The following is a 137,480-nucleotide window of genomic DNA, read 5'->3' on the forward strand; positions in this document are numbered from 1 at the left end:
ACTGCTCTAGGCCATGCCCTCCCCTGCATGTGCTCTCTGGGGGTGGGCGGGAGCAGCTCAGCTCCCCCCGGTAGCAGGAGGCATGAGGGCAACATGTGCAGGACAGCACAGGGTAGCGGCTCTGCATGTGCATCCCTAATGAATCTCCGTTACATAAATGGATTCATTAGGCACAAAGGTGAAGAAGAATCTGGGATTAATCCCAAACAAATGGCCCCAAAGGCAGATTGCTGCAGCTCCCCCACTGGGGGTCTGTCCCCAGGAACAGCCCTCTGACAACCCTCCCACAGGCTCTGCCGCTCCCCCGGTGGGGGTCTGTCCCCACGAACAGCCCTCTGACAACCCTCCCACAGGCTCTGCAGCTCCCAGACAAATAGCTGTTGAGTTTCCACTGGACAATCAGAAGGTGGGGGAAGAGACGTGCTGGAGTTTCTCTTGAGCACAGCGGTGGGTTGCCTGTGGTCCACTGAGGTTGTGCGTGTGGCCTGCAAGAAATCGTTACCATTGTCCATGCACAAGACTGCCAGGTTCTGCTGGATTCTGTCCATGTTGTTTCCTGGTATTGCTAAAGTGAGACACCCGGAAAGCAAGGTAGCACGTTTTCAGTGGATCTCTTCCCCTTGCGGGTTCGATCAAGCAGCTGTCTGGGCAGTTCTTCCCCTAGAGCTGACAAGTCTCAGCGGGTTGCGGCAGGGACTGAGCAGGGGACGTCACTCCTGTTCCTGGGCAGAAGAGAGACGCTGGCTCTTTCCGCCGGTGCCACTTCTCGGCTCTTTCTGCCAATGGAAATGCAGCTCACTCTGTGCCAGACACACCCTCCCTCCCTTGCACACGAAAGCTCTGGCATCCCACTGGGCAGCGCTGCCCCAGCTGCAGCCAGAGAATGCTGAGAGGTTGAAGCAGGGAGGCACCTGCTGGGATTTTCCAAAAGGGCCTAAGCACCTGTCCTGCCTAAGTCCCTTGAGAGCTGTGAGGCAGGTGCCTGATGGACTTAGGCACATGCCTGATGGACTTAGGCACATCTGAAATCCCCTCAGCTGCCAGTTTGTAACTAAGTGGGTAACTAACTTCACAAAGCTGGGCCTGCAGCTCTCTGCCCTGGACAAGTGACTGCCCCGTTCCATGCCTTGGTTTCCCCACGGTACCGGGAGGAATGTGACTGCCAGGATGTGACTGCCTGGTGCCTTCCCAGGAGAGGGGCTAGTCAGGGCTCTGGCTGCCCTTGCATACCCCAGAGGCTAATGGGGACCCTCCTTGACTTCCCATAGCCACCCAGGCCACAGCACAGGACGAAGCCGAGCACCGGAGCAGTAAGTGGAGCCTGGAAATGAATGTCCCTGCCACTGGGGCCAGGGCTGGCTCTCGCCGCCACTCAGCGAGGCTCTGGCTGGTCTGTGCAATGAGTTCATAGCCCAGGGCAAGGGCACCTGTAGGGCGCCGATTTCCACAGCCTCCGGTTTGAGCTAGATCCTTTCCCCACAGGAAGAGGGGGCAGGTTCTTGCGTTTCTGGGGAAATGCTCAGCAGTGCTGATCTGCCTTGCCACAAAAGCAGGGTCCAGGAAGAGGCGACCACAGGGGATGTGACGAAAGGGCGATTTGGAGAAACCGAGAGAGCAGACATCCGCTGGCTGAGTCACTGCCGGACAGCGACACGCGGCCACGGGGTGGAAAGGGAGCTACGTGAGCGCAGACACAGCGCAGTCTGTAGCCAGCCACAGCTCTCCAGGGAGTTGCTCCCAGAGGCCCTTCCCAGTCACAGGAGCAGAGTGACAGGCGTGGCCTGAGACCCCTGCCCCAGAGCCTCACCTGGCCCTGTCATCACATCTCTGGGCCTTCACTTGGTCCACATCTGCCCAGAACTGGCCACCTTGCACAAGTACCTTTTTCTGGCTGTCCCGTGCCCAAGGCCAACTGCTACAGTGTGAGGGGGAGATTAGCCAGCAAGACAGGAAGGGGCAAACTGCTTCGGAGTCGATGTTTTCTGCCAGCAAGCAAGCTCTGTGAGGGCTGCCCAGGAAGGCTGGGCCTGAATGTTCTTTCTTGAGGTGCAGCATCGATGTTTTCCCCTGGACAGCCTAATAGGGGCTCTCACGTTTTCAGGCTCTCTCCTGTGCTCAAGTTGCAGCTGCATTTCTCTGCTCTTGCAGGAAACCGGAGACTTACAGTTCCAAAGAATTTGAGATTGAATCTCCGTATTTAGACACTGGAGAACTAAATCTTGGAAGGGGGGGGTCTCAGAGCGCACCATTTTTATCCATCACCACTAGCCATGGAGACCTTAGAACCTATGGCCCCCACCTTACCTTTGGATCCTGGGCTAGGTCTTCCCAGGGCTAGTGCTGAGGTTGTGGTTAAAACAGAAAATGGCGATACTGTCAAACTCTTTTAGCTTTTTCCACTATACACACTGGAGCCACTCTTAGGCTGCTGCCCTGCTAACCCAGCCTCACACAGATGGGTACTCTTCGTTCCTTTGCCCGGTCAGCGAAGTGAGAACCGCTCTGCTCTCATGAGCTATCGAAGTACAGCCACTGGGAGCCTAGTCGAGATATTCAGAAATCACAGTCTGCCTTTCCCTGCCTCTCCCTCTGCTGCTCTCCCAACACGGCCTCTCAGCTGGGAAGGGACTGGGAGTTCTGCCCCGTTCCATGGTGTCCCCACACAGACATGCCCCAGCTAGAGACTGGAGAGCAGCATGCTTGGAAAAGTGTGTCAAGCCAAATGGAGCAGTGCCTGGCTCTGGCACTCTGACCTCAGACAACTCCAGGCATTGCTCTGGGTCTGGCTTCTCCCTCTGTAGCATGAGGACCCTTCCCCACCTTCCCAGGCCTTGTGGGGGAAAAGCCAGTCCTGCTTGCAGGGTGCTTAGCTATGAGCAGGGTCATCCTAGCATCCAGCAGTTAGTGCAAGAGTCCTGATCAGCCACGGGCAACCTTGGCTAGTGAGTGGCCAGCATGAGTGGCCTCCCTTCCTCTCAGTGGGCTGCGCTTGTGTCCCTAGAATTGACAGGAGGTGCCAATTGAACTGTCGCTGTGTTTCGATTGGATGCAGGGGCACACGGCCCTCACAGTCCATGTTGTGTGCAATCAGCACGCACCTTGCTGCACGTGCCCTTGCTTTGCCTGCATGTCACTTTAGCAATCCTGAGAGGAAAGAAACGACACAGACAGAAACCAAAGGAATATGGCAGCCCCACGTGTGGGCAACGGTAACAAAATGCCACGCGGGCCACACCTAGCACCCCGATGGGCCACAGGCCGCCCGCAGGATGCCCACCACTGGCCCTGTTCTAGACCCTGCACTTGGGTGCCAGCCGGTCACCCTACCTGGCGTCACTGACAACTCTGGGGGCTATAGCTGGCCACAGAGCCGGTGTCGGGGCTGTTGGAAATCCAGCTCCCAGGCTTATCAAGTGGGTTCCAGTGGTGCAGGGCCCTTGGCTAGCAGAGGAGGGAGGATTAGCCATGAGCAGCTGGGCCCAGACAAGCTAATTCTAATCAGGCAGTGAACTGCTCCTGATCCCTGCCCTTGTGCGTGCCCTGCCCAGCCGGCGGGGGGGAGGGGGGGGCTAAGCAATGGCCCTTTCCCCGAAGGGCAATGACACGCTGCCTCCTCTTTCCTCACCCCACGCTGCTCCGGGCTGTGCCTGCGCCCGCGCCCACCACGTATCCCGGGGGGTGCGGGGTCTGGACAGGGGGACCACGGAGCCGGCTCGGGGGTCAGGACCGCTGGGGCTGTGCTGGCACCTCAAAGTCATGCCCTCTGGGACCCGCCCAGCCTGCACCCCGAGACCCGCACCCCCTGGACCCGCACCCCCGGGACCCGCACCCCCGAGACCCGCACCCCAAGACCCGCACCCCCGGAACCAGCCCAGCCCGCACCCCGAGACCCGCACCCCTGGACCCGCCCAGCCCGCACCCCGAGACCCGCACCCCCTGGACCCGCACAGCCCGCACCCCAAGACCCGCACCCCGAGACCCGCACCCCTGGGACCCGCCCAGCCCGCACCCCCGGGACCCGCCCAGCCCGCACCCCGAGACCCGCACCCCCTGGACCCGGCCAGCCCGCACCCCCGGGACCCGCCCAGCCCGCACCCCAAGACCCGCACCCCCTGGACCCCCGGGACCCGCCCAGCCCGCACCCCCGGGACCCGCCCAGTCCGCACCCCGAGATCTGCACAGTCCACGTCCCCCCCGCACCGCCCACGCTTCCCGCAAGCCCGGACCCGCCCAGCCCGCACCCCCGCGCGCCCCGGGACCTGCTGACGCTGCAGCAGCTGGGCTCGGCTCCGTGGGCGGGGCGACAGCGGCAGTCCCGCATGCCCATTGGGCGCTCTGCCCTGAGGGGGCGTGTCCCGCGTGGCTGGCTGGGGGTGTCCCGGCCGCTCGCGCTCTCAGCTGGAGCAGTGGGGCGAGGAGCGGAGCCATGAGCTGCAGCGAGTGAGCGCCGGGCCGGGGCCGATGGCTGGAGGGGAAGGGTGACGGGGGCAGTGGGGGTCAGGTGGGTGGGGTGAAGGGAAGCAGGTCAGTGGGTGAAGGGGGGCTGCTCAGTGGGACAGAGGGGGCAGGTGGAGGGGGGCTGAAGGGGAGGTCGGGGGCATGGTCGGAGAGGACCTGGGGGACTGTTGAGGGCACTAGCAGGGACTGTTGGTGGGCTGGGAGTAGGATATTTGGCTTCTCAGGCAAAGTGGCTGCCAGTCTGTGTGGGGCGGGTGGGTAGTTAGTCTGCAGGAGGCTGGGGGGCTGCTGACTGGCGGGTGGGCAGCAGCAGCCACTGGGCCATGGCTGTAGGTCTCTGGCAGTGGGACTGCTGGTTATTTGAGGGGTGGGAGGTTGCTAGGGGTTAATTGGACTCTGCTTTTAATGTCCCCTGGACCTGCCAGATATCTCCTGCTGCTCTTGGCTCCCCTGCATCCAGGCTATGCTCCCTTAACCTCCATCTGTCGTCTTTCCAGGCTATTCCAGGTGTTCAGCCCGCCCCCAGCCATGCCTGTGGATTTTGCCATGCGGCTCTGCCTGACCCGCTCTCCTCCCATCCGCAAGCTGCTGAACTCCTATGAGGAGCTGCGGAGTGGCCGGGGGCGCAAACCCCTCCGCTCCTGCCTGAACCAGAAGGCCAGTGTGGAGCTGGAGCGGTGGGACAGCGCCAAGGGCAGCAGGAACAAGAAGAAGAGGGTAGTGTTTGCTGACATGAAAGGGCTTTCGCTGACAGCCGTCCGTTTCTTTTCCAAAATCGAGGAGGACCTGTGTGACCTGCAGCAAGCCCTATCTGACCTGACCTGCCTGAGGCCCAAGCTGCGAGATCCCCGCCCAGAGACTAAGAGGTACACCCTGGACTTCCCCCAGCCGTCTGCTGACTACATGGCCTTCCGCAGCCGCCTGCACAGCAACCTGGTGTGCCTGGAGAACTGTCTGATCCAGGAGCAGTCGCTGTCAGGGACCATCAAGGTCAGGAACATCGGCTACGAGAAGAAGGTGCACGTCCGCATCACCTTTGACTCCTGGAGGAGTTTCCGGGATGTCGTTTGCCAATACATGCACAACACCTACAGCGCCGCTGATGCAGACACGTTCTCCTTCGACGTCACCCTGCCCAGAGCACCCGGCTTCTGCGGAGCCATCGAGTTCTGCATTTCCTTCCAGTGTGGGCAGAAAATCTACTGGGACAACAACCGGGGGATCAACTACAAGATACGCCACTCAGGTTCCTCACCCCTGCCCAGCAGCCTCTCCCAGCTGGTGCGGGGTTCCAGTGTGGCTGGGGAGGAGCTGGGCTCCTCCAAAGCAGCCATGCTGGTCCTCTCTCACTTGCAGACCTGGAGGCGTTCGGAGAACCGTGGCCCCTACTGGTAGTACCAGGAGTTCTGGGTGCGATTGCCACTCTGTACAAAGGCTCCTCTCTGCCTCCAGCAGAGGCAAGGCCTTGCAAGGGCCCTGCTGCGGAACACACTGCTCGCTACTCCACTAGCTTGTCCGTGTCCACCCTGGTTGCCAGGCCCTGCTGTGGAAGCTGGTGACCGTAGCTCAGCGTGAATCCTGGCCTGGGTTCTCCGTGCAGAAGGCGTCACTACGAGACACTGGGTAGGGGCACTTCCTGTGGTTTTCTTATTCGCGAGAGGCAAGTTCAGGCTACGGGTGGCTCAAGCAACTGAGCTCCCAAGCTGCAGTGAAAACTGCCCAGCCGGTCTAGCAGCCAAGGGCCTTTGGACTAAGTGGGGGTGCGAGGCAGAATGGCCACCCCCTTTAGGCACAGAAACCGGAGAGGGAGAGGCTGCCCATGTGCCTTGTAATTGTCCGGACCCCTGTGTGGGGAAGGGCTTGGAACAAACAGGCATCTGGCCCGCGCTGCAGATAACAGCACAAATGTCTTTGTACCGTGAGCTGTGCCTGCCTCCCCCCCACGGGGAGCCAAGGGCTGTGTCGCTTTCAGTCCCCTTGCAAAAGGCAGGGGGACAAGGCTCTGGGGACGTCTGGAGGGGGAGGCTGGCAGGTTCTTCACACTGAGGGTACCTGGCTGTGGGTGGCCTGGCCTGCTGCTGAGGGGTGCACTGGGGTGCTCACCAGAGGAAGCGGCTGGCCTTGGCTCCGCCAGCTTTTGCTGCAGCCACCCTCCTTGGGAGGGGACCACGCTCGCTGTCTGGGGCCCTGGCTCCCCTCAGGGGGTGCAGTGACTGCGATGTGCTGGGCTCCCTCTGAGTCTGTCTCTGCAGCCTGGGCAGGGCGCAGCCCGAGCCAAACGGGCTGTCAGTGCGTCCCAGGCTTGCTGCCGCCGCCTGTAGGGCCACTGGGAAACCTTCCCATTGTAGCTGTTGTGAATAGATTCCGAACCTGAATAAAGTCTGTTTTATGAACCTGGCTCCTGTCTCTGCGGCCGATGGACAGCGCCTGCCTCTTGCACAGCATGTCTCCACCTCAGGCCCATCCTCCACTGGCTGTGCTGGCCCCTGGGGGGAGAGGGGAGCAGTGCCTGGTCGTAGGGCACTTGCCCTGCATTCTCCCCCCCCTCAAGCTTCCCTGCCAGCCGCCTGGGCAAAGTGGCAGAGCTTGTGACCATCAACAAGTGTTGCAGAAGTTTAGCTTCATTCTGTTACAAGAGCAGCCCTGCTGCTGTGCTTGCGGCTGCAGACCCATAGACAGGCCTGTCTCCGTAGGACTGCAGCCCAAGCGCTGGTGGTTTCCAGCACGGGGATTATGGGCTGCCTTCTAAGGCTCTGAGCTCCCTGCTTTAGGGCCCAGTCTGGACCTCTGCTCAGGGCAGGAAAGAATCTGTCTTGCGAAATCCCAACACGGGTTTCCTTCCTACTCCTCCTGGCAATAGCGGAGTGCTGCCACAGCCCGTGCTCCCGGAATGACAGGTGAAGGACTAGGCAACAACTGCATGTGCTGGGAGAGCAGATCCAGATCAACGTGCAGGCACAAACTGGGGCTAGCTGGTGAGGTGGTTGTGGTGCTGGGAGTTAGAGGATCACAAATTGGCTCTGAGCCAGCAGTGCAATGCAGCTGCTAAACAGGCTAATATCAGTCTGGGGTATTAGCAGGAGCGTCAGATGCAAGACACTGGAGGTAATTGTCCTGCTGCGTTAGCACAGGTCAGGCTGCAACTGGCTATTATTGGTGCCCCACTTTGGGGGAGAGAGAAATTGCTGTGAGCCAGAGGACAGCAGCAAAAATGATAAAAGGATTAGAAGGTGATGGGAGGAAAGGTTAAAGAACTGGGCCTGTTTAGGCTGGAGACAGGATGACTGAGCAGGAACCAGACAAGTCTTCAGATCTGGTAAGGGTTGGGGATCAGCTGTTCCCCCAAGGCCGGACCGGGACCACTGGGCTTGGTCTGAGCAAAGAGGCTGAGGCTCCATACGATGAGAGAGCCCAGCTCCCCTGAGAGCAGGAACCTGGAAAAGGCTCTTAAGGAGGCTGCGGGTCGCCCAGCCTTGGTGGGGTTTAAGAACAGCCCGGGCTAGGCTGCCGAGGTCCTGGCTCAGGACAGCGCTCTGGACTGGATGGCTTTGAGGTCCCTGCCAGACCTACAGCTCGACAAGCAGGAGGGGAAGGCCAGCTGCCAACGGGTGGGGGGCCCGCTCTCACTACAGGGGCAATTAGCCCATCCTTGTGTCTGGCAGTGCAGGGAGAGCTTGGAGAGCTGGTGGCTTTCTAGTGCCGTGAGCAGGCCTGGAAGGGTCTCTCTCTCTGGCGAGCGAGTGGGTTTGTGAGCTCGGAAGGGCCGGGGGGGGGGGGGGGGCACTGGCTTATAATTGGAGTGTCAATTTAACTTCGTTCCCCCAACCTGAGGGGCAGAAACTGGCTTTGCCAAAGGTCCAGCCCCCGCTGTGCTGCTAATGGGCTGGAAAGACCCCACATCACACACGGGGGGGGTGTTGTAAGGCAGCCCCCCCAGTGACTCACAGGAGTCCTGACTGGGCCTGGGGGAGGTGGATGACAGGCCCCCAGGTTTCCTGTCCCCCTCCCCAGAACAGAGCTCATCATGGCAGCTGCTAATTCCCATCCTGCCCAGCACCCCCTGCTGGGGGCCTCTGGTCACTGCAGCGCCACTGGCCATTCCTCTCCCCCGTCTGCCCTGCCTCCCCCACTCTGTGCAGGGCTGGCCGCTGGAGGCCCGGGCAGCTGGGGGAGGAAATGCCCCCCCCAGCCAGGAACCAGTGAGTGACACAGGGGGGCTCTGCCTGGCTTTCCTGTGTTGCAGCCCTAGTCCCCCCCCCCCACCCGTTTCTGTGTAGGGTGCCTTGTGCCCGTCTCCCCACCTCACCTTAGGCAGCAAGGTGAGCCAGGATTTCAGGGGCTTGCGTCATGGAACTGAAAGCCCGTTAGCTCCTGTGTCCAGTGCCAGTGATTAGCAGGCAGCGGGGTTTGGAAGGTGACACTGTGATATCTATAGCTCCTAATTCCTGAGTCCATTAAAGCAAAAGCTCCTTTGGTTGGACTGTGGCCCAGCGGGCACCATGCAGCAGCAGCACATAACTCCCCTGGGCTGCGGTGACTTACTGCTCCAGGCAGGCCCATGGGTCCCCGGAGACTCACCTTGCACGGAGCCAGCCGCTGCCCCTTTCAGCTCCTTGCATCCTGCTGCAACTGGCAGGGGCTTCGGAGAGGCTGGCCGCTGTGGTGAGGTGCATGCCAGGTGCATGCTGGCCTCTGCAGGGGTCCCCCAGCTTGGGCTGTTTGCAGCACATGCTGCTGAGCATAATGTTTGGCCTGTGTTGGTGAAGGCAAAGCAACCCTGCCTATTACAGAACAAGCCTTCCCGGAGCAGGTCACCCTCATTCCTCCAGCAACTGCCCGAGCTCCTGCACCTCTGGGAGGAGCCCAGCAAGCTTAGGTTGGAGGGGGGTGCTAGGAAGAGGCTGCAGTCATGGCAGACTCGTGGCGAACTGGTACCACCAGCCATGTTACTCCTGCCTCCAGTGCTCTCCCCCTGCCTGGCTGGAAAACCTGCCGCCTTCACGCCAGCTTGGTAAGTCAATTGCTGCCCCTCTGGAGGCTGACGCACGGCTCCGATTAGCACCAAGAGCCCGGTGACTTGTGAGCCGCAGGTTAGTGAAGCCCAAGTGTTCAGATGGTGCACGGCAAACAGCCAGCACAACCGTAATCCCAACCGCTGGCCAGAGCACCCATGTTCTCTCGTCCCAAACAGCTTCTCCCCTGCCAGGGCCGTGGCCTGGGCTGCAGCTCAGGATTAAGGGCAGTTTTTAGGCGCCCTCGGTTGCGCCATAGAACTAACAATTTCCCCCTTTCCCTCAATGCGTCCGTGCCCGGCCATCGGCCCTTTCGCAGGCTACAGGAAGAAACTGAGGCACGAAGAAGGAAGATGGTGGCGGAACCTGTAGCTCAGGGCTTGCACTGCGCCCACGGAAGGGAGCGAAGGCTGTAGACCTAGCTGGTCACACTGCCGTCCCTCTGAATGGAGTAGGTTAGCTGTGCAGGCAGTGGACTGGGGTGCACGGGCTACACATGGAAAGGACCTAACTACCCTGAGAAACACCCGCAGGTCATTTTGGCCAGTGCTGCTTGGTCATGTGGCCACATGCCAATGGGCCTGGCATGGTGCATTGGATTCTGGTTTCTTACAAAACGAGAGTGGCCAGCATCTGCCCCGTGCTCACCAAACTCCCTGCCTGAGTGAGGCTTAGCTCCTGTGGTGCACACAGGGTGGGCACACCACTGAGAATGGGGTGCCATAGAGCGCACAGGCCTGTGTCTAATACGTAAAGCCCTTTGTGGATGCACGAGTATCTGCACGCACAGCTGTGGATGCAGACACCTGCGGATCTAAATCAGATTGCCTCACATTTGCAGGGGTTCTAGATACAAAATTTGTATCTACATCTGCAAAAATGAGCTGTGGAGATCTGTGGAGGATTTACAGGCCTCTACTAACAGGTACACCTGCTGTACCCTGGGCCCCCGTGACAGACTGGGCCGGGTCTGGGCACAGCCGAGGGCGTCCGCTCAGGACGAATTGCTCAAATGTGGGGCTCCTTACAATCCCCAGACTGGAGACCTTCCCAAACAGGCCACAAACCAGTCCCCCAGAGCGCTTCAGCTGCCTGCCTGGCCAGCCAGAAGCCTCATGAGCAAAACCCTCCGACACCCCAGCAATATCTGTGCCCCAGATGGCCCTGGGCCTGCCTACAGGTGAGGGGTCTTAGAGCCCAATTGACGCAGAAGGTGATGCCAGTAACATCACTGGGAGAGGCCTACCTGGATGGGGGCGGGCACGTGGGCGCGTTGCACAGGTAGAGATGTCCCTGGATGGGGGGCGGGCACGTGGGCGCATTGCACGGGGAGGGGTGTCCCTGGATGGGGGGCGGGCACGTGGGCGCATTGCACGGGGAGGGGTGTCCCTGGACGGGCCGGGCACGTGGGCGCATTGCACGGGGAGGGGTGTCCCTGGATGGGGGCGGGCACGTGGGCGCGTTGCACGGGGAGGGGTGTCCCTGGACGGGCCGGGCACGTGGGCGCGTTGCACAGGGAGGGGTGTCCCTGGACGGGCCGGGCACGTGGGCGCGTTGCACAGGGAGGGGTGTCCCTGGACGGGCCGGGCATGTGGGCGTGTTGCACGGGGAGGGGTGTCCCTGGACGGGCCGGGCACGTGGGCGCGTTGCATGGGGAGGGGTGTCCCTGGATGGGGGCGGGCACGTGGGCGCGTTGCACGGGGAGGGGTGTCCCTGGATGGGGGGCAGGCACGTGGGCACGTTGCACGGGGAGGGGTGTCCCTGGATGGGGGGCAGGCACGTGGGCGCGTTGCACGGGGAGGGGGGCGGGCACGTGGGCGCGTTGCACGGGGAGGGGTGTCCCTGGATGGGGGCGGGCACGTGGGCGCGTTGCACGGGGAGGGGGGCGGGCACGTGGGCGCGTTGCACGGGGAGGGGGCCGGGCACGTGGGCGCGTTGCACGGGGAGGGGGGCGGGCACGTGGGCGCGTTGCACGGGGAGGGGTGTCCCGGCCCCGCCCCCAGCCTGGGCTCGTGGCGCCCTCTGCTGGGACGGAGGCGTCTCTCTGGCGCCTGCAGGGGGGCGGGGCCTGGCTCTCCGCCTCTCCGACCACGTGATCGTGCCCCTCGGCGCGGGCTCAGGGGGCGGGGTCGGATACGCCCTCGAGCTGCTCAGCCCGCCCCGCGGAGCTCCCGACGCAAGCGGCTCGCAGAGCGTTGGCACGTCAGCGTGCGCGGCCCCGCGGCGTCGCATGCTGACGTCACACGTGGCAGCGCGGACGCGGGCCCGGTACGTGGTGGAGGCGGGGCGGGAGCCCGGCAGCGGCGGCAGGTGAGTGACATTGGCCCGGGTCGGCCTGGCCCCCCCTCCCGGGAGTTCCTGGCGGGAGTCCCGCGCCGCCCGGAGCCGGGATGGGAAACCGTTACCCCAGCCCCCCGCAGGGCGTCCGCGCAGCCCCCGCCCGGCTTCATGCGACATGGGCCCGCCCCCCCCTTCTGTGACATGGGCCCGCCCGCCCCCCCTCCCTCCTGTGACATGGGCCCGCCCGCCCCCCCTTCTGTGACATGGGCCCGCCCGCCCCCCCTCCCTTCTGTGACATGGGCCCGTCCGCGCAGCGACCCCCTCCCTCCTGTGACATGGGCCCGTCCGCCCCCCCTCCCTCCTGTGACATGGGCCCGTCCGCGCAGCGACCCCCCATCCCTCCTGAGACATGGGCCCGTCCGCCCCCCCATCCCTCCTGTGACATGGGCCCGTCCGCCCCCCCATCCCTCCTGAGACATGGGCCCGTCCGCCCCCCCATCCCTCCTGTGACATGGGCCCGTCCGCGCAGCGCCCCCTCCCTCCTGTGACATGGGCCCGTCCTCCCCCCTATCCCTCCTGTGACATGGGCCCGGCCGCGCAGCGACCCCCTCCCTCCTGTGACATGGGCCCGTCCGCCCCCCCTCCCTCCTGTGACATGGGCCCGTCCGCGCAGCGACCCCCCATCCCTCCTGAGACATGGGCCCGTCCGCCCCCCCATCCCTCCTGTGACATGGGCCCGTCCGCCCCCCCATCCCTCCTGAGACATGGGCCCGTCCGCCCCCCCATCCCTCCTGTGACATGGGCCCGTCCGCCCCCCCATCCCTCCTGTGACATGGGCCCGTCCGCGCAGCGCCCCCTCCCTCCTGTGACATGGGCCCGTCCTCCCCCCTATCCCTCCTGTGACATGGGCCCGGCCGCGCAGCGCCCCCCCCTCCTGTGACATGGGCCCGCCCGCGCAGCGCCCCCCCCTCCTGTGACATGGGCCCGGCCGCGCATCGCCCCCCCCCGCCCTCCTGAGACATGGGCCCGTCCGCCCCCCCATCCCTCCTGTGACATGGGCCCGTCCGCCCCCCCATCCCTCCTGTCACATGGGCCCGTCCGCGCAGCGCCCCCTCCCTCCTGTGACATGGGCCCGTCCTCCCCCCTATCCCTCCTGTGACATGGGCCCGGCCGTGCATCGCCCCCCCCCGCCCTCCTGTGACATGGGCCCGTCCCCCCCCTCCCTCCGGTGACATGGGCGCGCCCGCCCCCCATCCATTCTGTGACATGGGCCCACCCGCGTAGCGCGCCTCCCCCCCTCCTGTGACATGGGCCCGCCCGCGTATCGCCCCCCCGGCCCTCTGGTGACATGGGCCCGTCCGCCCCCCTTCCTCCGGTGACATGGGCCCGCCCGCGCATCGCCCCCCCCGCCCTCCTGTGACATGGGCGCGCCCGCCCCCCATCCATTCTGTGACATGGGCCCGCCCGCGCAGCGCCCCTCCCTCCCATGACCCAGAGTTGGGCATGGGCCTTGCAGCCCCCCAGCACTGGCCCAGTGGGCTCCCCCAGCCTGCTGCCGCGGGCCCATGGTGCTGGTTGGTGGAGCAGGGAGCCCCCGGCTCCGTGCTGCTCGGTAAGGCCCTGTGGCCCTGCACCCCAAAGGCCCCTGAACCGGAGCTGCTGCTGGGCCGTGGGTGGGAGGTGTCCAGTGATTGCACGTGACTCTCCTTTCCCTTCGCAGGGGCAGACCGCGTTTCCCCAGAGCAACCCCCTGATGTCCTGTGACTGCTGGAGGAGCCATTCTTGAGGGACGGATCGCTGATCTCGGTAGGGTTCGACTTAGGACCACTTTGCTCACAGTAGTATGCTGCCCTTGCTTACTGCTGAGGGCAGAAGTCCTGGGTAGAAGGCCAGCTTTTCACTGACTTGCAGCATGCTCTGCGTCTGGTCCCTTTGCTTCGTGCAGCTATGCCAGTGAGTAAAATGGGGAGAATGCTGCTCCCCTGACTAGTGCCCAGGGTTTCTACAACATTATACTAGAAAAATCTGGTCATTGGGACAAGAGTTCCTCATCCAGCCCTGCAGGTGGTGGAGGAGGAGAGCCTGGGCTCTGTAGGTTTTGGTCTCATGGGGCATGGACCCTTGGCGCTCACTCAGGCTGTGCAGTCTGTGCATTCTGGTCCAGACCTCTGAGACAATCTTTCCGCAGGAGGCTCTCCAGGGGGAGCGTTGCACCACAGAGACCCCAGTGGCATTGCCACCGCCCTGTCTGTAGTAAGGATGTTAAGAGGTGAGTAATTGGCTAATCGTGTAGTTGATACATTTTGTATCAACTACACGATCAGTCGATAAGGGGAGGCGTTCAGTCTCAGTTCACGCCAGGTCCAGGAACTAACCCCGCTACAGCTCTGCAGTTTTAAATGTAGTAGGAGCCAGGTGCACAGGCAGCCCACCTTTTACTACATGTACACTGCAGAGCCACAGTGGGAGTAGCTCATGCCGGCTCTGGGACCGCTGCAGCTCTGACTCCCCTTCTCCCCTCCCCGCCCTTAGGCACCGCTGAGACAGTGCTGGAGAGAACCGGCTTTTAAGCTGGCTCCCCCCAGCACTGGCACCTGCTTCCCCTCCCACCTTGCTGCCACTCGCATCCCTAGTCTGGAGATTAATGTGGCTGAATAGGGCTGCCTTGTGCTGTGCCTCGTGCTTCTGGTTATTGCCAGGGCCTGACTTGAACTGGGCCATTAGGCCAGGGCAGGGGTAAGTCCTATTCATTCTTTCTCTTCTCCATCCCAGGCCCCTTCCCGTGGCCGTGGGTAGGCTGGCTGGGGGACTGGTTAGTTTGCCAGGTGGGGTTCCTGGGTTTGGTGCATGAGGGGTTTGACCTGGGGAGCCAGGTGTTGGGGAGCAGAGTATCTCTGGGAAGCAGGGTTTATTGGCACGTGGTTTCCATGAAGCACTCGGGATGCTCTTAGCTGTGCCCGGTACAGTGGTGCTGGGCCAGCAGCCAGAGCCCCCAGTGTGCTGTGGGAAGCAGCAGGGGAGCCAAGATGGGGCTAGAGGTTGCCTGAAAGGGGAAGGGAGGGCTCTCCTGCTGCCGGGAATGATTCCTCCAGCAGAGCTGACTGGGTGCCCCTCACTTCGCACCAGCAGAGCTGACTGGGTGCCCCTCAGTCGCTGAGTATCTCAGGGTCAGGCCAGGGTGGTAGGTGGAGTGGAACCTCCCTCACCACTCCCCAGTGATGAGTGGAGTGGGACCGGAGCTGGTGCCCCAGCATGGTGGTACAAAGGATGCTGTACACCTGGGACGTCTCTCAGCGAGATGTAATGCGAAGACGCAGACCTTGGTTTTGGTTGCAGTGTCCTGACCAGTTCCAGGTCAGATAATCATGTTTAGCCTCCTTTAATTCTCTCTGCGGGATTACTTCACTTGAGTAATCAACAGTTGAGTCAAACAGTTGGCAAGCCCCACCCCAAGAGGCAGGGTTCAGTGGAGAGGCAGTGGGCCCTAAGTGCAGCTAATAAAGTGCTGGGAGAGCCCTCAGGATGGAGGTGCTGAGGGATAAACTGTGTCAGCAGGGAGGCTGTCCCTCACTCCAATTGCTCCTGTTCTCTGGAGACACACCAGCCTTCTGCAGCGACCCAGGGCAAGCAAGGCTCCTGTGCTGATCTGAATTGCAGATCTGGCCTGGAAATGCAGGGCTCTTCCCAGCGCCTTGCACTGTACTGCCAGTGGGAGGCAGCAGTGAGATCCTGCAGGCTCCGGAACCCTGCCCTTGCTGCTCCCAGACCTCAGGAGACCCTCTGCCTTGACGCCTCACCCCTGATTGGCCTGACTCTGTTTGTTCTTGCCTCCCCTAGCTGTGGTGGCATGTGAGGAGCTCTCTTGCCAAGAAGGCAGCTCGCAGCTTGGGGGCCCTCACAGGGGCGGAGGCACCGTCCCTTTCCGCGAGGACTCCAGCGTGGGCGGCTGCCAGAGGACTCCAGAATGACACTTGTTACAGTCGGCGTGAGAGGCACCCGGTGGCAAAGGCAGTAGGCACCCTGGAGCTCCCCCAATGCAGGAGCAGGGATGGAGCCCACCTCACCCCTGTGACGAGACCTTTCCTGCTCTGAGCAAGCCAAAGGGGATTCCGCTGCCAGGCCCCTCAGGGGTCGGCCTGCAGCAAGACTTGTTTGGTGGGCCCCGAGGGGAGTCCCCAGTCCCACAGCTGCCTTGTTCCAGTGCCACTCGCAGACCGTGCTGACCCCCAAGCCGCCGTCTCACCTGACCGTCCCCTTGCTTGGTTCCCTCACATTCCTCTCCCGGGGGCTGCTAGAAAAGGATGTGAACTTTGGAATGGAGTCCGTGATCAGCTGGGGACTCGGAGCATGCATGGAACTGCCGCTGAGTAGCAGGACTGGCTGATCACTTTGGAGACCCCTTCTCTCCTGCCTCAGGGTCGCTGGGCTTTGGCCCTGCCTGGACCCTCCATCATGTTCCTCCTGCTCCCCTTTGACAGCCTGGTTGTTAACCTGCTGGGGATCTCCTTGACCGTGCTCTTCACGCTGCTGCTGGTTTTCATCATCGTGCCAGCCATTTTCGGGGTCTCCTTTGGCATCCGTAGGATTTACATGAAAACACTCTTAAAGATTTTCCGGGTGAGTCCTGCCTCTGGGCTGTCCTGCGGGGGAGTTTGGGTGCTCTGAGCCCTGTTCATGAGCCTGGGGGAAATCCCTGGCAGGGGCATGTGCCTTTGAGTAGGGGGTGTCCCTGTCCCTGGTGTGGGGTGCTGACTGAGGGCTGGGCTGTTGGTAGTGCAAGAAACCTCCTGGGGGGAAGGGGCCCTTGGAGTGGCTCCAGCATATCTGCCACACTCCGTTATCGAGCCAAATCCAGCTCCCTAGATCATTCCAAAGTGCCCCCATGCTGAGGACAGAGCCCTTGTAAACAAGTGCCCCAGTCTGTCCCCTTTGGGTGAGTCAATGATGTCAGCACCTCTCAAGAACATCTCAGTGGGGGGCGGGGAGGGGGAGACCAAGGGGAGCAGGGGAGGAGCAGGTGCCTCATTCCTGGGGGTGGGGAGGGCTGGGGCAGCAACAGCAGCATCTCTTCTTGAACACACAGATGAGTGAAGGAAGCTGGGTGTCAGCTGGGCGCTCCGCTGTGCAGGGGCCCTGGCCCACATGCTCTGTGGTCTGTGCTGCCATCTGCTCGCCTACCCAAGGAAACAGGCTGGCACTGGGGCCTGCTGCCAGTGTGGAGCTGGGGCTGATTCCAGAACTGCAGCCTCTGAGGGGCAGCCAGTAGCCCTCAGATGCCAAGTGGAATTTTCTAGATTGTTCCTGCCTGCCCTTGGCTGCATTAGGGCTGGGGCCTCCTGCGAGACAGGATCCGTGCAGGCGTGGGCTCTGCCGCGCTCCCAGGAGGAGGCCAAGGCTGCTTGGTAGCAACGTTCCATGCAGAGAAGCGGAGCTCTGTGGCCGTGCTGCCCTGGGGCGACGGGGCTCCAGGGTGAGCCCTGCAGGCTCTGGGAGCAGCCAGGTCATTCTCTGTCCAGGCCCATCCAGTCCCTTACTCGCATGGGGAAGGTGGGGCTCTGTCATGTAACTAGCCAGTTGTGTGGGAGGATTCAGCTCCTGGGACCAGAGGCTGCCCTTGGACGAGTCTGCCTGGCCATGAAGTTCTCCCCCAGCCCTTCAGGGCCTAGGGCTGGTTCAGGGCTGCCAGCTCAGTGGGTGCGATCAGAACTCTGCAAGGGCCCTGCCCCAAAGCTTGGCCAAAAGGATTGAACTCAGACCAGACCCTCTCCAAAGGCTGCCACAGCACCACTTCCTGCCATTATCCCAGTACTTCCTGTCCAGTCCTCCCTCCTCACAGCCTGCTGGGGGGCTGGCGTATTGGGAGCTCCCCCCACAGCCAGCCCTGCCTCCTCCCTGTGGGAGAGACGGGAGGGGGCTGGCATAGCTGGGAGCTCCCCTCGTAGCCAGCACCTGCCCCTGCTGGGAGAGAGGGGAGGGGAACGGACCCTGGAGTCGGTGTGCACAGTTTGCTTTCCGGGATGAGACAGGTTGGAGAGAATTCTGTTCATTTTTGAGCGTTTTTAAATTTGCCTCCATTTAAATGTTCACTCTTATGGAAAATTGCGGGGGCCAGTTACCGAATGACAGTGGACTAGAGATTTGAGATGGAGCTGTGGAAGGGTTCAAACACAGCTCGTCAGTATCACGTCAGAGTTTACACAGCAAATCTCGTAGGCTCTCAAGCAGCCTTTTCTCCTCTGCTTAGCAGTCATGTGGGATTATTTTTCCCATGGTTGCGTGCGTGCGGTGAAATAGCCATTCGGAGCAGAATCGAACCCTTCCCAGACTCGCTATCGAGACGGCTCCGTGGAGGGCAGGCTGACCGCCTGGAAATCCAGCCTGTGTGTTTGTCTGATGCCCTTGGGAAGCAGCCGAGGGGGAGATTTCTGTGAATAAGGGTGATGTGGGCACTGACTCTGGCAGTAGCTGTCAGACAGCTGCCTGGCGACTGTTCGGTCCGGTTGGCCATGAGCAGCCCTGCAGAGAAGTAGCCGCAGCTGTTAGCTTAGTGGGAGGAGGGAGGAGGGAGGGGTCCCAGCCCCTCGCGCTATTGGCTGGCTGGTTGCATCAGTAACCTTGAAATGCAGCCTCTGATCCCAGGAGGGAGGAGATGAGATGCAGGAGGACCGTGCCAGGTTGGTCACCTGCTCACCCTGTGCTGGAGACCCCCGCCCAGCGGCCAGAGCAAGTGATCAGAGTCCACATGGAGTCCAGCCAAGGGCCCCCTGCTAAGGGAGCAGCAGAGTGCCCGGGACTGCCGGAAGGCAGCAGGCCACTCTCTCGGGCTGGGCAAGGTGCTGCGGACCACCCGGCTCCGGGAGAGGGGTTGCTCTGCTCTCAAATGCTTCGGCTCTGAGGGTGTCCCTCCGGTAACCCAGCACCCAAAGCAAATGCTTCCCCGTGCTCTGCGCCTGGCCGTGCCACCGTGACCGGCGCCCTCTCATAGGCAATGCCGTCCCGCCTGGCCGCCTGGGGCTTGCCCAGCCTGTGTGGAGTACCCCTCTGTCCCCACAGCCGGGGCTTAGAATCGGCTCACCTTGTCTCTTTCAGTGGGCGACGCTGCGGATAGAGCGTGGCGCCAAGGAGAAGAAACACCCATTGTACAAGCCCTATGTGAATGGTGAGGGCCTGCCAGCCCCTCCCATCAGCAGCTCTGGGTCTTTGTGGCCACATGGGGGTGGGATGGATGTCTGGGGGGGTCTCATGTCTAGGGCAGAGCCCAGGGCTGATCCTGCCTGTGGGCAGTGGGTGGGAGAGTGGGTTGGTGACAGGTTGGCTGGCCCGCCTGTGGGAGGGTGGGGCAGATAGATGGGAGAGTGGGCAGGTCGGCTGGCCCCCCCGTGAGTGGGTGGGGCAGATGGATGGGAGAGTGGGCCGTGCGCAGGTCGGCTGGCCCCCCCGGTGAGTGGGTGGGGCAGATGGATGGGAGAGTGGGCCGTGCGCAGGTTGGCTGGCCCCCCCGGTGAGTGGGTGGGGCAGATGGATGGGAGAGTGGGCCGTGCGCAGGTCGGCTGGCCCCCCCGGTGAGTGGGTGGGGCAGATGGATGGGAGAGTGGGCCGTGCGCAGGTTGGCTGGCCCCCCCGGTGAGTGGGTGGGGCAGATGGATGGGAGAGTGGGCCGTGCGCAGGTCGGCTGGCCCCCCCGGCGAGTGGGTGGGGCAGATGGATGGGAGAGTGGGCCGTGCGCAGGTTGGCTGGCCCCCCAGTGGGTGGGAGAGTGGGTTGGGGACAGGTTGGCTGGCCCCCCTGTGGGAGGGTAGGGCAGATGGATGGGAGAGTGGGCCGTGGGCAGGTCGGCTGGCCCCCCGGTGGGTGGGTGGGGCAGATGGATGGGAGAGTGGGCCGTGGGCAGGTCGGCTGGCCCCCCGGTGGGTGGGTGGGCCATGCGCAGGTCGGCTGGCCCCCCTGCAGGTAGACAGGCCTGTCAAGCTGCCCTCACTGGAACCCCTGCCCACCCGTGGCGCAGGTATCATTGCAAAGGAGCCCACGTCCCTGGAGGAGGAGATCAAAGAGATCCGCCGGAGCGGCAGCAGCAAAGCCCTGGACGCGCCCGAGTTCGAGCTCTCCGACATCTTCTACTTCTGCCGCAAGGGCATCGAGACCATCATGGATGATGAGGTGACCAAGCGGTTCTCCGCTGAGGAGCTGGAGTCTTGGAACTTGCTCAGCCGGACCAACTACAACTTCCAGTACATCAGCCTGCGCCTCACGGTGCTGTGGGGGCTGGGCGTGCTCATCCGGTACTGCTTCCTGCTGCCACTCAGGTGAGGAGCGCCCAGAGGCCTCCCAGCACTGCACTGCCTGGCACATTGCTTGCTTCCGCTGATGGCCTCTGCCTTCTGCTCTGGGAGAAGAGTGGGGCCTAGAGGTTAGAGCAGTGGTGGGGCTGGGGGTCCCAGGAAGTCCCCTGCACTCCCTTCAGTCCATCCTCTCTGCAGCTGTCTCAGCTGGGCCCTCTTGGTAGCACGAGGACCTAGAGGGACCCCCAGTCTGCAGCGGCTCCATTGAGAGGCAAGGCTTCCATCCCTGGGTGCATGGAGCTCATTGGCCAGCCTGTAACATCCCTCTCCCTCCTGCAGGATCGCCCTGGCCTTCACAGGCATCAGCTTGTTGGTGGTTGGCACCACAGTGGTGGGATATTTGCCCAATGGAAGGTGAGTTGGCCCGGCTGTGGGCAGGCGGGGGAGATGTATGCCTCAGTGGCTGTGGGACACACAGCACAGCCCCTGTGCAGCAGCCTCACTGAAAGGAGCAGACCAGGGCCCAGCTTAGCTGAGCAGTTTCACTCTGTCTCTTGGCTTGGGGCTGGCTGGCGGATGGGGTGGGGTGGGGCCAGCGGAACTGGGTTGGAGCGCTTACAAATGCCTCTGCTCCTGGAGGCAGAGGGTGGGGGAGTCGCTGGCCCTTCTCGTGGAGGGCTCTCAGGTCGCTGTCCGCCCTGTGTCCCAGATCCCCCAGCACAGCACATGCACTGTCTCACCTGCACGGTCTGTGCGGCTGGGGAACAAGCTCTGTTCTGCCCCGGCAGGTGGAAGGAGTTCCTGAGCAAGCACGTTCACCTGATGTGCTACCGGATCTGCGTGCGCGCCCTCACTGCCATCATCACCTACCATGACCGGTAAGGGCCTCCCCAGCCACTGCTCTCCCCGGCTCAGGCTAGGCCGGGCTAGGCTGTTTCCATGTCGTCCGTCTTGGCTTTGTGTTCTGTTCAGGGAAAACAGGCCCCGGAACGGAGGCATCTGCGTGGCTAATCACACCTCCCCCATTGACGTGATCATCCTGGCCAGTGACGGCTACTACGCCATGGTGAGGGCTGGGCCCGGAGCAGGCCACGGTGCTGCCTGGGGGTGGGGGTTGGCAAAGCGCGTGGGCTTGTCGGGGCCTGGGTCTGGCTGCCCAGCATAGCCCCTCTCTGGCTGACTGCCTGGCACTGGCTGCCCAGCGCTGCCTGTGTACAGCCCCTCTCTGGCTAATTGTCCGGCGGGGACTGGCCACCCCGGGGCACCCAGCTGCTGAGGCCTGTACCGCTCTGGTGTGGGGGCTCACAGCTTGCCGAGGCCCCAGGCTACTGGCCATTGCGCTGGGGGCTGGGCTGGTTGCCATCTCAGCCTGGCTGCCCTGAAGGTGAGAGGGGGTTTGGGATCCTTCCAGACTCCCCCTCTGGCAACTTTGGCACATTCTCCCGCCCCAGGGTGGCTTTCCCCACAGCCCCCGGAGAGGAGCAGGGCACCCTGCTGGGCAGCGGGGGTCTGGCTGGGAGCTGCTTGGACTCCTGCATCCAAGGCTGTAACAGGAGTCGTCTTCCTCTGGCTTAGGTGGGTCAGATCCACGGGGGCCTCATGGGCATGATCCAGAGGGCTGTGGTGAAGGCGTGTCCCCACGTCTGGTTCGAACGCTCTGAGGTCAAAGATCGCCACCTCGTGGCCAAAAGGTAGGACAGCGGCTGAGCGCGTTCTCCCAGCGGGGGAGGGAGGGCCTGCCCCAGACAGCTATCCAGGGGTGGGCTTGGGTTCCCAGGTGGCTCTCGGGAGCCTGGGAGCTGTCCCATTCCAGGGGCGTTTCACGCACGCTGCCGCCTGGAGGCTAATGGCTGGTCAGGGCGGCCCCAGGGCGCCATGCCAGTCGGTGACTGTCTTCCCTGCAGGCTGACGGAGCACGTCCAGGACAAGAGCAAACTGCCCATCCTCATCTTCCCAGAAGGTGAGTTGCAGACCGGCCGCATCACACCCCATCCTCTGGGGCAAGGCAGTGGCCCACACCCTCAGCCTGGCCGCGTGAGCCCTCGCCAGGGCTGGGCGCTGGGCAGCAGGAAAGCCCGTGGAAGGGTCCTTGAGAAGCCCCAGCCAGGGCTCCGGGGTGTGCTCACAGGGGCTACGCTCCTCTCTCCACAGGCACCTGCATCAACAACACCTCCGTGATGATGTTCAAGAAGGGAAGCTTTGAAATTGGAGCCACAGTCTATCCGGTAGCCATCAAGGTGAGGGGGGCTCCTGGCTGGGCTGCGTGTAGCCTACCCCACTAGGTGCCTTGCTGGGTGCTGAGGATACCAGGCTCTTCCCAGGGGGCTGAGGGGGAGGCAGAGGGCACAGGCCCAGCTCCCTGCACCAGGGCCTGGTCTAGCTTGGAGTCATGGGCAGTAGGGAGGAGGTCCTGGATCTCTGGGCCTTGCCTGGTGAGTCTGGGTGTGGGGAAGCCAAGATCTGGCTGTGCCTGTAGTCTGGGCAGTGTGGGCCTGCCTGGGGCCAGGCATGAGGGGGACACCTCCACCAGCCTTGCTGTGGGTCTCACGGGCTCTCCCCCTCTGCAGTACGACCCGCAGTTTGGAGATGCCTTTTGGAACAGCAGCAAGTACGGGATGGTGACCTACCTGCTGCGGATGATGACCAGCTGGGCCATCGTGTGCAGCGTCTGGTACCTGCCCCCCATGAGCAGGCAGGTGGGTGAGGGCTGTGCCATGCCTGGAGTGGGGAGGGGGCTGGGCCGCTTGTACTGAACAGCTCTGCTCTCCCACAGCCCGAGGAGGACGCTGTCCAGTTTGCCAACCGGGTGAAGTCAGCAATCGCCCGGCAGGGAGGCCTTGTGGATCTGCTGTGGTGAGTCAGAAGCAGAGCACCCCTGCCTGGTTCAGGGGCTAAGCTCCTAAGTGCAGTGCATTGGGTGGGCGCTGAGGGCACACGGGTCTGCTGACCCCTGCAGGGGCGTGGTAGCGTTTTCGGGGGCTCCTGGGAAGGGCAGGTGGCCACAGCCCTGCCTGGAGCAGCATGTATAGGCAAATATAACTTAGATAGGGCCACGATAAGGTGGGTGCATAATTGGCTGGATAACCGTAGTCAGAGAGTTGTTGTTAACGGTGCTAAATCCTGCTGGAAAGGGATAACAAGTGGAGTTCCTCAAGGGTCTGTTTTGGGACCCGTACTGTTCAATATCTTCATCAATGATGTAGATATTGGGATAGAGAGTACGCTTATTAAGTTTGCAGATGATACCAAACTGGGTGGGGTTGCAACTTCTTTGGAGGATAGGGACATAATTCAAAATGACCGTAGCAAGTTAGAGAAATGGTCAGAGGTAAACAGGATGAGGTTTAATAAAGAGAAATGCAAAGTGCTCCACTGAGGAAGGAACAATCAGTTCCATACATACAAGATGGGAAGCGACTGTCTAGGAAGGAGCATGGCGGAAAGGGATCTAGGGGTCATAGTGGACCACAAGTTGAATATGAGCCAACAGTGTGATGCTGTTGCAAAAAAAGCAAATATGATTCTAGGTTGTATCAACAGGTGTGTTATAAGCAAAACTCGTGAAGTCATTCTGCCGCTCTACTCTGCACTAGTTAGGCCTCAGCTGGAGTACTGTGTCCAGTTCTGGGCGCCACATTTCAAGAAAGATGTGGAGAAATTGGAAAGGGTACAGAGAAGAGCAACAAGAATGATTAAAGGTCTAGAGAACATGACCTATGAAGCCAGGCTTCATGAACTGGGCTTGTTTAGTTTGGAAAAAAGAAGATTAAGGGGGGACATGATAGCGGTTTTCAAATATCTAAAAGGGTGTCACAAGGAGGAAGGCGAAAATTTGTTCCTCTTGGTTTCTGAGGACAGGACAAGGAGTAATGGGCTTAAAGTGCAGCAGGGGAGGTTTAGATTGGATATTAGGAAAAAATTCCTAACTGTCAGGGTGGTCAAATATTGGAATAAATTGCCAAGGGAGGTGGTGGAATCTCCCTCTCTGGAGATATTTAAGAACAGGTTAGATAGACATCTGTCAGGGATGGTGTAGACGGAGCTTGGTCCTGCCTTGAGGGCAGGGGGCTGGACTCGATGACCTCTCGAGGTCCCTTCCAGTCTTATGATTCTATGTGCTGAGCCTGCCCTGGCAGTACCCCGTCATGCTGTATGTGCTTTCTCTCGCATGCCAGTTTGCAGGGGCACCCTGCTGCTACACACACTCTCCCTTGGGTGCTGCCGGGGAGGGCGTCAGAGGCTGAGAACCAAAGTCTCTCAGCCAGTGGCTGAGCCGCCCGGCCCCTCGGCTGCTGTGGGGTCCGAGCACAGCAGAGCCTGGAGGCTGAGTGGCTGGAAAGTGAGGACAGCTGGTCTGAGACGTACTCCTGGTTGGGGCAACCCAGTGACTGAGTCTGATCACCCCACTCTCTCCCCAGGGACGGGGGTCTGAAGAGGGAGAAGGTGAAGGACACGTTCAAGGAGGAGCAGCAGAAACTTTACAGCAAGACGCTCGTGGGCAACCACGAGAACCGGAGCCGGTCCTGAGCTCTCTGCCTCCAGTGCTGCCCCGGGCCCTCGGGAGCCATGTACCCTCGGACATGGGCTGCTCCGCCCTCTACTCCACCCTCTGGCTCTGCCCCAGAGGCACCGCGCTGCCTGCGGCCCTGAGTGGCTGCCGGCAAAGACGCCTTCTCGTTACTGTTACAGCTCAGCCCGTTGCAGGGCCAGCATTAAACGGACACCGACAGTTGTGCCGTGGTGTGTGGGGCTGAGGGGGGTCGCTCTGGGCCAGGCTTCTGCCAGGAGAGGCTCCCTGCTCCCACAGGTGCCTTGACGGCAGGAAGGGACCTTGTATGCTGGTCCCTTAGACGCTCCTGAATGGCGTCTCTGAGCTGCCCAGCTTGGGCACGTTGCTCTGTGCCCAGGTGCTGCACAGTGGGGTCCCCCCAGGAATCCCCTGGGGAGCCCTGAAGGGTGTGTCCATGCCCTCCCTCCAACTCAAACCTCTGGGGGAAGCCAGGGTGGAGAGGGACCCTGCTCTAGCACTGGGGTGGTGCACGTATCTTCTTCCCTGGGCAGTGGGGCGCAGGAAGGGAAGCTGCTGGTGAGGCTGAGGCCCTGTGTCTGTACCAGGCCTTGCAGGGAGGGGAGGTGTGTGCACACTCACCCCCCGCCCAGAGCACGGGCTGCCAGTCTCCTGTACCTGCTGCCTTCCTGCCCTCCTCTCTTGCAGCCCCACACACGTGACCAGTTCTGGGGTCAAGTGTATCAGGCGTTTCACTGCCCATGGCATCATGTGGAAAGGGCGTGGAACTGGGAGCCAGCTGGCATGAGCACTTCCGGGGGCGGAGAGCAGCCTGCAGCTGGCTGGGGGCGAGGGCTGCTCCCTGGAGTACCGTGGGCACAGACGTCCAGCTTGTGGAGCCATCAGTCAGGCTGTACTACAGCCCTTTCCCCTCTGCTCTGAGCGGGCAGTCCAGGCTGCCCGGCCACAGGGCCTCTTGCACGGCTAGGAGCCCAGCTCCCTGGGGGAAAGAAGTGCTGCCCTGCTCACCAGGCACCAGCCCCCTAGCTGGCAGCCTGGCCATGTGCTCTGGATAAATTCCCCGCTGGGCTGAGGCTGCTGGCAAGTGCCAGGTGGAAGTTACGGGTCGAAGTGCTGGCTCCACTGCAGCGGCTGGTCCCGGGGGTGCGGGTCCTCTGAGCTATGGATGCACCTTAGAGCCATTCCCTCTGCCCCCCAGGAGAGCTTGGGGTGGGCTCTGGCTCTGTGCGCCCTGGGGGCTGTTCTCCCTTTGTGCTGTGCTGCACCAGCGGCCTTCCGGGGAGGCTGCCCACAGCCCCATTCGCCTCCCTCTGCCCCTGCAGTGATACCACCGGCAGTGGGGGCCTAGAGCTCCAAGGGCAGGCCTGGCAGTGCTGGGTGCTGGTTCCCGCTGGGCCAGGGCCAGGGCCAGCCCCTCCCCCTCACTCTGGCCTTTCCATGGAGCACAGAGAGGGCTCTGCTCCAGCACCCGGGCGGACGCTGCACGAGGGAAGGCACCAGGTTGCTGCAGGCAAGGGGCTGCAACCGCTGGGTAGGAACAGCCCCGGGAGCCACCAGGCGTTTGGGCTCGGCGGGGTTCCTCCAGCCCCTCTTGCCATGCTGCAAGGCAAAGAGGCTTAGGCACCAGCCCTGCATCCCAGGCTCTGAGTGAGCACCTGCCACCCCCTTGGAGCCAGTGTACGGGGTCCCCAGGGTGCCTGTGCATCAGGAGGGGTCAGCAGGAGCTCAGGTGAGGGGGCCACAAGTGAGAGCAGTCGGGACGCTGGTTTGGCAGGGCTGGGCGGGGGAATGGAAGACAAAGCCCCTCCTAGCAGATGTCTGGTCACTGCCCCATCCAGCTGCCTGTGTCGTGGGGGTTGGAGTAAGCCACAGCCCAGGTAGCTGGAGGGTTTAGGGGACTGGCTCTGCCCTGCACTACAGGGAGGGGCAGGGCCCTCGGGGGCTGCTTGGGCCCTCTGCTGACAGGTGCCCCACCAAGCCTGCCAGAGCAGAAGCCTCACTGGCTCTTTCCCTAAGACCCTCTCGCGGGCCTTGTTGCCTGAGGCACTCGCCCTTGGCTGCCTGTGCTGGGCAGGGCCTGCAGGGGGTGCCCTTTCCCCAAGGGCCAGAGCCCTGCCCCAGGGTGGGGAGGAGGGGGGGGGATGAACAAAGCCTGCGCTCCCCCCAGCTGCACCCCTCGGTCTGGCCTGTCCCCCTACAATTCCAGCCCTGGGGCCCACGCCTGGGTCTGGTAGGCCTGCAGGGTGTGGCCTGGGGCCAGTGCCTGCTCGCAGGCTCCTGCTCCTCTTGGGTAGAGCTGGGCCGGGCAGTGGGCGGCTGGAGGGGCGCTGGGGCCCGCTGAGCTGCAGTGTGCCCTCTTAGCCAGGCGGTTCCCGGGCACCGCAGCGCTGACAGCCACCCCTAGCTCACATGGGCTCTCACAGGGAGGGGCTCTCCCTTGGGTCAGCAGGGGACAGGATGGGGCGATGTTGGGGGGTCCTTCCCTCCGCTCCCCGCTGCTGCCAGTGTCTGCCCAGGCTGAGAGCCGCTTGGCCGGCCTGGCTGTGCCCTCCTGCTGCCTGGGCAGGCCCGGCAGGCGAGCTGTGTCCGGGCCAGGCTCCATCCATCTTGCCGCGCTCCCCCTGCCCGTGGCCCCAGTCAATACGTCTCTCTCCGATGGGAAAGTTAATAAATTTAGCTCTAGATTAAAAGTATCGATCATTTCATTTGTAAGCGATAAATAAACAGGGGTGCTCTGGGCGGCCCACCAGGCGCCGCTGCCGGCTCTGGCTGGTGCAGCAGCGGGGAGGCAGGCGCAGGGGCGTTCGGCCCCTCGTCTGCATTCTGCCCTGCTGCCAGCATTGATTTCCTATTAGTCTCCCTGCACCACCCCGCAGCACATCATTCCCGGGGCTGCTATTAATGGCCTTTTGATAAATAATCACTTGTAAGTCAATAAATTTTTATTAAACAGCGTGGCGCTTTGATTTATGAAAATCCGACGGGGTTTGTCTGGGAGAAAAGGGATGTGGAATTGAAGTGGAGACACCATCCATCTGCCTGCCAGGGCGGCCTGCCCGTGCTCAGCACCCGCAAACAGTCTCCTTGTACACCCACAGCCCGGCCGGCCGGGGCCTGTCTGGGTCAGGGCTCTGCTCTGAGTCCTGCCACCCCGCTCTGAGGGCTGCAGGCCAAGCACAGACGCTGCTGCGGCGTTGGATCCGGAGGGACGGGAGGAGCCAGCAAGTGCCAGGAGAGAGGCCTGCAGCTTGCTGTGAGCTTCCCCAGTGCAGTGCCTGGCTCAGATGCAAGTGCTGTGAGCTTCTGCATAGCAGTGCCCTGTCTGTGCCTAGGCAGGCATCCCCACAGCACTAGGGTGTCAGCGCCAGGCTGGACCGGGCAGTGTGCAGCGCAGGGCGGCAGCAGGCTGAGCTCCCTAGGGCGAGCAGTGCATGGTACAGGAAGCAGGGCCCCAGGGAACAGAAGGGGGGACTAGGTTTTTCAGGGGAGCGACTCTCCGTCCATTGGATCGCTTGCTGGCCCCATGAGTCCTGTGCCGAGGTGGGAGACTGGCCCTGGCGCCCCGGTGCAGGCCAGGCCAGGTGCAGCTGTGGCAGTGTCCAGTCGATGCCTGGGAGTCTGGGGGGAGGGGGTTTGCAGGTTTCTGCCTCCTCGTGCCACCTGGCTTGGAGACATGAGCAGGGCGGTGGGCGAGTGAACCCTCCCTGGCAGCGCAGGGGCTGTGGGGCAGAGCCGGCCCTGCTGGCAGGGCGGAGGCAGAGGCTGTGGGCTGGGACAGGCTGGCTACAGCTGCTATTTGTCACTCTCCCTGGCTGCAGGAGGCCCTTTGCCACCTGCTTTATTTGTCTCCCAGCGCTGACGTGGCGGCAGACAGGTGTTAAACTACTTAATCACTTTAAAATTGTTTTAATTTTCTGTTTTGTATTGATCGCTCCAGCACCAATTAATCAGCTCACTGGACCAGGCAGTTAGTACATTAAAAATTGTCAGCCCACCGGCCAGCTTAGAAAATGTCAAAAAAAAATATCCCGCCGGCGTCCTCTGCAGAGCAGAGCCCCAGCTCCTGGCCGGGCGGCCAGGAGCCCCAAGACCCTGCCGGCTGGAGGGGTTTGCAGGGGAGCCCCATATTCCTGGGCGGGGCTTCTCTACCTACCAGCGCGCCCGTGTTCCTGGCTAGGCACCAGAGCGGGATGCTGCTCTTGGCACCCTGGTAAGAGGCTTCCAGCCGGCCTGCCGCTCCCCGGGCACACTGGGACTTCTTTGGCGGGCCCCACCTGCGCCCCAGGGCTGCCCCGGCCCCTCTTCATTCTGTGGGGAAGCCTGGTCCCGAGCTGGCACACAAAGGAAAGGGGGTGCTGCCTCCAGCCAGCCAGGCACCCCAGTAAAGAGGCAGGAGCTGTGCTCAGCCTGGGGCCGGCCGAGGGCCTGTGCTATGGCTGCCACCGTGTCTGCTGGGCAGGGCCGGCCCCTCGCCGCCCGTCGCCTGGCTGTGGGGTCTGGCAGCCGGGGTGCCAGGGGGACGGGGGAGAGGGTGCAGGCCAACGGGCGGGGCATCTCGCGCCTCCTGTACGGGGCTGTGTCCCCGCCGAGGGCGCCGTGCACGGAGCCAGCCGCCCAGCACCAGAGCCCGCTGGGGCGGGATTCCTCCAGGCCAGGGAGCCGCGCTGGGGCCCCTGGGGAGCAGGGCTTGGCACAACCGGGGCCAGGCTCGTGGGGCCCTTAAGTCTCCCTGCCACCGGCCTCAGCCTGCGCCCTGATGGGGCCCTCCCGCAATGCAGACCCTGGGGCTGCCCCACCCCCAGTGCCGGGTAAAGAGCGTGCCTGGCCCATCGTTCAGCTGGGGGGGGCGGGGGGGTCCTGTGCTGCCAGGAGCCTGGCTGTGTGTGGGGGGGGGGGCTCATTGTAGGGCCTGTGGCTTCTGGGGGGGTCACTGCAGAGTCGGGGGTGTTCAGGGGCGGGCTGCAAGGTGGTATTGGGGTGGGGCTGGGCGGTGCCATGGGGGCCATGCCATGGTGTTGAGGGGATTGTGCAGCGGGGCCATGCCATTGGGGGGGGGGGTCATGAGGGCAGCCATGTGGGGGGGCCATGCCATGGCATTGGGGGGGTCATGAGGGCAGCCATGTGGGGGGGGCCATGCCATGGCATTGGGGGGGGTCATGAGGGCAGCCATGTGGGGGGCCATGCCATGGCATTGGGGGGGTCATGAGGGCAGCCATGTGGGGGGCCATGCCATGGCATTGGGGGGGGGTCATGAGGGCAGCCATGTGGGGGGCCATGCCATGGCATTGGGGGGGTCATGAGGGCAGCCATGTGGGGGGGGCCATGCCATGGCATTGGGGGGGTCATGAGGGCAGCCATGTGGGGGGGGCCATGCCATGGCATTGGGGGGGGTCATGAGGGCAGCCATGTGGGGGGCCATGCCATGGCATTGGGGGGGGGTCATGAGGGCAGCCATGTGGGGGGGGCCATGCCATGGCATTGGGGGGGGGTCATGAGGGCAGCCATGTGGGGGGGGCCATGCCATGGCATTGGGGGGGTCATGAGGGCAGCCATGTGGGGGGCCATGCCATGGCATTGGGGGGGTCATGAGGGCAGCCATGTGGGGGGGGCCATGCCATGGCATTGGGGGGGGGTCATGAGGGCAGCCATGTGGGGGGGGCCATGCCATGGCATTGGGGGGGTCATGAGGGCAGCCATGTGGGGGGCCATGCCATGGCATTGGGGGGGTCATGAGGGCAGCCATGTGGGGGGCCATGCCATGGCATTGGGGGGGTCATGAGGGCAGCCATGTGGGGGGCCATGCCATGGCATTGGGGGGGGGTCATGAGGGCAGCCATGTGGGGGGCCATGCCATGGCATTGGGGGGGTTTGCATGGGGCCAGGCCATGGCATTGGGATTGCAGAGGGGCATGCTGTGGCGTTGGGGGGGCCATGCTGTGGCGTTGGGGGGGGCATGCTGTGGCGTTGGGGGGCCATGCTGTGGCGTTGGGGGGGCATGCTGTGGTGCTGTCTTGGGGGTGCATTGCATGGAGATTCTGGGGCTCGCACTGCACTGGGCTGTGCTGCTGCCAGGCACGGGGGGGGGGGGGGGGGGGGGGGTGGAGGGCGCTGCTGGTGTTCTGTGGGGGTCTGTCCCCTTGAGGCTCTGGGTCATGGCAGCTGGTCTGTGCTGCCCCCCCCCCCCCGCCATGCTGACCACTATGAGATGCCACGAGCACCTTAGCACTAGTGAGTTCCTCCCCGGGACGCCGCGCCCGTTTGCTCACCGCTGGCCTCTCATTGGCTCGTGCCCGTGGCGGGGGGCAGCTTGTCGGGATGGGCTGTTTGCTGGCGCAAAGCGTCGGGCACACGTGTGGGTTCGCAATCGGGGAGCCCAGGATCAGCACCTGGCGGGACACCCCCCCCCCCCCCCCCCCCACACACACCTGGGCGTGGCCAGTGCAGTGACACCCAACCCCCTGCCACCCGCCATTTGTCCTTTTCGCTACCTCAGGGACCAAACAGCTTGTGGGGGTGGAACCTAAAGTCAGGCCTGCGGCCTTCTCCAGCTGTAGCAGCCCTTCCTGCCGGGCCGTCACCCTGCTGCAGTGCCTGGCCTGGCAATGACGGCGCGACAGCCATGGCCCAACCCTCCCAGGCACCACCTGCCATTCTGGGGCACCTGCGCCCCAGCCTGGGTTTGCTGGGTCAGCATCTGTGGTTGGGGCTGTAGAAGCAGCCTGTGTGTTTACACGGGGACGTGGCGCCTTTGTACACGTGGCCATGCATGGCCCACGTGGCACGTTTCCCCATGCAGCACGGCCCAGGGCAAGGCCGGCTGCGGCTTGGAGCACAGGCCAACGCAGCCCCTGGGCGCTGGCCCATGCGGAGGGGCTGGGCAGGCTGGCCTGGCGTGGCGAGGGGCACGCCTGCTTGGGACCTGTGCACAGGGCAGGTGCAGGGTGTGCGCAGGCCGGCGTGGCAGGAAACAAGCCTTTACTATTGACACAGCATCAATCGTGGGGCTGCGACAGGTGAATGGGCTTGTGCTCACCACCCCAAGATAAATGGTATTTATTTGCTGCTAATGTGCTCCGCCGAGAGGCCTACCGAGCGACTTTTGAACTGGTGCCTCCTGCGGTAGCTCAGGGAACGCTGCGTATCCAAGAGCCACGCGCACGGCCCTGCCCCCCAGGCACTGCCCCTGCTGGGCAAGGCCGGCACGGGGGGGCAGATGCTGCGTCCGGCGGCTGGACAACAGGGGTCTCGGGGCGCGTCCCCAGCCTCATGCCCAGGATTGGTCTGCAGCTTCCGGCCTGTCTGGGCAGCTCCCCCCGGCCTGGCAGCCAGTGCCCTGTACAGCTGGGCTTTGCCTCCAGGGCTCAGGGCGGCCATAGCCACAGCCACAGCAACAGCAACAGCAACAGCAACAGCGCCTGTGTGTGAACGGCACCATGGCCCCCTGCCACGGGCCGGCCCACGGGCGCTGGGCGGGAGGGTGCCAGACCTGCCTGCCCCACACCAAGCAGCGGGGTGGGTGGGGCTGGCTCAGGGAACAGCCAGGGAGTGGCGAGGGGGGATCTGGCCCAGGAAGGTGTGTGGGTCAGTGGATCTGGCCCAGGGCGCGTTGAGGGAGGGACCGGGTCCGGTTTGGCCCAGCAGGGAGCAATGCAGCTTGTTTGCGTCTGGCTCGGTGACCAGCCCTGACGCGGGGCGGGTGGCGGCTTGCTGGGTCCATGGGGCAGAGGGCAAGGCTGGGCTAATGAGGAAAATGGGGCAACGCCCCAGGTCAAACTTCAGCTTATCGTGTTCATACATCCTGTCTCGCAGGGCGTGAGCGCAGGAGGCTCCCCCCAGCCGGGCTGTCAGGACCCCAGCGCTGGGCCCCACGAGCTGCCCCCCAGCAGCATCACCCTCCCGGTAGCTGCTCCCAGCTCAGCGTCTGGCTCCAGACAGCTGCACCCTGCTGGGGCCTCCAGCAAATAACGGCCCAGATGCAGACGGGGCTGGGACCTTTATTTCATCCCTGCTCGGGGCACAGAGGATCTTTAACACCAGCAGCCTGGCACGGGCGGGAGCCCTGCCCCCTCCTGCCCAGCATGGGGCAGGGACGGGGGCGGAGCCCCCTGCTCCGGTTCCCAGCCGGGCTCTGTGGCCTCGGCTGCTCCTGTCCCCGCACGGCTCAGCTGCGCCAGGACCCCCAGCCTCACGGCCTGCCCCCTCCTGCCCAGGGCAGCCCCTGCAAGAGTCTCTGGCTCTGAGCGCCGGCGTGCAGGGGGCTTGGGCACGGGGCCAGCGCCGGGCGCTGCCGGGGGCTCAGCCGCTGTGGGTGCCCAGGCTGAGCACGGAGAAGGCTGCCCGGTGCTTCCTCAGCAACAGGCGGATCTTCTCGTCGTCCGAGTCGGGGTCCAGGGGCTTGTTGTACTCGTCGTCCTCGGGCTCCGAGGCAGCCCGCTCGCCCGCCACCCGCTGCGAGGAGGAGGAGGGCTCCAGCGCGCTCTTCTTCCGCCACTTGGTCCGCCGGTTCTGGAACCATACCTGGCCCAGGCGGGGGGGCGGGTTAGGGCTGCACGGGGCTGAGGGGTTCCCTCCCTGCGGGCTCCCGGTGCTGCTGGGAGGGACCAGCCCCGTCCCCATGCCAGGTCCTCAGTGCCCAGGGAACCAGCACCTCCCACGGCGCCAGCCCAAGCCGGGGGGTCCTGGCCCCGGCTCCCGTGGCCCCGCGGAGCGCGGCCAGCGCAGGGGCCACGCGCGACGCAGCTCTGCCCCGGCCAGCCACTCACCTTCACCTGCGACTCCGTCATGCCGAGGGAATAGGCCAGGCGCGCCCGCTCCGGCCCGGCCAGGTACTTGGTCTGCTCAAAGGTCTTCTCCAGCGCAAAGATCTGGTGGCCGGTGAAGGTCGGGCGCGTGTGCTTCTTCCGGTGGCTGCTGTCCGGCAGGTGAGCGGGCGCTGGCAGCGGGAGAGAGCAGAGTGTGGGGGGGGGGTCCGCCCGGAGCGGGACCAGGGCACGTCTGGCCAGGCGGTCGCCCTAAGGGAGCCATGCTGGGACCGTGCTGCCCGCGTCCCAGGGCCCCTCGCCCCCCCGCCTCCAGCAGGACGTGGCCCCCCCGAGGGGCAATAGACCTGGCAGCCCCCCCAGACCGACCCCCCCATGCAGGCCCTGTCCCCCCCCAGACCGACCCCCCCCATGCAGGCCCTGCCCCCCCCAGACCGACCCCCCCCATGCAGGCCCTGCCCCCCCGACTGACCCCCCCATGCAGGCCCTGCCCCCCTCAGACCGACCCCCCCATGCAGGCCCTGCCCCCCCCAGACCGACCCCCCATGCAGGACCTGCCCCCCCCAGACCGACCCCCCCATGCAGGACCTGCCCCCCCCAGACCGACCCCCCATGCAGGCCCTGCCCCCCTCCGACCAGGCTGCGTCTCCCCGGTGCGACAGTGACACTACGTTTTGTGGGATGCGCCCTATTGCCCCGCGCGAGAGGAACCCCCCAGGCTGCTCACCCCCCACCCAGTGGGGCTGCTCCTGGTGCCCCCAGCGCCGGGGGGCAGTAACGCTCCGTATCGGGCGCGCCGGCCTCCCCCGCACGGGGGCTGGTGTCTGCCAGGCCTGGTCCAGGTGCTTCCACCACAGCCGCCAGCCCCACGTCACGGGGAACGAGGACCGCCCTGAGAGGCCCCTCAGCCCTTGTGCCGTGTGGTCCCCGCCAAGGAATGGGGCGCACGGCCTCGCCGGGCTGGCCAGGGCCCGGCTCTGCACTGGCTGGCAACACCAGCCACCCGCAGCCCAGGCGCTCGTGGGGCAGTGCCCCAGGGCAGCCGCTCCTTCAGGGCTGGCCACTGTGGGGCTGCCGGGCCAGGCTTTCCGGGATGGGGCTGAGCCCAGAAGGAAGATCTTTGGGGGGCGGGGACTGTCCCATCAGCCCCTCAAGCCCCTTCCTGCAGGGCCCAGCTCTGCCCCAGCCCTGGGGTGGGGTCTTGGCGTGGCCCCGTCCCCGCCCCGAGGACGGAAGGCAGCCGGCGCGGGGTAAGGAGAGCAGCGCCCGCCCGCACCCCCAGGTCCTGCTGCCAGGTCGGGGTCCTAGGCTCAGCTGTGTCCCTGGGGGACCCGCTTCCGGCTTGTAACGGGGACTCAGGGCCCAGCCAAGCGCTTGTGCCATCTCCTGCCTAACCCTCTGGGCAAGGCATTCAGCACGGCACTTGCCGGCCAGCTGAGGGTCTCCCCGGCTCAGGGCCAGGCCCAGGGAGCTGAGGTCTCAGACCAGGCTGGCAGCACGATCTGGCTGGGGTGGCCCTGTCCAGGGGTGCAGCGGGGCTGGCGCAGCCTGCAGCACCCCACCGCGGTGTCTGCCTCACCTGCGGCTCCCGCCGAGCGAGGGTCCTTCCCCGCCCCCCGGCTGCGCGGGGTACTTACTGCTGCCGCACGGCCGGCCGCCTCGCCACTCCTGGCCGCTGTCTGCCCAGCAGTCCATGCCCCGGGGCGGGTACTCGCTCCCTGCCTTGGCGAAGCCCCCCACCGGGGCGCCGTAGTAGACGGGTGGGGAGCCCAGGCCACTGAAGCTGCCGGCGGGGGCGTAGGCGGAGAGCAGGCTGCTGTTGGGCCGGCTCAGGATGTCGGTGATGCCGTGCGGCGTGCCAGCGGCCAGCTGGGCGCCCAGGCCTGGCGGGCTGAGCTTGTAGAAGGAGTTCTGCACCGAGTACTGGCACACGGGGGCCTTGGCCTCGGGGAAGGGGGCCAGCGAGGGGCTGTTGAGCAGGAAGGTCCCCGGCAGGTTGGCGTCCATGATGCAGCACGCCAGCCCCTAGGGCCCCAGCGCCGTGCCGCGTGCTAGCAAAGCCATCCCCGGCAGCCCAGCCTGCGTGGGGGGCCACGCCAGCGCCCCACCGTCCTGCTGCTCCCGCCGGCGCCCCGGGCGTCACCTGCTGGCCCTGTCCAGGCAGTGGGCACCCCGGCAGCCACGGACCCACTGCTCCGGGAGCGCCGTGCCAGGCCCAGGCCCATGCAATGCTGGCGCTGGCCGGGCTGACCCCCAGGTGCCCAGAGAAGCTGCACCCAGGTCCCTGCCACTGAAGTTTAACTTCAGGACAAGCAACATTTCTCTGATAAAGATGTGGCCAATTAGCATACGGGGCCCCAATTGGCTGAGGTGCTGGGGCCTCCGCTCCCATTGGCTGGGTGACAGGACAGGCCCCGGATTGGCTCGCCCCAGACAAATTGCAATTTGAAAGATTGACTGTAAAAGAATAACACCAAGTCCCGGCTGCGGGGCTCAGAGCTGGGGCTGAGGCTGCCTGCTCTACACCCGGCCCCCGCCGGCCCCAGGGGCGCCCGCCAGCGTGCCAGGAGCCCAGGCTGGGCAGCGCCATGCAGGTGCGTTCAGGGGCCGTGGGGGGGCACTGGGCTGCCTGGACCAGTGGGTGTGAGGTGCTTGTGCACGTGCAAGCACAGCGGGGGGGTGCACATGGAGGTCAGTGTGTGCGTGTAGGTTAGTGTGAGATGCACGGCAGCGTGCGCCTCCAGCCGTCCATGCACATCTGTGTTGGGGCCCGGCTGGCGGGGCTGCGGAGGGGGGGGTTCGCGTGTGGGGGGGGGTGCCACTGCCCACAGCTGCTGGGCTTGCCTGGCCTAAGCCTGTTTGGGGCATGGGGTGCCAGAGCAGGGCCCAGGCGCGTCCGCGGCGGTCGCATGCAGCTGCCCCGGTGCTGGACAGCGGCCGTGGGCGGGGAGGGCCCAGCATCCCTGGGCTGCAGCGCAGGGCACCACAGCTGACAGCACAGGAAGGGGGCGTTGCGCTTGCCCAGGCCTGGTGGGCTCCACTGTCTAACGTTAATCATCCCTGCTTGTACAAGGGGGGTCCCCCAGCTTATGCCCCCCCTCGCACGCCTGTCCCTGCGTGTGCCCCCCCTCGCACGCCTGTCCCTGCGTGCGCGCCCCCCTCGCACGCCTGGCCCTGCGTGTGCCCCCCACGCACGCCTGGCCCTGCGTGTGCCCCCCCTCACACGCCTGGCCCTGCGTGTGCCCCCCCCGCACGCCTGTCCCTGTGTGTGCCCCCCCTCGCACGCCTGTCCCTGCGTGCGCGCCCCCCTCGCACGCCTGTCCCTGCGTGCGCGCCCCCCTCGCACGCCTGTCCCTGCGTGTGCCCCCCCCGCACGCCTGGCCCTGCGTGTGCCCCCCCCGCACGCCTGGCCCTGCGTGTGCCCCCCCCGCACGCCTGGCCCTGCGTGTGCCCCCCCGCACGCCTGTCCCTGTGTGTGCCCCCCCTCGCACGCCTGTCCCTGCATTTGCCCCCCTCGCACGCCTGTCCCTGCATGTGCCCCCCCTCGCACGCCTGTCCCTGCGTGCGCGCCCCCCTTCGCACGCCTGTCCCTGCATGTGCCCCCCCTCGCACGCCTGTCCCTGCATTTGCCCCCCTCGCACGCCTGTCCCTGCGTGCGCGCCCCCTCCACATGCCTGTCCCTGCATGTGCCCCCCCCCCGCACGCCTGGCCCTGCGTGTGCCCCCCCCGCACGCCTGGCCCTGCGTGTGCCCCCCCGCACGCCTGTCCCTGCGTGTGCCCCCCCTCGCACGCCTGGCCCTGCATGTGCCCCCCCGCACGCCTGTCCCTGCGTGCGTGCCCCCCCTCGCACGCCTGGCCCTGCACGTGCCCCCCCGCACGCCTGTCCCTGCACGTGCCCCCCCACATGCCTATCCCTGCACGTGCCCCCCCCGCATGCCTGTCCCTGCACGTGCCCCCCCCCGCACGCCTGGCCCTGCAGGTCTCCCCGCCTCATGCCTGGCCCTGCACATGCCCCCCCCTCGCACGCCTGTCCCTGCACGTGCCCCCCCTCGCACGCCTGTCCCTGCATGTGCCCCCCTTCGCATGCCTGTCCCTGCACGTGCCCCCCCTTCGCACGCCTGTCCCTGCACGTGCCCCCCCTTCGCACGCCTGTCCCTGCACGTGCCCCCCTCAAACGCCTGTCCCTGCATGTGCCCCCTTCTCACGCCTGTCCCTGCACGTGCCCCCCCTTCGCACGCCTGTCCCTGCATGTGCCCCCCCTTCGCACGCCTGTCCCTGCATGTGCCCCCCCTCAAACGCCTGTCCCTGCACGTGCCCCCCCTTCGCACGCCTGTCCCTGCATGTGCCCCCCTCAAACGCCTGTCCCTGCATGTGCCCTCCCTTCGCACGCCTGTCCCTGCACGTGCCCCCCCTTCGCACGCCTGTCCCTGCACGTGCCCCCCCTTCGCACGCCTGTCCCTGCACGTGCCCCCCCTTCGCACGCCTGTCCCTGCACGTGTCCCCCCCTTGCACGCCTGGCCCTGCAGGTCTCCCCACCACACCCCTGGCCCTGCACATGCCCCCCCCTTCGCATGCCTGTCCCTTCAGGTACCTCCCCTTGCACACCAGTCCTGGCACGTGCCCCCCCCCACGCCTGTCTCTGCCTGCATGACCCCCCCACCCCCAGCCACACTTGGCCCTGCATGGGCTTTGTGCCTGGCTGTGGGTGCTGGTGCCCTGCCCCACTCCCTGGGCCGGGGGGGGGTGTCACTGCAGGGAACGCAGCCAGGGCCCTGGGGCAGCACACGGGTGTGACAAGGCTGCTGTGCCGGCCCAAGCTAAGCGGGGGTGGGGCTGCCCCACTGGTGTGGCGACCGTGGGCTCCACCAGGATGTCGCACCTCCGGGCATTGGTACAGGGGCTCCCACCACTGGCTCCTGCCGGTCAGGGGCCAGCCCCGTGCAGGGCAGCAGACTTGAGTCTTTGGTGCCCTGGACGTGTTTGGGGGTGTAGCCCTCCCGCCCATCAGCCCTGGGGTGCGGGGGAGGTGGGGGGTGCACGCCCAGTACGCTGCAGCAGCTGATACCCTCCCACCATTCGTGGGCTCCAGGGCACTCGGGCGGGGGGCCGCTGCCTGCCTGGGTCACCCACCCCCGGCCGAGAAGCAGAGACAAGACCTGGCTCGTGTGGATTTCTTTATTAAGTCGTAGTCTGGTAGCTGGTGTCCAGGGAGACTGGTCTATACATGGGGGCTAAGACGGGGCGGGGGAGCCAAATGGCTCGTCATCATGACAGTAAAAAAAGGAACTAAAATGCCTGTAAAACCTCTAAGAAGCGTCTAGTGCGCAGCTGGCGCCATTCTCCAGGCGTCGGGTCGAGCGCCCGCCCCTCCAGCCTGCCTAGCGATCAGAGCGAAGCGACGGCCCCGCGGGCCGGCCGAGTGCAGCGGCACGTTCCCTGCGGAGCATGGAGCCCAAAGCGGGGCCCGCACTAGACTCTACGGAGATGCTGGCAAAGGCAGCTGCATCAGCCATTCCAGGGCCGTTATGTTACAGAGCGGAGGGGGATGGATGGACGGGCTGTGTCCTACTTGGCTTTGCTCTCCGAGCCTCAGCTTGCACCTCGCCCCCCTCCACAGCCAGCATGGGCAGGGCGCTGTCCTACTCCACTGCCCCCTGCCAGGGTTGCTAGCGCCACCCCCGTGGGGCCGGCTCGGCCTAAGCAAACATGCCAGCCCCTGTGCAAAGGAGCCGGGGGGAGTGCAGGCCAGTGGTTCCCACCTGGCGGGGATCCCTGCATGCAGGCTCCTTCCGGGAGGTGAGGGCCATGGCACCCAGCATCCCGTCCTACAGCCAGCCCTCCTGGGGTCACATCACACCTGCGCCCACCCCCGGCCCTGCCAGGAACCTGAGCCAAGGGGCCGGTGCCCTGGCCTGACTGCAGGGCAGGGTGTGTGGTGCCCAGGCAGGGCAGCTCTGACGCGCCTCCTCTGCCCTAGGCACTGGGGCTTGGTCCTGGATGGGGCAAGGGACTCGGGGGCTGTGCTGATTTTGGCTTAGCGGAGAGGCCGAGGGACCCCGCCTCCCCTGGGTGCAGAGGACAGGGAGGTGAGCCCTGCTGCATCTCTCCTGCGCGGCCGTTGTGCTGGGGCGAGCCGAGCATGGGCGGAGGCAGGTGTCCCCGCCCTGCTGGGCCAGTGCCCATCCAGGAGGGGCAGTGGGGCCTGGCTCTGGGTGGGGGTCAGGGAATGAATGAGGCCAAGGGGCGTAAAAGCACCAGGCTGTTTGGCTCTGTCACTCTGCTGCCGCCCTCGCTCCTCCCTGGCCAGCCTGGCCCTGCCGCGGAGCCGGGGCTGTGGGGCAGGTGCCGCGTGCCCGCGGGCGTTGCATAGTATCGATTGTTCATATACACAAGGCTGAGTACTGTACAGTTTGCGCTTTGCACACAAGCAAGGAGCCGAGTGCGGCTGGGAGCTGGGTGCTCCCCTGGCGAAACGGGCAGGGAAGCCATGAGCCGACCCGCTCCCCTGCCCTTGCTGGGTGCCCCTGGAGAGCAGCGCCTCTGCCCGCCCCTGTCCCCCACCCGGCCACGAGATGCCAGGAGGCTGATGCCCCCGGCCCAGGCAGCCCTTCCGAGCCGCAGGCTCCTGCCAGGGGGCCAGTGCGCGTGTGGTTCCTGGGGTCCCGTCCGGAGGAAGAACTGTGGCTCATGCGTCTGCAGTCAGTCGGTCATGCGAGGAGGACGGGAAGGAGTCTCTTACAGAAATCATGCCATTAGCCTAGAGCAAGGTGCCTCCTGGGGCCGGCCACACCTGGCTCAGCTCAGTGGGTCGGGGTGGAGGTGAAGCCCTGAGGGACAGAAAAGACAGTGCTTGGGTTACACGCAGCGCCCTGCGGAGGCCTGGCCCCTGGGCCAGAGAGCAGCTCAGGCATCGGGCACCCAGCTAAGGGACAGATGCTGCAGCCAGCCCCAGCCTGAGCGGGAGTCAGCCACCAGCTCCAGGCCGGCTGCATGCGACAAGCAGCCAGGCAGCCGGGGGGATGGTGCCCTGGGTGGCTTGGCGGGGGGGACGGGCCGCGTGCCCTCTAGCCCTTGGGCAGCCGTTTTCCCATCGAAGTGCAGAATAAATGTTCTATGCACACCAGGCATGGCGGGACGGCCCCGCGCTGGGCGCTCTGCTGATCAGCGAGGCCGCACTGGAGTCTCCCTGAGTGGGGGCCCATGCGCCCAGATTCCAGGGACGCTGGCGACGGGGAGTGAGGGGCGAGGAGGGGTCACTGTTACTTGCAGGCACGTGCTGGGGGCTCTCAGGCCATTCCCTGCCTGCTCCCGGCCGGCGGCTCTGCTAGGACAGGGCCTGCTGCCACGCTGGGACGATGCTGAGCGGGGAGCCCGGGCGGAGGCTCTGGTCTGTTCCTGGGCAGCCCGTGTGCTCCGGGGAGGAACATGCCCCCCCCCAGAGCCGCCTCGGCCTGGGGCAGGGCTCCTGCTCCTCTGGGGGCCGAATAGCCCTCAGCCCTGCCGCTGCGGGGACAGAACCCGGCGTCCTGCGCTGCCGGGCAGGGGCCCAGCTCTCAGAGCACGAGGCAGCCAGACAAACACAGGCTGGATCCCTCTGGCACCGGCACAGGCCATGCTACGCACGCGCACACACACGGACACAGCTCACACACACACACAGCTCTCACACACATGGACACATGGCTCACGCACGTACACACACTGACACAGACAGCACATGGACACACAGCTCACAGACACACATGGCTCACGTACACACAGACACACACAGCTTACACACACACATGGACACACACAAAGACAAACAGGACTCACGCACACACACATGGACATAGCTCATGCACACACATGGCTCACAGACACAAAGCTCACACAGACACACATGGCTCATGTACACATGGACACACACAGCTCATGCACACACACTGACAGCACACAGACACGTGCCACGCGCACACACAGCTCACATACACAATCAGCTCACGCACGCACACACACGGCTCATGGACACAGACACACATGGGTCAAGTACACACACAGCCACACACAGCTTACGCACACATACATGAACACACACACACACACACACAAATGACTCACGCACACGCACATGGACATAGCTCATGCACACACATGGTTCAGACACACAGCTCTCACACACACACAGACACACATGGCTCATGCACACATGGACACACACAGCTCACGCACACACACACACGGCTCATGGACACACAGACACACATGGGTCAAGTACACACACAGACACAGCTCACACACACACAGCTCACACACATGGACAAATGGCTCATGCACTGACACACAGCACACGGACACACACAGCTCACGCACACACATGGCTCACAGACAGACACGCATGGCTCACGCACATACACACACAGCACACGACTCACAGACACACATGGCTCATGTACACACAGCCACACACAGCTTACGCACACACATAGACACGCACACACATGAACACACACACACAAAAACGACTCATGCACATGGACATAGCTCACACACACACGGCTCAGACACACAGCTCTCACACACACACAGACACACATGGCTCATGTACACATGGACACACACAGCTCACGCGCACACACTGACTCACAGCACATGGACATGTGCCATGCACACACACAGCTCTCACACACACGGACACACATGGCTCTCTCACACACACACACACACACACACACGGCTCAAGTACACACATGGACACAGCTCACGGATACAGCTCACCGATACGGACACACAGGGCTCGCACACACACATGGGCACTACTCACGCACGCAAACACACGGCTCACGCACACACACATGGACACATGCGTGCATAGGCGGAGAGCAGTGGAAGCGTCCGTCCTGATGGGAAGGGGCCCGGCGTGCTGTGTCCACGCATGCAGCCAGCCATGCAGCCAGCTAGGACAGGCCACATCCGCACCGTGCTCATCCCATGCCCTGGCACCCGGCCCTCAGCAGCCCAGGCTGGCTCAATGCGCATGGCCGGGGGACAGACCCTGAGTAGCCAGGAACTCCTGGTGGGGCTGGAGCCTGGTGCTTCCACCAAAGCCAGAGGCCACGCCAGCAAACACCACCGTCTCCGCCACAGGCGCACACAGCCCGCTGCCCATGCACAGTGCGCTGGGCATGCAGACCTGCCCCCCTGCTCCTGCCCGCTTACTTGCCATGGGCACACGGACGCTCCACCCAAGGCATGTGCCCCCCAGCCCACGGGCCCCCTGCCCGCACCCTCCTCCACTGCTCACAGCCCCGTCCCCACCGCGGGCTGGCTGCCAGGGAGGCCCCGCATGGCCTGCTAGCAACGCGGACAGTCGCACTGCACGGTGGGTGCTGCTGGCACAGGCGGCGCACGTGGGGGCATGGGTGTGAGGTCCAGGTGCCCCGAGCGGGGCTGGCTTCCATGCGCAGCTCCCTGTGGCACCCTGCCCCCAGAGGGCTCTGGCCACCAGGAAGAGCTGCCCTGTGTCAGCTCCGCGCTCTGGGGCATGTGGCACCTCATTCCAGGAAACCCGACCCCCGGCCCAGGCCCCAGAACATGCTGACAGCGCAGGGCGGCCTGAGGGCGGGGATGTCAGCAACTCCTCTCGGCTATTTATAGCAGCAGCCCCTGCAGGGACAAGGTGAGCGCAGGGAAGGGCTGTGCCAAGGGCAGTCTCCAGAGCCCCGCATGCTGTAACTGCTGGTGACATCCTGTCACCCCGCGAACACTATCGCAGCCACCCTGGTACACCCAGGGTAACAATCGCGGAGATGGTATCACAGCCACAGTGAGCAGAGTAACAGTTCCCACTGCCGTAACCGTGGTGACACCAACATGGTCCCATGGTACCTGTAACCAGGGTAGCAATCCCCCTCACTGCCGTAACCGTGGTGACACCAACATGGTCCCCATGGTACCTGTAACCAGGGTAGCAATCCCCCTCACTGCCGTAACCGTGGTGACACCAACATGGTCCCCATGGCACCTGTAACCAGGGTAGCAATCCCCCTCGCTGCCGTAACCGTGGTGACACCAACATGGTCCCCATGGTACCTGTAACCAGGGTAGCAATCCCCCTCCCTGCTGTAACCGTGGTGACACCAACATGGTTCCATGGTACCTGTAACCAGGGTAGCAATCCCCCTCCCTGCTGTAACCGTGGTGACACGAACATGGTCCCCATGGTACCTGTAACCAGGGTAGCAATCCCCCTCGCTGCCGTAACCGTGGTGACACCAACATGGTCCCCATGGTACCTGTAACCAGGGTAGCAATCCCCCTCCCTGCTGTAACCGTGGTGACACCAACATGGTTCCATGGTACCTGTAACCAGGGTAGCAATCCCCCTCGCTGCCGTAACCGTGGTGACACCAACATAGTCCCCATGGTACCTGTAACCAGGGTAGCAATCCCCCTCGCTGCCGTAACCGTGGTGACACCAACATGGTCCCCATGGTACCTGTAACCAGGGTAGCAATCCCCCTCGCTGCCGTAACCGTGGTGACACCAACATGGTCCCCATGGTACCTGTAACCAGGGTAGCAATCCCCCTCCCTGCTGTAACCGTGGTGACACCAACATGGTCCCATGGTACCTGTAACCAGGGTAGCAATCCCCCTCGCTGCCGTAACCGTGGTGACACCAACATGGTCCCCATGGTACCTGTAACCACGGTAGCAATCCCCCTCGCTGCCGTAACCGTGGTGACACCAACATGGTCCCCATGGTACCTGTAACCACGGTAGCAATCCCCCTCGCTGCCGTAACCGTGGTGACACCCTGGCACACCCCTCCCCTGGAATGCCATGCAAGCCAGATAGGTGTTACAGCGCCAGCCTCCCAGGTGGAGAGAAGCCAGCCCTCTGCCAGGAGCAGGGCGGGCTGGGCAGCAGGGAGCAGAGGCTGCCAGCTCTGGCTGGTTCTGCAGCAGGCCCTAGTGGGGCAGCTGCGTCTCCTGCCCGCACGGTGGCACAGGTGCTCGACGGAGCAGGAGCTAGTCAGAACGAAGGGGCATTACCTCAGCAGGGCCCATGGGAAGGGTCACTGCTCTCCCCTTTTCAGGCTGGCTCGCTTCACTATGTAAGCCCCCATCCTGCCCCCGGTCAGCTCCGAGTCCGGGCTGTGCCCTCGCGCCTCCTCCTGGGGACAGCAGCAGAGACAGAAGCAGGAAGCGTCACCCAGGCGGATGGACACGGCGCGCCAGCCCCCGGACCCAGCAGAAGAGAGCGGGAGGCCAGGGAAGGGCCGGTGGGGAGGCGGAAGGGGCAGGAGCAGCCGGCTCTGTACCTTGGTGCCCAGGCTGTCCTGATGCAGGATGGCGTATTTCATGAAGTGATCCGCCTCGGCTTCCAGCTCCTGCGGCTCTTGCAGCGAGCCCTCGAGAATCACCTCCTTGGGCACCCGCCTGGCATCCTCGTCGCCCGCGCTGATCCGCCGCACCACCTTCCGCACGACCTGCAGAGCACGGGCGTCAGAGCAGCCTGCCCCTGCCTGCTTGGCCCTGCCCCGGCACCCCACACTGGGCACACCCAGGCAGAGGCGTCTCCAGCCCGGGGGGAGGCGCTGGGCTCAGACTCACCTTCTTGGTGACGATGTTGCCTTGCTCATCAGTGAATTGCTCCTCCGTCACTTGCTCCCCGGGGATATCCTGAACCTCGTTGCCCTGCAGCGCCAGAGGGGAGAACAAACGAGGCAGTGAGGGGGAAGGGCAGGGAGCCAGTGCCTCATGGGCAGCCCCTGTGACCTCTAACTGTGCCCCACGGGCCCCCCCGGGCCCTCTGCCGGGCCCCGCGAGCAACCCCCGGACCCTCTGCCGGGCACCGCGAGCAGCCCCCGGACCCTCTGCCGGGCCCCAAGAGCAGCCCACGGGCAGCCCCCGGGCCCTCTGCCGGGCCCCACGGGCAGCCCCCGGACCCTCTGCCGGGCCCCACGGGCAGCCCCCGGACCCTCTGCCGGGCCCCACGGGCAGCCCCCGGACCCTCTGCCGGGCCCCACGGGCAGCCCCCGGACCCGCTGCCGGGCCCCACGGGCAGCCCCCGGGCCCTCTGCCGGGCCCCACGGGCAAGAATGACGACAAATCCAACCTGCCCTACTGACTGCCAACCCCCCGCACACCCCGCCAGCCCTCGCTGGGAGCTGTAGGCCCAGCTGGAACAGGCTGGCCCTGCCTGGCCGCCCGCCCATGTCACCTTCACGATGACGCGCCGGCGGACCACCCGGGTGGCGACGGACTCCTCGTCGTCCGTCAGCCCCTCGCTCTCGCCCAGCTCCTTGTCCAGCTCCCGGTGCACGTGCTTGAGCAGGAAGCGCACGGCGCCCTGCACGATGTGCAGCACGTTCTGGCAGCTGACCAGGAAGAAGCCCAGCAGCACCAGGGTGACCAGCAGCTGGGTCAGGAAGGCCCACATGGTGCGTGCCGGTCGGCTGCCTAGCGCCTGGCCATGGTGCGGGCGGGTCCCCCGCTCTGCGCGCTGCCGGGGCCAGGCGGCTGTAGCTGCAGCTGTTGCACCACGTGCTGGCAGGAGGCGGGCTTGTCCTCCAGTCAGCCGGCCCAGACTGACACCCGCAGCCCCTCCCTGCAGGCCCCCGGAGCGCTATGGGCTGGGTGTGAGCCAGGGTCCCCGTGGGGAACAGGGGCCAGGGCTGTTCCTCACCCCCTGCCAGCTTGGAAGGAGCATGGAGCAGCCCCCGGCTGCAAGCGGCCAGCCCCCCGCAGCAGCATTCTCCACAGGGTCTCCCCCCTGCCACCCTGGGCCTCCTGGAAAGGCCAGGAGAGGATTGGTCCAGGCACCCCACAGCGCCCCCCACCCCTTCTAGTCCTGCCCTGCCACTGGCCAGCTCTGCCTGGCCACGGCAGGATTCCCACAGCCCCCGCCCTGCCCCAGGCCATCCAGGGCCGGCTCTATTTCTGGACTTTCCACGCCGGGTGCTGCCTGGCCAGGGGAGGGCAGGCACCCGGGAGCTGCCCAATTAGGAAGCATGCGGGAGGCTGTCTGGGTTATAAATGGAGAGTCGAGGCGCTAGTGAAATCAAACCCCTTGACCTAGCACAGGCTGGCCTATTCTGGGCCCCTTCCCCTGCAGGAGCCAGGGCAGGGAGGCTGGCAGCAGGCAACGCCCAGAGCAGGGGTTATCCTGCCGGGCGGACGGCACCTCCAGCCTGCCCTGCCTCTGCGGAAGCTCTGCAGGCCGGGCAGCCTAGGGCTCACGCCTGCAAGCGCTCTCCAACCATCGCGGTGCACAGCCCCGGGCCGGCTGTCACGCCGCCCCCCCGGTACCCTCACCGGCCCGAAGAAGCCGCTCGCCTCCAGCCACGCGCTGTAACCCTGGCCCCTCGTGTGCCGGAGCTGCCGGTCGCTCTCCTCGGGGGAGTCGCTCCGCAGGCGCTCGCTCGGGGGCCCCAGAGCCTCTTCGTATGAGGCTGCCCTGGGCAGCAGATGGGGGCTTCTGGGGACCCCCTCCTGCCAGGAGCCCGCAGGCAGGTCCTGCAGGCAGGAGACAAAGGAGCCTTCTGCATTCCAGTCCCTCAGCCTGGGCAGCAGAGAGGAACAAGGACAGAGAGAGAGGGTCAGTTTCAACCCCCCAGCCTGCTGCCCCACCTGTGGGCCCAGCCCCTTGCTCTGCCCACCCACCCTGACCAGCCCCGTTTGCACTGCGGTGCCCGAGCTAGCCACGGAACATCCTCCAGCGAGGCCCTGGGCGGCTGGGCCCTGCCTGGGCATGGCCGCAGGGGGAGGGCACCGGAGTGGGGCAGGGAGCTGGGCCCTTCGTGCCCAGGCACTATGGCAGGGCAGCCCCAGCAGAGCACATCTCCCGGAAGGCAAGAGCCCCATGGCCATCCCCAGTGCAATGGGCACCCCCTGGCTGATCCACCCTCCCCCTGGCCCAGCATAGACAGGGCTGCCCTGCCCTATGCCCCATGGGCCTGCCCTCCAAGCAGCCTGGCCAGGAAGCATTACCTGGCCGTGCTCCTCTCTGCAACCCAGCTCACAGTGGGCGACTCCAGGATCCTGGCCTGCACCCTCTGCTGGCCTGCAACAAGAGAGACTTCATCCTCCGAGCCCCGCTCCCCCGCCAGCCCGGCCTGGTGCTCACACGCTGGCAGCTTCTCCTCTGACCCCTGCCCTTCCTCCTGCTCCAGCAGGTCGATCAGGCCATTCATAGCATCTGAATCCACTGTGTCGTCCTCAGCCAGATCCAGCGAGCCCAGCTGGTCCGGGGCGTGGGTGTCATCCAGCAGCAGCCCTGGGAAACGGCCTTCGCTCATGGCATCCGAGTCCTCAGCCTTGCTGCACTCCAGGGAGGAGTCTTCGGCGGTCACCAGTGAGGGGGTGAGCCCCGCAGACCACACCTGCATGTCGGACAGCTCCAGCAGGGCGTCCGGCTCAGTGGGGGCCAAGGGCATGGCGTCCAGGACGGTCACCTCGTGCCAGTACTGGTCTGCACGCAGTGGGGAGGGCAGCGTGTAGTGCAGGGAGGCGGGGGACAGGAGCTCGTCCTGCAGCGAGGCATAACCTGCAGGGCAGACAGAGGCGACAGCTCCAGCAGCCGCTCCGCACAGCAGGGAGGCGACAGGACAGGCCCACGCTGCCCCAGCTCCCTGCGACATCATTGGAGTTGCAAGGTGAACACACAGAACGCTGCTGCCCCTGGTGTGTGCTTGCCCCAGAGTGGGCCAAGTGGGGTGTCTACTGAAAGCAGATGGTTTGTTGTTCTGTTGATATGGTTTCTGTATCTGAGTTACACGTGTTGGCTCTGTGCTGGTATTCCAAGTGTTTGCTTCTGGGGGGGTATGTCTACACTACCCCGCTAGTTCGAACTAGCGGGGTAATGTATGCATACCGCACTTGCTAATGAAGCCCGGGATTTGAATTTCCCGGGCTTCATTAGCATAAGCGGGGAGCCGCCATTTTTAAATCCCCGCTGCTTCGAACCCCGTGTAGCGCGGCTACACGGGGCTCGAACTAGGTAGTTCGGACTAGGGTGCCTATTCCGTTTCACGAGGAGTAACGGTAGTTCGGAATAGGACCCTAGTCCGAACTACCTAGTTCGAGCCCCGTGTAGCCGCGCTACACGGGGTTCGAAGCAGCGGGGATTTAAAAATGGCGGCTCCCCGCTTATGCTAATGAAGCCCGGGAAATTCAAATCCCGGGCTTCATTAGCAAGTGCGGTATGCATACATTACCCCGCTAGTTCGAACTAGCGGGGTAGTGTAGACATACCCGGAGAGAGCAACAGGATTGCCCCCCCGCTGTGGAAGGGCGGCTACTCAGTGAATCCGAGTACTCGCCTGACAAGGGGCCTTAAGTGGTGCCAATCCACATCTGAGGGACTTTGCTGTGGCCCTGCAGACCAGCACGTGCGCGAGGGCTGCTAAGGCCTGAGTCAGGCACAGGCAGGGGACTGGCCACGTGACAAACTCCATTTTAGGAGGCTCTTTTACACAGTGAGAACAACGGGATTCCCTCCACATGGGCAAGGGGCTATAAGGGTCCCTGGGGGCTCCTCCATTTGTCTTCACTCCAGCTCCTCCCTTCAGAAGCATCTCAGCCGTGAACCGAGCCTGGAAGGGCGCATGGCCCGGCCGAACTAAGGGTATGTTCCGGAGACAGCAGATCAAGCCATCGCTGCCCCAAGGACTGTGTAATTTTGTTTCCTTTAACCAGTTTATTCTCAACCTTTTGTTTCTTTCATTAATACCCCTTTAGAAGTTAGATGCTAAAGGACTGGCCCAGTGTGCTCATGTGGGTAAGATCCGAGGCACAAACTGGCCTGGGGCTGTGGCTGGTCTTTCAGGACTGGGAGAACCCGTTTGGATTTGGTGAGATTGGGTTTAGAACCTCCCACCTGCATAAGGAGCGGGCTGGTTGTGGCACAGGTCAAACTGGAGTGTCTAAGGGGAGTGCGTGTGTGACTGCTCACTGGCAGGTGTGGCTCACAGACGTGCTGTGTGACTGGTCTGGTGCCTTATAGTGCAGTGCCGTGTAAGTAGCCCAGTCTCCAAGCAATTTGCCCTGATTTGCCCCTCTCCACAGAGCCCCCACAAACTGTTATGTTACAGGCCCAACATGGGGCCCTCCAGGGTGCAGTGGTTCAGGGGAGCCCTTTTAGGGGCAGGAGAGCACCCTCCCCAGACCCTATGCTGCTCCCCTAGCAGCTCTGGGTGCCCCAGCAGGAGGGTCTGAGAGGGGAGCACAGGCCACCTGAGGAAACCTGGGCACCCGGCAGTGAGGGCAGGTGGGTGCCTTGGGCAGCACCTGCACCAGGGAGGGTCCCATGAGTTGGATAAGTGTTAGCTCCCCGTAGAATGGGACAGGACCCCACGGCAGGGGGAGCTGCCTCCAGCCGGCTTCCCGGGAGGATTGGGGGCACCTGCTTATGTTTTACTCCTCCAGAGCCTGGTGCTGAGCCAGCTGCCCCCCACAACCCTGCCAGTGCCCCCAACCCCTGCTAGCCCACCCTGGGCTCCCTACCCCAGTTCTGACCCTCCTGCCCTACGGGGCGGTGCAGCGCGGAGGGTGGAGGCAGTACCAGCAGCAGCTGCACATGGGGGAGCTGGGTGCACAGGGACATAATGCCCCAGCAGCAGCCCTTGCTGAGCCCCAGGTGGGAGATGTGGCTGGGCAGTGGGGTGCACTGGGGCGCACGTCTCCCACCCAGGTCCCTGCTGCTGCGAGCACTGCCAGGGCCTGGCATCTAGTGGCTGAGTGCGTGGGCAGCCTGGATGACCGGTCCCATTACTAGGCACCCCTCCCCCGGAGCTCTGGGCCCTCTCTCAACCTGTCTGCACCCAACTCTCCCTGGAGCCAGGGCCCCGGCCACGTGGCTGCAGCACAGAGCCACCCTTCCCCTGCAGCAGGGCCCAACCCAGGGGACTGGCCGGTCCACAACAGCTCCAGCACCGGGACTGCCCCATCCCCACCTCTCAGCTCCCCAGAGCCACCCAGCCCAGAGAACATGGCCCCTGCACCCTCAGCCTGCAGGGCCCCTGTGGTTCTGCTGCCCGCACACACCCTGGGGGCTCTTCAGGGGAATTCCGCGACAGCCGGCGGCAGGGTGACAGCAACACCCCGCGGGAGGCCCGACTCCAGCTCCGCCTGTATCCGCCTGCGCCCAGCGGCGTTGTTTGTATCCGGCAGGGCTCCAGGCTCAGTGCTGGGCATGGGCATCACCGTGGAGTGGGCACCGGGCGAGCCAGGCCAGGCTTGGCACGGCCCAGCAGCCCCGGGGGGCTCGTTGCGGGCGGCCGGCGTTACTCCCTGGCACTCGGGGCAGGCTCCTGCAGGGCCAAGCGGACACACCCAGTCATGGAGCGGGCAGTGCCCGGGGCCGCGCTCTCGCTGGAGCTCTCCTAGGCGTGGCTGAGGCAGAGACAGTGCAGACAGGCAGTGCAGAGGCGAGAACAAGAGGTCGGGATGAGGTCAGAGGAGAAGGGTGACGGGTGCGACCAGCACAGGAGCAGCCTGCACCCGGCAGCACTCGGTGGCATGAATGAGAGAAGACAGAACAAAGGGGGAGCATTCAGCATGCACGGCTCACGGGCACAGCCGCCCAGGGGACCCTGCTGCCACCGCCCAGGCCCCTGGCACCCAGCTCACGGGCACAGCCGCCCAGGGGACCCTGCTGCCACCGCCCGGGCCCCTGGCACCCAGCTCACGGGCACAGCCGCCCTGGGGACCCTGCTGCCACCGCCCAGGCCCCTGGTACCCAGCTCACGGGCACAGCCGCCCAGGGGACCCTGCTGCCACCGCCCAGGCCCCTGGCACCCAGCTCACGGGCACAGCCGCCCAGGGGACCCTGGCACCCAGCTCACGGGCACAGCCGCCCTGGGGACCCTGCTGCCACCGCCCAGGCCCCTGGCACCCAGCTCACGGGCACAGCCGCCCTGGGGACCCTGCTGCCACCGCCCAGGCCCCTGGCACCCAGCTCACGGGCACAGCCGCCCTGGGGACCCTGCTGCACCGCCCAGGCCCCTGGCACCCAGCTCACGGGCACAGCCGCCCTGGGGACCCTGCTGCACCGCCCAGGCCCCTGGCACCCAGCTCACAGGCACAGCCGCCCTGGGGACCCTGGCACCCAGCTCACGGGCACAGCCGCCCTGGGGACCCTGCTGCACCGCCCAGGCCCCTGGCACCCAGCTCACGGGCACAGCCGCCCTGGGGACCCTGCTGCACCGCCCAGGCCCCTGGCACCCAGCTCACGGGCACAGCCGCCCTGGGGACCCTGCTGCACCGCCCAGGCCCCTGGCACCCAGCTCATGGGCACAGCCGCCCTGGGGACCCTGCTGCCACCGCCCAGGCCCCTGGCACCCAGCTCACAGGCACAGCCGCCCTGGGGACCCTGCTGCCACCGCCCAGGCCCCTGGCACCCAGCTCACGGGCACAGCCGCCATGGGGACCCTGTTGCCACCGCCCAGGCCCCTGGCACCCAGCTCACAGGCACAGCCGCCCTGGGGACCCTGCTGCCACCGCCCAGGCCCCTGGCACCCAGCTCACAGGCACAGCCGCCCAGGGGACCCTGCTGCCACCGCCCAGGCCCCTGGCACCCAGCTCACGGGCACAGCCGCCCTGGGGACCCTGCTGCCACCGCCCAGGCCCCTGGCACCCAGCTCACAGGCACAGCCGCCCAGGGGACCCTGCTGCCACCGCCCAGGCCCCTGGCACCCAGCTCACAGGCACAGCCACCCTGGGGACCCTGCTGCCACCGCCCAGGCCCCTGGCACCCAGCTCACGGGCACAGCCGCCCTGGGGACCCTGCTGCCACCGCCCAGGCCCCTGGCACCCAGCTCACGGGCACAGCCGCCCAGGGGACCCTGCTGCCACCGCCCAGGCCCCTGGCACCCAGCTCACGGGCACAGCCGCCCTGGGGACCCTGCTGCCACCGCCCAGGCCCCTGGCACCCAGCTCACAGGCACAGCCGCCCAGGGGACCCTGCTGCCACCGCCCAGGCCCCTGGCCTCACCCCCTGCCTGGCCCAGGGGGACCCTGGACACTACACAGACTGCAGTGCCCGACCATGCCCCAGGACCCAGTAGGGTGTTCTCCTAGCTGTGACTCGGGCCCCCTCCCAGGGTCACGTCAGGCCACAGGAGCAGTCGTGCGAGCCTGACTGGCAGCCGAGGGTAGAGCTCTGCCAGCTGGGTGGGGTCGGCAGGGCACGTCCACTCCGCCTCTGAGCTCAGAGGCATGACTAGCACCACGCTGCAACCCGGCTGAGCCTGCAGGGCTGTGCGGTCTGGTGGCTGACGGGCCCCGGCAGGGCGGGTACGTCCACCCTGGAGCTCAGGGGTTCCTAGCGTGGCAGACCTAGGGGCACTCCATTTCAGGGACTGGAGCGTGGCTGTAGCGCAGGCGACAGGAGGGGCTAGCTGCCTCCAGGACGTTCCTCTAGCCCGGCTGGGCCTAGCCTTGGGCACTTAGCTCCCCGTGGCTGGCTACACATCCCTCCGAGCATGAGCTCCAGCAGTGCTAAGACGGGCACAGCCACCAGTGTCCCCGGTAAGCTGAGCGCGTGTGCGGCTGCCCTGCAGAGATTCACGTGGCTCTGTACTGGTGATGCACATCTACACATGCCTCTGTGCACACAACATTTATGCCACACATGGATGGAAAAAACGAGAGGGAGCATTGACAGCCACCCCCCACTGGTGTGCAGACATCCCCGTGGGCCATGGTGGGCCTGCAGCGTGGCAACCAGAGAGCCACAGTGGCACGCACCTCGGACGGGCCTCTTTGGACAGCTCACTCTGCCGCTTCGCCTCCGCTGCTCTCCGCCAGGCTGGGAACGTTTCGACACCGGCAGGCCTGCCCTCGGCGTGAGACCGTTCCTGCCCAGTTAGCCAGTCTGCCGGCCGCCCAGGCAGCGCAAACCCTGGCAGGGTTGCTCTGTCTGCCTGGCTCCTGCCCACCCAGAGCACTGTCCTGCCCACGCTGCCCAGGGACTCACGGCTCCGGCTTGCCCGCAGGCCACCGGGTCCCCAGCAGTTCCAGCGACTCACCATTCATCTGGGAGGGCGAGAGGGAGTAGTCCTTGTCGGCGCAATGCTGCTCGCCCTTTGGGCCGTGGCTCAGCCGGCCGGCACCCTCCATCATGCGGACAATCTCGCCGCGGTCGATGCTCCTCAGGGCCGCGTACAGATTCTCCACTGCCATGGGGAGCAGGGGGTGTCACGAAAGGTGCCACGGGGACGCATGCAGCCCTGCGACCCGGCACAGCCAGCCGCGGGCACGAGTCCACGGTGCCCGTTGGCCCAAGCAGGACCCCGCACAGGACAGCCACACGCGGGAGGCCAGGGCAGGGCAGCCCAGCTGGGCATGTCCAACCTGGCGTGGCGTGGCGTGTGCGAGGGAGCACTGCAGGTCTGCCGCAGGTTAAGCACGGAGGCGGCCTGGCTCCACTGCTCTGACATGAAGCCTCTTTTGAAGGAGAGGCTGGAGAGGACATGATGGTCCCACCCCTCACTTCCCTGGTCTGCCCTGCCTAGCTGCCTCCGGCTTGGCCCAGCACCCACCCCACCACGCCATTCCCCTGGCTCAGCCCGCCTTCGCCAGCCAGGCGCCCTGGGTCACCGTGCCGCCCCACCTCTGGCCCAGCACCCTGGCTCAGCCACCCCACCCTGGCCTGCTTAGCCACCCCTGGCCCAGCCCCCCACCAACACGCCTGCTGGAGACCCGGGCTGGCAGCATGGTGAGCCTGTGGAACCCCTGGGGCGCAGGCTGGGCCCCGCCCCGGCAGAAGGTGCCAAAGACTCACTCTTGGCATTCTTGCCCTCCCGGCTGACCCACAGGTTGAGCATGGCCACGCTCTGCTCCAGCAGGGAATTGGGGTTCTCCACCCGGATCCGGTTGATATCGTCCACCCCAAACTGCAGCTCCCGGGCCAGCTCTGTAGGAAACACAGCCTGTGTGAGGCAGCGGTGGTGTTCTGGGATGGAAAGGGGAACACACAGATCACTACGCAAACATCCTGTGCCAGGCCAGGGGTCTATGAACAGCCCACAGTGCGCTACGGCTATGGGCCTGGATTTCAGCGTAGCAGCAGGGAAGCGTTTGGCCAGCCTGGTACCTGCCCACCCCGCTCAGGCTATGTCTAGACTGCAGGCTTCTTTCGGAAGAAGCTTTTCCAGAAGAGATCTTCCAAAAAAATCTTCTTCCAAAAGAGAGCATCCACACTGCCAAAGCACATTGAAAAGGACATCTGCTTTTCCAAAAGAAGGCGTCCCCGCTGAATGGGCGCTCTTTCGCATTTCAGCTGTGATTACTAAGGGCGGAGTGGCCACCAGGGCACCTGTGCTTTTCCTCTTCTTCCAAAAGAACTCCCTCTTCCCCGTCCACACGCACCTTTTTCTGAAAGAGCTCTCGCAAAAAGGCTTCTTCCTCAGAGAAAGAGGTTCCCCAATGTCGGAACAACCCCTCTGCTCTTGGTTTTCTTGCGGAAGAACACAATTGCAGTGTGGACATAATTGAAGTTTTTCCGCAAAAACTCTGTAGTGTAGACACAATCTCAGCGCTTCCACGCAGGGGGGTAGTCAGCTCCCGGAGCCACTGTGTACGGGGAGCCAGCTTTCAGACCAGGCTCATCGGTTAACCACGGGCAGGGTTCCGCTTGCACATCCCTGCTCTGAACACTGTCTTGTGGCTGTGCTTTTCCACAGCGAGGACAGTGGGATTCCTGCCAGGTGGCAGAGGATGTAGAAGGCTGCGGAAACCCTCCATTTTGTCTTCAATCCTGCTTCCACCTTGGCTACAAACTGGCGCTTTCAACAAAGGACTGAGTGACCCATCCACGCTGCAGACAGTCTCCAGAAACTCAACTTACGCCAGCCGTTTCTCCCATTCCTGCTTCAAGCCTGAACCAAGAACTTGGCAACTGTTGTATGTATCGGATTCCTTTCATAATTCTAATTCTAATGCTCTCACTCACGATTTTTGGATAAGACCTGAGATGGAAATTGACCTGGGAACGCGGCTGATCCTTGGAACTGAAAGAGCCTAGATTAGTTTTCACAACCTCCCACCTTACACGGAGGGGATGGGCGGTGGCACAGGAGAGCTGGGGCATCCGAAGGAATTGCTCAGGTGACTTCATGTTAGCCAGTGGGGCGAACAGACGTGCACTGGGACTGGCTTGTGCCTGACCGTGAAGGACCCCCTGTCCCTGAGCAACTTGCCTTGATTTGAGCTCTCAGCAGTGCCCTTGTTACAGCATCACCCCCGCCTGCTGTGCAGCAAAGAGGGCAGAGGGCAGCCCCCCACTGCCAGCACTGCGAGCGCAGCTGCCTCTGCTTGAGGCTCTTCTAGGCGAATAGCCCTGGGGTGCCCCGGGTCCAGCCCTGCCCATGTCTCCACCCACGAGCCCCCAGAACTTGCTGACATCCCCTCGAGGGAAGTGGGTGGGGTGTGTGGGGGATGTGAAACTGGCCCCACTGGGCTTGGCCCGGCCGCCTGCAGCAGGGTCGCATCCTGCTCTGAGGAGGAAGAAGCTGGAAAGCCAGTTCCTGAGCCTCCTGGCTGCGACCCGACCAGCAGTGTCAGGCCTGTCCCTGCCACAGGCCTTGCTGCTCTGCTTCAGGGCGCACGAAAACATACAAACGTCGCTCAGGGCAAAATCCTGTCCTGGCTGGCCCAGAGATGGGGGTGCTGGGGGGTGGGCCTGCATGTGTGGAAGAAGGCAGTGCACAGAGGCGTACATCCATGCCCGGGATGTGAGCATGTGGCAGCGTATGCACACATCTGTGTGAGGAGGCAAAGCACCAGTGTGCACGGGAACACGAGGTGGTGGTTCACTGGAGGTCGTGCACAGGTATGTGTGCGAGGGCGGTGCACCGGCATGCAGGGACGTGCAAGGGGCTGGTGCACCAGCAGGGGGAGATGTGCGGTGGGACGGTTCATAGACGTGCTCATGGGCAGGGTATGTACCCTGGCTGGGACTGTGCTCTCTTTCCCAGCCCCACCGTCAGGCAGACAGAGCAGGCTGCTCCCACTGCTCCTAGGGCAGACACCTGTGTGCTGACGCTGGAGTCACACAGAAGCAGGCGGCTGGGACGGCTCAGCCTCCAGACCAGTCCCAGCACGAACCCACAGCTGCCGCCAGCCCAGCCACCGAACCCTCTGCGTGAGCTGGGCTCACGGCATCCCTCCCTGCATGGCACTGGGCACAGCACGAGCAAAACCTCCTCTCCGAGCAGCCGAGAGCAGGCCCTGTGCCCCGCGGAACAGACTCACCAGCCCAGCTGAGGCCCAGGTGCTCCGAGATAGCAGCCATCTTCACGTCAGCCTTCTCCGCGCCGCTCAGAGAGCCTGGGGGAGAGGAGCCCGTCACACTCCCCGGCAGAGGCAGGGAACCAGCCAGAGCCCAGGAAGGGTGGGGCAGCCAAGCCACCGGGCCCAGCCCCTCTCTCGTGGCTCTCCCCATGCACCAGTGGGCTCTGGAGCCAGGCTAGGCATGGATACGCAGGGCGGGTGGGGTCCGAGCCGTGGGTGGATGGGCCTGAGGGCTGGGCTGGGGGGGGACAGGCAGGACAGGCTGGGGAGCTGAGTAGGCAGGTGGAGCAGCAGGATGAGCCGGGGAGCCAGGCCGGGCAGACAGAGAGTTGGGTTGGCCGGGCCATGGACAGGCAGGGCTGGGATGGGTCAGGGGGTGTAGAGGCAGGGTGGGCCAGGGAGCCAGGCTGGGGGGTGGGCTAGCTGGGAGATGGACAGGCAGGGCTGGCCAGGCCAGGCCAGGGGATTGGCAGGGATGGGATGGACCAGGATGGTCAGGGCCTGGCAGGCTGAGGAGTGGATAGGCGGGGTTGGATCAGGCTGGGGGGTGGACAGGCAGGGTTGGGACAGATGGGGGGGTGGACGGGCGGGGTTGGATCAGGCTGGGGGGTGGAAGGGCAGGTTGGGACAGACGGGGGGTGGACGGGCGGGGTTGGGACAGACAGGGAGGTGGACGGGAGGGGTTGGATCGGGCTGGGGGGTGGAAGGGCAGGTTGGGACAGATGGGGGGTGGCCGGGTGGGGTTGGATCGGGCTGGGGAGTGGAAGGGCAGGTTGGGACAGACGGGGGGTGGACAGGCAGGGTTGGGACAGACCGGGGGGTGGACGGGCGGGGTTGGATCGGGCTGGGGGGTGGAAAGGCAGGTTGGGACAGACGGGGGGTGGAAGGGCAGGTTGGGACAGACGGGGGGTGGACGGGCAGGGTTGGGACAGATGGGGGGTGGCCGGGTGGGGTTGGATCGGGCTGGGGGGTGGAAGGGCAGGTTGGGACAGACGGGGGGTGGAAGGGCAGGTTGGGACAGACGGGGGGTGGACGGGCAGGGTTGGGACAGATGGGGGGTGGCCGGGTGGGGTTGGATCGGGCTGGGGGGTGGAAGGGCAGGTTGGGACAGACGGGGGGGTGGACAGGCGGGGTTGGATCGGGCTGGAGGGTGGAAGGGCAGGTTGGGACAGACGGGGGGGTGGACAGGCGGGGTTGGATCGGGCTGGGGGGTGGAAGGGCAGGTTGGGACAGACGGGGGGTGGCCGGGTGGGGTTGGATCAGGCTGGGGGGTGGAAGGGCAGGGTTGGGACAGACGGGGGGTGGCCGGGTGGGGTTGGATCGGGCTGGGGGGTGGAAGGGCAGGTTGGGACAGACGGGGGGGTGGACAGGCAGGGTTGGGACAGACCGGGGGGTGGACGGGCGGGGTTGGATCGGGCTGGGGGGTGGAAGGGCAGGTTGGGACAGACGGGGGGTGGCCGGGTGGGGTTGGATCGGGCTGGGGGTGGAAGGGCAGGGTTGGGACAGACGGGGGGTGGACGGGCGGGGTTGGATCGGGCTGGGGGGTGGAAGGGCAGGTTGGGACAGACGGGGGATGGAAGGGCAGGGTTGGGACAGACGGGGGGTGGACGGGCGGGGTTGGATCGGGCTGGGGGGTGGAAGGGCAGGTTGGGACAGACGGGGGGTGGAAGGGCAGGGTTGGGACAGACGGGGGGTGGACGGGCGGGGTTGGATCGGGCTGGGGGGTGGAAGGGCAGGTTGGGACAGACGGGGGATGGAAGGGCAGGTTGGGACAGACGGGGGGTGGCCGGGTGGGGTTGCATTGGGCTGGGGGTGGCCGGGCGCGGCCGGGCAGGCCGAGGGGCGGACAGGCAGCGTCCCAGCACACCGGGAGGTGGACGGGCCAGGCCATGGCCGGCCCAGGGGGGCTGCGTACCCAGCGGGCTCTCAGCGAGGGTGCTGTATCTCTCGCGCAGCGCCAGCGGTGTCAGCGTCCTCCTTCGCTCCTCGCTGCCGGTCCCCTGGAGGAGAAGCTGCCGTGGGCCAAGCGCTCCTCAGCCTGGGAGCTCCCTGGTGGGGCTGGGCAGGGCCCAGGGAGACCTGCCCCCGGTTGGACCCCCCGGTAGCTGACTCGCTTGGCAAACGCCCTGCCCCTTTGGCCAGTCAGCAGAGAACCACCAGGCCCTGCCCGTCCCGCGGCCGCGCCGGAAGGGCTGGGTGTGCCTGCCCTGCCCCAAAGCCTGTCCTGGAGCGAGCGGGCTCTGGCCACGCGCTCAGTGCCGTCCCAGGGGCGAGGGCAGGAGCTCAGCACGCCGGCCCCAGTGGCACTGCCAGGAACACGAGGCGCCTCCCCCGAGTGCCACGCTGGCGTGAAAGGGCCGGGGTGGGGCGGGCACGCTGCTGCCCAGGGCTGGTGGGCGTATTCAGCAGGGACCTGGCCGCCACCCGGCGCACGGACCTTGGTGCACGGCGGCATGGCGATGTTCAGGTGGCACAGGACGTGCTGCAGGTCCTCGTACTTCATGGCCTTGCGCAGGAAGGAGAGCGAGCCGCCTGCCTCCCGGCTGCTGTCCCGCACCTGGACACCACAAGACAGGAGGGCAGCAGGGAGCGGAGACGGGCCGTGCCCAGCCCCCCCCCCCGGCCCCCTCCCCCCGGGGCTGTTACCTTGACGGGGACCGCCAGCCGGTTCTCCTGGAAGGCCTGGAACTGGAAGCTGCGCTGCTGCGTGGCCTTCTTGACAGGCGCCAGATTCCCCGAGAGCTCCACGTGCAGGGGCATCCCCTCCAGCACCTGGGGCAGCAGGGCTGGGTCAGGCCCCCGCGCAGTGCCTGAGTCAGGGCCAGCCCCGGCACCCGGCACTGCAGGCCTGGCTGTGCGCGTGGGAGTGGGACCCGTGGCCCCGGGGGAGGGCGCTATACCTGAGTCAGGGCCAGCCCCGGCGCCCGGCACTGCAGGCCTGGCTGTGCGCGTGGGAGTGGGACCCGTGGCCCCGGGGGAGGGCGCTATACCTGAGTCAGGGCCAGCCCCGGCGCCCGGCACTGCAGGCCTGGCTGTGTGTGTGGGGAGTGGGACCCGTGGCCCCGGGGGAGGGTGCTATGCCTGAGTCAGGGCCAGCCCCGGTGCCTGGCACTGCAGGCCTGGCTGTGTGTGGGGAGTGGGACCCGTGGCCCCCGGGAGGGCGCTATGCCTGAGTCAGGGCCAGCCCCGGCGCCCGGCACTGCAGGCCTGGCTGTGCGCGTGGGAGTGGGACCCGTGGCCCTGGGGGAGGGCGCTATGCCTGAGTCAGGGCCAGCTCCGGCGCCCGGCACTGCAGGCCTGGCTGTGCGCGTGGGAGTGGGACCCGTGGCCCCGGGGGAGGGCGCTATGCCTGAGTCAGGGCCAGCCCCGGCGCCCGGCACTGCAGGCCTGGCTGTGCGCGTGGGAGTGGGACCCGTGGCCCTGGGGGAGGGCGCTATGCCTGAGTCAGGGCCAGCCCCGGTGCCCAGCACTGCAGGCCTGGCTGTGTGTGGGGAGTGGGACCCGTGGCTCCGGGGGAGGGCGCTACGGCTGAGTCAGGGCCAGCCCCGGCGCCCGGCACTGCAGGCCTGGCTGTGCGCGTGGGAGTGGGACCCGTGGCCCTGGGGGAGGGCGCTATGCCTGAGTCAGGGCCAGCCCCGGCACCCGGCACTGCAGGCCTGGCTGTGTGCGGGGAGTGGGACCCGTGGCCCCGGGGGAGGGCGCTACGGCTGAGTCAGGGCCAGCCCCGGCGCCCGGCACTGCAGGCCTGGCTGTGCGCGTGGGAGTGGGACCCGTGGCCCTGGGGGAGGGCGCTGTGCCTGAGTCAGGGCCAGCCCCGGTGCCCGGCACTGCAGGCCTGGCTGTGCGCGTGGGAGTGGGACCCGTGGCCCCGGGGAGGGCGCTATGCCTGAGTCAGGGCCAGCCCCGGTGCCCGGCACTGCAGGCCTGGCTGTGTGTGTGGGAGTGGGACCCGTGGCCCTGGGGGAGGGCGCTATGCCTGAGTCAGGGCCAGCCCCGGCGCCCAGCACTGCAGGCCTGGCTGTGCGCGTGGGAGTGGGACCCGTGGCCCCGGGGGAGGGCGCTATACCTGAGTCAGGGCCAGCCCCGGCGCCCGGCAATGCAGGCCTGGCTGTGCGCGTGGGCGTGGGACCCGTGGCCCCGGGGAGGGCGCTATGCCTGAGTCAGGGCCAGCCCCGGCGCCCGGCAATGCAGGCCTGGCTGTGCGCATGGGCGTGGGACCCGTGGCCCCGGGGAGGGTGCTATGCCTGAGTCAAGGCCAGCCCCGGCGCCCGGCAATGCAGGCCTGGCTGTGCGCGTGGGCGTGGGACCCGTGGCCCCGGGGGAGGGCGCTATGCCTGAGTCAGGGCCAGCCCCGGCGCCCGGCAATGCAGGCCTGGCTGTGCGCGTGGGCGTGGGACCCGTGGCCCGGGGGAGGGCGCTATGCCTGAGTCAGGGCCAGCCCCAGTGCCCGGCACTGCAGGCCTGGCTGTGCGCGTGGGAGTGGGACCCGTGGCCCCGGGGGAGGGTGCTATGCCTGAGTCAGGGCCAGCCCCGGCGCCCGGCAATGCAGGCCTGGCTGTGCGCGTGGGCGTGGGACCCGTGGCCCCGGGGAGGGCGCTATGCCTGAGTCAGGGCCAGCCCCGGCGCCCGGCACTGCAGGCCTGGCTGTGCGCGTGGGAGTGGGACCCGTGGCCCCCGGGAGGGCGCTACGGCTGAGTCAGGGCCAGCCCCGGCGCCCGGCACTGCAGGCCTGGCTGTGCGCGTGGGAGTGGGACCCGTGGCCCCGGGGGAGGGCGCTACGGCTGAGTCAGGGCCAGCCCCGGTGCCTGGCACTGCAGGCCTGGCTGTGCGCGTGGGAGTGGGACCCGTGGCCCCGGGGAGGGCGCTTCGGCTGAGTCAGGGCCAGCCCCGGCGCCCGGCACTGCAGGCCTGGCTGTGCGCGTGGGAGTGGGACCCGTGGACCCGGGGGAGGGCGCTTCGGCTGAGTCAGGGCCAGCCCCGGCGCCCGGCACTGCAGGCCTGGCTGTGCGCGTGGGCGTGGGACCCGTGGCCCCGGGGGAGGGCGCTATGCCTGAGTCAGGGCCAGCCCCGGTGCCTGGCACTGCAGGCCTGGCTGTGCGCGTGGCCGTGGGACCCGTGGCCCCGGGGGAGGGCGCTACCTCGATGTCCCGGCTGCGGGCCACCTCGTGGAAGTTCTCGTGCTGCTCCAGCGTCTTGTCCACCTTGTCGTCGGTCATGCAGTAGCAGCGCAGCCGCCCCTCCCGCGTGCTGCTCATCTTGGCAAACACCACGAACTTGGCCATGTAGGGCACGGCCGTCAGCTCCTGGTACAGCAGGCTGGCGAAGTGGACAGCCTCGGCCGTGCGCGGGCAATCTGCCAGCCAGAACCTGCAGGGCACGGCCCCACGCGGTCACCACAGCCCAGCCCCAGCCCCACGGGCTGCCCCACTACCCTCCTGCTCCCCCTCAGAGAACAGATTTCCGGGCCAGGCATCACACGGGGCATGAGGGGGCGTCAGGAGGAAAATGGGGGAACCCAACCCCAGCCCGACTGTGCGTGGCTCTGGGGCCCTGCCTGTGGCCGGGGGCCCCCTGCTGGGCGTTGCTGTATACGCAGGAGACCGCGTTTGCACACGCGTGATTGCACACGCGTGCGAGGACACAGTGCCCAAGGCTCGTGGGAATCCGCCTCGAGACACCATCCTTGGTGGCCCGGGGGCTGAGAGCACCAGAGGTCCTGGATTTGCAGCCTGGGAATCATGGAGCCTTTTCCCTTCACACAGCCAGGGCCCCGGGTCCCGGCCTTGCCACAGCCTCCTCTGGCTCCCCTTGGCCTGGGCCCCACCCTGCCACCCAGCCCCAGGCCACACGAGGCACCGGGCACCCGCCGCTCACCGGGCAGACACGTTGGTGGTGAAGCTGGCACACTCATGGGCGTACACCAGCTTCGTAGTCCCTGTGATGTCCTCCCACTGGGCCTGGGCTGTGCCCCCTGAAACGAGACACAAGGGGCTGACGCAGGCCCAACCCACAGGCTCTGCCCCGTGGAGCCCCCCGGGGGGGGAGGAGCCCGTGCGGAGCAGGCAGGGGTCACTGGGGGGGAGGAGCCCGTGTGGGGCAGGCAGGGGTCCCCGGGGGGGAGGAGCTCGTGTGGGGCAGGCAGGGATCTTTGGGGGGGAGGAGCTCGTGTGGGGCAGGCAGGGATCTTTGGGGGGAGAGGAGCCCATGCGGAGCAGGCAGGGATCTTTGGGGGGGGGAGCCCGTGCGGAGCAGGCAGGGATCTTTGGGGGGGGGAGCCCGTGCGGAGCAGGCAGGGATCTTTGGGGGGGGAGCCCGTGTGGGGCAGGCAGGGATCTTTGGGGGAGAGGAGCCCGTGCGGAGCAGGCAGGGATCTTTGGGGGGGGGAGCCCGTGCGGAGCAGGCAGGGATCTTTGGGGGGGGAGCCCGTGTGGGCAGGCAGGGATCTTTGGGGGGAGAGGAGCCCGTGCGGAGCAGGCAGGGATCTTTGGGGGGGGGAGCCCGTGCGGAGCAGGCAGGGATCTTTGGGGGGAGAGGAGCCCGTGCGGAGCAGGCAGGGATCTTTGGGGGGAGAGGAGCCCATGCGGAGCAGGCAGGGATCTTTGGGGGGGGGGAGCCCGTGCGGAGCAGGCAGGGATCTTTGGGGGGGGGAGCCCGTGCGGAGCAGGCAGGGATCTTTGGGGGGGGAGCCTGTGCGGAGCAGGCAGGGATCTTTGGGGGGGGGAGCCCGTGCGGAGCAGGCAGGGATCTTTGGGGGGGGGAGCCCGTGTGGGGCAGGCAGGGAACTTTGGGGGGGGAGGAGCCCGTGCGGAGCAGGCAGGGATCTTTGGGGGGGGGAGCCCGTGCGGAGCAGGCAGGGATCTTTGGGGGGGGAGCCCGTGTGGGGCAGGCAGGGATCTTTGGGGGGGGAGCCTGTGCGGAGCAGGCAGGGATCTTTGGGGGGGGGAGCCCGTGCGGAGCAGGCAGGGATCTTTGGGGGGGGGAGCCCGTGTGGGGCAGGCAGGGAACTTTGGGGGGGGAGGAGCCCGTGCGGAGCAGGCAGGGATCTTTGGGGGGGGGAGCCCGTGCGGAGCAGGCAGGGATCTTTGGGGGGGGGAGCCCGTGTGGGGCAGGCAGGGATCTTTGGGGGGGGAGGAGCCCGTGCGGAGCAGGCAGGGATCTTTGGGGGGGGGAGCCCGTGCGGAGCAGGCAGGGATCTTTGGGGGGAGAGGAGCCCGTGTGGGGCAGGCAGGGATCTTTGGGGGGGGAGGAGCCCGTGTGGAGCAGGCAGGGGTCCCCGGGGGGGGGAGGAGCCCGTGTGGGGCAGGCAGGGGTCCCCGGGGGGGAGGAGCCCGTGTGGGGCAGGCAGGGGTCCCCGGGGGGGGGGAGGAGCCCGTGTGGTGCAGGCAGGGGTTCCCGGGGGGGAAGAGCCCGTGTGGGGCAGGCAGGGGTGCCCGGGGGGGGGAGGAGCCTGTGTGGTGCAGGCAGGGGTTCCCGGGGGGGGGGAGGAGCCCGTGTGGTGCAGGCAGGGGTTCCCGGGGGGGGGGGAGGAGCCCGTGTGGGGCAGGCAGGGGTTCCCCGGGGGGGGGAGGAGCCCGTGTGGGGCAGGCAGGGGTCTCCGAGGGGGGAGGAGCCCGTGTGGTGCAGGCAGGGGTTCCCCGGGGGGGGAGGAGCCCGTGTGGGGCAGGCAGGGGTCCCCGGGGGGGGAGGAGCCCATGTGGGGCAGGCAGGGGCCCCGGGGGGGGAGGAGCCCGTGTGGTGCAGGCAGGGGTCCCCGGGGGGGGAGGAGCCCGTGTGGGGCAGGCAGGGGCCCCGGGGGGGGAGGAGCCCGTGTGGGGCAGGCAGGGGCCCCTAGCAGGGCAGGCGCTCTCACCGATAACGCTGCAGAGCAGGCGCAGGCTGGTGGTGTCCCCCTCCCCGTTGTCCCGGGGACTGTCCTTCCAGGAGGGCGGGAGGGGGATGCGGAGGCCGATGGGCCGGTGGAACTTCCTGCGCCGCGGCTCCACGGTGACAATGGGGCTGAAGGTGGCCTGGTTCCCGAGCAGCTTCGTCACCAGCTCGTCGGGCACTGGCTGCGCCTGCGGGGGGAGGCAGCGCCATGAGGCAGCTCCGGAGTTCGCCAGCCCGGGAGGTGATGGACTACGGCTGCCCAGCACGCGGCCATGGCAGCGCCGGCCTCATCCTCTGCCCATCTGCCCCGGCAGCAACGCCCAGGGCCTGCCCAGCCTCTGTCTGTCTGTCTGTCAGCCCCGGGGCAGTGACACCTGGCACCCACCCAGCCTGCCCAGCCTCTGTCTGTCTGTCTGTCTGTCAGCCCCGGGGCAGTGACACCTGGCACCCACCCAGCCTGCCCAGCCTCTGTCTGTCTGTCTGTCAGCCCCAGGGCAGTGACACCTGGCACCCACCCAGCCTGCCCAGCCTCTGTCTGTCTGTCTGTCTGTCAGCCCCGGGGCAGAGACAATCTATGTCTAGACTGCAGGCTTCTTTCGGAAGAAGCTTTTCCGGAAGAGATCTTCCAAAAGAGAGTGTCCACACTGACCAGACGCTCTCTCGCATTTCAGCTGTGATTCCTGTGGACGGTGTGGCTACCAGGACACCTGTGCTTTCTCCTCTTTCCTCTTCTGTTGAAAGAACTCCCTCTTCCCCGGCCACACACGCCTGTTTCCAAACACGCTCTTTTGGAAAAAGGGTTCTTCCTAGTAAAATGAGGATTACCAATCTCGGAAACCCCCTCAGTTCTCTCAATTTTCTTGCAGAAGAACACAACTGCAGGGTGGACGTAATTGAAGTTATTTTGGAAAAATGGTTGTTTTTCCGAAAAAAACTCTGTAGTGTAGACATACCCTCAGACTCTGTCCCTTCGTCCGTGTCGGCCCCGGGGCATTGACACCTGGGACCGGTCCCTGTCTCTGTTGGCCTGGGGCAGCGATGCCTGGAACCTACCCATCCTCTGTCTGTCCCTGGCCCAGGGAGGACTGGTACCTGCAGAGCCAGCTTGACTCTCTTGGTGACAGCCGTCTCCGGGAAGGTGGCCTGCACCATGGGCACTAGGGAGCTCTTCAGACACCCCCCCTCCGGGCCAATCAGGTCGCAGTCCTGGCAGACGCGGGACATGACCACGAAGTAGCGGGGGAAATCGGTGCTGATGATGCGGCAAATCCTCTTCTTCTCTAGCTCCTCCAGGCTCTCCAGCTCTGCAAGCGCAGCCCATTGTGAGACAGCAGGACACAGCCATGCCTGGCCCTGCCCCGCCTCGTCTGGCTTCGACCTGCCCCATCCCACCCTGCTCAGCCCCGCCCCGCCCCACCCCACCCAGCCCGGCCCCGCCTAACCCCGCCCGGTCCTACCCCTATCTATCCGCCCAGTCTGGCCCCGCCCCACCCCTACCCACCCAGCCCGGCCCCGCCTAACCCCGCCCGGTCCTACCCCTATCTATCCGCCCAGCCCGGCCCCGCCCCACCCCTACCCACCCAGCCCGGCCCCGCCTAACCCCGCCCGGTCCTACCCCTATCTATCCACCCAGCCCGGCCCCGCCCCACCCCTACCCACCCAGCCCGGCCCCGCCTAACCCCGCCCGGTCCTACCCCTATCTATCCGCCCAGCCCGGCCCCGCCCCACCCCTACCCACCCAGCCCGGCCCCGCCTAACCCCGCCCGGTCCTACCCCTATCTATCCACCCAGCCCGGCCCCGCCCCACCCCTATCCGCCCAGCCCGGCCCCGCCCCACCCCTACCCACCCAGCCCGGCCCCGCCTAACCCCGCACGGTCCTACCCCTATCTATCCGCCCAGTCTGGCCCCGCCCCACCCCACCCCCACCCAGCCCGGCCCCGCCTAACCCCGCCCGGTCCTACCCCTATCTATCCGCCCAGTCTGGCCCCGCCCCACCCCTACCCACCCAGCCGGGCCCCGCCTAACCCCGCCCGGTCCTACCCCTATCTATCCGCCCAGTCTGGCCCCGCCCCACCCCTACCCACCCAGCCCGGCCCCGCCTAACCCCGCCCGGTCCTACCCCTATCTATCCACCCAGTCTGGCCCCGCCCCACCCCTACCCACCCAGCCCGGCCCCGCCTAACCCCGCCCGGTCCTACCCCTACCTATCCGCCCAGCCCGGCCCCGCCCCACCCCTACCCACCCAGCCCGGCCCCGCCTAACCCCGCCCGGTCCTACCCCTACCTATCCGCCCAGCCCGGCCCCGCCCCACCCCTACCCACCCAGCCCGGCCCCGCCTAACCCCGCCCGGTCCTACCCCTACCTATCCGCCCAGCCCGGCCCCGCCCCACCCCTACCCACCCAGCCCGGCCCCGCCTAACCCCGCCCAGTCCTACCCCTACCTATCCGCCCAGCCCGGCCCCGCCCCACCCCTACCCACCCAGCCCGGCCCCGCCTAACCCCGCCCGGTCCTACCCCTACCTATCCGCCCAGCCCGGCCCCGCCCCACCCCTACCCACCCAGCCCGGCCCCGCCTAACCCCGCCCGGTCCTACCCCTACCTATCCGCCCAGCCCGGCCCCGCCCCACCCCTACCCACCCAGCCCGGCCCCGCCTAACCCCGCCCGGTCCTACCCCTACCTATCCGCCCAGCCCGGCCCCGCCCCACCCCTACCCACCCAGCCCGGCCCCGCCTAACCCCGCCCAGTCCTACCCCTACCTATCCGCCCAGTCTGGCCCCGCCCCACCCCTACCCACCCAGCCCGGCCCCGCCTAACCCCGCCCGGTTCCTACCCCTATCTATCCGCCCAGCCCGGCCCCGCCCCACCCCTACCCACCCAGCCCGGCCCCGCCTAACCCCGCACGGTCCTACCCCTATCTATCCGCCCAGTCTGGCCCCGCCCCACCCCACCCCACCCAGCCCGGCCCCGCCTAACCCCGCCCGGTCCTACCCCTATCTATCCGCCCAGTCTGGCCCCGCCCCACCCCACCCCACCCAGCCGGGCCCCGCCTAACCCCGCCCGGTCCTACCCCTACCTATCCGCCCAGCCCGGCCCCGCCCCACCCCTACCCACCCAGCCCGGCCCCGCCTAACCCCGCCCGGTCCTACCCCTACCTATCCGCCCAGCCCGGCCCCGCCCCACCCCTACCCACCCAGCCCGGCCCCGCCTAACCCCGCCCAGTCCTACCCCTACCTATCCGCCCAGCCCGGCCCCGCCCCACCCCTACCCACCAAGCCCGGCCCCGCCTAACCCCGCCCGGTCCTACCCCTACCTATCCGCCCAGTCTGGCCCCGCCCCACTCCTACCCACCCAGCCCGGCCCCGCCTAACCCCGCCCGGTCCTACCCCTACCTATCCGCCCAGCCCGGCCCCGCCCCACCCCTACCCACCCAGCCCGGCCCCGCCTAACCCCGCCCGGTCCTACCCCTACCTATCCGCCCAGCCCGGCCCCGCCCCACCCCTACCCACCCAGCCCGGCCCCGCCTAACCCCGCCCGGTCCTACCCCTACCTATCCGCCCAGCCCGGCCCCCGCCCCACCCCTACCCACCCAGCCCGGCCCCGCCTAACCCCGCCCGGTCCTACCCCTACCTATCCGCCCAGCCCGGCCCCGCCCCACCCCTACCCACCCAGCCCGGCCCCGCCTAACCCCGCCCAGTCCTACCCCTACCTATCCGCCCAGCCCGGCCCCGCCCCACCCCTACCCACCCAGCCCGGCCCCGCCTAACCCCGCCCGGTCCTACCCCTACCTATCCGCCCAGCCCGGCCCCGCCCCACCCCTACCCACCCAGCCCGGCCCCGCCTAACCCCGCCCGGTCCTACCCCTACCTATCCGCCCAGCCCGGCCCCGCCCCACCCCTACCCACCCAGCCCGGCCCCGCCTAACCCCGCCCGGTCCTACCCCTACCTATCCGCCCAGCCCGGCCCCGCCCCACCCCTACCCACCCAGCCCGGCCCCGCCTAACCCCGCCCAGTCCTACCCCTACCTATCCGCCCAGTCTGGCCCCGCCCCACCCCTACCCACCCAGCCCGGCCCCGCCTAACCCCGCCCGGTCCTACCCCTATCTATCCGCCCAGCCCGGCCCCGCCCCACCCCTACCCACCCAGCCCGGCCCCGCCTAACCCCGCACGGTCCTACCCCTATCTATCCGCCCAGTCTGGCCCCGCCCCACCCCACCCCACCCAGCCCGGCCCCGCCTAACCCCGCCCGGTCCTACCCCTATCTATCCGCCCAGTCTGGCCCCGCCCCACCCCACCCCACCCAGCCGGGCCCCGCCTAACCCCGCCCGGTCCTACCCCTACCTATCCGCCCAGCCCGGCCCCGCCCCACCCCTACCCCACCCAGCCCGGCCCCGCCTAACCCCGCCCGGTCCTACCCCTACCTATCCGCCCAGCCCGGCCCCGCCCCACCCCTACCCACCCAGCCCGGCCCCGCCTAACCCCGCCCAGTCCTACCCCTACCTATCCGCCCAGCCCGGCCCCGCCCCACCCCTACCCACCAAGCCCGGCCCCGCCTAACCCCGCCCGGTCCTACCCCTACCTATCCGCCCAGTCTGGCCCCGCCCCACTCCTACCCACCCAGCCCGGCCCCGCCTAACCCCGCCCGGTCCTACCCCTACCTATCCGCCCAGCCCGGCCCCGCCCCACCCCTACCCACCAAGCCCGGCCCCGCCTAACCCCGCCCGGTCCTACCCCTATCTATCCGCCCAGTCTGGCCCCGCCCCACCCCTACCCACCCAGCCCGGCCCCGCCTAACCCCGCCCGGTCCTACCCCTATCTATCCGCCCACTGTGGCCCCGCCCCACCCCTACCCACCCAGCCCGGCCCCGCCTAACCCCGCCCGGTCCTACCCCTATCTATCCGCCCAGTCTGGCCCCGCCCCACCCCTACCCACCCAGCCCGGCCCCGCCTAACCCCGCCCGGTCCTACCCCTATCTATCCGCCCAGTCTGGCCCCGCCCCACCCCTACCCACCCAGCCCGGCCCCGCCTAACCCCGCCCGGTCCTACCCCTACCTATCCGCCCAGCCCGGCCCCGCCCCACCCCTACCCACCAAGCCCGGCCCCGCCTAACCCCGCCCGGTCCTACCCCTATCTATCCGCTCAGTCTGGCCCCCGCCCCACCCCTACCCACCCAGCCCGGCCCCGCCTAACCCCGCCCGGTCCTACCCCTACCTATCCGCCCAGTCTGGCCCCGCCCCACCCCACCCCTACCCACCCAGCCCGGCCCCGCCTAACCCCGCCCAGTCCTACCCCATCCGCCCAGTCTAGCCCCGCCCCACTCTGTCTGGCCACGCCCCTCCCCTACCCACATAGCCCGGTCCCACCCCACCCAGCACGGCCCCGCCACACCCCTACCCCCAGCCTCCTTCCACTCCTCCCTAGGGATGTTAAATACGGGCTAATTGAATAGTCGAGTAACCTCAGGAATTCTTATCGGTTAGTTGACTATCCGATGGTCCTTGGGGGCGGGGCCGGCAGCCAGTGCGCTCCAGCCTCACTCCTGAGGAGCCCCTGCCTCCGCAGTGCGAGGTGCCAGGCGGGAGCTGGTCCGTGAGGGGAGCCAGTTTAAAACCCAGCTCCCCTTGCGGACCGGCTGCCTGTCGCCCCGCGCTGCTCCCTCTGATAAACAGGCAGCGGCGCAGGGTGGCAGCAGCCCGTCTAGGGCGGGTCTGAGCTCCCAGACCCGGCACAAGCCGGAACTGAGCCGGGCTGCCTGCCCGCCCAGCTCCTGATACGCTTTAAATGCAGAGCCACAGCGGGGGCAGGTCCTGGACCCGTCGCAAGCCAGGACGGAGCCGGGCTGCTGGCCAGCCTGCTGGCAAGTGTGGGGGGGCATGTGTGTCGTCTACAGCATTAACCGATACGCTTCTCGGTTAATCGACTACACTTTTACATCCCTACCCCAACCCACCCTGCCCAGCCATGGGTCCCCTTGGCCCAGCCAGCATCGCATCAGCCCCACCCCGACCCTAATCCATCCCCTTCAGCCACCTGTCAGCCCCACGCCCCACCTCTACCCGCCCTGCCCAGCCCGGGCCTGGCCCACCCCTTTTGGCCACCAGTCAGCCTCTCCCCTGTCCACCCTGCCCAGCCACGCCCCACCCCAACCCACCCCCTTCTGCCCCAGTTAGCCCCACCCCAGCCACCTGCCTGGGCCATCTCCCATCCCTATCTATCTTACCTTGGCCATGCTCCATCCTGCCCAGGCCACGCCCCAGTCACACCCACCTTACCCAAGCCACACCCCACACCTGCCTAGGTCACACCCCAGCTTGCTCAGCCACTCCCCACCTGCCATGCTCAGCCCTGCCCAGGCTCAGTGCCCACCCCTCTGACGGTCACCTCAGCCAGGCCGGGCCACCCTGCCCCACAGGGAGAGCCTCTGCAGCCGGCCCGGCCTCGTGTGCTCACCTTCGTCCATGCCATTGAGCACCTGGTCCAGGTAGCTCTCGCTGTAGCGGTTGCGATGCTCCTTCCAGACGGAGCCGTTCTCGCTGCGCAGCACCACCAGCTCCCGGTCCCCGCCGCCCGGCCGACGCAAAATGCGGGATCTCCACGATCACAGGGCTGCAGGAGAGCAAGGCACTGAGGTGGGCCACCACCACCACCCGCTGCTGCAGCAGGGAGCCAAGCCACCAGACAGGGGAGGGCAGGAAAGGCTAGTGGGCAAAGCCCAGAAGAGGGAGCCAGGACATCTGTGGTTGGGGACTCACCCTATGGTCTTGGGAAAGTCTCTTCGCACGGATCCTCAGCCCCATGCCCCGGGGGGCACAGGAGTAGCTGCTTGCACAGGACTCTGCAGGTCCCATTACACCCATGGGGAGCAATCCCATTGGCTCTGGCACCGCTCCATGGGGGCAACGCCCCGGCTGCAGGCTGGCACGACTCCATTGACCTAGGCAGCGCCAGCTGACCCCAGCAAAGGGCCACTGCTGCCCGCACAGTGGAGCTGCCGTCTCCCCTACTCCCTGCAGGGGGGCTGAAAGCGGGGCCCTGGCTAGGAATGGGCACCGCCCACTGCTCACCTCAGGAACTGCGCCCCAGCGGGCCCCAGGGCGATGATCCTGCTGGCCAGACCCTCCTCCTCCGCCAGGGGCGGCGGCGTGCTCAGTTTCTGCGGCTTGACCAGGCGGCAGGTGATGCGAGTAGGCGCGGCGCAGGTCCGGGGTGGGATGATCACACGCAGCCCGTTGTGCCGGCTGCCCCGCATGGAGCCGCCGCGGGCATCCACCATGAAGCTCACCAGGAACCTGCCAGGGCAGACACAGGCTGGTGTCCCCACGAGGCTCCCGGCATGCCCGGCCTGCGGGCGTGTACGGGAGCAGGGCACTCACCCTGTGTGCACAGGACTGGCCACCGGGCTGATGTTGTCCGAGGTCTCTGTCGCGGGACTGCTGGGGATAAGCGAGTCGTCGTCCAGCTCCTTGGATGGCTGAGCGAGATAGGAAACAGCTTGTTAGATGCCCGTCCTTCCCCTCTCGCTACGCTGGGGCTCCTGGCGAAATCCTGGCTCCTGGAGGCAGGCCATCACCACTCCCACACCAGCTGAGACCTTGTGCAGGACAGGCACACTGAGGGGAACAAGTGTCCCTCCTGTCACAAGCCCTCAGCCCAGGGGCGGTGCTGGGACTGACAAGGGTCAGAGCCAGCTTGAGAAGGGCTTGAACATTGGAAACCCAAGGAACCAAGAGGTAGTGGCCTTGGACTCACACAGGCCCTGGGGCCTGTGACCTCCACACCCTCCTTTTCTCTGCCAGCCGCTTTGCTTCTCACCACCAGCCCAAGAGGCCCTCAGCTCCCAGCCTCCTCTGAGACCCCTGGACCCCACCATGCACCCAGAGATACAGTCACGGCACCTGTCTGCCAGGGCCCCTTAACTTGCCCCAGCCAACCTCCCAGACCGGGCCTGCCCACAAGGCATGGCTGGGACACCACTCAGGTTGGCACCCACCCTGCATGAGTGAGAGAGGGGGTCTGCCAGGGGAAAGCTGCCCAGGTGGCCAACACTGCATGAGGTGGTCAGACGTTACTGAATTTTTTAGATGAACACACAAAACATTGTAGCAACCATTGTTAATGGCTGTACCCGAGGTTGCAGAGTTGGCCAAGTGGGGTGTCTACCGAAAGCGGATGCGTTGCTGGTTCTGTGGCGACTGCTCACAGGCCTGTCTGGTTTCTGTATCTGAGTTACACGTGTTGGCTCTGTGCTGTTATTCCAAGTGCTTGTGGGAGAGAGCAACAGGGTTGCCCCCCCGCTGTGGAAGGGCGGCTACTCAGTGAATCCGAGTACTCGCCTGACAAGGGGCCTTAAGTGGTGCCAATCCACATCTGAGGGACTTTGCTGTGGCCCTGCAGACCAGCACGTGCACGAGGGCTGCTAAGGCCTGAGTCAGGCACAGGCAGGGGACTGGCCACGTGACAAACTCCGTTTTAGGATTCCCTCCACGTGGGCAAGGGGCTATAAGGGTCCTGGAGGCTCCTCCATTTGTCTTCACTCCAGCTCCTCCCTTCAGAAGCATCTCAGCCGTGAACTGAGTCTGACAGAGGATGTGTTCCAGAGACAGCAGATTATCCATCTCTGCTGCAAGCCTGTGCTACCCACACACCTAGCGTGGTTCACTGTCCCATGCAGACCACAGCAACAGGTAAGAACAAGAGACCCCTACAGCCAGCTGGCTTGATAGCTCAAGCTGTAGCGGCTCCTATACCAAGCTTCAGAAGTCCTAGGTTCAAATCTGCCTGGTGGTGGTTGCACCAGAACTTTGTGATTGATGTGTGCAATTTGTTTCCATTAACACGTTTACCTCAAGCTCTTCTTTCTTTCTATTAATAACCCTTTAGATGTCAGATTCTGAAGGAGCGGCACAGTGAGCTCTTTGGGGTAAGACCTGAGGTCTAAATTGACCTGGGACTGTGGCTGGTCCTTTGCGCCTGGGAGAACCTGTTCAGATTTGGTGAGACTGGTTTTCATAGTGTGTAAGGAGCGGGGCTGGCTGTGGCACAGACCGAACTGGAGTGTCGAAGGGGCTTGGCTGTGACTTCTTGCTGGCCAGTGTGGCAAACAGCAGTGCTGAGCGTGACTGGCTTGGTGCTGATTGTGGCGGACCCCCACTCTGGGGCTGTACGTAGCCCGGTCTCTAAGGGTGAGATCTCTGAGCAGTGCCCCTGAACCTGTTGTAATACAGGTGGCTGCAGCCCCCTCTCCCCAGGGCAGCTCCTGCTTGGTTCTGGTTGCCCACCCCAGCCACTCTCTCACTATATAAGGCCTTGGGGTGGGCCGGGCTGCCCGCAGCTGGGCTGAGCATCGCCTGCAGTGCAGCCAGGAACTCCTGGCAGGACCCACCTGCTCAGCCTCCTCTGCTTGGATCACCACGGTCTCAGGCGTGACGCAGGGGATCGGCGGGATGGCTGGAGACTCCACCCTGGGCAGGTGAGAAGGGAGATGGTCACAGGCAGCCGGCAGCAGCCACACTTATGTGCCAGGGTTCCCTTGGGCCCCGGAGCACCCAGCGGCCATGGCGTGTTCCTGAGACAGCCCTGCATGTGCCCCGCACTCTCAGTGCTGGCCTGAACCCCACGTGCTGCGGGGTGGCTGCGCAGGGCTGGGGGAAGGTTTGTCTCCATTGGCCTGCAGACGGCAGCAGGGAGGTAGAGCTCAGTCAGGAAGGGGCTCGCAAGCTGAGCTAGGCCACAGCTCCCCATCCACCCCCCGTGCCCATCCCCCAGCCCCACGCCTGCCCCTCGCACCAGCCCTGCCCCAGTGTCACTGCCCCACACTGCCAAGCTGGGCTTCTTACCCTTGATCCAGCTTGGGGACAAACTCCATCTCCTTGTCCTCCTGCTCCCTGGACTCCTGCTTCTCAGGCTGGGAACCAGCCAGCTCCTCCCCTGGAACCAAGACACGGCTCAGCCCAACAGGGCCAGACCTCAGGTCTCCTCCCTGCCCGTCCCTGGGCTGGTGCAGGGCTGAGCTGATTGTGCCCAGCTCCGTATGGGCCAGCATTTCCGCCTGAGCCAGGCTTGTTCCTTGGCTCCTGGGGTCAACCAGGAACCCCCTCCCCATGGCGTGCAGCTCTTGGCCAGCCTATCTCAGGGGACTCTGCCCGCTGGGCACGGTGCAGGCTCCGCCCTGACAAGGGCCCGTGGGCTCGCCCTGGCGGAGGCTGTGGCCAACGTCAGGGCTGCCCAGGGAGCCCCCTTCCCCATTGAGCTCACGGTGTTCTCCTGCCTGGCCTGCCCAGGGGCTGTGCAGCAGGGTGAGGGGCTGGCTCACGTCAGGCTTCCTGCTCACCAGCCCAATCTGCAGGTGGGGCAGGGGCCTGGCCGACGCTAACGGGATCCCCGGGGAGAGGCCACAGCCCTGGGGCAGGAGGGGCCTGGACCCAGCAGCGCTGCAGTGGGCAGCCCTGGATGGGCAACGCTGGGCTCCAAGGACGGCCCCTCACCCAGGGGCTCTGTCTGCCCGAACCAGCCTGGGAGCCCCTGGAGTGAGGGGGCAGGAAGAGCCAAACAGCATGAGGACGGCAGCGTGGGCACAGACACAGATGGGGTGGGGTGATGGTGCCAGCCCGACCAGGGCCGATGGGAGTGGGATGGGTCAGCGAGGACAGCACGTGGGCTGAAATGGGGGGGCAAAGCAGGGCCACGAGGACACACACAGTCCATACCCATGAGAGTGACCTGAGCCGTGCCTGCAAAGCAAGAAGAGTCAGAATTGAGGAGTGCGAGCCCCATGGCGCTCAGGGCCCTGCGGGTGCCGGGCCGGCTGCCCCCCTCAGGGCCCTGCGGGTGCCGGGCCGGCTGCCCCCCTCACAGCTGGCTCACCAGGCCAGCTGTGGCGGGGAGCCCACATGGCACGGACAGGCTGGGGACAGCACACCTAGCTTCCCAGGCCAGCCTCAGCCAGGAGCAGCTCTGTGCCCAGCATGAGCCCCTGGGCAGGGTCCGCACCTGCATGTGGGCAGGGCTCGGGCTCTCTCCTTGGTGGCCTTGAGGAAGTGTGAAAATCCTCGTGCCAGGCCCCCCCCCAGGAGACCCCGCCCGGCCCAGCTTCCCCCCTCGACTCCCCCAAGAGACCCCGCCCGGCCCAGCTTCCCCCCTCGACTCCCCCAGGAGACCCCGCCCGGCCCAGCTTCCCCCCTCGACTCCCCCAGGAGACCCCGCCCGGCCCAGCTTCCCCCCTCGACTCCCCCAGGAGACCCCGCCCGGCCCAGCTTCCCCCCTCGACTCCCCCAGGAGACCCCGCCCGGCCCAGCTTCCCCCCTCGACTCCCCCAGGAGACCCCGCCCGGCCCAGCTTCTCCCCTCGACTCCCCCAGGAGACCCCGCCCGGCCCAGCTTCCCCCCTCGACTCCCCCAGGAGACCCCGCCCGGCCCAGCTTCCCCCTCGACTCCCCAAGAGACCCCGCCCGGCCCAGCTTCCCCCCTCGACTCCCCCAGGAGACCCCGCCCGGCCCAGCTTCCCCCCTCGACTCCCCCAAGAGACCCCGCCCGGCCCAGCTTCCCCCCTCGACTCCCCCAAGAGACCCCGCCCGGCCCAGCTTCCCCCCTCGACTCCCCCAGGAGACCCCGCCCGGCCCAGCTTCCCCCCTCGACTTCCCCAGGAGACCCCGCCCAGCACAGTTCTGCCCCTTCTCCCCCCTCCCAGAAGACCCCGCCCAGCCCAGCTCCCCCTTTGCCCTCACTGGCAGCAGCAGGGGAAGTGGAGCATCACGGCCCCAGCTCGCATGGCTCCCCCAGCCACGTGGCTCCGCTTCCTGCATGTGAGCACAGAGAGCTTGGGCCCCTGCTGAGGGCCCCAGACCTCCCCGGACCCTTGCTGCCCCCGCCCACCTGCCTCCTGCGCCCCCGGCCCTCACCTTCGTCCTCAGACACGTCCAGAGTCTCATCCACCGTCTCAGGGAAGCTCTTGAGGAGCTTGTCACTGGCCAGCTGCGCGGGAGAGAGCATGAGAGCCAGCCTGGCCGTAAGCCTGAGCCAGGCACCCCCGGCCCACCCAGTGCTGCTCGCTCGCCCCGAGTGCACACGCCTCCCCCAAGGACCCGCCCGGGGGGAGCTGACACCGCAGATGGGCAGCAGGAGCCTTACCAGCCTGGGCCCTGGGGGGACGGGGGGGCAGAGTTCCCCATGGCTGTGGCTAAGCCAAGACCTAATGGGGTTCTCCCTCTGAGGTGCCCCCCGGAATCTCCGCAGAGAGACCACCCCACCCTGTGAGGGAGACCCGCAGGGAGACCGCCCCACACTGCGAGGGGAGCCCTGCAGGGAGACCCCACAGGGAGACCGCCCTACGCTGCGAGGGGAGCCCCACACGGAGACCTCACAGGGAGACCGCCCTACGCTGCAAGGGGAGCCCCACACGGAGACCTCACAGGGAGACCGCCCTACGCTGCAAGGGGAGCCCCATACGGAGACCCCACAGGGAGACCGCCCTACGCTGCAAGGGGAGCCCCACACGGAGACCCCACAGGGAGACCGCCCCACGCTGCGAGGGGAGCCCCACATGGAGACCCCACAGGGAGACCGCCCTACGCTGCAAGGGGAGCCCCACACGGAGACCCCACAGGGAGACCGCCCCACGCTGTGAGGGGAGCCCTGAAGGGAGACCTGTGACGTAGTGGGGGTACCTTGCTGGTTGCTGTGCTGGGCAGTGGGCTGTGGGTGACCCCCACTGGCTGCTGCCTGTAGCACGGCCCAGCAGGGCAGGGGATGAGTCATTATGCAAGGGGGCTCCAAACCTGTCTGACCAGTGATCTCCCAGGGAGCGGAACAATGGGAAGAAGGGGAGTGGAGCCCTGGCTGGGGGCAGGGCTGGAAGTGAGGGAGTTAGTTTCTGTCTGGGAGCATGGAGGAGACAGCCTAGGGAAAGGGGCTGGAATTAGGGGCCCAGTCTCCCCCATCTCAAGGGGGGCTGAGGCATCCTAGGCCTGCCCTGTAACCAGATGACATCTGTGCTCTGCTGTATCCTGGAGAAGCAATAAACTCCCTTTTTTCTACTGGCTGGTGGAGTCTGTTCGTGCCATTATGGGGGTGCAGGAGATGGGAAAACCCTGATGTGTCATCACAAGACCACCCCACCCTGTGAGGGAGACCCGCAGGAAGACCGCCCCATGCTGCGAGGGGAGCCCCACAGGGAGACCCGCAGGGAGACCCCACAGGGAGACCGCCCCACGCTGCGAGGGAGCCCCACAGCCCCGCAGGGAGACCGCCCCACGCTGCAAGGGGAGCCCCGCAGGGAGACCGCCCCACGCTGCAAGGGGAGCCCCACAGGGAGACCGCCCCACGCTGCGAGGGGCAGGGCAGCAACTCACCGGGACGCCGGTCTCTTCGGTGACCAACTTGAGCACATCTGTGACCGAGATGTAGCCGAGGCGCTTGGCAATGGCCAGCGGGGTTGTGCCGTTCTGCGCGGGGGGAGGAGGCGGGGTTAGCGTCGGGTCCGGGGGTCCCGTGCAGTGGGACTGCGCGTCTCCAGCTGGCAGGCCGGGGGGCAGGCGGAGGACGCGCACAGGAGGGCGGGTGTGGGCGAGGGGGGGCAGGGCCGGGGGAGTGGCGCGGCCGCAGGGCCGAGAGCCGGACTACTCACCAAGCTGACCTCGTTGGGGGAGGCGCCGTGGCGCAGCAGCAGCGTCACGATGTCCGTGTGCCCCTGCTGAGCGGCCTGGTGCAGAGGGGTGTAGCCGAGCTGCAAAGGGAGGCAGAGGGCTGTGGCAGAGTGACAGTGATTGGATGAGCCCGGAGCGTGCCTTGGTTTCCCCGATAAGCTGCACTGCTCCCTGGGGGCGGGTTGCTCTCAGGGACACGTGTGGGAAGCGGGAATGCGTCAGTCCAAAGGACTAGCTGGGGCTGCCCCAGAGCAACGACAAACGCGGCCCTGGGTCACCGACACCTCGAGCAAGGACCCAGCAGCAGGGACTGTGCCAGGGTGGGCTGCAGGGTCCCCAGCCTGCTCCGCCCTCTCCCCCACACCCACGCTGCCCTTCCCAGCGGCTGCGGGCTCCAAGCCACGAGGCTACGGAGCTAAATGGAGCCAACCCAGGGTGCTCGGCTCCCACCGGCCTTGGCCTGCGGCATCACAGAGCTGTCCCCAGCGTGGAGAGGTGGGTGCGTGGTGGGCGTGGCTGCCCACTGCCGGCTGGCCTGGCCAGTGGCCACAGAGGTTGGGGGCTCCGTACCTTAGTCTTGGCATTGACGTCTGCCTGGTGCTGCAGCAAAAATTTCACCAGCTTGATGTTGCCATAATGGCTGGCCACGTGCAGTGGGGTGTAGCCCATCTGGAAGCAGACCCAGGACCAGTCTCACAGAGCCAGCACATGCCACCCCATCCCCGTGGTCCCACCGGGCTGCAGGCACAGGGACGAGCCACTCCTAGCACCAACTCTGTGCCCCGGGCAGCATGTGCCAAAGCACAGAGCCCCGCAGAGTGCCCCAAACATTCCCTGGCTGTGCCAGGAGCCCTGCCCATCGGGGCAGGGGGCACAGCGGGGCAGGGGCCCTGAGAGGTACACCTAGGAGACAGCAGCAGAGGGAGAAATGCCCCCTGCAGTGGCTTGCAGGAGCAGCTCTGACAGCGCCGGGGGGACCTGGGAGCTAGAGAATGGGGTTGGTAGGGGGGTGGGGGGGCCTGTGCCGAATGGCTCTTTACCCGGGTCGCTGCATCCACCGTGACACCATGTCTGACCAGCACATCGGCGACTGGCACATGGCCCTCCTGGGCCACCAGGTGTAGAGGAGTCAGGCCACTCTGAAAAGAAAGCCGGGTCACATACTACCTGCCACTCCACCTCCACGGGGACCAGGACCACGGCGCCCCCGCCTCCACGGGGACCAGGACCACGGCGCCCCCGCCTCCACGGGGACCAGGACCACGGCGCCCCCGTCTCCACGGGGACCAGGACCACGGCGCCCCCGCCTCCACGGAGACCAGGACCACGGCGCCCCCCGCCTCCATGGGGACCAGGACCACGGCGCCCCCGTCTCCACGGCGCCCCCGTCTCCACGGGGACCAGGACCACGGCACCCCCCGCCTCCACGGAGACCAGGACCACGGCGCCCCCGCCTCCACGGAGACCAGGACCACGGCGCCCCCGCCTCCACGGGGACCAGGACCACGGCGCCCCCGCCTCCACGGGGACCAGGACCACGGCGCCCCCGCCTCCACGGGGACCAGGACCACGGTGCCCCCGCCTCCACGGGGACCAGGACCACGGTGCCCCCGCCTCCACAGGGACCAGGACCACCGTGCCCCCGTCTCTACGGGGACCAGGACCACGGTGCCCCCGTCTCTACGGGGACCAGGACCACGGTGCCCCCGCCTCCACGGGGACCAGGACCACCGTGCCCCCGTCTCTACGGGGACCAGGACCACGGTGCCCCCGTCTCTACGGGGACCAGGACCACGGTGCCCCCGCCTCCACGGGGACCAGGAACACGGTGCCCCCGTCTCTACGGGGACCAGGACCACGGTGCCCCCGTCTCTACGGGGACCAGGACCACGGTGCCCCCGCCTCCACGGGGACCAGGAACACGGTGCCCCCGTCTCTACGGGGACCAGGACCACGGTGCCCCCGTCTCTACGGGGACCAGGAACACGGTGCCCCCGTCTCCACGGGGACCAGGACCACGGTGCCCCCGTCTCTACGGGGACCAGGATCACGGTGCCCCCGTCTCTACGGGGACCAGGACCACGGTGCCCCCCGCCTCCATGGGGGCCTGGACCATGGTAGCCACACGGTGCCTGCACCTCCAGGGGGGCCTGGACCACGGTAGCCTCACCTCCATGGGGCTCAGGGTCTCCCCTCCCCACAGATCTCAGGGATGCCCTCCCGTTTCTGTGGGGCCGGGCGGCGCGACACAGACACCCGTTCCCAACGTGCCCCACACACGTGGCCAGAGCAGCACAGCGCTGGAGGCAGGTGTAGGAGCCGCCCAGCTCCAGCGTAGCCCAGAGAAGCTGGGGCAGAGGCTCGGGGAACGTCAGTGCACCCAGCGATGCTGCACAAGCTCCCTAGGCAGGAGTGAGGTGAGGGGGGCCGTGGGCAAAGCGGCTCTCCAACGCACCCAGGCACCAGGACCCGCCCGAGCCAGCAGGGCAGCGCTGGGCCCTGCTCGCCTGCATGAGGCCTGGTGCCAAAGGGGGGCCGGGCCCGCTCACCTTGTTGCCCAGGTTCCCGTTGGCCTGTCTGGAGAGGAGCAGCGCTGCCATCTCGGCGTGCCCCTCCTGGGCCGCCAGGTGCAGCGGAGTCACGCCCTGCAGGGACTCGGCGTTGGCAGAGGCCCCGTACTGCAGCAGGCTGCTGGCCACCTCCAGCTGGTTCTGCTTGGCCGCCATGTGCAGGGGGGTGTAGCCGTTCTGCGGGGGGAGAGGAGTCACTCCCAGCTCCCAGCCCGAGGGCTTCCATCGCGCCTGGAGCCCGCGTCCAGCTGAGCCCCTCTTCCGGCCGGGCAGCTCGGCCGAAAGCCCCTCCCAGTTCAACCCAGGGCCGGCAGCCCGGAGGCCACTGGCCCAGCCCCAGCCCGGGCCAGCCTGATTGCTGCTGGTGTGCCATGGCAGAGGCGCGACAGGCCTCTCCCACTCACTGTCCAGGGCAGCCCCCTCACCAGGGAGTCAGCGGGGCTGTGGGGCCAGGAGGGGTCAGGGTGCAGGGAGGGCTGGGCAGGGAGGGCCGGGGGCAGGGAGGGCCGGGGGCAGGGAGGGAGGGCCGGGGGCACATTTGGGGAATGCTGCTTCTGAAATGCCTGTTGCCCAGGTGGCTGGAAAGTCTCTGGGCCAGCGTGGGGCTTCCTAACACTGGTGGTTCCCTTGCAACATGCACACGGCCAGAGAGCGGCCCATCCAACAGGGCTCCCCACCTCCCTCCCTGACAGCCCACGGGGGCTCTCCTCCAGGCCCCCAGCTCCCATGAAGGGGGAAGGGGTGAGGCAGCCACGGGACTGGCTGGAACAGGACACGTGCGGGGCCATCGGCTCAGCACCCTTGGCTTACAAGGGGGCCGGCTGGGCCCCAGGGTGGCTCCGTGCCAAGGCGTGGGCAGCCCGAGGAGGGCTGGAAGACGGCGCAGGTTCTTGGCACCCCAAGCCACGTGGAGCCTTACCCAGGCCGAGCTGTGCGGGGAGCTGCCCTTCGGCAGCAGCAGCCTCACGATCTCCAGGTTGTTGTGGTGCACGGCCACGTGCAGGGGGGTCAGGCCGTTCTGGGGGAAGCACAGACAGGTCAGTCACAGCCCAGCCCCCCGGCCCAGCCCCATGGCCTGGCCCCACTCACCTTTCCCCGCCGCGTTGGGATGGGCCTCGCGCTCCAGCAGGGCCCTGGCCACGTCCACCTTCCCGTACTTGGCTGCAGCGTGCAGGGGGGTAAATCCTTTCTGAGGAGAAACACGGAGCCTCAGGGCCAGCGCAGGGGCCGGCACCAGGAGACGCGTGGCCCAGGCCTCCCAGCCCCGCTCAGCACGGCCAGGGACCAGCCTACCTTGGTCATGCAGGCCTGCGAGGCCTCCTTGTCCAGCAGCGCCAGGGCGGTGTCCACGTGCCCCTCCCGGGCAGCGATGTGCAGGGGCGTGTGCCCAGCGGTGGTGGCCAGGTTGGGGCTGGCGTCGTTCTCCAGCAGCAGCTTCACCATGCTCGTGTGGCCGATGCGTGCGGCGCAGTGCAAGGGGGTCTGGTCGTCCTGGGCGAGCAGCAGAGGGGTCAGGGAGGGACCCGCTGGCCCGGGGACATCGGGCCACGCCCTGTCTTGTCTGAGAGGGGCAGCCCCCGCTTCCTAATGGAGACGTGTGCCTCGGAGCAGGCAGGGGCACGCTCAGGGAACCCTGGCCAGGCCATCATGCCTATCCCGAGTGACCCCCCTCCGCAGGGCTCAGACCTGCCCCTGGGGCACTGGGGAGAGACCAGCGCCCAGCCTGGCCTCAGGGACAAGGGGGTTGTGCTACGCTTGGGCTGTGGGTGACCCCTACTGGCCTGTGTCTGTAAGCACTGCCCAGCGGGGGTCGCCCTGAGGGCCCTCATGTCATGTAGACCATGGCCCAACCGGCTCTCGCTGACCAGGGAAGGGAGGGGGTGGTTTGGAGAAGGGGAAACATGAAGAGAAGAGACTGAGCCGAGTGCAGGGGGTTCAGGGGCCTATGTCCCCCTGCCCCAAGGGGTCTAAGGCTGCCTGGCCCGGACTCCTATCTCCACATCGCGCCTAGGCTGGGCTGTATCCTGGAGAAGCAATAAACCCTCCATATTCTACTGGCTGGCGGAGTCTCTGTCACATTCCCGGAGTTTAAGGGAAGCAGCCAGGTCACTGCTGCACCCATGGGGGGTGTTCAAAGGGGGCCATGTGCGGTGTCAAAAGAAAGCTTACGTTCTACTGACTCTGTATCTGCTCTTCATGTGTCTGCACAATGGCTGTGTGTGGAGTTCTGAGTATGTTCTCTATGTGGTTGAGCAATAGGCGAGAAAAGCTCAGCCTATGGACATGCTAATTAGCAAGCCACCAGGAACAATAGGTCTCTTAAGTACCAGAGACCCCCCTGGGAAGGAATCTAGGTGCCTGGCCAGAGACCATGTGACTCTCTCCAGCTTGGAAGAAGCCGGGGAGGGACATAAATAGGCCATGTGGCCGACTCCATCTTGGTGCTCAGCTCAGCTCTTCATCCCAGATGCAGCCTTGCAGGGATCAACGAGCTGGGAAGAACTGTGGACCCATCCTGACACTGGATGTGCACCAAGCACTGTTAAGCCAGCATCTGTAACGTCTCTGCTAGAGCCTGCACCGAGAACTGGGAGATTCGATGCATGTAACGTACGATCCTTTAACAACCTCACTCTCAGGCTTTGCTTTCTTTTAGTAATAAGCCTTTAGTTGTTAGATGCTAAAGGATTGGCCCAGCGTGATTTGTGGGTAAGGTCCAGAGGGTAAATTGACCTGGGATCTGTGGCTGGTCTCTTGGACCGGACAGAAGCTGTTCGGGGTAGGTGAGCAGGGTAGGGCCTGTGGGCAGGCCCGGGGCTGTTTGGGGCATGGAGAGAGCTGGGGTGTCTGAGGGGTTTTGCTCGTGAGGCTTCAGGCTGGCCAGGTGGCAGCTGAAGTGCTCTGTGGGACTGGTTTGTGGCCTGTTTGAGAAGGGCCGCTAGTCAGGGGCTATAGAGAGCCCCGAGTTTGAGCAATTTGCCCTGAGCGGACACCCTCAGTGGTGCCCAGACCCGGCCCGGCCCGTCACAGTCCCAACTTGCTTCAGATGGGACGCAGGGTCGGGGGGTACCTGACGTGCCTCCATAGGGGTCCCCAGGGCTGGGGAAGCCCCAGAATCCAGGGGACACCTGCCTTCCCAGAGCACTTGGCCTCCGTGCGCCCTGCCCCACGGGAACCTGCCAATCGTTGCAGCTCCCTTGGGAAGTCCAGGAAGCCTCAGGGGGAACCACAGAACACCCCAAGCCATGGCACACGTCCCACTGGCCTGGCTCAGGAGAGAGGGGCTCCAACGGGCCGGAGCTCCCTCCCTGTCAGACGTACCTTGGCTTTTGCATTGACTTTGGCTTTGTTCTGCAGCAGGTACTTGGCCACTTCTGTGTGCCCGGCTCTGGCTGCCATGTGCAGGGGTGTCTCCACCTTCTGTGTCCAGGGCAAGGGGAGAGGAGAGTGAACGAGGGGGCTCCCTGCTCCCCCCAGCACAGCCTGCCAGTCACTGCACCAGGCCGAGCCCCCAGACACATGCAGGCTCCTTGCTGCCAACCGCAAGGGCCACTGCGAGGGCCTGGGGCAGCTGCTGCAGCCTGGCAGTGGGGCAAGGCAGGACCCCCCACGACATGCCCCGCGCCCTGCGGGGACTCACCACGTTGGAGACGTTGGGGGACGCGCCGCGCTGGAGCAAGATCTTGACGATGGACAGGTGCCCCATGAAGGCGGCCACGTGCAGAGGGGTCAGGCCAGACTGGGAGAGACGGGCAGGGAGTCAGCCCAGCTGGCACAGCACCAAGAGATCTCCTCCACCGCACTGACACGAGACCCAGCCGCAGGGAAGGGAGGAGGCCTCGCCCCACCCCTGGGTTTATCCTCCAGCTCTGCTGGGCCCGGCAGAGAGCGTCTGAGCTCCCGCCCACGGCTCTGCCCCATGCCGCCAGCAGCCCCTCTCCAGGTCAGCTGGGAGCACGGGACGCCCCACTGGCACCGTGCCAGGGCTCCCACCTTGGTACGGAGACAGCGAGCGGCCTGAGATCCTTGGGTGCCCAAACTCCCAGGCCAGGGAGAGCGATGTCCAGGCACCCAGAGCCAGGGGGTCCTAGGGTGGCCAGTGCCACAGCCCGGCCAGAAGAGGAGAGCTCCCTGCTGCCTTGCACCGTGGGCAGGGGGCTGTTCCCTGGGCCAGAGACCACGGAGTCACCAGAACAAGGTAACCGGCAGCACTGTGGCCCCCACCCCTTGGGCCACAGCCTGCCTGGCTCCCCCAGCTGCATGCGGCCCGCCAACGGGCCTTCCTACCTCCGTGACAGCATCGATGGAGGCGCCGGTCTTCAGCAGCAGCTCCATCAGCCGGATGTGGTTCTTCTTGCAGGCGATGTGCAGGGGCGTGAAGCCGTTCTGGGAAGAGACAGGGAGGCGGCAGTCAGCCCCTCGGGGCGCTGCCCTCCCGCCGGCCCCACCCCCGGCTACTCACCAGCGCGCGGGCGTTGGGCTTGGCCCCCTTCTCCAGCAGCAGCTTGGCCACGCGGTGGTGCCCGCAGTGGGCGGCCACGTGAAGCGGCGTCAGGTGGTCCAGCGTGATGTCGTCGATCTCGGCGCCGCGCTGCAGCAGCAGCCGCACGCAGTCCAGGTGGTCTCCCTGCGCCGCCATGTGAATGGGCGACAGGCCGTTCTGCAGGCAGGACCAGCTGGGTTAGGGCCGAGCCAGGCAGCACAGACGCTTCCCTGGGACAGCCGGGGACCCAGGCCAGGGAGAGGGAGCAAGAGCCTGCAACGGGGCCGAGAGGGCTGGGCCCTGCCTGGCCGCCTTACGGGGCCTGCCCGTTTCTCGGAGCCTCGAGCTCGCCGCAGGGGAGGCAGCAAGCAGAAGGCAAGTGAGGAGCACTGCCCGGGGGGGCCAGGGACACCCCCACGCCCTACGCATGACTCAGAGCAGCCCTCCCCACCCACATGGCCCCGCGGGGTCTGAGGGAGCTTCTGCAGGGCGTGCCCAGCTATCACGGGCCACAGGGCCCTCCCCTCCACAGCCCCCCAGAAGCAGGCAGCACTGGCAGCCCCTCGGCCAGGGCCAGGCACCTTGGTCTTGGCTTGGATGGGAGCCCCGTGGTCCAGCAGGATCTCCACGATGCGCATGTGTCCGTTCCTGGCGGCACAGTGCAGGGGGGTCAGCTCGTCCTAGGGGGCAGAGAGGGAGCTCAGGGCCAGGCTGGCTAGAGACCGGGGATGGGACTTCAAGCGCAGAGGACGGAAGGCCTGTTGCAGCCGGACGCTCTCTGCAGGCGCCGGGGGCCGCCACACGTCCGAGCAAACTGCCCCCCCAGGGCCTGGCAACACGCCTGCCCAGGGCCTGCTGGTGGCCAGGAGCTCCCGCCACACGCTGCCCAGCCGCGGCACGAGGGTCTGCACAAGGGTGGGGCTCTGGCTCCCTCAACACGCTGCCCAGCCGCGGCACGAGGGTCTGCACAAGGGTGGGGCTCTGGCTCCCTCCGCACGCTGCCCAGCCACGGCACGAGGGTCTGCACAAGGGTGGGGCTCTGGCTCCCTCCGCACGCTGCCCAGCCACGGCACGAGGGTCTGCACAAGGGTGGGGCTCTGGCTCCCTCCGCACGCTGCCCAGCCACGGCACGAGGGTCTGCACAAGGGTGGGGCTCTGGCTCCCTCCGCACGCTGCCCAGCCGCGGCACGAGGGTCTGCACAAGGGTGGGGCTCTGGCTCCCTCCGCACGCTGCCCAGCCGCGGCACGAGGGTCTGCACAAGGGTGGGGGCTCTGGCTCCCTCCGCACGCTGCCCAGCCGCGGCACGAGGGTCTGCACAAGGGTGGGGCTCTGGCTCCCGCCGCACGCTGCCCAGCCGCGGCACGAGGGTCTGCACAAGGGTGGGGCTCTGGCTCCCTCCGCACGCTGCCCAGCCGCGGCACGAGGGTCTGCACAAGGGTGGGGCTCTGGCTCCCTCCGCACGCTGCCCAGCCGCGGCACGAGGGTCTGCACAAGGGTGGGGCTCTGGCTCCCGCCGCACGCTGCTCAGCCGCGGCACGAGGGTCTGCACAAGGGTGGGGCTCTGGCTCCCTCCGCACGCTGCCCAGCCGCGGCACGAGGGTCTGCACAAGGGTGGGGCGCTGGCTCCCGCCGCACGCTGCCCAGCCGCGGCACGAGGGTCTGCACAAGGGTGGGGCTCTGGCTCCCTCCGCACGCTGCCCAGCCGCGGCACGAGGGTCTGCACAAGGGTGGGGCTCTGGCTCCCGCCACACGCTGCCCAGCCGCGGCACGAGGGTCTGCACAAGGGTGGGGCTCTGGCTCCCTCCGCACGCTGCTCAGCCGCGGCACGAGGGTCTGCACAAGGGTGGGGGCTCTGGCTCCCTCCGCACGCTGCCCAGCCGCGGCACGAGGGTCTGCACAAGGGTGGGGCTCTGGCTCCCTCCGCACGCTGCCCAGCCGCGGCACGAGGGTCTGCACAAGGGTGGGGGCTCTGGCTCCCGCCGCACGCTGCCCAGCCGCGGCACGAGGGTCTGCACAAGGGTGGGGCTCTGGCTCCCTCCGCACGCTGCCCAGCCGCGGCACGAGGGTCTGCACAAGGGTGGGGCTCTGGCTCCCTCCGCACGCTGCCCAGCCGCGGCACGAGGGTCTGCACAAGGGTGGGGCTCTGGCTCCCGCCGCACGCTGCCCAGCCGCGGCACGAGGGTCTGCACAAGGGTGGGGGCTCTGGCTCCCGCCGCACGCTGCCCAGCCGCGGCACGAGGGTCTGCACAAGGGTGGGGCTCTGGCTCCCTCCGCACGCTGCCCAGCCGCGGCACGAGGGTCTGCACAAGGGTGGGGCTCTGGCTCCCTCCGCACGCTGCCCAGCCGCGGCACGAGGGTCTGCACAAGGGTGGGGGCTCTGGCTCCCTCCGCACGCTGCCCAGCCGCGGCACGAGGGTCTGCACAAGGGTGGGGCTCTGGCTCCCGCCGCACGCTGCCCAGCCGCGGCACGAGGGTCTGCACAAGGGTGGGGCTCTGGCTCCCTCCGCACGCTGCCCAGCCGCGGCACGAGGGTCTGCACAAGGGTGGGGCTCTGGCTCCCTCCGCACGCTGCCCAGCCGCGGCACGAGGGTCTGCACAAGGGTGGGGGCTCTGGCTCCCTCCGCACGCTGCCCAGCCGCGGCACGAGGGTCTGCACAAGGGTGGGGCTCTGGCTCCCGCCGCACGCTGCCCAGCCGCGGCACGAGGGTCTGCACAAGGGTGGGGGCTCTGGCTCCCTCCGCACGCTGCCCAGCAGCGGCACGAGGGTCTGCACAAGGGTGGGGCTCTGGCTCCCGCCGCACGCTGCCCAGCCGCGGCACGAGGGTCTGCACAAGGGTGGGGGCTCTGGCGCCAGCCACAGCACGAGGGTCTGCACAAGGGTGGGGGCTCTGGCTCCCTCCGCACGCTGCCCAGCCGCGGCACGAGGGTCTGCACAAGGGTGGGGCTCTGGCTCCCGCCACACGCTGCCCAGCCGCGGCACGAGGGTCTGCACAAGGGTGGGGCTCTGGCTCCCTCCGCACGCTGCTCAGCCGCGGCACGAGGGTCTGCACAAGGGTGGGGGCTCTGGCTCCCTCCGCACGCTGCCCAGCCGCGGCACGAGGGTCTGCACAAGGGTGGGGCTCTTGCTCCCGCCGCACGCTGCCCAGCCGCGGCACGAGGGTCTGCACAAGGGTGGGGGCTCTGGCGCCAGCCACAGCACGAGGGTCTGCACAAGGGTGGGGGCTCTGGCTCCCTCCGCACGCTGCCCAGCCGCGGCACGAGGGTCTGCACAAGGGTGGGGCTCTGGCTCCCGCCGCACGCTGCCCAGCCGCGGCACGAGGGTCTGCACAAGGGTGGGGCTCTGGCTCCCTCCGCACGCTGCCCAGCCGCGGCACGAGGGTCTGCACAAGGGTGGGGCTCTGGCTCCCTCCGCACGCTGCCCAGCCGCGGCACGAGGGTCTGCACAAGGGTGGGGGCTCTGGCTCCCTCCGCACGCTGCCCAGCCGCGGCACGAGGGTCTGCACAAGGGTGGGGGCTCTGGCTCCCGCCGCACGCTGCCCAGCCGCGGCACGAGGGTCTGCACAAGGGTGGGGCTCTGGCTCCCTCCGCACGCTGCCCAGCCGCGGCACGAGGGTCTGCACAAGGGTGGGGGCTCTGGCTCCCTCCGCACGCTGCCCAGCCGCGGCACGAGGGTCTGCACAAGGGTGGGGGCTCTGGCTCCCGCCGCACGCTGCCCAGCCGCGGCACGAGGGTCTGCACAAGGGTGGGGGCTCTGGCTCCCTCCGCACGCTGCCCAGCCGCGGCACGAGGGTCTGCACAAGGGTGGGGCTCTGGCTCCCGCCGCACGCTGCCCAGCCGCGGCACGAGGGTCTGCACAAGGGTGGGGGCTCTGGCGCCAGCCACAGCACGAGGGTCTGCACAAGGGTGGGGGCTCTGGCTCCCTCCGCACGCTGCCCAGCCGCGGCACGAGGGTCTGCACAAGGGTGGGGCTCTGGCTCCCGCCACACGCTGCCCAGCCGCGGCACGAGGGTCTGCACAAGGGTGGGGCTCTGGCTCCCTCCGCACGCTGCTCAGCCGCGGCACGAGGGTCTGCACAAGGGTGGGGGCTCTGGCTCCCTCCGCACGCTGCCCAGCCGCGGCACGAGGGTCTGCACAAGGGTGGGGCTCTGGCTCCCGCCGCACGCTGCCCAGCCGCGGCACGAGGGTCTGCACAAGGGTGGGGGCTCTGGCGCCAGCCACAGCACGAGGGTCTGCACAAGGGTGGGGGCTCTGGCTCCCTCCGCACGCTGCCCAGCCGCGGCACGAGGGTCTGCACAAGGGTGGGGCTCTGGCTCCCTCCGCACGCTGCCCAGCCGCGGCACGAGGGTCTGCACAAGGGTGGGGCTCTGGCTCCCTCCGCACGCTGCCCAGCCGCGGCACGAGGGTCTGCACAAGGGTGGGGCTCTGGCTCCCGCCGCACGCTGCCCAGCCGCGGCACGAGGGTCTGCACAAGGGTGGGGGCTCTGGCTCCCGCCGCACGCTGCCCAGCCGCGGCACGAGGGTCTGCACAAGGGTGGGGCTCTGGCTCCCTCCGCACGCTGCCCAGCCGCGGCACGAGGGTCTGCACAAGGGTGGGGCTCTGGCTCCCTCCGCACGCTGCCCAGCCGCGGCACGAGGGTCTGCACAAGGGTGGGGGCTCTGGCTCCCTCCGCACGCTGCCCAGCCGCGGCACGAGGGTCTGCACAAGGGTGGGGGCTCTGGCTCCCTCCGCACGCTGCCCAGCCGCGGCACGAGGGTCTGCACAAGGGTGGGGCTCTGGCTCCCGCCGCACGCTGCCCAGCCGCGGCACGAGGGTCTGCACAAGGGTGGGGCTCTGGCTCCCTCCGCACGCTGCCCAGCCGCGGCACGAGGGTCTGCACAAGGGTGGGGCTCTGGCTCCCTCCGCACGCTGCCCAGCCGCGGCACGAGGGTCTGCACAAGGGTGGGGGCTCTGGCTCCCGCCGCACGCTGCCCAGCCGCGGCACGAGGGTCTGCACAAGGGTGGGGGCTCTGGCTCCCTCCGCACGCTGCCCAGCCGCGGCACGAGGGTCTGCACAAGGGTGGGGCTCTGGCTCCCTCCGCACGCTGCCCAGCCGCGGCACGAGGGTCTGCACAAGGGTGGGGGCTCTGGCTCCCTCCGCACGCTGCCCAGCCGCGGTACGAGGGTCTGCACAAGGGTGGGGGCTCTGGCTCCCTCCGCACGCTGCCCAGCCGCGGCACGAGGGTCTGCACAAGGGTGGGGGCTCTGGCTCCCTCCGCACGCTGCCCAGCCGCGGCACGAGGGTCTGCACAAGGGTGGGGCTCTGGCTCCCTCCGCACGCTGCCCAGCCGCGGCACGAGGGTCTGCACAAGGGTGGGGCTCTGGCTCCCTCCGCACGCTGCCCAGCCGCGGCACGAGGGTCTGCACAAGGGTGGGGGCTCTGGCTCCCTCCGCACGCTGCCCAGCCGCGGTACGAGGGTCTGCACAAGGGTGGGGGCTCTGGCTCCCTCCGCACGCTGCCCAGCCGCGGCACGAGGGTCTGCACAAGGGTGGGGGCTCTGGCTCCCTCCGCACGCTGCCCAGCCGCGGCACGAGGGTCTGCACAAGGGTGGGGCTCTGGCTCCCTCCGCACGCTGCCCAGCCGCGGCACGAGGGTCTGCACAAGGGTGGGGCTCTGGCTCCCTCCGCACGCTGCCCAGCCGCGGCACGAGGGTCTGCACAAGGGTGGGGCTCTGGCACCAGCCACAGCACGAGGGTCTGCACAAGGGTGGGGGCTCTGGCTCCCTCTGCACGCTGCCCAGCCACAGCACGAGGGTCTGCACGCCCTGGGCAGGGACAGGAGCTGGGGGCAGGGTTATTCTCACCTTGGTCCTGGTCTCTATCTGGGCCCCTCGGTCCAACAGCAGCCGCACCATGATGATGTTGCCCCGTCGGGACGCCACATGCAGTGGGGTGATCCCATTCTAGCAACAGAGAAACGGCATCAGAGAGCACCACGCTGGCAGCCCCCGGGCCATCAGTGCGCCTCCCTCCGGGGAGTCAGAGCTGGGGGCCCCTGGGCCATCAGTGCGCCTCCCTCCGGGGAGTCAGAGCTGGGGGCCCCTGGACTATCAGCGCCCCACCCTCCGGGGAGTCAGAGCTGGGGGCCCCCGGGCCATCAGTGCGCCTCCCTCTGGGGAGTCAGAGCTGGGGGCCCCTGGGCCATCAGTGCGCCTCCCTCTGAGGAGTCAGAGCTGGGGGCCCCTGGGCCATCAGTGCGCCTCCCTCTGGGGAGTCAGAGCTGGCAGCCCCTGGGCCATCAGTGCGCCTCCCTCCGGGGAGTCAGAGCTGGGGGCCCCTGGGCCATCAGCGCCCCACCCTCCGGGGAGTCAGAGCTGGGGGCCCCTGGGCTATCAGCGCCCCACCCGCTGGGGAGTCAGAGCTGGGGGCCCCTGGGCTATCAGCGCCCCACCCGCTGGGGAGTCAGAGCTGGGGGCCCCTGGGCTATCAGCGCCCCACCCGCTGGGGAGTCAGAGCTGGGGGCCCCTGGGCTATCAGCGCCCCACCCTCCGGGGAGTCAGAGCTGGGGGCCCCTGGGCTATCAGCACCCCACCCGCTGGGGAGTCAGAGCTGGGGGCCCCTGGGCTATCAGCACCCCACCCGCTGGGGAGTCAGAGCTGGGGGCCCCTGGGCTATCAGCGCCCCACCCTCCGGGGAGTCAGAGCTGGGGGCCCCCGGGCCATCAGCACCCCACACGCTGGGGAGAGAGAGAGAGTCCAGAGAGGGTGCCGGGCCTGGGCGACCCCCGCGCTGCCCTCACTCCGCTGTGCCCGCTGCTCTGCGCGGCGGGAAGTGCAGAGCCTGGGCGCTCGGCTTCCCGCCACCTGGAGACTCTGCCCGCCGCAGGCAGCGGGGCGGGGCAGAGCCCCCCACAGCGCAGGGCTGGGGCGGTGCACGACCCACGCTGTGCACAGGACAGCTCGGGGGGGCTGATAATCGCTCCTGGAAGAGGCGCCGCGGGGAGGCAGCCGCCCGCCCCCCTCTGCGCAGCCCGGCAGACCCCCGGCCAATCCTGGCCCTGCCGCACGAGCGAGACACGGCCAAGCCCTGGCCCTGCCCGGCTGGTGCCGCCGGCCCACCTGGGGGGTGAAGTTGACGCTGGCTCCGCGGTTCAGCAGGAGCTGGGCCACGTTGAGGTTCTCGTAGTGAGCCGCGATGTGCAGGGGGGTAAACCCAGTCTGGGGAGACAAAGGGCAGGTGAGCGCGGCCCCCGCCAGCCCCGCTCCGCCCCGCCTGCAGGGTGGGCTCGGAGCCAGCCGGCAGAGGGGCAGCAGGCTCCGCGGCCCTCGCAGGGGCACCTTGGACAGGACGTCGGCGTTGGGGTCGTTCTGCAGCAGCACGGCGGCCGTCCTGGTGTCGTCATTGCGGGCAGCGATGTGCAGGGCAGGCAGACGGACCTTCCCCTTCGTCCCATAGTTGATGAGGTGCGCGACCACGTTCTCGTGGCCCTGCTGCAGAGCCACAGCCAGCGGCGTGAAGCCGTCCTGCCGGAGACGGGGGGGTGAGCTGCAGAGCGAGGGGGAGCCTGGGCGGGACACGCAGCCCTGAGCACCAGCCCTGGGCGGCCTCACCTCTGTGGCCACGTTCTGGTTGGCACCGCTCTCCAGCAGGAACTTCACAACGTCCAGGTGATTCTCCTGCGCCGCCATGTAGAGGGGCGTGAAGCCTTTCTGCGGACACGGAGCCACGCGTGACCATCGGGCTGCCCCTCCCCGCCCGACACGGCACCCACCCTGGGGGCACAACAGGACAGGCAGACGCCAACTCCAGGGGTGTTGGTCCGTGGGGCAGTCCCACACCCTGCTCCGCCGGGAGAACAAAGGGCTGGAAAGTGTCTGCTCACTTGTGCGTAACATCCCTCCCCGGCAGCACCGGCCGCTCCACCAGGCCAGGCTGTGCCAGGCGTTACGCGGACGCCGCCCGGCCAGTGCCAGGGCGGCGATCCAAGCGATCCCCTCCCCCATCACAGAGCTCTGGGGCGTGACATGCTTCCCCATGCCCCGAGCTGGAGCCTGCTGGGAGTGCGCCGGAGCTGAGCCTCGGGAACCTGGCCCGAAGTTTCACTTTCCTCCCTCTTGCCGGCTCTTTCCGACCCTGCAGGGGGCTGGCCAACAAGCAGCCACGGCAGGCCCAGCCCTGGCGCATAGGGTGCCCTGCGTGCCAGCTGTGCTCACCGTGGCACGTCCGAGACATGGGCCGTTCTGCTGGGCAGCAGGCTCGCCAAGGGAACGGCCAGCCAGAGCGTCTGGGCTGGGCAGCGGGCAGGCCGGGGGCATGGCACTGCCGTCGGGAGCCAGGCACGGAGCTGGGACCCCCCGGCGGAGAGCCCCAGTTACCTGCGACTGTGCGTTGACATTCGCCCCATAGTTCACCAGCTCCCGGACCACGTCCTCCTGCCCCGCCAGGGCCGCGATGTGCAGGGCCGTGTTCCCCTTCTGAAAGAGCGGGAGGGGCGAGTCGGGGCGCGGCACCGGCCAGCCAGGAGCACCGAGGCTGCGAGCACTCGGGGAGCCCCCGCCGGCCGTGCATTCGACGTGCGCAAGCCCTGTGTGCGGCCAAGTGCCCCAGGGCAGGGAGCTGGGAACTCCCTCGGGCCACTGGCAGGGACTCCGTGCCAGAGACGGGCCAAGCAGCTGTGTGCGTCCCAGGCCACGTTGTGGCCACATGGGCGGGAGGCAGTTTCCATGCGGGAGGGGTGGGAAGATTCACCCAGTGCAGGGGGCTGGCACAAGATCAGGGTGGGACGTGGCAGCTGATCGCCCCTCTCAGGTGCCTGTGCCAAGCCGGGTTTGCCTGCGACCAGCGTCCCCCCCCCCGCCGGAAACTCCTGTGGCCTCTTGACCTGCGCCCAGCCGCTCCCTCTGCCCTGCCGGCTCCTTCTCAGCCAGGGGAATGGCCTGTGGGGTGGGGCCGTGTCACGTTACTGAAGTCGAGGGAAGCAGCCAGGTCACTGCTGCACCCATGGGGGGTGCTGGCCCCAGAAATGGTGTAGAAGGTGCCATGTGGGGTGTTGGATAGACGCTCACTGTCTGCTGATCCCGTGTACGCTGGTCATGTGACTGTGTAACGTCTGGGTGGAGTTAGAAGCCTGTACTCTGTGTGGATACTGAATATTTCTCTGCGTGTGGTTGAGCATTGGGCAGAGCCCGGCCTGTGGACATGCTAATCAGCGAGGCCCTGTGGGACAATGGCTCTCAATGGGCCAAGGACACACCTCGGGAATGAGGCCCGACACCTAAGGGCTACCAGCAGGGAACACAGGGAAAGGCCATGGGCCAGGTGACCTGCTGCAGCCAGGAAGAGACCTGGAAGGAGGGATAAAGATGCCATGTGGCTGACTCCATCTTGGTCTTCAGATCTGCTTCTGACCCCAGATGCGGCCTCGCAGGGAATCACGAGCCGGGAAGAACTGTGGACCCATCCTGCTATAGGATGAGCAACAAGGACTTTTAAGCCAGCAGCTGTAACATCTCTGCTAGAGCCTGCACCGAGAACTGGGAGATTCGGTGCATGTAATGTATGATTCTTTAGCAACCTCACGCTCAGGCTTTTCTTTCTGGTAGCAATAAACCTTTAGATGTTAGATGCTAAAGGATTGGCTCAGCGTGATTTGTGGGTAAGATCCAGAGGGTAAATTGACCAGGAATCTGTGGCTGGTTTCTTGGAACCGGACAGAACTTGTTCGGGGTAGGTGGGATTGGGTGCTAGGACCCCCCACCTGTGTATAGGCCCGGGGCCATCTGGGGCACGGATATTGCTGGGGTGCCGGAGGGGTTTTGCTCATGAGGCTTCAGGCAGGCAGCTGAAGCGCTCCGTGGGACTGGGTGTGGCCTGTTTGGGAAGGCTTCCAGTCTGGGGGCTAGAGAGAGCCCCGGATTTGAGCAATTCGCCCTGAGCGAGAGAGGGAAGGCCAGCGGGCGGAGTGCCAGCAGGGACTGGGGGCAAACGCCAGAGCAGGCAGGGCCCAGCTCCCCGGGCTGGGGTGGGAGAGCCCGGTCTGCCCCCTGAGGAGCAACTGCCCTGGAGCCCAGCCCCGCAGCAGCACCAGACGCCTGGCCCACGGCCTCTTTTCCAGAGCACGGGGGAGGATTTTGTATCCACCTGAAATCAATGGCAGCGCTGCCAGAAACCCCCGAGTCGGGCTCCCCGGCCTCAGCTGCAGAGCCTGAGCTGGAGGCGCCGGAGCGATGGCTGAGCCGGGGCCAGGGTCAGGCCGTGCAGCATCCCCTTGCTGGGTCTCCCCCCACAGAAGGGCCCCGGCAGCAGGCTCCGAGCCCTGCACGGCGAGGGACGGTGCCGCACGCACAGCCAGACTGCCGGAGGCTGCTCGTCCAGCAGCGCGGCGCCCTCTGCCGTGCCGCAAGGCGACAGCGAGTCATTGCGCAGAGCCGGGGCAGCTGAGCCCTGGGCTGGGAGGAAGGGCCTGCGGGGCTCAGCTGGACCTGGGCCAGGAGGGTTGGGGACCTGCGGGGCTCAGCTGGACCTGGGCCAGGAGGGTTGGGGACCTGCGGGGCTCAGCTGGACCTGGGCCAGGAGGGTTGGGGACCTGCGGGGCTCAGCTGGACCTGGGCCAGGAGGGTTGGGGACCTGCGGGGCTCAGCTGGACCTGGGCCAGGAGGGTTGGGGACCTGCGGGGCTCAGCTGGACCTGGGCCAGGAGGGTTGGGGACCTGCGGGGCTCAGCTGGACCTGGGCCAGGAGGGTTGGGGACCTGCGGGGCTCAGCTGGACCTGGGCCAGGAGGGTTGGGGACCTGCGGGGCTCAGCTGGACCTGGGCCAGGAGGGTTGGGGACCTGCGGGGCTCAGCTGGACCTGGGCCAGGAGGGTTGGGGACCTGCGGGGCTCAGCTGGACCTGGGCCAGGAGGGTTGGGGACCTGCGGGGCTCAGCTGGACCTGGGCCAGGAGGGTTGGGGACCTGCGGGGCTCAGCTGGACCTGGGCCAGGAGGGTTGGGGACCTGCGGCCGACCTTTTCCGGGACGTGCTGGGACCCGGGCTCCCCTCGCCCAGCCCCCGGGCTCCATCCCAATGGGCTTGGCAGGGATCCCAGGGCCTGGGAAGCACAAGGCACATCCTCCGTGCTCTGCAGGCGAGTGCTGCCTCCCCAGCTCTGCAGCTGCCAGCCGCCCCGGGGGCCAGCGGAGCCCCATGTCCAGCACAGCTGGGGACGCCCTGTCACTGAGCCACCGCCCAGCCTGGCCCTGTGCGCTGCAGCGGCTGTTCAGAGCACAGGGTGCCAGGCCCACCAGACAACACCCGCAGCCGCGCTCCGGGGGGCAGTCGGACAGTGGCAGGAGAGGGACACGTGGGCCAGGGCAGCGGGGGACACGCGCAGTGCGACTGTTACTACCTGGTGATGCAGGGCCCGGTCCTGCAAGCACAAAGCACAAGTGACGAGCAGCCAGCAGAGAAAGCAACTGGAATGTCTGACGGGTGCTGCCCTGTTGCAGCCCGGGGCCCTGGCAGCTCTTTCAACAATTCCCTGCAGCTCAGCTGGCTCTTGCAGGAGGGCGCACCCGCTTCCTGTCACCCCCGCTAGCAGCCCGAGCTCTGCTCAGAAAGCTGGGGTGAGAGGCAGCGTGCGAGCGAGGCCGGCAGGGCTCTCGGCTGGGGTGTAATTCACCAGTGCGGGGCACACGCACCTGCCACCCCACGGACCATCAGCTGGTGCGAGCGGCTCCACGTTTGTCCGTCCCCCCCTCTCGTAGCCAGCTCCCTCCAGCCCAGCGATGCCACGGCGGGGCGGAGCTCAGACACCCGGGGAGCGGCAGCCCGTGCTCAGCCTCCAGGGCCAGGCATGGAGCCCAGAGAGCTGTCTGGGGAATGGGGAGCTAGCAGAGGTAGCGAGGCCCATCTCCAGCCCAGTCAGCCAGCCAGGAGCCCCACAGTGGGCACCGAGCCCCAGCAGGCAGGTCAGCATCACCCGCCCGTTTATACAGCAGAGAGGCAAAGGAACCTGCCCAAGGCCGCAGAGGGAGGCTGTGGCAGAGACGGAAAAAGCCCCCCAAGGCTCCCGAGTGCCTGCCCTGGGTCTGGGACGAAGGATGAGCTGGGCCCCCCCTTGTCCTGCCCGCGCCAACCCTCACCTTGGTCGTCGTTTCTAAAACGATTTCCTTGTGCAGCAGCTCAGCCACCATCTTCACGTGGCCTTCCTTGGAGGCCAGGTGCAGGGCGTTCAGCCCATTCTGGAAAGAGCGGAGAGAAAGCTGCTTAGGCGGGCAGGGGGGCACGCGGCTGGAAGCTGGGGGCTGCAGCGGGAAACCCCCCTGCTGTGCAGCCAGGGCTGCAAACACAAGCCCGTGGCAAAGCAAAATCCTGGGCCACCAGCTGCTGACAGCACCGAGCGAGCCCCCCAATGCAGAGCAATCGCATCACCGTGGCACACGGATGGGGAAATGGAGGCAGATGCTCAGGGTCTCACAGCTGGGACTAGGAACCAGCAGGTGCCGGGGTCGCCCCGTTCTCTCCCCCAGCAGGGACAACTGAGAATCTCAGAGCGACCAATGCCCGTGTGGTGCCGCTGCCTATGACATCAGCTCGCACCAGTGTCCAGATGGAGCGGGGAGAATCCGCTGGCATCCGCCTGGCACCCGCCCACCCAGACCCGCTGGCATCCGCCTGGCACCCGCCCACCCAGACCCGCTGGCATCCACCTGGCACCCGCCCACCCAGACCCGCTGGCATCCGCCTGGCACCCGCCCACCCAGACCCGCTGGCATCCGCCTGGCGCCCGCCCACCCAGACCCGCTGGCACCCGCCTGGCACCCGCCCACCCAGACCCGCTGGCATCCGCCTGGCGCCCGCCCACCCAGACCCGCTGGCATCCCCTTGGCACCCGCCCACCCAGACCCGCTGGCATCCCCTTGGCACCCGCCCACCCAGACCCGCTGGCATCCACCTGGCACTCGCCCACCCAGATCTGCTGGCATCCACCTGGCGCCCACCCACCCAGACCCGCTGGCATCCCCTTGGCACCCGCCCACCCAGACCCGCTGGCATCCGCCTGGCGCCCGCCCACCCAGACCCGCTGGCATCCGCCTGGCACCCGCCCACCCAGACCCGCTGGCATCCGCCTGGCACCCGCCCACCCAGACCCGCTGGCATCTGCCTGGCGCCCGCCCACCCAGACCCGCTGGCATCCACCTGGCACCCGCCCACCCAGATCTGCTGGCATCCACCTGGCACCCGCCCACCCAGACCCGCTGGCATCCCCTTGGCACCCGCCCACCCAGACCCACTGGCACCCGCCTGGCACCTGCCCACCCAGACCCGCTGGCATCCGCCTGCATCTCCAATGCCAGAGAAACCCGCCAGTGTCCAGCTGCATCACTGCACATCCCAGCACTGCGCTCCCAGCACTGCCAGGGCCTGGCACGGGGGTTGCGAGGTTCATCCCAAACCCACCGACCAGGCAGGGACACCCCCCGCCGGGATGAGTGCCCAGTGGAGCTGCTCCCACTGGCTGCCTTGGGCCCGCTGTCCCCCCCGGCCCAGGGCTCCTGCAGCTCCCTGGGCTCCTAGGCTAGCACAGCCTGAGCAGCTGCTGCCCCATGTGCCCACCCCCCGCAGGTTTCCTCAGCCCGTGTGCGGGGCACCGCTGGCTGCTGCAGGGTCCCCCCGCACCGTCCCTTCGCCAGCACAAGGCTCCGTGCCTCCGGGCATCGCGCCTGGGACAGCTCAGCAGCTGCAGCCTGGGGCCCACTCGGAGCTAGGCCAGCGCACCCCCTGCCCACTCCACTGGCCTGGGCCCAGAGTTCCAGAGCCTGAGCTGGGAGCAGCCGGCCCCACCCCGGGAGCCCTGCCCACGGCCCTTCCCCAGAGGGTGTGTTTGCCCTGCTGACGAGCCCCATGCCAGGGGGGCGCTGAGCTCCCGCTGGGGCACCTTGAGCTGCAGGAAGCAGGCTGGTGAAGTGCTGGGTGCTGGCGCGTATGTGGGGCCCTTGGCGCCGGGGGGGACCCTGTGGGGCGTGCTCAGCACAGCAGCTGGGGGAGAAAACAGCTCTCCAGGGCCACGTGCTCCCGATTCGACGGGCCCACTCAGCAACTGCCCACAGCACAAGCTGGGAGGGGAGGGACGCTGTGCAGGGCGGGGCGGTGGGGGCGCCCAGAGCGTGGCTAGCAGGGGCTGCAGTCAGGGCTGAGCTGCATGGGACCCGCCGGGGGGACAAGTCTGCAGATGCCCCGACCTTCTCAATACGTGGAAGGTAGCAGGCCTGCGTCTGGGCCACTGGTGGTAGCGAGGCAGCAGCCGCCTCTAACCTTGGCTCCAGACCCAGGCGCGCGCGACCCCCCGGGTAGCAGAGGAATCACCCCGGGGAAGGGTTTCACTGACGTCCCTGTACAAAACATCCGGTGCAAACGTTAGGTCACTTTCTCCAGGCCGGTGTCCCATGGCAAGCGACTCCCCGCGGCCGGCCGGCGCCCTCTGTTCCCACCAGCGCCTGGCACCACCTGCCCGCTGACGCTCTGTTCTGCCCTTCACTCAGCTGCTAGCCCGCCTTGCCGTGTGGGTCCCGCGTCCCCCAGCGCTGCCCCACTGCAAGGGGAGGCTGACGCCCAGCAAGCTGCTGCTTTGGGCCCAGATTTGCAAGCCGCAGGGAGCAGTCGGTCAGTTACTGCTTCCCTCCCTTCCCTGGCAGTGAGGAGCGCAGGGCCAGGAGCAAACTGGGTCACTGGGAAGCCGCACACACTGCAGGAACCCGTGTCATCAATAGAACACTCCCCCCCCCTCCCGGGAGCATCTCGCCACATCCAGCTGTCAGCCCCAGAGATCTCCAGGGCAGCTTACTGCTGGGGCCAGCTCAGTTCCCAGGGGTGACCTACAGGACTCCCTGGCGAGGGTCTTGGGCAGTTTCAATGGGAGTTCTGCCCTGCAGAGAATGCCTCCGGCACACGGCGCTGTCTCATTCCTGCAGCTGGGTGTGTGCAGGTCACCTGAGCTGGGAGCAGCCCTGCCTGGGGCACCACCCGAGCTGCCTCTAAACCCGGAAAAGCTGAAATCTGGCTGGGGGGACACACAAGGAAGGGCTCCAGCACTCCAGGGTTCCCGCTCGAACTGGCGTTGGGGAATACTCAACCTTCACCTTAAAACCCCACTTTCGGACCCCGTGAGGGAGAGGCATCATGCCAAGTGGAAATGCATCCAGCCTGGGAGGACACAAAGCTCCCAGAAGACAAGCTGAAATGGAGAGAAGGATCTTCTGCAGCGGAAGCAGGTTTTGTGACACGCACCCGGCAACAACCACACTCCGAGTCTCTCCCTGTAGCACACGCACCCGGCCACAACCACACTCCGAGTCTCTCTGTAGCACACGCACCCGGCCACAACCACACTCCGAGTCTCTCTGTAGCACACGCACCCGACCACAACCACACTCCGAGTCTCTCTCTCTAGCACACGCACCCGGCCACAACCACACTCCGAGTCTCTCTCTGTGGCACACGCACCCGGCCACAACCACACTCCGAGTCTCTCTCTGTAGCACACGCACCCGGCAACAACCACACTCCGAGTCTCTCTCTGTAGCACACGCACCCGGCCACAACCACACTCCGAGTCTCTCTCTGTAGCACACGCACCCGGCCACAACCACACTCCGAGTCTCTCTCTGTAGCACACGCACCCGGCCACAACCACACTCCGAGTCTCTCTCTGTAGCACACGCACCCGGCCACAACCACACTCCGAGTCTCTCTCTGTAGCACACGCGCCCGGCCACAACCACACTCCGAGTCTCTCTCTGTAGCACACGCACCCGGCCACAACCACACTCCGAGTCTCTCTCTGTAGCACACGCACCCGGCCACAACCACACTCCGAGTCTCTCTCTGTAGCACACGCACCCGGCCACAACCACACTCCGAGTCTCTCTGTAGCACACGCACCCGGCCACAGCCACACTCCGAGTCTCTCTGTAGCACACGCACCCGGCCACAACCACACTCCGAGTCTCTCTAGCACACGCACCCGGCCACAACCACACTCCGAGTCTCTCCCTGTAGCACACGCACCCGGCCACAACCACACTCCGAGTCTCTCTCTGTAGCACACGCACCCGGCCACAGCCACACTCCGAGTCTCTCTGTAGCACACGCACCCGGCCACAACCACACTCCGAGTCTCTCCCTGTAGCACACGCACCCGGCCACAACCACACTCCGAGTCTCTCTCTGTAGCACACGCACCCGGCCACAGCCACACTCCGAGTCTCTCTCTGTAGCACACGCACCCGGCCACAACCACACTCCGAGTCTCTCTCTGTAGCACACGCACCCGGCCACAACCACACTCCGAGTCTCTCTCTGTAGCACACGCACCCGGCCACAGCCACACTCCGAGTCTCTCCCTGTAGCACACGCACCCGGCCACAACCACACTCCGAGTCTCTCTCTGTAGCACACGCACCCGGCCACAACCACACTCCGAGTCTCTCCCTGTAGCACACGCACCCGGCCACAACCACACTCCGAGTCTCTCCCTGTAGCACACGCACCCGACCACAACCACACTCCGAGTCTCTCCCTGTAGCACACGCACCCGGCCACAACCACACTCCGAGTCTCTCTGTAGCACACGCACCCGGCCACAACCACACTCCGAGTCTCTCTCTGTAGCACACGCACCCGGCCACAACCACACTCCGAGTCTCTCCGTGTAGCACACGCACCCGGCCACAACCACACTCCGAGTCTCTCTCTGTAGCACACGCACCCGGCCACAACCACACTCCGAGTCTCTCTCTGTAGCACACGCACCCGGCCACAACCACACTCCGAGTCTCTCTCTGTAGCACACGCACCCGGCCACAACCACACTCCGAGTCTCTCCCTGTAGCACACGCACCCGGCCACAACCACACTCCGAGTCTCTCTCTGTAGCACACGCGCCCGGCCACAACCACACTCCGAGTCTCTCTCTGTAGCACACGCGCCCGGCCACAACCACACTCCGAGTCTCTCTCTGTAGCACACGCGCCCGGCCACAACCACACTCCGAGTCTCTCTCTGTAGCACACGCACCCGGCCACAACCACACGCCGAGTCTCTCTCTGTAGCACACGCACCCGGCCACAACCACACTCCGAGTCTCTCCCTGTAGCACACGCACCCGGCCACAGCCACACTCCGAGTCTCTCCCTGTAGCACACGCACCCGGCCACAACCACACTCCGAGTCTCTCTCTGTAGCACACGCACCCGGCCACAACCACACTCCGAGTCTCTCCCTGTAGCACACGCACCCGGCCACAACCACACTCCGAGTCTCTCCCTGTAGCACACGCACCCGACCACAACCACACTCCGAGTCTCTCCCTGTAGCACACGCACCCGGCCACAACCACACTCCGAGTCTCTCTGTAGCACACGCACCCGGCCACAACCACACTCCGAGTCTCTCTCTGTAGCACACGCACCCGGCCACAACCACACTCCGAGTCTCTCCGTGTAGCACACGCACCCGGCCACAACCACACTCCGAGTCTCTCTCTGTAGCACACGCACCCGGCCACAACCACACTCCGAGTCTCTCTCTGTAGCACACGCACCCGGCCACAACCACACTCCGAGTCTCTCTCTGTAGCACACGCACCCGGCCACAACCACACTCCGAGTCTCTCCCTGTAGCACACGCACCCGGCCACAACCACACTCCGAGTCTCTCTCTGTAGCACACGCGCCCGGCCACAACCACACTCCGAGTCTCTCTCTGTAGCACACGCGCCCGGCCACAACCACACTCCGAGTCTCTCTCTGTAGCACACGCGCCCGGCCACAACCACACTCCGAGTCTCTCTCTGTAGCACACGCACCCGGCCACAACCACACGCCGAGTCTCCCTCTGTAGCACACGCACCCGGCCACAACCACACTCCGAGTCTCCCCCTGTAGCACACGCACCCGGCCACAACCACACTCCGAGTCTCTCTCTGTAGCACACGCACCCGGCCACAACCACACTCCGAGTCTCTCTCTGTAGCACACGCACCCGGCCACAACCACACTCCGAGTCTCTCTCTGTAGCACACGCACCCGGCCACAACCACACTCCGAGTCTCTCTCTGTAGCACACGCGCCCGGCCACAACCACACTCCGAGTCTCTCTCTGTAGCACACGCGCCCGGCCACAACCACACTCCGAGTCTCCCCCTGTAGCACACGCACCCGGCCGCAACCACACTCTGAGTCTCTCTGTAGCACACTCACTCACACACACACACACACACTCAGACACTCTCTCACACACACACACTCAGACACTCTCTCACACACACACACTCAGACACTCTCTCACACACACACACAGACACTCTCACACACACACACACACACACTCTCTCACACACACTCTCTCATACACACACACACACTCAGACACTCTCTCTCTCACACACACACACACACAGACACTCTCTCACACACACACACTCACAGACACTCTCTCTCTCTGGCTTGCATTCCAGGCTCGTGAACCCAGCCACACAGAGGTTCTGTCAGTAACACGCGCAGGGATAAACATGCTCGGATTCTCTCCAGCACAAACCTCCTGCCATAGGAAGGCTGAGTAAAACCCCCCCGTGAAAACTCAGCCTTCGCCCGCCCCAGAGCGCAGCCTCCTCGCGTTCCTAGCAAGCTCTGTGCCCGGAGAACGGCGCCAGACACGGGGCCAGAGCAGTGCCCTGGCGTGAGCCACGCGTGACCCACACCGGCCAGAGCCTGCCTGCCCGGCAGAGACGGGCTCTGTTCCCAGCCGGCCGGACGAGGAGGGAGGCGGCTAGTCTAGCTCATGGGTTGGAGAGCAAGTGGCTGCACCAACAAAGGAAGCCAGTCCTGGCCAGCCAGGCGGCCGGAGGGTGCAGGCGGGGCGGTGCCCGTGGACCAGCGCGCTGGCAGCCCGGCCGGCTCTTGGGTCTCCAGACGGAGGAGGAAGGAGCTGGCAGTGAGGACGCCGGGGCCTGAGGCGATGGCGAATCGGGAGGATGGCGATGACGGTCAGATGGCATGTTAAGGTCTCTGCGCTTGTGTAAGAATACAGGGCCTGTGGGACAGGTCTGACCACATATATCCCCTTCCGTACATACAGGACATGTGAGGTTGGACCTTTCCCACAGGTCTGATATTCCCCAGGAGGAAAACCCAAAGGTGCCATCTAACCCCGCGAGATGGCACCAAGCAAACGGGAACCAGTCCGAAGGCATCACTGGCCGCGGCACCTCCTGACCACCTCAGCCACGGGGGCCCAGGCCCTCCCGGACGTGCAGCCCCCTCCCCAGCAGCAGGCCCGCCGGGCTCCCAGCACGTCACGGACGGAGCCTCTGGCTGTGCCTGGAAAGGGCCGTTCAGAGCCAGCCGCCCGCAGAGCCCCTCTGGAACCCGGCCTCCCTGCCCTGGGAATGGAGCGACGGGCCCTGCTCTCCCCCGAGCTCTCAGCCACTCTCAAAGGCGAATCCGCAGCATCTCGCCTCGGCCCCTCCGCTCACTCCCGCCTGCCCTGGGACGCCGGACCCAGGGATCCCGCTCCCCTCGGCAGCCAGAACACAGGCAGGGAGCGGGACTCCGAATTCATCTTCCCTCGCCCCCGTCCTGGCCTCCCAGACCTGCCCAGTGAGCCGGGAGTGCAGCCGGCCACTGAGGGGCGAGTACCGGCCCAGGCAGGCTCCAGGGGCACAGGCGCAGCAGCTGCCGGACATGGACACGCAGGCACAGCCGCTGGGACGCTCCTGCGGGCTTGTGCGTCAGCACGTGAGCCACTCCGCCTGCGGCCAGGGGGACAGATCCCTCCCGGCCAGGGGCTCAACAGCAGCATCCCCTGGCCACGGAAGCAAGTCACCACCGGCTCCTGCCAGCCCTGGGCAGGCTGGGAGTCTCTGTCCCAGGGAAGGGCCCTGGCAAGGGGAGAGCCCCAGGGAACAGAAAGCGGCAGCCACGGGACTTTCTACGGGCCAGCTCTGGCCAATGCAGCCCTGCAAGCCCAGCGCCGCCTGGGGCCGCGTGTGGCCAGGAGCTGGCTGGTCTCGGCTCCCAGATGCCATGCGGACGGGCCCGGGGTGAGGACGTGAGCAGAAGCCACCATGTGTGTCAGGCTGGGGGGGCGCACCGAGTGAGCTGCAACGCCAGCACAGGAGCCATGCCCAGCTCCCAGGAGATGGGCGGAAGGGCCCAGCGGGGGGCCAACAGCAGGGCACATGGGTCCAAGAAGCCAGCAGTGGGGCCCTCAGGAGCCGGCGGCGGGGTGTTCGGGGGCAGGGGAGCAGGTGGCGGGGGAGCCGGCGGCAGGGCCCTCAGGAGCAGGTGGCGAGGGAGCCGGCGGCGGGGCCGTCAGGAGCAGGTGGCGGGGGAGCCGGCGGCGGGGCCCTCGGGAGCAGGTGGCGGGGGAGCCGGCGGCGGGGCCCTCGGGAGCAGGTGGCGGGGGAGCCGGCGGCGGGGCCCTCGGGAGCAGGTGGCGGGGGAGCCGGCGGCGGGGCCCTCAGGAGCAGGTGGCGAGGGAGCCGGCGGCAGGGCCCTCAGGAGCAGGTGGCGGGGGAGCCGGCGGCGGGGCCCTCGGGAGCAGGTGGCGGGGGAGCCGGCGGCGGGGCCCTCGGGAGCAGGTGGCGGGGGAGCCGGTGGCGGGGCCCTCGGGAGCAGGTGGCGGGGGAGCCGGCGGCGGGGCCCTTGGGAGCCGGTGGCGGGGGAGCCGGCGGCGGGGCCCTCGGGAGCCGGTGGCGGGGGAGCCGGCGGCGGGGCCCTCGGGAGCAGGTGGCGGGGCCCTCGGGAGCCGGTGGCAGGAGGAGCCGGTGGTGGGGCCCTCGGGAGCCGGCGGCGGGGCCCTCGGGAGCAGGTGGCGGGGGAGCCGGCGGCGGGGCGCTCAGGAGCAGGTGGCGGGGGAGCCGGCGGCGGGGCCCTCGGGAGCAGGTGGCGGGGGAGCCGGCGGCGGGGCCCTCGGGAGCAGGTGGCGGGGGAGCCGGCGGCGGGGCCCTCGGGAGCAGGTGGCGGGGGAGCCGGCGGCGGGGCGCTCAGGAGCAGGTGGCGGGGGAGCCGGCGGCGGGGCCCTCGGGAGCAGGTGGCGGGGGAGCCGGCGGCGGGGCCCTCGGGAGCAGGTGGCGGGGGAGCTGGCGGCGGGGCCCTCGGGAGCCGGCGGCGGGGCCCTCGGGAGCAGGTGGCGGGGGAGCCGGCGGCGGGGCCCTCGGGAGCAGGTGGCGGGGGAGCCGGCGGCGGGGCCCTCGGGAGCAGGTGGCGGGGGAGCCGGCGGCGGGGCCCTCGGGAGCAGGTGGCGGGGGAGCCGGCGGCGGGGCCCTCGGGAGCAGGTGGCGGGGGAGCCGGCGGCGGGGCCCTCGGGAGCAGGTGGCGGGGGAGCCGGCGGCGGGGCCCTCGGGAGCAGGTGGCGGGGGAGCCGGCGGCGGGGCCCTCGGGAGCAGGTGGCGGGGGAGCCGGCGGCGGGGCCCTCGGGAGCAGGTGGCGGGGGAGCCGGCGGCGGGGCCCTCGGGAGCAGGTGGCGGGGGAGCCGGCGGCGGGGCCCTCGGGAGCAGGTGGCGGGGGAGCCGGCGGCGGGGCCCTCGGGAGCAGGTGGCGGGGGAGCCGGCGGCGGGGCCCTCGGGAGCAGGTGGCGGGGGAGCCGGCGGCGGGGCCCTCGGGAGCAGGTGGCGGGGGAGCCGGCGGCGGGGCCCTCGGGAGCAGGTGGCGGGGGAGCCGGTGGTGGGGCCCTCGGGTGCAGGTGGCGGGGGAGCCGGCGGCGGGGCCCTCGGGAGCCGGTGGCGGGGGAGCCGGTGGTGGGGCCCTCGGGTGCAGGTGGCGGGGGAGCCGGTGGCGGGGCCCTCGGGAGCAGGTGGCGGGGGAGCCGGTGGCAGGGCGCTCAGGCCCAGAAGAGCAGTCGGAGCCCAAGAGCTTAGGCCAGATGAAGAAGCTGCGGCCAGGTCACTGCATGGCAATGTCGTGAAGCCCCATTAGAGGGCATGATTAACTGCTGAACCCAGAGATCCCAAACCTCATGTAAACACTCCCACCTACACAGCACCCCCCCCACACACACACACAGCCCTGGGAGGCACCACCCCACACACACACACACACACACACACAGAGCCCTGGGAGGCACCACACACACACACACACACAGCCCTGGGAGGCACCACCCCACACACACACACACTGAGCCCTGGGAGGCACCACACACACACTCACGCACACGCACACACACACACACACCAGCTCTGGGAGGCAGAAGAAGCATGGGGTGCACATCTGTCTGAAGGGAATGTGTGAGCAGGAGTCAGGGCACACACATGTCCGAGGGGAGTATGTACGTGTGCAAGAGCAGGAGCACAGGGCACACCTGTCTGAGGGCAGTGTATACGTGTGTGTGAGCAGGAGCACAGGGTGCACACCCGTTCGAGGGCTGCGTGTGCTTGTGCGTGAGAAGGAGCGCGGGGCCCACCCGTGCGAGGGCAGCGTGTACGTGTGTGTGAACAGGAGTGCGGGGCACACCCGTGCGAGGGCAGCGTGTACGTGTGCGTGAACAGGAGCGTGGGGCACACCCGTGCGAGGGCAGCGTGTACGTGTGCGTGAACAGGAGTGCGGGGCACACCCGTGCGAGGGCAGCGTGTACGTGTGCGTGAACAGGAGTGCGGGGCACACCCGTGCGAGGGCAGCGTGTACGTGTGCGTGAACAGGAGCGCGGGGCACACCCGTGCGAGGGCAGCGTGTACGTGTGCGTGAACAGGAGTGCGGGGCACACCCGTGCGAGGGCAGCGTGTACGTGTGCGTGAACAGGAGCGTGAGGCACACCCGTGCGAGGGCAGCGTGTACGTGTGCGTGAACAGGAGCGTGGGGCACACCCGTGCGAGGGCAGCGTGTACGTGTGCGTGAACAGGAGCACGGGGCCCTGTATGTGTCAGACCGACCGACTGATGAAGGAAACATCGGTTCATCCAGCCGCAAGAGAGACTTGGTCACTTTCTCCTTCCTCTGCCCACAGCAATGCTTCCTATACCTGCCCTGGGAGCTACAGCGGGCGTGCGAATGGGGCGGCTCCCTCCGGGCCCAGCGCGCTGGTTCACCGACACCGTCTGCAGCCTCACTCCTCTCTGGGCGCAGAACCTGAGCCACCCGGCCCCCCGCTCAGCCCAGCCCTGCTCTTTGGCCGCTGCCCAGGAGCCGCTGCCAATCCCTCTGGAGCCCGCAGCTTTCACAGCCTGGCAGAGGAGCCGGCCGGCCGCTGGCCCCAAGGGACCCCCGGGCCTGGCCTTTCAGCAGCACCCCCGGCTGGGGCAGGAGAGGGTTAGGGCCCTGTGGATGAGCCCCCAGGCGATCTGCCTTCTGTCCTGCGAGGAGCCCGCCCCGCCCCGCCCTGCAGCCCCCCTCTCCAAGAGGGGCCCGTTTCGTCAGACTTAGGGGCTGGCGCCAGAACCGTGGAGGCCTTAACCTACCTGGTTGCAGGTGTTAATATCTACCCCATTGCTCAGGTGATCCAAGGCTTTGTCCAGGTTCCCGGATCTCGCCGCTCTCAGGAAACTGGTTGCCGCATCAGCCTGGGGCAGAGAAGAGAGCACACGGGTCAGCCTGCAGCCTGCCTCCCCCGCCACTGCCGGGCCGGGGCTGTCATGCCCAGCCCAGGGCGCGAGCTGTCGGGCTCAGGCCGCGCCAGCCGGCTGCAGGGGAGCTAGCAGGCCCGGTCTCAATGGCACGGCCACCCCCCCCGAGCCGGCCGCTGGACAGGGAGCAAGGCAACACACAACCCCCCCACCCGCCAGCGAAGCAGGCCTGGGAGAGGGGGGCAGCCGCCTTGATTGTGCTGGGAGGGGGGTGCATTGGGCTAAGGGGAGGCCTGGCAGAGAAGCTCCGTGCCAAGTGTGCTGTAGTGTCAGTACCTTGCCGGGTGCTGTGCGTGGGCTCTGGGCTGGGGGTGACCCCTACTGGCCCCCGTCTGTGAGCACGGCCCAGCGGGGGCGCCTTGAGGGCCCGTGACAGTGACCGGACTGGTTCTACCCCTTAGGGGAAGGGACAGAGCAAAGGAAGGGAGTGTGTGTGGGGGGGGCAGGTTCTGGCTGGAATCATGAAGGAGACAGACTAAGGAGGGGGCTGGGAGTCTAGGGGCCCAGGCGCCCCATCGCAGGGGTCTGAGGCATCCTGCCCAGACTCCTGTAGCCACGTCACATCTAGGCTGTGCTGGATCCTGGAGAAGCAATAACCCCCCCCCCCGCCCCGTTCTGGCTGGCGGAGTCTGTTCTTGCTGCAGGACAGGGGGAACCCCAACACCAATAACCCAGCCCCATCATCTCGGAGCAGAGGGAGGGTGCTAAGGACCCTGCCACCGGGTAACAGCCCCAGCCGCTGGATCAGGGCCAGCCTGTACCACCCAGTGGCGAGGGCTGTCCTGGGACCAGGAGGGTGTGACGTAGTGGGGGGGAACTTGCTAACTCACTGGCCACTGTCTGTAGCACCACCGAGCGATGAGTCACTATGCAAAGAGGGTCTCAACCTGTCTGACCACTAACCCCCATGGAGAGGAACAAAGGAAGGTGGAAGCTGCCCTGGCTGGGGGGCAGGGCTGGAGGGGAGTGAGTTTAGTTTCTGTCTGGGAGCATGGAGGAAGCAGCCTCAGCAACAGGCTGGGGGGTTTAGAAGCCGAGACCCCCCCCCCCATCTCAAGGGGGCTGAGGCATCCTAGGCCTGCCCTGTAACCTGATGACATCTGTGCTGGGCTGTATCCTGGAGAAGCAATAAACCACCTCCATTCTACTGGCTGGCGGAGTCCGTTTGTGCCATTTCGGGGGTGCAGGAGACGGGGGACCCCAACGCGCCGTCACAGAGGGGAACAGGGGATGGGAGGCAGCAGCCAGCCCTCGCCGTGGGGGATGCAGTGTCTGGCCCCAGGGCTAGCTCCCTGAAGCTCGACCGGCCCCGAGCAGCTGGGGAGAGAGGGAGAGGCTATTACACCGCAGAGCCATGGAGTATATAACCCAGCCAGGCCCTGCTCACAGCTGGCCACATCTGTCCAGCCCAGGACTGTTCCCCTGGCCAGGAAGAAAACAGTGAAAAATCCCTTGGAACAGGAATGAGGGAACCCAAGCCAGCTCCAGAGCCGCCGTCTCACCCGTTTAGCCAGGGCCATTTCCAGCTGCTCCTGGTCCCGCGCGGCTCTGCGGGGCCCCTCCCCGCGCTGTCTGGGACGCAGCCCCGGCCTCGGCCCGCAGCCCGTGCTGCAGCGCAGTGCCCCTCAGGAAGCGGCGCGGGCAGAGCCCCCGGCCAGACGTGGCCAAGTGAGGCACTTGGGCTATTATTAACCTGCACTTCCTGCGCGGGGGGCTGCTGCTGCAGTCACGGGTCATAAAGCCGGAGGCGACGGAGCACGGGGCGGGGGGGCTGCAGACGCGCCTTGGGTGCCGAGGCAGATCCTGAGCCGGCGAGGGGCGCGCTAGCTGACACCGGGGGGGCCAGGAGAGCTGGTGAGCAGTCACACCCATCCCCAGAGCAGGCCTGGCAGCTTCTCCTGACAACAGAAGGGCCCCGGGCGCCAGGTGCACATTGCAGCAGGCTCTGCATGGACACGGGGAGACGGCCCCGGCCCCACGGCGCTTATGCTGTAAGCAAGCCAGACAGGCCGGAAGGAAGGATTACCATAGCGGGACCAGGCCTAGAGAGATTCCCGAGTCACACAGCCAGCGCTGCAGGCCAGGGCTATATGCACACGAGCACCTTCCCTCTGTGGGCGAGCCGGAGCCCAGTCACACTGTGGGGACGAGCGGTTCCCAGCTGAGCAGAGCGAGACGGGGTGGAGATGGCACGTGGCTGTCTTGCCCAAAGTGATCTGGGAAGAGCTGGGTCTCATGGCCCAGAAATGACAATGGTGACGCAACCAGCTCAGCTCTCTGGAGAAAAACCCTTCCAGCCGGTGTCAAAGAGACCGCGGCGCCAGGGTGCTTAGTGCAAAAGCAATGGAAGGAACAACAGTAACCATGGTTATTGGGCGTCTCACACCCCAAAGATCACACGACACTTCAAACAGGAACTAGGAATCCAGCACCACGGAAATGCAGCCACCTCTGGGGTGATGCAGCGGCTGGCTAAGTAACACTGAACAACAGCTTGGGATAGGGAGTGAAGAACAGTGGATCCAGGCAAAACACTGAGTGACAGCAGGTGCCGACCCAGGGCTGAATTTGGCCAGAACACGGTGTGACATAGTGGGGGTACCTGGCTGGTTTCTAGGTTGCTGGCTCTGGGGTAACCCCCGCTGGCTGCCGTGGGTACCGCGGCCCAGAAGGACAGGCCATGAGTCACTGTGCTAAGAAGGTCTCTCAACCTGTCTGACCAGCCACCCCCCAGGGAGAGAGACAAAGGAAGGTGGATGCTGCCCTGGCCGGGGGCAGGGCTGGAGGAGAGTTTGGTTAGTTTTGGTCTGGGAGGATGGAGGAAGCAGCCTCAGCAACAGGCTGGGGGGTTTAGAAGCCGAGACCCCCCCCCATCTCAAGGGGGGCTGAGGCATCCTAGGCCTGCCCTGTAACCTGATGACATCTGTGCTGTGCTGTATGCTGGAGAAGCAATAAACCACCTCTGTTCTACTGGCTGGTGCAGTCTGTTCGTGCCATTTCGGGGGTGCAGGAGGCGGGGGACCCCAACGCGCCGTCACACACGGGAATTCACACAGCGAGGGCCGGACATTCAGACCAGCAGGCACCCTGGCACGTCTGGCGAGTGGGCAGTACTGCCCAGTGGAACGGCAGCAAAGCCCCCTCCGCCTGGCAGGGACACTGCTCTGTTCTGACAACCCCCAGAACTGCTCCCTTCGGGGCCTGGCCCAGCCCGGTGCAGGAGCTCCATGGGGTGCGACCCACAGCCGGGGGCAGGGACGGCTCCCAGGGCTCAGCACGGGGGCTGCTACTCTGGCCCATGGCAGGGTGCTGTGTGCAGCATGGCTGGACACGGCACAGCTGGAGGCTGAAGCATCGGGCCCTGATGCTCCTCTCTCTGCAGCAGTTGTGGGTTTGCTTGGGAGAGCGAGGACCCCCCAAACACCCAGCTCTACCCCTCCAGCTGTAGCCTCCTGGCGGATAAGCCAGCTCCGCTCCCGCCCAGCACCAGAGCACCAAGGCTGTGACTATGGCTGGGTTGTCTCCTCCCACCAGCGCTGGCTGCCCCCAGCAGCACCCAGCCCTTCCCGCGCTGGACACGGTGCAGGCTGACGAGGGGGAAGAGGTGCTAGAGGCAGCGCTGCACTTCCCCGTTCCAGCAGAGCAGCCGCATCATGCCAGCCGAGTGCGCACGTGGTCTGCACAAAGCCCCGGCTGCTGGCTCCCCCCAGCCCTCCGAGGAGGGCCCAGCTCCAAGGCCTGACCTGCTGTTTCTGGGGCGGAGGAAGGAGGGGGGCATCACGTGGCACCGATGCCTTCTGCTCAGGCAGGTTTATCTGCTGTGCTAGGCAGGCCCGCAGGCAGAGCCGTCCCAGCACCACGCCTGGCCGAGCCCGGCCGCCCACTGCGCAGCAGGGCAGAGCTGAGCTTTTCGGCTGCAGCCTCCAAGCAGAGGGATTTTCCAGCTCTGGAGCCGGCTGGCAGCCTCTTTCGCTCAGCCGGGAGCCATGGCAGGACAGCCCCTCCGCATGCAGCACTGCCCGGAGAGCGAGCAGAGGAAGCCCAGTCCAGAGCGCAGCGCTGCGAGATTAACGGAGGCAGCTCGCCGGGCTCCCCGGCTGGCAAAGCCCCGGGCGGCCAGGAATGCAGCGAGCAAGCGAACACAACAGCCAAGCAGAGCGGGCCGTGCCAGGAGAAGCGTGTTGAATACTCACAGCCGCGACCGGACCGGACCTGCCCTGTCGAACTGCCATAGCCCAGCTCTGGAGCTGAAACCCGAGCCCGGTCTCCCTGCTAGCTACTCCCCAGTAAGTTACACTGCATTCTGGCTAAACATACAGGCTCCCTCCTCGCGCCAGCGCAGGCCCTGCGGGGCTCGCCAGACGCTAATGGAATTGGTTCATTTTCTCTCCATTATTCTGTCAGCTGGGATATTTACTGCTCAGCCTCCTCCAAAAAGCAGCGGGCTGCTGCCAAGGCCAGGCTGGGTCGGAGCTGCAGGGACCTTCCTGAGAACAGCCGAGAGGATGAGCTCGGCAGACATGCCAAGGAGCCTCGCGTGTAACGAGGGGCTCCCATGGAGAGGGGCTGTGGGGCTGTGCCAGGGGACAGGGCCCTGCAGACTGGCTGCAGGAGCCAGGCAAACCGTCACTGTTCTGCCCCCGGCCCACGTGAGAGAGCGTCCCAGGACTTCAGACGCCAGTGGCCAGACACGGCGGACGGCTCAGCTGGGATGCGAGAGGCACAGGAAACAGCGGCTGCGACTCTACTGTCCTCCTGGCACTGCAGTGCGTCTGCCCGTCCCGTCTGGGTGCTGTTCCACGGCCACTCTGCTGCGCCAGTGAGTCACCACGTCAGAGGCCAGAGCTGATGAACGCAGCCACTGACAAAGCACCAAGGCGACAGGAGAGCAGGGCCCATTTCCAACCAAGGACCGTCTGCATCATTCTTGAAATAAGGCCAGGCAGGGCGAGAGGAGGGGGGAAGGCGCGTGCCTCCCACCAGCCTTGCTCACAAACACCCCAGCATGTTCACGCACCACTTCCACGAGTGCTTGTGGCACGTGCGCACGCACACACTCACTGCCGCCGTACCGAGAAGCCATTTGCCTTTTTCTGTCTCCAAACAGTTTGGAACAAGGCTTTGCCCCTTCCTTGGAGTTTACTCCGGTGGGAGAAGCTATTCTCAACTTCCTGGCCTGCACCACTCGCCCTGAGAAACGGCGACAGACGCCTCCCTGGAGGCACAGTGCTCTGGGGGCTCGCGTGTGCCCAGGCCTGAGCCCCCAGCACCATTGCTCCTCCTGCTGCCATACGTCACTATTGAGAACAGCCTGGCTCCGGCCTCTTTGGAACCCCCTTCAGGTAGCTCAAATCCCCCCTCCCTCCTTTCTTCTCCAGATTAAATAAGCCCAAATTCCTCAGCTCTCCTCGTAGGTCAAGTGCTCCAGCCCCCGAATCATTTTTGTTCCCCCCTGCTGGACCCTGTCCAATGTGTCCACATCCTTTCTGTAGTGGGGGGCCCAGAACTGGACGCAATACTCCAGATGTGGCCCCACCAGTGCTGAACAAAGGGGAATAATCACTTCCCTAGAGCTACTGGCAGTGCTCCTCCTAGTGCACCCCTAGTGCACCCCGATATGCCAGTGCTCCTCCTAGTGCACCCCTAGTGCACCCCGATATGCCAGTGCTCCTCCTAGTGCACCCCTAGTGCACCCCGATATGCCAGTGCTCCTCCTAGTGCACCCCTAGTGCACCCCGATATGCCAGTGCTCCTCCTAGTGCACCCCTAGTGCACCCCGATATGCCAGTGCGCCTCCTAGTGCACCCCTAGTGCACCCCAATATGCCAGTGCTCCTCCTAGTGCACCCCTAGTGCACCCCGATATGCCAGTGCTCCTCCTAGTGCACCCCGAAATGCCAGTGCTCCTCCTAGTGCACCCCTAGTGCACCCCGAAATGCCAGTGCTCCTCCTAGTGCACCCCTAGTGCACCCCGATATGCCAGTGCTCCTCCTAGTGCACCCCGAAATGCCAGTGCTCCTCCTAGTGCACCCCTAGTGCACCCCGATATGCCAGTGCTCCTCCTAGTGCACCCCGATATGCCAGTGCTCCTCCTAGTGCACCCCTAGTGCACCCCAATATGCCAGTGCTCCTCCTAGTGCACCCCTAGTGCACCCCGATATGCCAGTGCTCCTCCTAGTGCACCCCGAAATGCCAGTGCTCCTCCTAGTGCACCCCTAGTGCACCCCGAAATGCCAGTGCTCCTCCTAGTGCACCTCTAGTGCACCCCGATATGCCAGTGCTCCTCCTAGTGCACCCCGAAATGCCAGTGCTCCTCCTAGTGCACCCCTAGTGCACCCCGATATGCCAGTGCTCCTCCTAGTGCACCCCTAGTGCACCCCGATATGCCAGTGCTCCTCCTAGTGCACCCCGATATGCCAGTGCTCCTCCTAGTGCACCCCTAGTGCACCCCGATATGCCAGTGCTCCTCCTAGTGCACCCCGATATGCCAGTGCTCCTCCTAGTGCACCCCTAGTGCACCCCGATATGCCAGTGCTCCTCCTAGTGTACCCCTAGTGCACCCCGATATGCCAGTGCTCCTCCTAGTGTACCCCTAGTGCACCCCGATATGCCAGTGCTCCTCCTAGTGCACCCCGATATGCCAGTAGCCTTCTTGGCTACATCTCCAGCTTCTCATCCACTGTAACCCCCAGGTCCCTTTCTGCAGAACTGCTGCTTAGCCAGTCGGTCCCCAGGCTGTAGCAGTGCTGGGGATTCTTCCGTCTGCTTTTGTCCTTGTTGAACCTCACCAGGTTTCCAGGACCTCGCCCAGAGGAGGGATATCCCAGGTTGCTGGGCAGTGCCAGAGTCCTGCTCTCATCTCCACTTTCCCCTCTCCCTGCCCAGCCCCTCAGCTGCACCAGGCAGATAAAGCAAGGGAGGGTAGCAGAGCCGCCGCCTTGTTCCGTGGAACACGGACACACTGATATCGGCCCCGGGAGCCCGCTGCTGCCTCGGAACGCTCCAAGCAGATAACGGAGTTTTCCAGGCAGACACCCAGCACTGTGGGGTCAGCCCGCCTTGCTAGGAGCCTGGCGCTGGCTCTCTGGCGAGGCAGCCAGCACGTGATGGTTGTGCCCACACGCGACACCTGTCACCCCCTCCCCTGCTGGCTGCGCTGGGCAGGGATAGCCACGGCTGTACGTACAGCGCCGAGCACTGAGGGACAGTCTGCAGCCTGCAGGGAAACACTGATAAAGGCACAGCGCAGCCCTCACACATAATGGCGCACAGCAGCAGCAGCATGAACCCTCACAGCTCCCAGTTTGCTGAGGAAGAAGCCACAGAGGCCCTCCCTAGGACCGAGGGGACTCCGGGGAGACATGCCCGTGCAGGGCCCAAGGAGCCGAGCTGGCTAGGGACATGGCAGAGGGGCACCAGGGAGTGACAGTGTGACCCTGCTGCAGAGAAGGCTGCCAGGCACAGTAAGCTGCTAGCCACACCGGCCTGGGCCTTTGAGCTTTGCCCGCCTGCCAGCAATGTGCAGCACAGAGCGCCCCTGCAGCCCCCCAGCCATCAGCCAACCCAGCAGCAGCAGGGGCTCCGGCATGTGCCCTGAGATGGAGTCGATGGGCCCTGGGTGTTCATGCCACTCACACAACGTGACGGCGAATGGTGACTACGACATTACACTTACCGAGCACGCCCGCGGAGCCACAGAAAATGCCTGATCTCATATATTTGTGAGTCTCTACGGTGCTACGGGACAGCTCGTGTTTAAAGTCCCAGACTAACAGGCCCCCCTCTCCCCGAGACTTTGCATCTCAGTGTAATTATTCCAACAGTTCCCACCCGTTCAGCCAAGCTCCCCCCGCCCCCCCAAGCCCTGCAGCGAGAGGGCTGATGGACCCACTGCAACATGGCTCTTATGTGAACTCCCCAGGGCCCATTTCTCTGCCTCGGCCCCCTGCCGGGATCGGAGACCCACCCTGCAGCCTAGCAGCATGACACCCGGGTTAGGGTACGGGCCAGTGACATACCGGCACTCACGCTACCTGTCCTGCTGTCCCTTCCGGTGCATCTACACAGCGATAAAACCTTGCAGCACCGAGTCCCGGAGCCCAGCCCAGGTGCGGGGCTAAAAGAACAGGGTGGACCTTTGGGCTGGCCCTGGGTTCGGAGAAAGGGTCAGCAGGCCAGGCCAGTCGTGGCTGGGCAGCAGTGTGACTATACCGGCAGACTCTGCCCACGGCTCCATCCGAGGGCTTTGCCGAGCGAAGTTTCCCTGGGCTGCTCAAAGGCAGAGAACTTGAAAGCAATTCAAGCCAATTAAACCACTAAGTGCACGCCTGTCCCTGGAGTTTTCCCACTTGTGAGAACTTCACAGCGTCAGAGGCCTTTGCAAAGCCACGTGCTCCTCCCAGCACGACTCCGCTCTGCACCCTGCCCACAGCTGCAGCCAGCCGCCTGGCAGAGGCTCGGGGCAATATGTGCTCAGCTGGATCTCAGCTCAGCCAGACAAGTCAGGGTGGGAGCTGCTCCCAGCACACGCACAAGTCACCCTGGAGAACCTGGTCGGGCCAGGCCCGGCCCCTGTCCAAACCCGCCTTGTCCCTGCCACAGCCTGCACACGCTAGCCAAGACCTGGGCAAGGGATAGAGTCCCAGACCACAGGGCACCCCCCCAAGACACACCCCAATGCTCATGGAAAGGGGCGCTTTTGCCTTCACCTCCACCTGACAGCACCGGGGACGAGTGACAGCCCGTCACACCCAAGCTGATGGACGGCCAACACTGCCTGCTGCTGGGCAGCGCTGGCGTTGGCCACAAGGCAGCCAGTGATATGAATCAAAGCCAGAGATTCCCAGATCCGAGCTGGGAATGAAGCAGGGCAGGAAGGACCCCACCACATTAGTCCATGATTCATCCCAGGTGCCCAGACCAGCAGCAGCTGTCCGACCCGGCTGCCCGGCACTCCCTGAGAGATGGATGGGCTGTCCGGCCCGGCACAGCCAGGCCCCGGGGCTACACGCAGTCAGCTGACAGGGCCTGGAGCAGGGTGGCCCGTGTCCACACTGTGCACCAGGCCGGTTTTACAGCTGTCCTAACGCAATGAAACAGACAAGCACCCCATCCCCCCACCTCCGGACTCCTGCTGCCTCTGGACAGGCAGCCCCAAACACACAGCATTGTCCTATGGGGCTGCCACGTCACCTCGAAAGCTCCTGGCCCCGGGCCCTCAGTGCTCCGGCTTTCCAGGTGGCCGGTCTCGGAGACCGCGAGTCCTATGGGGCTTCCTCCCAACCATGCGCAGGAGGTGGGTCCACAGAACCCCGGGGGAGCAAAGGCAGAGATGGGACGAGATTTGCTGCAGGTCTCTCAGAGCTTGGGACTCCCGACCCCACTCCGCTTGCTGAGGGCACAGGCCCTGGTCGGGAGGCGAGAGTGGAAACCACATTTCAACTATTTCCTGTCGCGGCCAAAATCTCGGGACCCACCTCTAGTGCGTCATCTCCGCTGGACGTGAGCAGTGGTGACCACAGAGCCACACCGACGGCCGAGGGCAACGGCTCTCTGACCTGCCGTTCCCTAGGACCAGCACGGCCCAGACCTCTGCTCAGCCCTCGCCTCCTTTCTTACACAACGGCTCTCTGACCTGCCGTTCCCTGGGGCCAGCGCGGGCCAGACCTCTGCTCAGCCCTCGCCTCCTTTCTTACACAACGGCTCTCTGACCTGCCGTTCCCTGGGGCCAGCGCGGGTCAGACCTCTGCTCAGCCCTCGCCTCCTTTCTTACACAACGGCTCTCTGACCTGCCGTTCCCTGGGGCCAGAGCGGCCCAGACCTCTGCTCAGCCCTTGCCTCCTTTCTTACACAACGGCTCTCTGACCTGCCGTTCCCTGGGGCCAGCGCGGGCCAGACCTCTGCTCAGCCCTTGCCTCCTTTCTTACACAACGGCTCTCTGACCTGCCGTTCCCTGGGGCCAGCGCGGGTCAGACCTCTGCTCAGCCCTCGCCTCCTTTCTTACACAACGGCTCTCTGACCTGCCGTTCCCTGGGGCCAGCACGGCCCAGACCTCTGCTCAGCCCTCGCCTCCTTTCTTACACAACGGCTCTCTGACCTGCCGTTCCCTGGGGCCAGAGCGGCCCAGACCTCTGCTCAGCCCTCGCCTCCTTTCTTACACAACGGCTCTCTGACCTGCCGTTCCCTGGGGCCAGAGCGGCCCAGACCTCTGCTCAGCCCTCGCCTCCTTTCTTACACAACGGCTCTCTGACTTGCCGTTCCCTGGGGCCAGCGCGGCCCAGACCTCTGCTCAGCCCTCGCCTCCTTTCTTACACAACGGCTCTCTGACCTGCCGTTCCCTGGGGCCAGCGCGGGCCAGACCTCTGCTCAGCCCTCGCCTCCTTTCTTACACAACGGCTCTCTGACCTGCCGTTCCCTGGGGCCAGCGCGGGCCAGACCTCTGCTCAGCCCTCGCCTCCTTTCTTACACAACGGCTCTCTGACCTGCCGTTCCCTGGGGCCAGCACGGCCCAGACCTCTGCTCAGCCCTCGCCTCCTTTCTTACACAACGGCTCTCTGACCTGCCGTTCCCTGGGGCCAGCGCGGGCCAGACCTCTGCTCAGCCCTCGCCTCCTTTCTTACACAACGGCTCTCTGACCTGCCGTTCCCTGGGGCCAGCACGGCCCAGACATCTGCTCAGCCCTCGCCTCCTTTCTTACACAACGGCTCTCTGACCTGCCGTTCCCTGGGGCCAGAGCGGCCCAGACCTTTGCTCAGCCCTCGCCTCCTTTCTTACACAACGGCTCTCTGACCTGCCGTTCCCTGGGACCAGCACGGCCCAGACCTCTGCTCAGCCCTCGCCTCCTTTCTTACACAACGGCTCTCTGACCTGCCGTTCCCTGGGGCCAGAGCGGCCCAGACCTTTGCTCAGCCCTCGCCTCCTTTCTTACACAACGGCTCTCTGACCTGCCGTTCCCTGGGGCCAGCACGGCCCAGACCTCTGCTCAGCCCTCGCCTCCTTTCTTACACAACGGCTCTCTGACCTGCCGTTCCCTGGGGCCAGAGCGGCCCAGACCTCTGCTCAGCCCTCGCCTCCTTTCTTACACAACGGCTCTCTGACCTGCCGTTCCCTGGGGCCAGCGCGGCCCAGACCTCTGCTCAGCCCTCGCCTCCTTTCTTACACAACGGCTCTCTGACCTGCCGTTCCCTGGGGCCAGCACGGCCCAGACCTCTGCTCAGCCCTCGCCTCCTTTCTTACACAACGGCTCTCTGACCTGCCGTTCCCTGGGGCCAGCGCGGGTCAGACCTCTGCTCAGCCCTCGCCTCCTTTCTTACACAACGGCTCTCTGACCTGCCGTTCCCTGGGACCAGAGCGGGTCAGACCTCTGCTCAGCCCTCGCCTCCTTTCTTACACAACGGCTCTCTGACCTGCCGTTCCCTGGGGCCAGCACGGCCCAGACCTCTGCTCAGCCCTCGCCTCCTTTCTTACACAACGGCTCTCTGACCTGCCGTTCCCTGGGGCCAGCGCGGGCCAGACCTCTGCTCAGCCCTCGCCTCCTTTCTTACACAACGGCTCTCTGACCTGCCGTTCCCTGGGGCCAGCACGGCCCAGACCTCTGCTCAGCCCTCGCCTCCTTTCTTACACAACGGCTCTCTGACCTGCCGTTCCCTGGGGCCAGAGCGGCCCAGACCTTTGTTCAGCCCTCGCCTCCTTTCTTACACAACGGCTCTCTGACCTGCCGTTCCCTGGGGCCAGCACGGCCCAGACATCTGCTCAGCCCTCGCCTCCTTTCTTACACAACGGCTCTCTGACCTGCCGTTCCCTGGGGCCAGCGCGGGTCAGACCTCTGCTCAGCCCTCGCCTCCTTTCTTACACAACGGCTCTCTGACCTGCCGTTCCCTGGGGCCAGCACGGCCCAGACCTCTGCTCAGCCCTCGCCTCCTTTCTTACACAACGGCTCTCTGACCTGCCGTTCCCTGGGGCCAGAGCGGCCCAGACCTCTGCTCAGCCCTCGCCTCCTTTCTTACACAACGGCTCTCTGACCTGCCGTTCCCTGGGGCCAGAGCGGCCCAGACCTCTGCTCAGCCCTCGCCTCCTTTCTTACACAACGGCTCTCTGACCTGCCGTTCCCTGGGACCAGAGCGGCCCAGACCTTTGCTCAGCCCTCGCCTCCTTTCTTACACAACGGCTCTCTGACCTGCCGTTCCCTGGGGCCAGCACGGCCCAGACCTCTGCTCAGCCCTCGCCTCCTTTCTTACACAACGGCTCTCTGACCTGCCGTTCCCTGGGGCCAGAGCGGCCCAGACCTCTGCTCAGCCCTCGCCTCCTTTCTTACACAACGGCTCTCTGACCTGCCGTTCCCTGGGGCCAGAGCGGCCCAGACCTTTGCTCAGCCCTCGCCTCCTTTCTTACACAACGGCTCTCTGACCTGCCGTTCCCTGGGACCAGAGCAGGTCAGACCTCTGCTCAGCCCTCGCCTCCTTTCTTACACAACGGCTCTCTGACCTGCCGTTCCCTGGGGCCAGCACGGCCCAGACCTCTGCTCAGCCCTCGCCTCCTTTCTTACACAACGGCTCTCTGACCTGCCGTTCCCTGGGGCCAGAGCGGCCCAGACCTCTGCTCAGCCCTCGCCTCCTTTCTTACACAACGGCTCTCTGACCTGCCGTTCCCTGGGGCCAGCGCGGCCCAGACCTCTGCTCAGCCCTCGCCTCCTTTCTTACACAACGGCTCTCTGACCTGCCGTTCCCTGGGACCAGAGCAGGTCAGACCTCTGCTCAGCCCTCGCCTCCTTTCTTACACAACGGCTCTCTGACCTGCCGTTCCCTAGGACCAGCACGGCCCAGACCTCTGCTCAGCCCTCGCCTCCTTTCTTACACAACGGCTCTCTGACCTGCCGTTCCCTGGGGCCAGTGCGGGCCAGACCTCTGCTCAGCCCTCGCCTCCTTTCTTACACAACGGCTCTCTGACCTGCCGTTCCCTGGGGCCAGCGCGGCCCAGACCTCTGCTCAGCCCTCGCCTCCTTTCTTACACAACGGCTCTCTGACCTGCCGTTCCCTGGGGCCAGCACGGCCCAGACCTCTGCTCAGCCCTCGCCTCCTTTCTTACACAACGGCTCTCTGACCTGCCGTTCCCTGGGGCCAGCACGGCCCAGACCTCTGCTCAGCCCTCGCCTCCTTTCTTACACAACGGCTCTCTGACCTGCCGTTCCCTGGGGCCAGAGCGGCCCAGACCTCTGCTCAGCTCTCGCCTCCTTTCTTACACAACGGCTCTCTGACCTGCCGTTCCCTGGGGCCAGAGCGGCCCAGACCTCTGCTCAGCCCTCGCCTCCTTTCTTACACAACGGCTCTCTGACCTGCCGTTCCCTGGGGCCAGCACGGCCCAGACCTCTGCTCAGCCCTCGCCTCCTTTCTTACACAACGGCTCTCTGACCTGCCGTTCCCTGGGGCCAGAGCGGCCCAGACCTTTGCTCAGCCCTCGCCTCCTTTCTTACACAACGGCTCTCTGACCTGCCGTTCCCTGGGGCCAGAGCAGGTCAGACCTCTGCTCAGCCCTCGCCTCCTTTCTTACACAACGGCTCTCTGACCTGCCGTTCCCTGGGGCCAGCGCGGCCCAGACCTCTGCTCAGCCCTCGCCTCCTTTCTTACACAACGGCTGTGGCTGAGCCCTAGAAAAGCTCCTCAGCCCCCCACCACCAGGGGTGGTCCCACGTGGCTGGCAGCTGCAGCCAGACTGTGGACACAGAGAGGGCGGGTGTCCAAGCAGCCGTCTGGAGGGAACAGATGAGCCCATGGAAATCCTGCCCCGCTGAGCTCACGTTCCCAGACTGCACCATTTCACGAATGGGCTCTCTGAGAAGCAGGGTTAGGAATCTGACCTGTTATTCCTGAATCCCGATCGCCCTGGACTGGCAGCCAGCAAACCATCCAGGTGTCAAGAGAGCACCAAGCGTTACCGCTGCAGCGCCTGTCAGCACAGGCCATGCACTCCCCAGGGAACCTGTCCTCCCTCTCGATGCTAGCAGGAGCCTGGGCTTTCTGCTCCAAAGCAAGGAAAGTCAGTTGTATCTCTCTGGGGGCTGCCTTGAGCCAAACTTCCAGGGCCTGCTCTTTATGCCTTACGCCTCTTCTTACCCCTGACCAGGGCTTACCACTGACTAGAGGCAGCAGCAACCAGACAACTTGATTTTTTACCTCTTCCTGGGCCATGACAGCAAATAAACACAACGGGGCCTGCACACGCTGGAGTGTGTGAGAACACACCAGGAAACCTAGGGCCCAGATTGCCACTTGCCAATGAAAACCAGGCACCGATTTTCTGAGCCTCCCTGGTGCAGCCCAGAGTGCGACAGGCAGGCACAACACACCCGGCCTATCCCAGACTCTGCGTGTGGCTCCCAGCCCCGAGGAGAGCAGCCGGGGGCCAGCACTGACACCCACATCCGCTCCCTTCCCACCAGATTCCTGCTGGGCCCAGGGAAGGTTTTACATGGAGCTGCTGATTTTGACAATCTGTTGTCATTCAGGTTTTCCAGCCCTGCTCCCCCAGAACTAATTCCACCTGCTCTGCCGGGCGGGCTGGTCTGCTAGGATCCGTACAGCTGCGACTGGTCACTGTGCAGAGCAGGCACCGCACTGTGGCTGAAAAACCATAAAATGTATCGAATAGTCCCTGCAAGCACCGGAGAGACTAACAAAACATGGAGACGGTGTCACGAGCTCTCGTGGGCTCAGCCCGCTTCTTCAGGTGACTGGAGCTAAGGGGCCCAGGTTTCAAATGCAGAGCGGAGAAAGGGGATGGAGCGGGAAAGAGAACAAAGATTGTCAGTTCGGGTGTCCGTGCCAAGTGAAGCTGACAGAGCAGGGACTAAGTGCTCAAGTACCCGGCGCTTGGGTGTTTGTCATTCGGGTGTGGAGCCTAGCGGGTAATCCAGGGAAGGTCTTTGTTAGACCTCTGCAGTTAGCAACAGAGAATTTTTTCCTTCTCATTCCCTCCCCATCCCCTCTCTTTTGCTGCTATTTGACACCTGAACCCCTTTTCTCCAGTCTGATGAAGAAGCGGGCTGTGCCCACCGAAGCTCGTGACGCCGTCTCCGCTCTGCTAGTCTCTACGGTGCTGCCAGACTATTCAATTAGCTGACGTTGGTTTGGCAGATTAACACGGCTCCCCTCTGAAACTTTTGCATGTGACGGACGCGCAGGGGCTCTCATGCTGCCCAGCAGCTGTGCCTAGGGAGTGCTCTCCAAGCCAGGGAGGCCCTAGGGTGGCTGTGGGCAGCACAGCTCTTAGAAAATCGCCCCCTGGCACCGGCAAGGGAGCCGTGCTAGGACCCTGTGAACACCTGCCCCGGGGAAGGAAAGTCACTGCTAGTGCAGCTTCAAAGGCAGCACATCCCTCCGCCCCCCACTCCTGCTCATTTGCAAAGGCAGACAGAGCCGGCATGGAACCCCCTCGCAGAGCACTCGACCCAGCGCTGTCGGTGGGCAGCAAAGCTGGCAGCTTGGCCGCTGCTGTGTATGGCAGCTTCAGAAAACCAGCAGCCAAACCTCCTCACCCCTCAGCTACAGCAGCCCAGAGTATGTCAGCACAGAGAGGAGGAGCAGGTCTTGCTATTAACTCTCCAGCCTGGAAACAAGGGGGTCAGCGCAGGTCCTGGCTCTGCCACTGACTGCTCAAGACACCTTGAGCAAGTCCCCCATCTGTACAGTGATCCACCCTGTGTGTGTCGTCATGTCTGCTGGCTCGTGGGGCAGGAGCTGTCCCACCGCATACCCAGGGTGTCCAGCACCCAGGCCCTGATCCCGAGCTACCAGCTCAGACACACACCAGCAGGACAGGCAACCAGCTACCCCTGCCCCAGCTCTGAGCCGCAGGAGCCCACCATGCCGCTAGCAGCTGCCCAAGTACTCACTTTCCACGGGAGCAGCAGGCCCAGTCCCCCGGTGAACGAGGAGCCGGCATCTTGGTGCGTAGTGTCTGCCCCGATGCACGGTGAGCTCTGCCTCCAAAGCAAGTGCCTGAGCTCCCAGCAGGCGCCGGCCTTTATCAGCAGCAGCAGGCCTTTGCCGTATCTCGCTCACACGCCGAAGGGAGGCTCCCGCCTGGGGACCCGCGATTACAGGAGCTGCCCCGTTCCAGGGCCTTGGTAAACAGCATTGCAGAGAGCCGGGAGTCTGGAACACGCTCGCTAAACGTGCCTGCAGGCTAGTGAACAGGGCTCCGGCCTGAGGCACCCGAACCCCAGGAAAAGTGCCAGGCACAGTACAGAGAGAACAACTCTCCTGTGAGTTCCTCAGGGCAGGATTGCCTCTGGCCTGGTGCGCCCCGCACCCCGCACAAGGGGACCAGTCCCCGCGAGCTACGGCGGCAAGGTGACACCCGCTTCCCCCGCCACAGGGCACACGCTGCCTCCAGCCTCCCCCCGGCCCGGCAGGCAGGGAGCCCGAAGCCACTTGGAGCAGGGTCTCTCTGCCCACTCTAGGCGAAATCCCAGGACAGGCCCTTGGAAACAGGCCCTCCAGACGGCCTGCGCCCCGGGACCCTGGCAACTGAATAACGCCCGGAGCGGTGGCTTGCGAAGGGGGCTGGGGGCCTCGCTCACCGGGCTCAGGGCCTGGTGATTCGTTTTGCGGTTTGCAGGTGCTGGGGGAAGGCAGGACAGCCCGGCGCTCGTGTCTCTTTTTAGCTCCCATTCATCAGGAAGCGATGTGCTGACTGCAGCTGCCTCACACACCGAGGCAGGTCCCTGGGCATAAGCATGGCTGGGGGGCTGAGCCTGCACCCCAGAAAGCTGCCATGCAGCGAGCACGCCAGGCCGGGCTCCGGGCAGGCCTGGAAAGAGACGGGTTAACCCCTGCGGGGCTGCACGCAAGTTGGGGCAGCACAATGGAGATCCCCACCCCCACCCCCTCACTCTGCGGGAAACCTGGCCAGCAGGAGGGCCACAAGGCTCCAGGCAGACTCCCAGAGCCAGAGGAACGCCTCAGGCATGTGCCACTGGACGGAGCTCTGCAGCCAGCTCCGGGGCCCCCAGACCCTTCCCCTTGTCTGCTTCCAGCAGCAAACGGCGGCAGGTGGAGGAATTCGCTCCCCAGACTCGTTATCATGGGACAGGGAGAGTAAACAAGGCCTGTTGTCCTCTGGACGGTCTCCCTAGCCCCCCACTGTTCACGGGCCTATGGGCAACCAGCAGTCCATGCTCCTTAAACCCTCTCTCCGTCCAGTCTCTTCACGGCTCCCAAGGCTCAAAGGCAAGTGCTCAGAGATTCCAGTGCAATACGGGCTACAGGGGCTATGGGTCTGGCTACACTACAAAGTTAATTCGAACTAACAGACGTTAGTTCGAATTAACTTTGATAGGCGCTACACAGGCAAACCGCTAGTTCGAACTTAATTCCAACTAGGTAAACCTCATTCTGCGAGGACTAACGCCTAGTTCGAATTAACTAGTTCGAATTAAGGGCTGTGTAGCCCCTTAATTCGAACTAGTGGGAGGCTAGCCCTCCCCAGCTTGCCCTGGTGGCCACTCTGGGCACCACCAGGGAAACTCGTCTGCCCCCCTCCCAGCCCCGGAGCCCTTAAAGGGGCACGGGCTGGCTACAGTGCCCATGCCAGGTGCAAGCCTGCCAGCACCCAGCCAGCAGACCCTGCACCTGGCACGGGACGAGCCAGACACACGCTGCCCCCCAGCCCTCCCCCTCTTCCCGGGACCAGGCTGGCAGCTCCCAGGAACCTGCCCGGGGCTGCAGGAGGCAGGCGCCCGCCTGGTCTAGTGCTGAGATCGTGGATCTCATCCAGGTTTGGGGGGAAGCCTCCAACGTCCACGACCTCCGCACTAGGCACAGGAAAGTGGCCATCTAGGGCAGGAGAGCTGCCAGTCTGGCCACCCAGAAGCAGGTTTACATGAAAACCAGGGTGGTCCAGTGAGACCCCTGACCCTGAGCTTAGAACATAAAAACATAAGAACGGCCGTACTGGGTCAGACCAAAGGTCCATCTAGCCCAGTAGCCTGTCTGCCGACAGTGGCCCACACTAGGTACCCTGGAGGGGATGGACCGAAGACAATGACCAAGCCATTTGTCTCGTGCCATCCATCTCCAGAGGCCAGGAACACCATTTCTACCCCCTGGCTAATACCACTCCATGGACCCAACCTCCATGAATTGATCTAACTTCTCTTTAAACTCTGTTATAGTTCTAGCCTTCACAGTCTCCTGCAGCAAGGAGTTCCACAGGTTGACTATTTGCTTTGTGAAGAACTTTCTGTTATTAGTTTGAAGCCTGTTACCTGTTCATTTCATTTGGTGTCCTTTAGTCCTTCTATTTTGGGAACTAATGAAGAACTTTTCTTTATGCACCCTCTCCACCCGACTCATGCTTTTATAGACCTCTATCATATCCCCCCTCAGTGTCCTCTTTTCCAAGCTGAAAAGTTCCAGTCTCTTTAGCCTCTCTTCATATGGGACCTGTTCCAAACCCCTGATCATTTTAATTGCCTTCCCCTCTCCCACCCTCTCTCTTCCCCTCTCCCACCTCCTTTTCCCAGTCTCCCTGAGTTTTGTTCAATAAAGAGAGTTTCTATTTTTGAACACACGTGTCCTTTATTTTGTACATCAGGAAGGGGGGCTAGGGAGAGGACAGTGGAAGGAGGTGAGGGAGGAATGGGGTACGAGCCCCCAATGGGGAGGACTGGGGTGGCACTGCGGGTTCCTGTGACGGACCGGGCCGTGTCTGGGCACAGCTGAGGGCGTCCGCTCAGGGCGAATTGCTCAAATCCGGGGCTCCTTACAGCCCCCAGACTGGTGACCTCTCCAAACAGGCCACAAACCAGTCCCACAGAGCGCTTCAGCAGCCTGCCTGAAGCCTCCCGAGCAAAACCCCTCCGACACCCCAGCAATATCCGTGCCCCAGATGGCCCCGGGCCTATACACAGGTGGGGGGGTCCTAGCACCCAATCCCACCTACCCCGAACAAGTTCTGTCCGGTTCCAAGAAACCAGCCACAGATTCCTGGTCAATTTACCCTCTGGATCTTACCCACAAATCACGCTGGGCCAATCCTTTAGCATCTAACAACTAAAGGTTTATTATCACAAGAAAGAAAAGCCTGAGAGTCAGGTTGTTAAAGAATAGTACGTTACATGCACCGAATCTCCCAGTCCTCGATGCAGGCTCTAGCAGAGATGTTGCAGCTGCTGGTTTAAAAGTTCTTGTTGCACATCCTAGCATCAGGATGGATTCACAGGTCTTCCGGGCTCTTCGATCCCTGCAATGCTGCCTCTGGGATGAAGTGCTGAGCTGAGAACAAAATGGCATCGACCGCATGGCCTCTTTATACCTCCTTCCTGGCCTCTCCTTGTATGCAGCAAGTCACCTGGTCAGAGGCCAATCTCTATGTTCCCTGCTGGCTGCTCTCAGGTGACAGCCCCCATTCTTTGGGTGTGTCCATAGCCCATCGAGTGCCATTGTTCCACAGGGCTTCGCTACTCATCCTGTCCATAGCCATGCTTAACCACATTCAGGGAAATATTCAGCTTCCACACAGATTACAGATTCCTACCTACACACACAGACATTATATACTCACATAAATAGCGTACATAAGATCAACAAACAATAAGCTCCCATTCAATACCCCACATGGCTCCCTTTTATACCAATTTCTGGGGCCAACACCCCCACCTAGGGGCGCAGCAGCGATCTGGCTGCTTCCCTCCAATTCAGTAACGTGACAGTTCCTCTCCTGTTGCCCCCCAAATAGCCCCCCCCCCCCCGGATGGCAGCCTGCGGCAAGTGCAGCCGGGCTGATGGCCGAGTGCTGTGATGTGCCGAGTGCGGGCACTCAGGGCACTGCAAGCCAGGACTGCTTTGCTGTCCCTCATTGAGTTAGACAAGTGAGCGGGGAACCCCTGACAACTGTCTGTCCGGGGTGAGGGTCGGGTCCCTTTAAGCACAGCCCTCGGCTAGCCTGAGGCAGCATCTCCACGCTCTAAGTCCTAACCTGATGCCCTGCCGGCACTGCTTCCGGCCATCCTTAACCTCGGTTCAGGGTCCACTCAACGTGGACATGCTAGTTCAAATTAGCAAAATGCTAATTCGAACTAGTTTTTAGGTCTAGATGCACTAGTTCGAATTAGCTTAGTTCGAATTAATTAATTCAAATTAAGTTAGTTCGAATTAGTGCTGTAGTGTAGACATACCCTAAGAGATGAGTGCAAGCAGCCACGGTCAGCAGGCCGTACAGTCTGAGCACACCCCGACCTCCTAACGCCCATTGCGACGCACGGCCAGCAGGCCGTACAGTCTGAGCACACCCCGACCTCCTAACGCCCATTGCGACGCACGGCCAGCAGGCCGTACAGTCTGAGCACACCCCGACCTCCTAACGCCCATTGCGACGCACGGCCAGCAGGCCGTACAGTCTGAGCACACCCCGACCTCCTAACGCCCATTGCGATGCACGGCCAGCACGCCGTACAGTCTGAACACACCCCGACCTCCTAACGCCCATTGCGACGCACGGCCAGCAGGCCGTACAGTCTGAGCACACCCCGACCTCCTAACGCCCATTGCGACGCACGGCCAGCAGGCCGTACAGTCAGAGCACACCCCGACCTCCTAACGCCCATTGCGATGCACGGCCAGCACGCCGTACAGTCTGAACACACCCCGACCTCCTAACGCCCATTGCGACGCACGGCCAGCAGGCCGTACAGTCTGAGCACACCCCGACCTCCTAACACCCATTGCTACTCACAGCCAGCGCACCATACAGTCTGAACACACCCCGACCTTCTAACGCTCATTGCTACGCACGGCCAGCGCACCATACAGCCTGAACACACCCCGACCTCCTAACGCCCATTGCTACGCACGGCCAGCAGGCCGTACAGTCTGAGCACACCCCGACCTCCTAACGCCCGTTGCGACGCGCAGCCAGCACGCCGTACAGTCTGAGCACACCCCGACCTCCTAACGCCCATTGCGACGCATGGCCAGCGCACCGTACAGTCTGAACACACCCCGACCTCCTAACACCCATTGCGACGCACGGCCAGGAGGCCGTACAGTCTGAACACACCCCGACCTCCAAACGCCCATTGCGACGCACGGCCAGCAGGCCGTACAGTCTGAGCACACCCCGACCTCCTAACGCCCATTGCGACGCACGGCCAGCACGCCGTACAGTCTGAGCACACCCCGACCTCCTAAGGCCCATTGCGACGCACGGCCAGCACGCCGTACAGTCTGAGCACACCCCGACCTACTAACACCCATTGCGACGCATGGCCAGCGCACCGTACAGTCTGAACACACCCCGACCTCCTAACACCCATTGCGACGCACGGCCAGCAGGCCGTACAGTCTGAACACACCCCGACCTCCTAACGCCCATTGCGACGCACGGCCAGCAGGCCGTACAGTCTGAGCACACCCCGACCTCCTAACGCCCATTGCGACGCACGGCCAGCACACCATACAGTCTGAGCACACCCCGACCTCCTAACGCCCATTGTGACGCATGGCCAGGACGCCGTACAGTCTGAGCACACCCCGACCTCCTAACGCCCATTGCGACGCACGGCCAGCACGCCATACAGTCTGAGCACACCCCGACCTCCTAACGCCCATTGCGACGCACGGCCAGCAGGCCGTACAGTCTGAGCACAACCCGACCTCCTAACGCCCATTGCGACGCGCAGCCAGCACGCCGTACAGGCTGAACACACCCCGACCTCCTAACGCCCACTGCGACACACGGCCAGCACGCCGTACAGTCTGAGCACACCCCGACCTCCTAACGCCCACTGCGACGCATGGCCAGCACGCCGTACAGTCTGAGCACACCCCGACCTCCTAACACCCATTGCGACGCACGGCCAGCGCGCCGTACAGTCTGAGCACACCCCGACCTCCTAACGCCCATTGCGACGCACGGCCAGCGCGCCGTACAGTCTGAGCACACCCCGACCTCCTAACGCCCATTGCTACGCACGGCCAGCAGGCCATACAGTCTGAGCACACCCCGACCTCCTAACGCCCATTGCGACGCACGGCCAGCACGCCGTACAGTCTGAGCACACCCCGACCTCCTAACGCCCATTGCGACGCATGGCCAGCGCGCCGTACAGTCTGAACACACCCCGACCTCCTAACACCCATTGCGACGCACGGCCAGCAGGCCGTACAGTCTGAACACACCCCGACCTCCTAACGCCCATTGCGACGCACGGCCAGCACGCCGTACAGTCTGAGCACACCCCGACCTCCTAACGCCCATTGCGACGCACGGCCAGCACGCCGTACAGTCTGAGCACACCCCGACCTCCTAACGCCCATTGCTACGCATGGCCAGCGCACCATACAGTCTGAACACACCCCGACCTCCTAACACCCATTGCGACGCACGGCCAGCAGGCCGTACAGTCTGAACACACCCCGACCTCCTAACGCCCATTGCGACGCACGGCCAGCAGGCCGTACAGTCTGAGCACACCCCGACCTCCTAACGCCCATTGCGACGCACGGCCAGCACACCATACAGTCTGAGCACACCCCGACCTCCTAACGCCCATTGTGACGCACGGCCAGCACTCCATACAGTCTGAGCACACCCCGACCTCCTAACGCCCATTGCGACGCACGGCCAGCACGCCGTACAGTCTGAGCACACCCCGACCTCCTAACGCCCATTGTGACGCATGGCCAGCACTCCATACAGTCTGAGCACACCCCGACCTCCTAACGCCCATTGCGACGCACGGCCAGCACGCCGTACAGTCTGAGCACACCCCGACCTCCTAACGCCCATTGCGACGCACGGCCAGCGCACCGTACAGTCTGAACACACCCCGACCTCCTAACGCCCATTGCTACGCACGGCCAGCAGGCCGTACAGTCTGAACACACCCCGACCTCCTAACGCCCATTGCGATGCACGGCCAGCACGCCGTACAGTCTGAGCACACCCCGACCTCCTAACGCCCATTGCGATGCACGGCCAGCGCACCGTACAGTCTGAACACACCCCGACCTCCTAACGCCCATTGCTACGCACGGCCAGCAGGCCGTACAGTCTGAGCACACCCCGACCTCCTAACGCCCATTGCTACGCACGGCCAGCACGCCGTACAGTCTGAGCACACCCCAACCTCCTAACGCCCATTGCGACGCACGGCCAGCAGGCCGTACAGTCTGAGCACAACCCGACCTCCTAACACCCATTGCGACGCACGGCCAGCGCACCGTACAGTCTGAACACACCCCGACCTCCTAACACCCATTGCTACGCACGGCCAGCGCACCGTACAGTCTGAACACACCCCAACCTCCTAACGCCCATTGCGACGCACGGCCAGCAGGCCGTACAGTCTGAACACACCCCGACCTCCTAACACCCATTGCTACGCACGGCCAGCGCACCGTACAGTCTGAACACACCCCGACCTCCTAACGCCCATTGCTACGCACGGCCAGCGCACCGTACAGTCTGAACACACCCCGACCTCCTAACGCCCATTGCTACGCACGGCCAGCGCACCATGCAGTCTGAGCACACCCCGACCTCCTAACGCCCATTGCTACGCACGGCCAGCGCACCATGCAGTCTGAGCACACTCCTAACACCCATGCACAGGTGAGCTGGACTCACTACAGATGCACATGTGAGCCAGACTTGCTCCACCGATGGACGTGTCAGTGCTCAGCCAAGGTGGGACCTTGGCATGAGCTGGCACCTTGCCTGCCAGCATCACATCATGCCCAGCCAGGAGAGATGCCCCAGGGTTGGAATATCTTCACCCAGCCACCCTGCCTCCCGTGGGGATGAACTATCACTAGCGGACAGGACACGGTCCCAGGTGCTGAATGTCTCTTCCTTTGGGATTTTTTATTCCCCTCACAGCGAATCTGGCTCCTCTGATCAGTTTGTCTGCAGGGATTACGCGGGACCCTTCGCAGACAAGGCCGCTGCCTCGGGGGCTGTTTGCACACTTCGTGCAGACACAGAAGGGAGAGCAAGAAAGGGCTACAAAAGCCCCGCGTGGTCATTAACTTCCCGGGGGCAAATGAGCAGACGACACTGCCCAGCCCTGCAGCCCAAGAGAGGCTACGGGGTGGATGATGCTCTGCTAGGCGGGAGCTCAGGGAATGTGGCCCTAGGGACCCTGGTGTACTTGCCTGCTGCATTAACGCAACACTCCCACACTCCCTGTCTGCCACAGGCCACGCGCTGCCCACACCAGTGCAGGCTGGTGCCCAGCGTCCCGCAGCCACGTCCGTCAATTCGGTCCCACGTCCCCTGTGAGCAAGGCACCATCACTCCAGCGCCTGGGCCTGTCCCTCACAGCTGCTCACTTCTTGTTGCTGCTGTTTGGAGCTGGAAGCAGGCGCCGCTCCCAGGGGAACGGGTCTCCTTGCTGAGTTCATTGCATTCCCATGTCAATCCCACTTCCTCTCACATCCCATTGATCCTGGCACTACCCCTCAGCTCCCCTCATTCACTGCACCAGGCTGCAGCCCGGAACGCCTTCCTGCCCGCCCCGCAGATAGGCCATGGCTAGGCGGCCTAGTGGCAAGCACCGAGGGCTAACGGCCACCAGCAGCCGCTCTCCAGGCAGACAAGGCAAAGCTGCGAGGCTGCAGGCTCTGGGGAAGGCGAGCGCCCCAGAGACAAGCCCATTGGGGAGTCAGGATCAAGAAGGGTTTAACCAGCATTCCAATAACCCTGGTGGTTTGAGCTTGGACAGCTGCCTCCTTCCCCATTCAACCACCCAACGAAGCCAGCAGAGCATCTCTCCGGGGATGCGCTAGCCTGGAGGGCCGCTCTGCACTGCAGGGACACCCCGGGGCTGGGCCATGACAATTGACTCAGGCTACGCGGCTGTTTAATTGCAGATGTTCCAGCTCTGGGATCCTACAGCCCAACCGCCGGGTGAGCCCAAATGTCTACACAGCAATTAACCAGCCCTTTAGCCTGAGTCAGCGGTGATGGGCCAGCTGCTGGTTTTCACTTGCACATCAGACGTGCCCAGCGGGGCTTCATCTTCGCTATCCAGACCCTACACCCCATGCGGGAGGGGGGGTGAATCTCTCACTAAGCTTCTATATCATGCTTCTGTCTTTGGGGACTGGAGGTCTCCGTGCAGAGACCCTCAAAGAGCATTTGCAAAGGAAAGCCATTTACAGCGCATGCAACAAGATGCCCTTGGAGGAAGGTCACGTTTGTGGCAGGAAAGAGAAGGTCAAGAAAAGTCAGGATTAGTAACAGCAATCATTTCCAGTTTACACTCCCCCCACAGCCCGCTAGGGGTCAAATCTGGGCTAGAAAAACAGGGCAGTCCACCAATTTCAGCTGTGGTCATCAGAGGCTAGGAGTTGGCTACATTACACACCCAGGCCATGCAACTTCTCCAAAATAAGTTTCTTCCCCCACTGAGATGCAGACACATCTGGGCTGGAGCACTGCAGCCATTCTCCAGTTTTAGGTGGGGAGCGAGGAGAACACTGTATTGGGGGAATGGGGCAGTGACCAGCCCAGGAGCTGGTCTTGTCCCCCACAACTGGAGCCTGGCGTTCCTGCCAGGTGCAAGAAGGAAAAGGTGACCTGCAATGAGAACTTTTTTTGTAGCTACAAAGAGCTTTTGTAAACTGCAAAGTTCTGTCCCTGAGATTCCCCTGAGAGACTTTGAAGAAAACTTTCAACTGTGCTCAGATGTAGCCCTGAAAGAATTCAAGGCCTCTTCCTCTGAGCGCGCTGTAACTAGAGCAGAGAACTCGGCACCCCACTCACTTTACTGCTTGCTGCCTGGTGCCAATATTCAGGACGGCAGCCTCAGCTGTTCTTTTGCTCTCACTTAAGGGCGGGGGGAGCCCATGTGGCCAAGGGAGCTCACACACCCTGCCTCGGGAAGAGGACGTGCCTCCCTTACTGAGGGGAAGCCATGCGCTTTGCTGCACTGCCGGGAACGGGATGCAGCAGCTTTCTGCCTGGAACCGCTGTGCCCACTGGTCACTCCGCAGAGCATTGCACGTGTCCCCGCAGGCAATCGCAACGGCTCCTGCGTGGGGGTCGCTCTGTGCCAGGTGACTGCCATGTGGATTTGCCATGCACCGGTGCCTCAGCAGCTCCAGCTCCCTGCCCCGGGTTAGCGCTTTCATCTTGCCTGGTGAGACGTGGCCCGTTGGCCACTCACCGGCCGTGGCTTCAGGGAGGACCCTGCGCCTCAGGGATTGCCCACCCGGCGCTTACTTTAAGAAACGGGCACGTGATGTTAAAGCTGAATCAGCAAGTGCAGCTAAATCATTTAAACCCTCGGCCGTTCCATTAGTGCTGCTAGCCTGGCCGCAGAAAGGGGCTGGGCTCCTGGGAGCAGGGCAGCACACACAGAGCCGCCCCCAGCCCCTTCCAGCAGTTCGGGTTGCACAGCCAGCCTGCCCCTGCAGCCTGCTTTGCTGCCACGCTGGCTAGTCGTGGAGGTGCCGAGAGCTCAGGGCTCCCAGCGCAGCAGCTCTGCCCTTCTGACAAACAGCCCCCCCCTTCCAGGGGGTCTGAGCCACCCCCGCAGGCTGCTGAGAAGGCTCCCTAGACAGCTGGCCTGCTCCACGTCCTTGGTTGGCTCCACGGAGAGCAGGGGGCCAGGGATCCACCAAGCACAGGGCGAGGTTCCAGCTCTTACGAACCCTCCCCTCTCTCCACTGGGCTCTCTCCTTTATTGAGAGAAGCCCCCACGGCCAGGCCGATTTCCAGCTCCCAGGAGCGTGGGGCAGACCATGCCTAGCTGGGCCAATGTTACTCACCCCAGCAAGCGAGGGACACTTCCCTGCAAGGCCTGGGCACCTCTCCCTTCGTTTCACAACCCTCCCTCAGGGGACGCCCAGAAGTAACTCAGGCGCAAGAGCTCTCTGGCTGGCCCTGCTTGGCTGAGCCTCTCGCAGGCAGCTCCCCCAGAGCACAAAAGCCTCGGCACACGGGCAGGTGCAAAGTCCCTGCTCCATTGTCAGCCTGGTGGGGCCCGGGCCTGGAGTCCTGGCTCTCACCCTTTGCAGATACTGCTCCCCTCCTGGCAGCCTGATCTGCCTTGCGTACCCCTCATTTAAAAACAACATGCTTACAAAATCGGCCATAACAATCCAAGCGTCACAGCGCACTGTTGCTGACGGTCTCATTGTCACCATATAATCACCCAAGTCATCAGTGGGGAGATGAATATTGCATTTACACTTCAGTGCATAGCAGAGAGCAGCGCACACCAGCCATTCGATGGACGCAGTTGATTCTGACTTTGCTAGTTTTTGATGTAGCCTGTTGTAAAACTAGGCACCTACCTAGATGAGCTGCTGTGTCTCCTGGAAGACCTCTGCATAGAGGTGTGGGGGTGCTGCAGCTCCCCAGTTTTTGTGGGGGTCCCGGGCATCTTCCCTCACGCACGGCCCTGGCATTGACGGCCCTGCACCCAGAGCTCAACTCCTGGTTCTGCATGTGGGGTCCAAGCCCAGGACTCCCTCCCACCCTGCACATGGAGTCCCGACTGCCACTGGACCTGCACCGGGGTCTCCAGTCCAGCCCGGCACGCAGTGTCCCGGCTACAGCTAGACCTGCACCTGGGGCTCCATTCCCGGCCTCGCTCCTGGCCCTCAGCTCTCGGCTGCCATCAGCCCCGCACCTGAAGTCTGTATGCAGGGGCCCAGCTGCTGCCAGCCTGGAACCAGGGGCTTTGCTCCCTGCCTTGGCCCCCATGTTCGCATCCCCCCCTCTCCAGAGCCACGGCTTCACTTCTGGCCCAGGCTCCGGGGGATGGGGGCATGGACAGGAGACAGGTCGGGGCTGAGGTAAACATTCTGGGGTGGGGGCCATTGGCTTCCAGCGCTCCCACTGTAAGAAACGTCCCAGCGCCTCCGCATGCCCCAGGGCTACCTGTAACTGAGACCACGAGCTCGGAGGACAGGCTAACAGCTAGGAGCGCCCTCCCCCGTGCAGTGCAAAGCCAGGCGACCCAGGAGTACAACGCAGAAGGTCAAAGCCTCGGGGCGCCTTCACCAGGAGTGAGTGCAGAGCGGTGCTGCAGAGAGCCACGGGAACTGCACGGTCAGTACCAGCACACGCTGCCTGTGGCGTTGATGGTACCAGCGCGGACTGTGCTCTGGACTCTTTTGCTACACAGCAGTGGGAGAAGAGCAGGCCTCCCTGAGAACAAGGCCATGGGAAAGGGCAGGAACAGGCCTGCCTAGAAATGGGCCAACCTGCTGCTTCGGGACTTCAGGGCTACTAGCAGTTAGCTGGGACAATGCACGAGGGGCTGCAAGCGACGTGCCGCACAGACAGAGGCATGCACAGTCTGCATGCCGACTGACGTCCTGCAGCGAGACACAACGAGCCACCCCGAGCTACCCAGAGGCAGGGAGCGACACCGAGAGACAAGAAATCTGAACGAACTTTCAGCTTTCACTCATGCCATCTGATCCTACCTGAAAGCCAGAAGCACAAAATCATACAGGGTATGTCTACACTACCCCGCTGGTTCGAACTAGGAGGGGAGCGTAGACATACCCACAGTGGGTAAAAGGCATTCAAGAGCGATAACAACTGAGAAACTTAATAAAACTGCAGGGCCAGATGGTTTTGCAATTGGCTCAGACTCTTTCAGAACCAATCAACCCATCCCAACACTGGCCAGTGTTCTCAGTTACAGAAACAGAAAAGTTCAGTATTTCCCCTGGCAAGGACCAACAGGGAAGAATCCGGAGGTGCGGGCCCCCGGCCCCTCAAGGAGATTTCTT

At 65.7% G+C, this 137,480-nt stretch overlaps 4 protein-coding genes across 7 annotated transcripts; 2 read left to right on the forward strand and 2 right to left on the reverse strand.

The window, feature by feature from the left end:
- Positions 1-4,289: 4,289 nt before the first annotated feature.
- LOC102451702 (protein phosphatase 1 regulatory subunit 3C-B-like) lies at positions 4,290-6,855 on the forward strand. Its single transcript, XM_075910777.1, has 2 exons — positions 4,290-4,440; positions 4,956-6,855. The coding sequence occupies exons 1-2, from the start codon at positions 4,427-4,429 to the stop codon at positions 5,851-5,853; spliced, it is 912 nt and encodes a 303-aa protein (XP_075766892.1). The 5' UTR covers positions 4,290-4,426; the 3' UTR covers positions 5,854-6,855.
- Positions 6,856-11,639: 4,784 nt separating this feature from the next.
- On the forward strand, positions 11,640-24,758 carry GPAT4 (glycerol-3-phosphate acyltransferase 4). Of its 4 annotated transcripts, none has more exons than XM_075910648.1 (14): positions 11,640-11,780; positions 13,471-13,556; positions 15,588-16,367; positions 18,840-18,909; positions 19,756-20,053; positions 20,369-20,443; positions 20,818-20,907; positions 21,002-21,095; positions 21,605-21,720; positions 21,934-21,989; positions 22,181-22,266; positions 22,597-22,721; positions 22,803-22,882; positions 24,448-24,758. In XM_075910648.1, exons 3-13 carry the CDS (start codon positions 16,203-16,205, stop codon positions 22,837-22,839), a joined length of 1,212 nt encoding a protein of 403 aa, XP_075766763.1. In that variant the 5' UTR covers positions 11,640-11,780; positions 13,471-13,556; positions 15,588-16,202; the 3' UTR covers positions 22,840-22,882; positions 24,448-24,758. The 4 variants fall into 4 exon arrangements, with proteins under 4 accessions (XP_075766763.1, XP_075766761.1, XP_075766762.1 ...); XM_075910646.1 differs by having other exon boundaries at positions 11,641-11,780; positions 22,597-22,725; XM_075910647.1 differs by lacking the exon at positions 11,640-11,780 and adding an exon at positions 13,206-13,362 and having other exon boundaries at positions 22,597-22,725.
- A 7,759-nt stretch (positions 24,759-32,517) lies between these two features.
- On the reverse strand, positions 32,518-36,445 carry NKX6-3 (NK6 homeobox 3). The gene is made up of 3 exons (XM_075910865.1): positions 34,954-36,445; positions 33,320-33,489; positions 32,518-33,074 (listed from the first exon to the last, which is right to left on the reverse strand). Exons 1-3 carry the CDS (start codon positions 35,321-35,323, stop codon positions 32,853-32,855), a joined length of 762 nt encoding a protein of 253 aa, XP_075766980.1. The 5' UTR covers positions 35,324-36,445; the 3' UTR covers positions 32,518-32,852.
- A 2,032-nt stretch (positions 36,446-38,477) lies between these two features.
- On the reverse strand, positions 38,478-114,437 carry ANK1 (ankyrin 1). The gene is given in 44 exon segments (XM_075910864.1): positions 38,478-40,143; positions 44,352-44,473; positions 44,621-44,788; positions 44,913-44,996; positions 46,617-46,863; positions 47,292-47,847; positions 53,330-53,476; positions 54,085-54,216; positions 56,556-56,630; positions 58,510-58,594; positions 59,032-59,151; positions 59,241-59,366; positions 61,733-61,961; positions 62,469-62,565; positions 64,444-64,648; positions 65,553-65,764; positions 70,911-71,022; positions 71,024-71,066; positions 71,525-71,749; positions 71,834-71,931; positions 73,843-73,921; positions 74,297-74,387; positions 75,167-75,190; positions 76,357-76,429; positions 77,806-77,898; positions 78,081-78,179; positions 78,670-78,768; positions 79,140-79,238; positions 80,649-80,846; positions 81,589-81,858; positions 81,963-82,160; positions 83,991-84,089; positions 84,310-84,408; positions 84,957-85,055; positions 85,132-85,329; positions 85,734-85,832; positions 90,995-91,093; positions 92,249-92,347; positions 92,468-92,653; positions 92,741-92,839; positions 93,506-93,604; positions 97,254-97,352; positions 108,566-108,667; positions 112,924-114,437. Coding segments are annotated over 43 exon segments (5,799 nt in total). The 5' UTR covers positions 112,963-114,437; the 3' UTR covers positions 38,478-40,143; positions 44,352-44,374.
- Positions 114,438-137,480: the final 23,043 nt, after the last annotated feature.

The sequence above is a fragment of the Pelodiscus sinensis genome, chromosome 28, assembly GCF_049634645.1.
Source record: "Pelodiscus sinensis isolate JC-2024 chromosome 28, ASM4963464v1, whole genome shotgun sequence".
Classification (NCBI taxonomy): domain Eukaryota; kingdom Metazoa; phylum Chordata; order Testudines; family Trionychidae; genus Pelodiscus; species Pelodiscus sinensis.

Excerpts from the sequence above, each read along its gene's own strand:
- NKX6-3 (XM_075910865.1), bottom strand. The coding sequence starts at position 35,323 with ATGGACGCCAACCTGCCGGGGACCTTCCTGCTCAACAGCCCCTCGCTG. Across the intron at positions 33,490-34,953 it reads CGGCCGGCCGTGCGGCAGCA|CGCCCGCTCACCTGCCGGAC; the intron begins GTAAGTACCCCG and ends TCCCGCTGCCAG. Across the intron at positions 33,075-33,319 it reads TGACGGAGTCGCAGGTGAAG|GTATGGTTCCAGAACCGGCG; the intron begins GTGAGTGGCTGG and ends CGCCTGGGCCAG.
- GPAT4 (XM_075910646.1), top strand. The coding sequence starts at position 16,203 with ATGTTCCTCCTGCTCCCCTTTGACAGCCTGGTTGTTAACCTGCTGGGG. Across the intron at positions 20,054-20,368 it reads TGCTTCCTGCTGCCACTCAG|GATCGCCCTGGCCTTCACAG; the intron begins GTGAGGAGCGCC and ends TCCCTCCTGCAG. Across the intron at positions 22,726-22,802 it reads TGCCCCCCATGAGCAGGCAG|CCCGAGGAGGACGCTGTCCA; the intron begins GTGGGTGAGGGC and ends GCTCTCCCACAG.